Below are 144,179 nucleotides of genomic sequence, written 5' to 3' on the forward strand. Positions count from 1 at the left end.
GTGGGATAGTGGTTCCGGGCTGCTATCTTCACCGGGGAGGCCTCTTCTAAGCGCTTCGGGCCCGGCCCCAGAATAGTCACGTTGCCTTGACAACGACGCAGAGGTACGTTCATTGCCAACGTACTTCTGCGTCATTGTCAAGGCAACGCCTCTATTCCGGGCCGGAAGCGCGGAGAAGAGGCGCCCCCGGTGAAGATGGCAGCCCAGAACCACTATCCCACCGGACCACCTCCTCTCCGGACAGCCCTGCAGCATCGGACCAGCGCCGAGGGGAGGTGAGTACTGTACAGAACTAAAGGGGGTGAGAGGGGGCTGGATGATGTCGAAGGCCGCAGTGGTCTTCAACCTGCGGACCTCCGGAGGTTTCAAAACTACAACTCCCAGCAAGCCCAGACAGCCGATGGCTGCCCGGGCTTGCTGGGAGTTGTAGTTTTGAAACCTCTGGAGGTCCGCAGGTTGATGACCACTGAGGGCGGATGATGAGAAGAGGATGATGAAGGGGGGGGGGGGTGTGGGATGATGACAAGAGGATGATGAAGGGGGGGGTGTGGGATGATGAAGGGGGGGTGGGGATGATGACAAGGGGATGATGAAGGGGGGTGTGGGATGATTACAAGGGGATGATGAAGGGGGGGGTGTGGGATGATTACAAGGGGATGATGAAGGGGGGGTGTGGGATGATGACAAGGGGATGATGAAGGGGGGTGGGGATGATGACAAGGGGATGATGAAGGGGGGTGGGGATGATGACAAGGGGATGATGAAGGGGGGTGTGGGATGATTACAAGGGGATGATGAAGAGGGGGTGTGGGCTGATTACAAGGGGATGATGAAGGGGGGTGGGGATGATGACAAGGGGATGATGAAGGGGGTGGGGATGATGACAAGGGGATGATGAAGGGGGGATGTGTGGGATGATGACAGGTGATGATGATGAGGGTCTGGATGATGACAGGCGGTGATGATGATGAGGATGTTAATGACGGGGGTCTGGATGATGACAGGGGGGGGGATGATGTATTTCCCACCCTAGGCTTATACTCGAGTCAATAACTTTTCCTGGGATTTTGGGTTGAAATTAGGGGTCTCGGCTTATACTCGGGTCGGCTTATACTCGAGTATATACGGTATTCTTTTGAGTGCTTTATATAAGTTCCGGGTTTAACCAAATACCCCTTCACCACCCCAGACCTTCAGCAATGTTTTGGATATGCCAACTTGTAGATGTCCGAGTCTGTATAGGTATTGGAAACAAACAATCAATTTTTTTAAATTTAATCTTTAACCCCTTAATGCTCCATGATGTATACAGTGGGGATCAAAAGTTTGGGCACCCCAGGTAAAAAGTTGTATTAATGTGCATAAAGAAGCGAAGGAAAGATGGAAAAATCTCCAAAAGGCATCAAATTACAGATTAGACATTCTTATAATATGTCAACAAAAGTTAGATTTTATTTCCAGCATTTACACTCTGCAAAAGTTTGGGCACCCTGCAGAATTTATAGCATGCACTGCCCCCTTTGCAAAGCTGAGACCTGCAAGTGTCATGGATTCTTCTCAATCATCATCTGGGAAGACTAGGTGATGTCAATCTCAAAGGTTTTAAATGCCCAGACTCATCTGACCTTGCCCCAACAATCAGCACCATGGGTTCTTCTATGCAGTTGTCTAGAAATCTGAAACTGAAAATAGTTGACGCTCACAAAGCTGGAGAAGGCTATAAGAAGATAGCAAAACGTTTTCAGATGTCAGTATCCTCTGTTCGGAATTTAATTAAGAAATGGCAGTCATCAGGAACAGTGGAAGTTAAAGCAAGATCTGGAAGACCAAGAAAAATATCAGACAGAACAGCTCACAGGATTGTGAGAAAAACAATTCAAAACCTACGTTTGACTGCACAATCCCTCCAGAAAGATCTGGTAGACACTGGAGTTGTGGTACACTATTCCACTATAAAGAGATACTTGTACAAATATGGTCTTCATGGAAGAGTCATCAAAAGAAAACCTCTTCTACGTCCTCACCACAAAAATCAGCATTTGAACTTTGCAAATGAACATATAGACAAGCCTGATGCATTTTGGAAACAAGTTCTGTGGACCGGTGAGGTTAAAATTGAACTTTTTGGCTGGAATGAGCAAAGGTATGTTTGGAGAAGAAGGGGAACAGAATTTAATGAAAAGAACCTCTGTACAACTGTAAAGCATGGGGGTGGATCAATCATGCTTTGGGGTTGTATTGCAGCCAGTGGCACAGGGAAAATCTCACGAGTAGAAGGAAAAATGGATTCAATAAAATTTCAGCAAATTTTGGATGCTAACTTGATGCCATCTGTGAAAAAGCTGAAGTTAAAGAGAGGATGGCTTCTACAAATGGATAATGATCCTAAACACACCTCGAAATCCACAGGGGATTACATCAAGAGGCGTAAACTGAAGGTTTTGCCATGGCCTTCACAATCTCCTGACCTCAACATAATTGAAAATCTATGGATAGACCTTAAAAGAGCAGTGCGTGACAGACAGCCCAGAAATCTCAAAGAACTGGAAGACCTTTGTAAGGAAGAATGGGCAAAGACACCTCAAACAAGAATTGAAAGACTCTTGGCTGGCTACAAAAAGCGTTTACAAGCTGTGATACTTGCCAAAGGGGGCAGTACAAGATATTAACTCCCAAACTTTTGCAGATGCCATGTTTTTTGTTTTCTGTTATTTTGAAAGTATAAATGATGGAAATAAAATCTAACTTTTGTTGACATATTAAAAGAATGTCAAATCTGTAATTTGATGCCTTTTGGAGATTTTTCCATATTTCCTTGGCTTCTTTATGCACATTAATACTAATTTTTACCTGGGATGCCCACTATATATATATATATATATATATATATATATATATATATATTGCTCTATAATAGAACCTTATACTAAAGACATATGAGCCTCATAGCGATGTCAAAGACACATTCCTGGCCTGAAGAGGTGGCACCATTATGCAGTTGCAACATTCTGTGGTTTGTTCTGGACGGAACTTTCACAATATTCTGTCCATAGTTTTCATTGTTCTCAGTAAACCTGGCAGCATGAAGTGTGCTTCACACTCGGGACAAGTCATAAGGAGTTACAACATGGGACATTATTTGAGCATCAGGTCATATTCCTATATGAGTCAATTTTTTTCAATAATGCACTTCTCGTAACATAAAGAAAAGTTTTAGAAGGGCAATGACTGGAAGGGCAGACAAAGACGAGATGCTTAAAGCCAACAATTCACTAGATAAACACATCGAAAAATTTGGAACTGTTACACATCCATTGTATAACAGAGATAAGACTCACAGATACAGTCACATGGGCAATGTCTGTCACTCATTGGGTTTATTATTAAGAACAATGGGGGAGATTTATCAATGTCGGTGTGAGGTAGAAATCATTTAAACCATGTCAGTGCTTTATAGGTTTTGAATGTCTGTGCAAAATGTATCAACCGTGCGCATAGACATTCCTTCATGTTTCTACCATCTGACACATTGGTACGTGCACTCCTCCGTGTTCTATATTTGCGCAAAATCTGTTGCCTTTGCGCAGAATTTTTATATCTAAGCAAAAAATGTGCAATAGTAAATTAGAGTGTAAAGCATTTTTCTTTCTAAGGTACACGAACAAGTAGAGAACATTTTTGCGCAAAAAAATACACAAGAAAAAGGGGTAAACTCAATGATAAATGTCCCCCATTGAAGCAACTTTAGTAACTAGTGTTAGAAAAGCCAATGATACTGTAATAAATTGCAAGCTAAATGTATAACGGTAAGATACAAATGCTTCACTTTTTTTAACATAGAATGTTCCTCCCATCATGCCTCAGGATAATGCCCAGACTATATTCTCTTCATCCTGTACAAATAATTACCCCTTTGGAGTAGTGTAGTTTGATTGGTCAAGAGGTGAGTGGAAGGTAAATGATCACTACAAATACATTCAGCATCTCTGTCTCACAAAAATGATAGTTACATTGATAGTTACATTGATAGTTACAGTGATGCCTGCTATTCTCCCACTTAAAAAGATGAGGGAGGCCTGTAAATTTTCATCATAGGTATACCTCAACTATGGTATCCATAAAATCACATAAAATCACATTTTAACCCCTTCAGGACACAGGGCATACAGGTATGCCCTGACGTCCTGGCACTTAAGGACACAGCGGGAGAATTATCAAAACCTGTGCAGAGGTTCTAATAAGGCCTCTGCAAAATGAAAGAAGCGATCTGATTGGTTGCTATAGGCAACTGGGCAAGTTTTCCTCTGCACAAGTTTTGATAAATCTCCCTCATAGGGCTTACCTGTATGCCCTGGACATTACCGGCAGTGAACGGAATAGGATGCCTGCTGATCAATTAAGATTCTGGGTCAATCAGGTCCGAGACGACACCTATCACCCTTTAGCAGCAGGAAAAGGGCTCCCAGCATGCAGAAAAGGGCATGCTGGGAGTTGTTGTTATTCAACAGCAGAAGGCACAACTAAAAAAGCACAACTACCAAAGCATGCCCTTTGGTAGTTTGTGCATGCTGGGGGTTGTAGTTATGCAACAGCTGGAGGCACATTTTTTCTATGAAAAACCTGTGTGCCTCCAGCTGTTGCAAACTACAACTCCCAGCATGCACTGATAGACCGTACATGCTGGGAGTTGTAATTTTGCAACAGCTGGAGGCACACTGGTTGCGAAATACTGAGTTAAGTAACAAACTCTCAGTGTTTTGCTACCAGTGTGCCTCCAGCTGTTGCATAACTACAACCCCTAGCATGCACAAACAGCTAAAGGGCATGTTGGGAGTTGTAGTTTTGCAACAGCTGGAGATTTTCACTCCCCTCCTCCACATGAATGTACAGGGTACATTCACACAGGCGGGGGTTTACAGTGAGTCTCTTGCTGCAAGTTTAAGATGCATTCCGAAATTTTCCACTGCAGCTCAAACTCCCAGCGGGAAACTTGCTGTGAATCCCCCACCCCCACCCGTGTCAATGTACCCGAAAAACACTACACTACACTACACTGTTAAAAATAAAATATACACATACCCGTAGACAGTGAACAACACCCCCCCCCCCCCCCCCCCCGGGACCATAGGGGCTTCCTAAATGCGAATTCCCCCCAAAAACAATTTCAGCAAAATTAGCTTTTAAAAAGCCAAATGTGGCTCCTTCTCTTCTGAGCATTGTAATGCGCCCACAGACCACTTTATGTCAACACATGGGGTATTTCCATACTGAGAAGAAATGGGATTATAAAGTTTGGGGGGCATTTTCTCCTATTACCTTGTGTAAAAATTGTACATTTTGGGGGAAAAAACAGCATTTTAGTGAAAAAATGTTTTTTTTTTATTTACACATCCAACTTTAACAAAAAGTTGACAAACACCTGTGGGGTGTTAAGGCTCACTATACCCCTTGTTATGTGCCTTGAGGGGTGTAGTTTCCAATATAGTATGCCATGTGTTTTTTTTATTTTTGTTTTGCTGTTGCGGCACTCTAGGGGCTTCTTAAATGCCACATGCCCCCCAAAAACCATTTTAGCAAAATTCACTCTCCAAAATCCCATTGTCGCTCCCTCTTATCTGAGCCCCCTAGTGCACCCACAGAGCACATTACATCCACATATGAGGTATTTCCTCACCCAAAAGAAATTGGGTTACAAATTTTTGGGGGGCTTTTTCTCCTTTTACCCCTTGTAAAAAATAAAAAACTGGGTCTACAACAGTGTTTCTAAATCAAGAACATGTGAGTGTAAAAAATTAAGATTTTGAATTCTCTCTTTCACTTTGCTGCTAATTTTGGATACTTTGAGGGGAGCTGTTTTTTTTTATATGAAAGGGTCTTTTATGGGGTATTTCTAATATGAAGGCCCCTCAAATCCACTTTAAAACTTTGAAAAGTTTGTGAAAAATTCGAACATTGCTGCTGAACTTTGAAGCCCTCTGATGCCTTCCAAAAGTAAAAACATGTCAACTTTATGATGCAAACATAAAGTAGACATATTGGCCCAGATTTATCAAAATGTGTGAGAGGAAAAAGTGGAGTGATTTTCCCACAGCGAACAATCACAGCTCAGCTAACGAGCTCTGGTAAAGTGAAAGCTGAACTGTGATTGGTTGCTGTGGGAAAATCAATCCACTTTTTCTCTCACACATTTTGATAAATCTGGGCCATTGTGTACGTGAATCAATGTATAATTTATTTGGTATGTCTATTTTCCTTACAAGCAGAGAGCTTCAAAGTTAGAAAAATTCTAAATTTTCGTATTTTTCCCCAAGAAATGATGCAAGTATTGACAGAAATTTCCCACTATGTTAAAGTAGAATATGTCACGAAAAAACTGTCTTGGAATCAAATTCATAAGTAAAAGCATCCCAGAGTTATTAATGCTTAAAGTGACAGTGGTCAGATGTGCAAAAAATGCTCTGGTCCTTAAGGTCATAAAGGGCTTGGTCCCTAAGAGGTTAAAGAATTTATTTGCAAATTATGGTGGAAAATAAGTATTTGGTCAATGACAAAAGTTCTTCTCAATACTTTGTTATGTACCCTTTGTTGGCAATGACAGATGTCAAACGTTTTCTGTAAGTCTTCACAAGGTTTTCACACACTGTTGCTGGTATTTTGGCACATTCCTCCATGCAGATCTCCTCTAGAGCAGTGATGTTTTGTGGCAGTCGCTGGGCAACACGGACTTTCAACTCTGTCCAAAGGTTTTCTATGGGGTTGAGATCTGGAGACTGGCTAGGCCACTCCAGGACCTTCAAATGCTTTTTACAAAGCCACTCCATTGCCCGGGCAGTGTGTTTGGTATCATTATCATCCTGAAAGACCCAGCCATATTTCATCTTCAATGCCCTTGCTGATGGAAGGGGGTTCGAGTTGAGTTTTTACCAAAAAGTTCTACTTCGGTTTCATCTGACTATATGACATTCTCCCAATCCTCTTATGGATCATCCAAATGCTCTCTAGCAAACATCAGACGGGCCCGGACATGTACTGGCTTAAGCAGGGGGACACGTCTGGCACTGCATGATTTGAGTCCCCGGAGGCGTAGTGTGTTACTGATGGTAGCCTTTGTTACTTTGGTCCCAGCTCTCTGCAGGTCATTCACTAGGTCACCCTGTGTGGTTCTGGGATTTCTGCTCACCATTCTTGTGATCATTTTGACACCACGGGGTGCTCCCACAGTTGATTTATTTAAACCAAGCTGCTTGCCTATTGCAGATTCAGTCTTCCCAGCCTATTGCAAATCAACAATTTTGTTTCTGGTGTCAAGCTCTTTGGTCTTGGCCTTAGTGGAGTTTGTAGAGTGACTGTTTGAGGTTGTGGACAGGTATGTTTTATACTGATAACAAGTTCAAACAGGAGCCATTAATACAGGTAATGAGCAGAGAACAGAGAAGACTCTTAAAAAAGAAGTTACAGGTCTGTGAGAGCCAGAAATTTTGCTTGTTTGTAGGTGATCAAATACTTATTTTCCACCATAATTTGCAAATAAATTCTTAAAATCAGACAATGTGATTTTACAGATTTTTTTTTCTCAATATGTCTCTCATAGTTGAGGTATACCTATGATGAAAATTACAGGCCTCTCATCTTTTTTAAGTGGGAGAACTTGCACAATTGTGGCTGACTAAATACTCTTTTGCCCCACTGTATGTTACAAGATTTCGGAGATATACAAGATATAAATCGAGATTTTCCTAGCTAACGTGACGGAAAATATAAGTTATATGAAGACAGGAGGCGAGTATCTTGCATTAAACCTTTCTTTTTAATGCCCATAGCAGAAAATTACAGAGAATGTACTTCATAACATTAGAAAAATTTATTAAAACTACAACTCCCAGCAGCCCCTGGAATCCCCTCCCCTGGGGCGGAGACCCTATATAAGGGGCTGGCTGGATCTCCTCTTCCTCTTTCTTTCGTGCGAACTTCGGAACAGCGCACGACATCTTGATACCCCGGATACACTCCGACGGCAAACGAATTCCATCTCCGGAACTAGACGACAGGGCCAACTGGGCCCCCAGCAACTGTGTTTCAACTGGAACCTGGTCGTCAGGGCCAACTGGGCCTCCGTGAACTGTGTTCGAACTGGAACAGAAAAGCATAACCACTGTAACTCAGGGTCTCCTCAGATTCTTCTGTGTAGAAGGAAGTCCCGTTCTTTAATATCCTGAAACGAGAAAGGAACACCATGACAGGGTGGGGTCGGGAGGGAAGATACTCGCCTCCTGTCTTCATATAACTTATATTTTCCGTCACGTTAGCTAGGAAAATCTTGATTTATATATCAGACAGGAGGCTCATATCTTGCAATTTTAAAGCTAAAGACAGAAGAACAGACATGTCAGAGTACAGACACAGAAACGTGTTCTTGTTGCCTAAAATAAAACTGCCAAAAAGTCGTCTCGGACGACCAATCGGCGGCCAACAAAAGGTCCGAAAGCGAACCTCCTGAAGTAATCACTTTGGTGGCCATAGCTCCTCTAGAAGAGTGGGCACCAAAGAGAGAAATGTCAATCCCAGCCATTTCCATGACTGATCTGACCCATCTGGCCAAGGTAGCCGAGGATACCGGAAGATGAGGCTTGACATACGATAACAATAATTGATTGTGAGACTCGGATCGCAGAGGCGTGGTCCGCACCTCATATGTTTGTAGACAGCGTACTACGCACAGGCGTGGGTGATCCGGAAAAAAGGCTTAGAAGACGGAGTGAAGTCCTGTCTTGGTTCTGCGAACCACAAAAAAGCGTACTCCTTCCGGCGAAAACTGTCGCCTGGAGATATCCAACGCTTTAACATCCGATACCCGTTTAATAGACACTAAACATAAAAGGGTAGTAATTTTTAGGGATAAAAATTTTAAGGAGAGAGCATCATTATCCGCCCAGGAGAAAAAGAGTTCTAACACCCGGGAGACATCCCAAGTAGACTGGTATCTAGGGAGGGGAGGACGCTTATATTTTACTCCCCTTAAGAGCCTACATACCAAAGGATGTTTGCCAACTGGCAATGCGTCCACCGGGCAATGGTATGCCGATATGGCGGATCTGTACACGTTGAGTGAACTATACGATTTCCCCGACTCAAAAGAGTCCGCAAGGTAGTTCACTATCACTGAAACAGGTGCTTGAACGGCATCAACTTGCCGTTGATCACACCAACGAACCCACAAAGCCCAGGCCGATCGATATGCCGATCTAGTCCCTGGGGCCCAGGCCAAGGCAAGGAGGTCTCTAGCCGACTGTGAAAGGTCACCACCGTTGTCCGGGATCCCGAAACCAACCACGCAAGGAGTGGAAGGTTGCCCTCCAAAATCAACGGATGAGGACCCATGATAGGGTTCATGAGAAGGTGAGGTGACTGGGGAATCAGTCGAGGAAAGTCGATTGTCATCCCTAGAAGAAGGGGAAACCACGGTTGTGTCGGCCACCAAGGGGTGATCAACACCACCGTCGCCTTCTGATTCAGTACTTGGAGAAGGAATCTGGAGATCGTATTGAATGGGGGGAACGCATAGTGTGTACCCCGTGACCAGATCTGGCGGAATGCGTCCACTGCGGATGCTTCCGGGTCCGGCCTCCAGCTGTAAAAGCGAGGCAGTTGTCGATTGAGGCGAGATGCGAAGAGGTCCGTGTGTAAGGGACCCCAAAGATTCCACAAAGCCCGAAAAGTAGAACGGTCTAATGTCCAATCGCTGGAATCCCTCAAATAACGAGAATTCCAGTCTGCCACTGTGTTGGACACACCAGGAAGATATTCCGCAATAGGAATGATGTCCCGGGACAAGCAGAAGTGCCAGAATTCGGATGCGATGTCTGCCAGTACCCTGGACCTCGTCCCCCCAAGGCGGTTGACATATTGAACCGCAGCCACATTGTCCATGCGTAAAAGAACGCAACAATTGGTATTGTGAGGGAGAAAACTCTTGATAGCAAAGAACGCTGCCAAAAGTTCCAGGGCATTGATGTGGAGGAGAGACTCCTCTACGGACCATCTCCCTCCTGTGGTATTGTGCCCGCAACGAGCCCCCCAGCCTTGGCGGCTCGCATCGGACTCTATTATGATGTCCGGGCAGGAATTGAATATAGTCTTGCCGTTCCATTCGACGGCATGGCGCAGCCACCAGTGTAATTCCTCCACTGCCTCCGGGCAAAGGGCAACTTCGTCTGCATAGCGGAGACCCTGGCGTATGTGAAGGTTCTTGAGTCGTTGAAGGGCCCGATAATGAAGTGGGGCCGGGAAGATGGCTTGAATCGAGGCTGATAATAGGCCGACTATGCGTGCAATCATCCTCAGGGACACTCGACCCCTGCGCAAAGTCGTTCTGATTTCCTTCCGAATCAGAGCTAATTTGGAGGTTGGTAGCATCAGAACGGCACGCTTGGTATCCACTAGGAAACCTAGGAATTCTAGTTCTTGTGAGGGAGTCAGCACAGATTTCTTGTGGTTGATGAGGAATCCTAAGTCCTCCATCAGAGAAACCGCCCATTGTTTGTGTAACAGGGCCTGCGTTCTGGAACGTGCCATGATCAGCAGATCGTCCAGGTAGATGATAAGCCGTACCCCCCTGCTCCGGAGCGCGGCTACCACCGGTTTCAGTAACTTGGTGAAACACCAAGGGGCTGATGATAATCCGAATGGCAGGCAGGTGAATTGCCACATTCGTTCCCTCCATAGAAACCGAAGAAACGGTTGGGACGAGTGGTGAATAGGAACGGTAAGATATGCGTCCTTTAAGTCGATCTTCACCAACCAGTCTCCTGGCCAGAGAAGGTCGCGTAATAGATGGATACCCTCCATCTTGAAGTGCCGATATATCACGTGTTGGTTTAAATCTCTTAGATTTATCACCGGGCGATAACCGCCATCCTTCTTCTTTACCAAGAAGAGGTTGCTTACAAAACCGGGGGACAAGGGGTTTACCTCTATCACCGCCTGTTTGGACAGGAGCTCTCGGAGCTCGTTGTCTATGAGTACTATGTTTTGAGCGGAAAACTGAATGGGTGGAGGAATAGAATTCAGTACGGGGAGAGATTGGAACTCTATCTGGTAGCCTGCTACCGTATTGAGGATCCACACGTCTGCCGTAATCATGGACCAGACGTGGGTAAAATACATCAGTCTGCCCCCCACCGTTGTGTGTGGAATGGAAATTGTGTGTGTACTCACCGGTCGGTGGACGAGACCTAGGATATCCGCGGCCTCCACGTCCTCTCCAGGGGCGTCCTCGAGGGGGAAAGAAAGGGGCCGGCTGGGCCACAGGCATCGTGTACTGTTGTTGAGCGGGAGCAAACTGTTGGTGCGCAGCTCTAACATAGGGCCTATAGGGGATTGAGCGGCCGGCAGATTGGCCCCTGCCTCTACCGGCCTTGCCAAAAACCTTGGTAGTTTGGCCCGTTTTCTTTAGTGAGGTCTGCGCCTTATCTAGACTGGAAAATAGGCTGACCACCTTATTAATGTTCTTAATGAGATCTTCTCCGAAGAGGAGACCTTCCGCGGAGGGTCCGGGCTCATTCTCCGCTAAATGACTGAGCTGGGGTTCCAGCTTCATTAAAATCGAACGGCGACGTTCGGTAGAGCACGCCGTGTTTGCGCTGCCTAGCATGCATATCGCACGCTGGGCCCAACCTCTAAGTTGTGACAAGTCTACCGGTTGGTCAGCTGAGGCTGCTTGTTCAGATAAATTAAGAATCTTTGTGAGCGGTCCAAGCAGATCTAGTATGCGATCCTGTATTAATTTGAAGGACCGTTCAATGCCCTTCTTGGAATATTTGCCAGCCCGGGTCAGGTACTTAAGGAGGACCGGGTCTCTCTCTGGGGTGACCGCCACCTTCTTGGCCACATAGTGCCTAGGGCATTCCGCCCTGAGTTTGTTCCTATTTGTGCGGTCTAGTGACCGTCTAGTCCAATGCTCTATGTACTGAGCTACGTGTGGTAGTGGCGCCCAGTCACCTGAGCGAGGATGTATGATCTCATCAGGATTGAAGAGTGGTTGTCCTTGAGCGTCTAAAATCGCCTCACTGGACACTTCAGGTTCGGCATCATGACAGTCAGCCTGAAACCCAGCATCTTCATTATCAGAGTCAGAGTCCGTGGCTTGAGCCGTGTCTGACTCGCCGGATGACTCGTCGTTAGACATGTTGTATGAGTCCAGTTTTATACGCCTGGCGGACTTCAGCCCTTTTTTAATATTCTCCTTGGGGCCCAAGGGTCGAGGGAGGTCACTGAGATGCGGGGTGCGGCAGGCCGGTTCGGGTCCTGCCTGGGGCACATTGTAAACTTTACCCTTAACTGGCTCAGTAGAGGTAGAGGGTAAAGAGGGGTCAGAACGTACATTAGCAGCCAGAGCTGCCTGAATGGACTTAGTAATCAAGTCCTGAATCTGGGAAGCGGACATTATTTGAGAGGCTTCAATATCAATAGCCTCATTAACATGGGTAGAAAATGGAGTAGAATTATCTCCAGCCATCTTATAGATGTCAGTATGAATAAGGGGAAGCTACAAGTAGCCTAACTGACAGTAATAATTTAGCAATAAACTATCTTAGATAACTCACTGGGATCTATACCTAAATGCTGGCGCTCCTCTCACCGCTCGCCCAACACTGGCGACGGTGAGAGGAGGAGGATCCCAGCAAGCAGAGCTCACAGCCGTAGTCTCGTGAGACTACGGCTAGAACTTCTGTGATAGGACGCGCGGACTCAGCGGAGGCGCGTCGCAAGGGACGCATCACTCGGACACGCCCCCCGAACGTTGCAGAGCCCGCGAAAAGGACGAGAGCGGCGAAAATAAGCCGAAGAAGACGGCGCGAAAGTAGGGTAAAATGGCGCCTGACAGGAGAGAGGACCCGGAGTAACAGAACCGGGAACAGTGAAAACACAAAGGGGGAATGTAGAGACCGAAAAGGAAGATAATAATAATAACACTGAAATACAATTAATAGAAAATATAGGACAGTATATATAAATAGGTAGAGTATATAGAAATATATATAGAATGAGTTGGAAAAACAAAACCAGGACAACTGGAGAAATAGGGAAACATGAAAGGGTCCCCACACACCAGTAACCTGGTACAATGAAAGAACAATAAAGGAAATCTATATGAAAAACAATGAAGATAAAAATTGTTATACTTAACTAGCTGCCATGAGCAGAAAGAAAGAAAGAAAGAAAGAGGAGATCCAGCCAGCCCCTTATATAGGGTCTCCGCCCCACGGGAGGGGATTCCAGGGGCTGCTGGGAGTTGTAGTTTTAATAAATTTTTCTAATGTTATGAAGTAAATTCTCTGTAAATTTCTGCTATGGGCATTAAAAAGAAAGGTTTAATGCAAGATATGAGCCTCCTGTCTGATATATAACTAGTATTATACTGATCTCTGTAAAAAGTGCTATAATACTGCTTCCTATGTACAAGTATATAATTACAATAATACTGCCCCTATGTACAAGAATATAACTACTATAATAATAATAGAAAAGTTGAAGCAGTTGGCACCAGTACCAGTGGCGTAGCTATAGAGGTCGCAATGGTCGCAGGGCCCCCCTTGCTATATTTACACACAAAAAAAAAACTCCCTGGCAGTTCTGCTCCCCGGGAGACCCCCTTCTTTGGTGGTGCTGAAGGGGGGCCTCATTTAGTCCGGTCCCCCGGCCCCAAGTAAAGTTGGGTGGGGGAAGGGACACTGCCGCTTTAAGAGCAGCAGACGTCGGAAGCACGCACCTGACGTCACGGTCCCTGCCCCAGCTGCGCAGGAGGACGAGGACATACCGCCACCGCCTAGAGATGCTGCATCCTCTCTGCAAGGCAAGGAGGAGGACGAGGCTGGAAAAGAATAACGGAGGGTCAGAGGTGAGAGTGGCGGGGGAGGGTTTGCTGGCTAGAAGAGCATGGAGCAGTGTTTCCCTACCAGGGTGCCTTCAGCTGTGGCCAAACTACAACTCCCAGCGTGCCTGGACAGCCAAAGGCTGTCTGGACATGCTGGGAGTTTTAGTTTGGCCACAGCTGGAGGCACCCTGTTTGGGAAACACTGGCATGGAGTATGACAGGGGTGGAAGGAACATGGAGGACAGATTGGGGGGGGGGTTGGAAAAGGAACAAGGAGCAGGACAAGGGGGGGGGGGGGGAGGAGGAGCACGAATAAGCCCCCCTCTGACCTCCTTTTCCAATACCCCCCCTGAAAAAGGAGAATGGAGAAGGGTAGGGTGTTGGAAAAAGGAGCATGGAGGAGGACGGGGGTAAGAAAAGGAGCATGGAGGAGGACAGGGGTGCTGTTAGAAAAAGGAGCATGAAGCGCCGTTCATTTACAGCATGGCTATGAAGTTAGCGCAGGAACTCCTGCGCTCGCTTCATAATAGTTGCGCATAGTGACATCCTCTGACCTCGGAAGCCAGTGTTTTCCAACCATGGTGCCTCCAGCTGTTGTAAAACTAAAACTCTCAGCATGCCTGGACAGCCTAGGTCTGGGCATGCTGGGAATTGTAGTTTTGCAACAGCTGGAGGTGCCATGGTTAGAAAACACTGGCTCACAGTAAACATCTTAAAGGAGAAATCCAGGATGCAAAAATTTTCATTCAGACTGCCGGCAGTAAAATAATAAATATACATGCCTGCTGTCGCTCCCCAGGTGCCTCCGCCGCGATCCTTTTCCTGGTTGCCGGTGGTTGGTGAGGCATACTGACAATCACCATCCGCAGCAAAGTCCTGCCTTGGCCGGCGATAGGCTGAGCGGCAGGGTTACTGACCGACCACCGGCAACAAGGAAAAGGATCGCGGCGGAGGCCGCTCCCCTGGTGCGTATATATATTTATTATTTTACCGCCGGCAGTCTGAATGAAAATGTTTGCATCCTGGAGTACTCCTTTAAGTTAGAGAAAAAAATTATATATTGTGGAAACCTCTCTTATCATAAATCATCCTGTACAGATTAACATTAGGGTAGGGTTACATGTAATAGATCCGCAGCGTATTTTACGCTGCGGATCTGCCGATGACTTGGCTCTATAGAGTGCCTCCTGCTGTTTTCTCCCCTCTGTGCTGCTCACAACAACAATCTGCCACTAACAAGCAGCCACACAGGGACCTGCGAGTCACCGTGGGCACATGCAGTGTATTCTGAGACATCGTGTAACAGCAGATTGCTGGGGGAAAACAGCTGGAGGCACACTATAGGGTCAAGTCATTGACGGATCAGCAGAGTAACATACACTATTGATCTGTTACATGTGACCCTACCCTAAGGGTGCATTCACATGTGCATATGTTTGGTGCCGATTTGCTTCAGCAGATTTTGCTGATGTGTGTGCATGTACTGTATGTATGATGTATGAATGATGTGTGTGTATGTACTGTATGTATGATGTATGAATGATGGGGGAGATTTATCAAAACCTGTCCAGAGGAAAAGTTGCTGAGTTGCCCATAGCAACCAATCAGATCCCTTCTTTCATTTTGCAGAGACCTTGTTAAAAATGAAATAAGTGATCTGATTAGTTGCTATGGGCAACTCAGGAACTTTTCCTCTGGACAGGTTTTGATAAATCTCCCCCGATGTGTGTGTATGTACTGTATGTATGATGTATGAATGATGTGTGTATGAATGATAGATGTGTGTAAACAAGATGCATGTATGATGTGTGGAGATGTATTCTGTGGGGGGATCTGGAGGCAGCGGGTGTATGTATGATATGTGTGTATGATGTGTGTGTATGTACTGTATGTGTCAGTATTATATTCAGGGGATACAGTAGGAGGCAGTATTATATTCAGGGGGTACAGTAGTTGGCAGTATTATATTTAGGGGGTACAGTGGGTGGCAGTATTATATTCAGGGGGTACAGTGGGTGGCAGTATTATATTCAGGGGGGTACAGTGGGTGGAAGTATTATATTCAGGGGGTACAGTAGGAGGCAGTATTATATTCAGGGGGTACAGTAGGTGGAAGTATTATATTCAGGGGGTACAGTAGGTGGCAGTATTTAATGCATGGGATACAGTGTGTGGAAGTATTATATTCAGGGGTACAGTAGGTGGCAATATAATATTCAGGGGGTACAGTAGGAGGCAGTATTATATTCAGGGGGTACAGTGTGTGGCAGTATTATATTCAGGGGGTACTGCACCTAATGTGGGGAGAACTATACTGCACCTAATGTGGGGAGAACTATACTGCACCTAATGTGGGGAGAACTATACTGCACCTAATGTAGGGAGAACTATACTGCACCTAATGTGGGGAGAACTGTACTGCACCTATTGTGGGGGAACTGTACTGCACCTAATGTGGGGGAATTGTACGGCACCTATTGTGGGGGAACTGTACTGCCAACCCTAATGTGTGGGAACTACAACCTAATGTGGGGGGAACTGTGCTGCGTACTTAAAGTGGTAGTCCACTAATAAGATATTGTTCATGTTTTGTTATCTAGAGTCCGGCCGTCCAACGGTCTGAGGGACCGTGAACTGGCCCCCGTTTAAAAAGTTTGAGGACCCCTGGTGTACAGTGTGTGGCAGTATTATATGCAGGGGGTATAGTGGGTGGAAGTATTATATTCAGGGGTACAGTAGGTGGCAATATTATATTCAGGGGGTACAGAAGGTGGCAGTATTATATTCAGGGGATACAGTGTGTGGCAGTGTTATATTCAGAGGGTACAGTGTGTGGAAGTATTATATTTAGGGGTACAGTAGGTGGCAGTATTATATTCAGGGGTACAGTGTGTGGCAGTATTATATGCAGGGGTACAGTGTGTGGCATTATTATATTCAGCAGGTACAGTAGGTGGCAGTATTATATTCAGGGGATACAGTGTGTGGCAGTATTATATTCAGAGGGTACAGTGTGTGGAAGTTTTTTTTATTTAGGGGTACAGTGTGTGGCAGTATTATATTCAGGGGGGACAGTGGGTGGCAGTATTATATGCAGGAGGTACAGAGGGGGATACAGTGTGTGGCAGTATTATATTCAGGGGGTACAGTATTTAGCAGAATAATAATGATTATTGTATCTCCTGACTGTTCCATGATTATTCTCTACTGACAAAGTGAGAACCAATGATGTCCGGGTGTCAGACTCTGCAGAGAAGATGGAGCTGGAAGAAGTCCTGACGTCTGGACCAGATGAAGAAGAAAAGAAAAGACAACAGGGAAGACATCACTCAGGTCACTGATATCATTGTGTATTCTCCTGACTGTCCCATCATAGCTGTAATCACTTGTAAGTTCTGCAGTGATGATGGGTGATGCTATACCCTAATCTGTGGCTCTCCAGCTGTTGCAAAACTACTATAATGCCTAAGGTTCTCCAGACATGATGGGAGTTATAGCTTTATAACAGCTGGAGAGCAACTGGAACCAAGGTGATTGGTGGGGGGTCCCAGTAGTTGGACCCCTTCCAGAAAAATGGGCTGCTTATTGTTCAATGCCTGTTTTGTCTGTCTGGCCCTGTCTGTTAGTCACTTATATTGTTCTGTATTCTCCTGACAGTGTCCCATCAGTGCTGTAGTCACTGATTTCTTTGTGCGGCTAAGTAAGGGGTCGTCTGGGATTGGGGAAGTGGGTCCTCAGGTGGTAGGGGGGCCCAAGGCAATTTTTCGCACCGGGGCCCTGGGGTTTCTAGCTACGCCCCTGACCACTACCCCTCACTTCCAACAGTACACAAAGTTCTCTCAACCAGAGCAAGCAAGGGTATCACAAACAGGCAATGCAGCAGCCTAGAAATGGTATCCACACAAACACACCCGGGGTTCCAATACCCAAATAAGACAGTCCAATGGTATCCAGCAATGTCACGATAATCTTCTTGTAGGGTGACACCCTTAATTCTTTCATTGCTGGATAACTACTATAATACTGCCCCCTATGTATAAGAATATAACTACTATAATACTGCCTCCTATGTACAAGAATATAATATCAATAATACTGTCCCCTATGTACATGAATATAACTACTATAAAATACTGCCCCCTGTGTACAAGAATGTAATTTCAATAATACTGTCCCCTATGTACATGAATATAACTACTATAAAATACTGCGCCCTGTGTACAAGAACATAACTACAGTACTATAATATTGCCTTTATGTATAGGAATATACCTACTATAATACTACCCCCTATGTACAAGAATATAACCTCTATAAAACTGTCCTTATGTACAAGAATGTTACTACTATAATACTGCCCCCTATGTACAAGAATATAACTACTATAATACTGCTCCTATATACAAGAATATAACTACTATAATACTGCTCCTGTGTACAAGAATATAACTACTATAATACTGCTCCTGTGTACAAGAATATAACTACTATAATACTGCTCCTATGTACAAGAATATAACTACTATAATACTGCCTCCTATATACAAGAATATAACTACTATAATACTGCTCCTATATACAAGAATATAACTACTATAATACTATATGTACAATAATATAACTACTATAATACTGCTCCTATGTACAAGAATATAACTACTATAATGCTGCTCCTGTGTACAAGAATATAACTACTATAATACTGCCTCCTATATACAAGAATATAACTACTATAATACTGCTCCTATATACAAGAATATAACTACTATAATACTGCCTCCTGTATACAAGAATATAACTACTATAATAATTTCCCCCTACATGTACATTCTTCCTTTAATTTCAGCAGTATTTTGCACACTATTTATTAGGATTTTATGTTGCTTCTCATTGGTCTTGTGTTTTATTGCTGGATGTGAGATTTTCCTCTTCAATAACTTCCTGTTCCTGGACTGAGTATAAACAGCGCTCCAGGAGTCTAATAATAGGAACTATGTATAAAACCAACATTTTGCAGTTTGTTCAGGATACAGCCAATGCGGATGTATAATTTATGTCTAGTAGCAGTGGACTATTGTGTTTTGTAGTACAGCTCATCACATCTCATAGCACAATGTTATTTATACTGGTGAATTGCCATCCCTGTCCCTGTAATCACAATTCAGATTAGAGCAAATAGGAGTACAACGGGGTATATACACTATATTTTTTTGGGTGCTAGCACTATGCTTCCTACTGTTCTTTGTGGTCAAGACATGTAAAAAGTTTAGATCGCAACTGGTCTCAGTGCCAAGACCAACCTTTGATGATGGTTGGTTTGGCGCTCTATTGAGAATTTGACAGAGCGAAGAGCCATTGGCTCCTTCTCCTGTTAATAACTCTTGTGGCAGCCACTCAACATCTTGCTAGCTGCCACAAGAGGCAAAGCATCTCTTCCTCTGCGTTGCAGCACAGATGAGTGATGGCATCATGTGCCTGCAGAGTGCAGGAGGAAGTAAAGAGGTCATAGTAACATAGTTAATAAGGTTGAAAAAAGACCAGAGTCCATCGAGTTCAACCTATATCCCTAATGAGTCCCTACTGAGTTGATCCAGAGGAAGGCAAAAAAAAAACTCATACTAGAGGTAAAAATTCCTTCCCGACTCCAAATATGGCATCAGAATAAATCCCTGGATCAACGCTCTGTCCCTATAAATCTATAATCCATAACCTGTAATGTTATTATTCTCCAAAAATACATCCAGACCCCTTTCTAACTCTTTTACCGAGTTCACCATGACCACCTCCTCCGGGAGAGAATTCCATAGTCTCACTGCTCTTACAGTAAAGAACCCCCGTCTGTGCTGGTGTAGAAACTTTCTTTCCTCTAGACATAGAGGATGCCCCCTTGTTATAGATACAGTCCTGGGTATAAATAGATAATGGGAGAGATCTCTGTCCTGCCCCCTGATATATTTATACATAGTTATTAGGTCTCCCCTAAGCCTTCTTTTTTTCTAAACTAAATATCCCTAATTCTGATAATCTTTCTGGGTACTGTAGTCTTCCCATTCCCCGTATTACCCTGGTTGCCCGTCTTTGAACCCTCTCCAGCTCCACTATATCTTTCTTGTACACTGGTGCCCAGTACTGTACTGTACACAGTATTCTATGTGTTGTCTGACTAGTGATTTATACAGTGGTAGAATTATTTCCTTGTCGTGGGCATCTATGCCCCTATTGATGCACCCAATGATTTTATTTGCCTTGGTAGCAGCTGCCCGACACTGGTCACTACAGCTAAATTTGCTGTTAACTAAGACTCCTGAGTCCTTTTCCATGTCAGTCGTCCCAAGTGTTCTCCCATTTAATATATAATCCCAGGCCCAGATTTTTCTTCCCCATGCGCATTACCTTACATTTATCAGTGTTGAACCTCATTTGCCACTTCCCAGCCCTAAACCTCCAACCTATCCAGATCCATTTATAACAGTGCACTGTCCTCTATTGTGTTGACCACTTTACAGAGTTTAATATTATCTGCAAAGATTGCTACTTTACCTTTCAACCCCTCTACAAGGTCATTAACCCCTTGGGGACCGAGCCCATTTTGACCCTAAGGACCAGAGCATTTTTTGCAATTCTAACCACTGTTACTTTAAGCATTAATAACTCTGGAATGCTTTTACCTTTCATTCTGATTCCGAGAATGTTTTTTCGTGACATATTCTACTTTAACATAGTGGTAAATTTGTGTCCTTATTTGCATCCTTTTTTGGTGAAAAATCCCCAAATTTCATGAGAATTTGGAAAATTCTCTGCTTGTAAGGAAACTGGATATTCCAAATAAATTATATATTGATGAACAAATACAAAATGTCTACTTTATGTTGACATCATGAAGTTGACATGTTTTTACTTTTTGAAGACATTAGAGGGCTTCAAAGTTTAGCAGCAATTTTCAAAATGTTCACGAAAATTTCAAAATCTGAATTTTTCATGGACCAGTTAAGTTTGAAGTGGATTTGAGGGACCTTTCTGTGAGAAATACCCCATAAATGTCCCCATTATGGAAACTACACCCCTCAAAGTATTCAAAATGACATTCCGAAAATTTGTTAACCCTTTAGGTGTTTCACAAGAATAGCAGCAAAGTGGAGGAGAAAAATCTAAATCTGCATCTTTTACACTAACATGTTCTTGTAGACCCATATTTTTTTATTTTTACAAGGGGTAAAAGGAGAAAAAGCCCCCCAAAATTTGTAACACAATTTCTGTCGAGTAAGGAAATACCTCATATGTGGATTTAAAGTGCTTTGTGGGCGCACTAGAGGGCTCAGAAGAGAAGGAGCGACAATGGGATTTTAAAGAGTGAATTTTGCTGAAATGGTTTTTGCAGGGCATGTCTCATTTAGGAAGCCCCCATGGTGCCAGAACAGCGAAAAACACCCCACATGGCACACTATTTGGGAAACTACACCCCTCAAGGAAAATAACAAGGGGTACAGTGAGCCTTAACACCCCACAGGTGTTTGACGACCTTGCGTTGAAGTTGGACGTGAAAATGAAAACATTTTTTTTTTACTAAAATGCTTGTTACCCCAAATTTTTCATTTTCACAAGGGGTAATTGGTGAAAATGTCCCCCAAAATTTGAAACCCCATTTCTCTCGAGTAAGGAAATATATCATATGTGGATGTAAAGTGATCTGCTGGTGCATTAGAGGGCCCAGAAGGGAAGGAGCGACATTGGGCTTTTGGAAAGCAAATTTTGCTGAAATGGTTTTTGGGGGGCATGTCGCATTTAGGAAGCCCCCATGGTGCCAGAACAGCGAAAAACACCCCACATGGCATACCATTTGGAAAACTACACCCCTCAAGGAACATAAGAAGGGGTTCAGTGAGCATTTATACCCCACTGGCGTTTGACAGTTCTTTGTAACAGTGGGCTATCCAAATGAAAAATTTTATTCTTCATTTTCATGGACCATTGTTCCAAAAATTTGTCAGACACCTGTGGGGTGTAATTGCTCACTATACCCCTTGTTACGTTCCGTGAGGGGGGTAGTTTCCTGAAATGGGGTCACATGTGAGTGTTTATTTTTTTGCGTTTATGTCAGAACCGCTGTAAAATCAGCCACCCCTGTGCAAATCACCAGTTTAGGCCTCAAATGTACAGAGTGTGCTCTCTCACTCCTGAGCCTTGTTGTGCGCCCACAGAGCATTTTACGCCCACATATGGGGTATTTCTAAATTACTAATTTTGGGGGTCTTTTTTTCCCATTTACCTCTTGTAAAAATGAAAAGTATGGGGCAACACCAGCATGTTGGTGTAAAAAAGAAAAAAAAATTACACTAACATGCTGGTGTAGACCCCAACTTTACATTTTCGTAAGGGGTAAAAGGACAAAAAGCCACCAAAAATTTGCAGCGCAATTTCTCCTGAGTACTTAGATACCCCATATGTGGCCCTAAACTGTTGCCTTGAAATACGACAGGGCTCTGAAGTGAGAGAGCGTCATGCGCATCTGAGGCCTAAATTAGGGATTTTCATAGGGGTGTACCCGGATGCAAGCATTTCACTTGCCTCCTCCACTAAAAATACTGTATGTCAGTTTTCCCCAAACAGGGTGCCTCAAGCTGTTGCAAAAATCCCAACATGCCTGGACAGTCAATGGCTGTCCGGCAATACTGGGAGTTGTTATTTTGCACCAGCTGGAGGCTCCGTTTTGGAAAAACTGAGATACAAGAAGTTTTTTATTTTTATTCGGAGGGGGGCACAGTGTAAGGGTGTAGTGTATATGTAGTGATTTGCTCTTTATTTAGGGTTAGTGTAGTGTTTTTAGGGTACATTCACACTGGCAGAGGTTTACAGTGTGTTTCTGCAGCTGCAGCGGAAAATTTGTCACATCTCAAACTTGAAGCGGGAAACTTGCTGTAAACCCCCGCCCGTGTGAATGTACCCTGTGAATACGTGGGGGAGGGGGTGGGACAAAACTACAACTCCCAGCATGCACAGACAGACCGTGCATGCTGGGAGTTGTAGTTATGCAACAGCTGGAGGCACAATGGTTGGGATTGGGAAACACTGAGTTAGGTAACACCACTGTCTGTTTCCTAACTCAGTGTTTCCCAACTCGTGTGCCTCCAGGTGTTGCAAAACTACAACTCCCAGCATGCATGGTCTGTCAGTGCAAGCTGGGAGTTATAGTTTTGCAACAGAAAACACTGAGTTAGGAAAAATACAATGTTTCCCAACCAGTGTGGCTCCAGTTGTTGCAATACCACAACTTCCAGCATGCCCAGACAGCCGAAGGACATGTTGGGAGTTGTAGTTATGCAACAACTGGAGGAGAAAACTTCAACTCCAAGCATGCCCAGATTACCCAGGCATGCTGGGAGCTGTAGTTCGGCAACATCTGAAGGACCAAATGTTGCTGAACTACAACTCCCAGCCTGCTTAGACAGTCTCGGCATGCTTTGAATTGACATCTAGAGCGCTACAGTTTGGACACTACTGTATAGTGGTCTCCAAACTGTGCCCTTACAGATGTTGCAAAACTACAGCTGCCAGCATGCTGAGACTGTCCAGTCATGCTGGGAGTTGTAGTTCTGCAACATCTGAAGGGCCAGATGTTACAGAACTACGATTCCCAGTATGCCTGGACTGTCTGGGCATGCTGAGAGTTGTAGTTTTGCAAAATCTGGAAGGACACAGTTTGGAGACCACTGCACAGTGGTCTCCAAACTGTGGCCCTCCAGATGTTGCAAAACTACATCTCCCAGCATGCCCAGACAGCCAAAGGCTGTCTGGGCATGCTGGGAGTTGTAGTTTTGAAACTCCTAGAAGCTGCAGTGAAGATCAAGGCGATCTTCACTGCAGCATCTGACACTGCTTCCGCACCACTTGCCTGCTGCCATTCCTGGTCCCCGTGTGACTGCCGCCGGTCCCTAGGTAACGGCCGACAGTCCACGGGTAATGGCCGACGGTCCCCGCCGCATCCACGGCCCCCGCACCTCGCTGCCATCTTTCCCCCGCTCTGCCCCGACATCCAGGGGAGGGCAGAGCGGGGGAAAGGAACGTTCCCCCCGCCCCTGCCCTGCGATTCGCCGAACAGCCGCCGATCGGCCAATCGCAGGGGATAGGAAGAGGTGGCACCCTGCCACCTCGCTCCTATCCTCTAGGATGATCGGGGCTGTCTCTGACAGCTTCGATCATTCATTTTTTCCGGGCTATCGGGTCATCAGAGACATCATCAGCCCGGAATAGCCGCAAGTCGCCGATCTGAATTGATTGGCGATTTGCAGTGATCGCCGACATGGGGGGTGTCAGGACTCCCCCAGGCATTCGCACGGGATGCCTGCTGAATGATTTAGGTATGCCTTGGTCCTTAAGTACCAGGGAGCAAGGGGCGTACCTGTACGCCCTTCGTCCCCAAGAGGTTAATGAATAACTGGCCCCTGTGGTGCCCCACTAGTAACAGTCACCCAATCAGAATAAGTACCATTTATAACCACCCTCTGTTTCCTTTCACTGAGCCAGTTACTTACCCACTTACACACATTCCCCCCCCCCCAGCCCAATCCTTCTCATTTTGTGCACCAGGCTTTTATGTGGCACCGTATCAAATGCTTTGGAAAAGTCCAGATATACGACATCCAGCCATTGCCCTTGGTCCAGTCTGGAGCTCACCTCCTCATAAAAGCTGATCAGGTTAGTTTGACAGGACCGATCCCTCATAAAGCCATGCTGATATGTAGTCATACATTTATTTTTATCAAGATAATCCAAAATAGCATCTCTTAGAAAACCCTAAAAAATTTACATACAACGGAGGTTAAACTAACAGGTCTATAATTTCTGGAGTCACCTTTTGACCCCTTTTTAAATATTGGCACCACATTTGCTATGCGCCAGTCCTGGGGAACAGTCCCTGTTACTATAGAGTCCCTGAATATTAAAAATAGGGGTCTGTCTGTGAATGCCACCTGGACCTGGTGATTTGTCTGTTTTGATTTTTAGTAGGCGGCACTGTACTTCTTCCTGGGTTAGACAGGTGACCTGTACTTCTTTCTGGGTTAGACAGTTGACCTGTACTGGGGAGTTTACCTTATCAAACTGTATTTCACCTGGCATTTCATTTTCCTCGGTGAATACAGTGGAGAAGAATTTGTTTAATATATGAGCTTTTTCCTGATCCCCTTCTATAATTTCGTCCACATAATTTTTAAAAGACCAACACTTTTATTTTTAACCTTTTGTTATTTATATAGTTAAAGAACATTTTGGGGTTAGTTTTACACTCTTTGGCAATGAATCTTTCTGTCTCTACTTTTGAGGTCATACTTTCCTGTATTTTTTTAAATATATTTAATTTATTTATCATGGAAAGTGGACAATTACCTAAAGGTACCTACAGGGGTCTACCTATAGGAGGAAACCACCTACAGAGGATCTATCTACAAGGGGCAGCTATCTACTGGGGGTCTATCTACGGAGAAAAATAATCTACTGGTGACTACTATATACAGGGGCTCTTACCTACAGAGGGCTATTACCTACAGAGGGAAACCATCTACAGGAGGTACCTATCTACAAGGGAAACTACCTATAGCATGCAGCTATCTACATTGCGACCTATCTACAGGAGGCAACTATCTATGAGATGGACCTACCTACTCTTCCCTAACCCACTTATCTATCCATTTTACTGTGTGGGACATCAAGGAGAGCATTACTACTGTTTAGGGCACAATAGGTGCTTGAAAAGTACGAAATGTTTGTCCGTCAGGTTCTCCAGAGACGAGTCGTGGCTGGAAGAAATCATCTTGATAGTCTGGGCGAAAAAAAAAAAAAGAAAGGAAAGTGAATGACCCTGGGGCCCTGTGTGAAATCACAGAGAAATGATTATCATGGAGGGCCACAGGCCTAGGCAGAGGCCGGATGACTGAGGATAAGGGTGGGGACCCCTTTTTTTGGCAGAAAATATTGGTGATTTTTTTGGTATTATGGTTCACCAGATTGTAGTCCCTAGTTTTCTATAATGTTTTAATAAACTTGTCTGCTGTGGTCATTCTTATCCAACCCTCTCGCTTGTGTCATGTGTCCATGGAGTAGGGGTAGCAGGGGGTCATGTTTAACCTGAACTGGTATTAGGTATCTGTGGGACCAGACTCTGCAGTACCAAAGTCATGTGACAATATTAAAGATGGCCGATGATCTCTCCAGCCCATGGGATCATTGCAATGTTACACAATCAAAAACATATTCTTGTTACAGTGTCAGGAACATTCCAGTCTAAATGTTTGCTATATGATACAATGTAGCAGGGAGGACACTGCCAATCTGTGAAACACATGAACACATTGGCTTGTTGTCAATGTATTAATCTATATATATAAAACTCAATATGTGTGTGTGTGTGAGTATATGTTTCAGCATCACGTCCAAACGGCTAAAGATATTAACATAAAACTTGGCACACATGTAACTTATATGTCAGCAACAAACATAGGATAGGCAATTTAACCCTTACTTACCCCCATTTGCCAGGGTCAGGGTTTTTGTTTAAAGTCCCATACAAATCTATGGGAAATATATGTTACTGCATAACTTCCAAACGGCTGGAGATATTTCGATAATACTTGGTCACATGTTACTTATATGCCCACTTAAAATATAGGATAGTTAATTCAACCCTTAACTATCCCCATTTGTGAGGGTCGGGGTTTTTGTTTAAAGTCCCATGCAAATCAAGTGGAAATGTATGTTCCCACATGACTTCCGTATGGCTGGAACATTCCGGAGACCCCCCCCATGTCGACGATCACCGCAAATCGCCGGCCTGAATTGACCGACGATCTGTGGCGATTCCAGGTCATACGGGTCACCGGAAACCTGTATGACCTGGAATCGCAGCAGATCGCCGGTCTGAAGACAGCCCTGATCACCTTGAAGGGATAGGAGTGAGGTAGCAGGGGTGCCACCCCTCCTATCCCCGCTACTGACCAATAGCAGATCGGGGTGGGGTTAAAGTTTGGTTCCCCGCTCTGCCCACCAACGGTAGTCCAGGCAGAGAGGGGGAACTGTGCAGGGAGCGGCGGTCCCTTACCTATAGCGGGCGGCGATTAGCGGCGGGCGACGATCCTCCTATGCGTGCAGCAGTGGCGGTGATCCTGCAACTGACGCGGTGAGTCTATAAACAGTGGTCTATAAACTATAGCCCTCCAGGTCTTGCAAAACTACAACTCCCAGCATTCCCAGACACCCATTTGCTGTTTGGTCCTGCTGGGATTTGTAGCTTTACAACATCTGGAGGGCTACAGTTTAGAGACCACTGTGAAGTAGTCTCTAAACTATGGCCCTCTAGATCTTGCAAAACTACAACTCCCAGCATGCCCACACAGCAGTTTGCTGTCTGGGCATGCTGGGATTTGTAGTTTTGCAACATCTGGAGGGCCACAGTTTGGAGATCACTGTGCGGTGGTCTCTACACTGTGGTCCTCTGAATCTTGCATAACTACAACTCCCAGCATGCCCTTTGGCGATCAGTACTTGCTGGGAGTTGTAGTTTTGCAACAGCTGGAGGCATACTGTATGAAAAATACAGAGTTAGGTAACAGAACCTAACAAAGTTTTCCAACCAGTGTGCCTTCAGCTGTTGCAAAACTAAAACTCCCAGAATGCACGGTCAGTCAGTGCATGCTGGGAGTTGTAGTTTTGCAACAGCTGAAAGTTTGCCCCCCATGTGAATGTACAGGATACATTCACACGGGCGGGGGTTTACAGTGAGTTTCCTGCTTCTTGTTTGAGCTGCGGCAAATTTTCCACTGAAGCTCAAACTCCTAGTGGGAAACCCCCGCGATTGTACCCTAAAAACACTACACGACACTAACACAAAATAAAGGGTAAAACACTACCCATACATAAACCCTTACACTGCCCCTCCCCCTCCTCCAATAAAAATGAAAAACGTCTCGTACAGCAGTGTTTCCAAAACAGAGCCTCCAGCTGTTGCAAAATAACAACTCCCAGCATTGCTGGACAGCTACTGAATGTCCAGGCATGCTGGGAGTTTAGCAACAGCTGGAGGCCCCCTGTTTGGGAATCACTGGCATAGAATATTTTTGATAGTGAAGGCAATTGCAAGCCTTGCATCCGAGTCCACCCCTATGCAAATCCCTAATGTAGGCTTCAAATGCGTATGGCGCTCTCTCACTTCGGAGCCCTGTTGTATTTCAAGGAAACAGTTTAGGGCCACATATGGGGTATTTCCGTACTCGGGAGTATTTGCGTTACAAATTTTGGGGGGCTTTTTTTCCTTTTACCTCTTATGAAAAGGTAAAATTGGGGTCTACACCAGCCTGTTAGTGTAAAAAAAAAATTTTTTCTCACTAACATGCTGGTGTTGCCCCATACTTTTCACAAGAGGTAAAAGGAAAAAAAGACCTCCAAAATTTGTAACACAATTTCTCTTGAGTACGGAAATACCCCATATGTGGGCGTAAAATGCTCTGCGGTCGCATAACAAGGCTCAGGAGTGAGAGCGCACTATGTACATTTGAGGCCTAAATTGGTGATTTGCACAGTGGTGGCTGATTTTACAGTGGTTCTGAAATAAATTAAAAATAAATACTCACATGTGACCCCATTTTGGAAACTACACCCCTCACTGAATGTAACAAGGGGTATAGTGAGCCTTAACACCCCACAGGTCTTTGACAAATTTTTGTTAAAGATGGATGTGAAAATGAAAAGTGAAAAATTATTTTCACAAAAATATTGGTGTTACCCTAAATTTTTCATTTTCTCAAGGCAAAAATAGGAAAAAGCCCCCTAAAATTTGTAACCCTATTTCTGCTGAGTAAGGAAAATCCCCATATGTGGATGTAAAGGGCTCTGCGGGTGCACTACAGGGCTCAGAAGGGAAGGAGCGACACTGGGCTTTTGGAGAGAGAATTTGTCTGGAATTGAAGGTCACGTGTGTTTACAAAGCCCCCATGGTGCCAGAACAGTGGACCCCACCACATGTGACCCAATTTTGGAAACTACACCCCCATTTTGGAAACTACACCAATCACAAAATGTAATGAGGGGTGCAGTGAGCATTTACACCCCACAGGTGTCTGACAGATTTTTGGAACAGTGGTCCGTGAAAATGAAAAATAAATTTTTATTTGCACAGCCCACTGTTCCAAAGCTCTGTCAAATGCCAGTGGGGTGTAAATACTTAATTAAATTCTGAGAGGGGTGTAGTTTCCAAAATGGGGTCACATGTGGGGGTCCACTTAAGGACGGAGGGCGTATCCATATGCCCTCGGCATTTCCGATCACTGCCGCTCGCCGGGCGGTGATCGGACTGGGATGACTGCTGATATCTATCAGCAGGCATCCCGTGGCAATGCCTAGGGGGGTCCTGAGACCCCCCCATGTCGGCAATCGCAGCAAATCGCAGGTCAATTCAGACCTGTGATTTGCCGCAATCCGGGCAAATCGGGTCACTGGTGACCCGATCACCCAGAAAATAAGACTGATCGGAGCTGTCAGAGACAGCTACGACCAGCCTAAAGGATAGGAGCGAGGTGGCAGTGTTGCCACCCCCTCCTATCCCCTGCCATTGGTCAGTCAGGCTGACCACCAATGGCAGGGGGGGGGGGGGGATTTAGAGTTCATTTCCCCCGCTCTGGCCACCGATTGAAAGTCGGTACAGAGCGGGGGAACACGGGCGGAGAGTGGGGAGCATGGTCCGGCTTACCCGGATCTTCGGAGGCGGCATCGGCGGCATCCCGGTGCAGCGGAGCAAGCAAGAAGAGCGGCGGCCGTAAAGTGCGGCAGAGAAGGCTGCAGTGAAGATCGCGATAAGTGATCTTCACTGTGGCCTTCTAAAAGCTGCAAAACTACAACTCCCAGCATGCCCACACAGCCAAAGGCTGTCTGGGCATGCTGGGAGTTGTAGTTTTGCAACATCTGGAGGGTCACAGTTTGGAGACCACTGCGTAGTGGTCTCTAAACTGTGGTCCTCCAGATGTTGCAAAACTACAACTTTCAGCATGCACTGACTGTCTGGGCATGCTGGGAGTTGTAGTTTTGCAACATCTGAAGTGGCACAGTTTGGAGATCACTATATGTTGGTCTCAAAACTGTAGCCCTCCAGATGTTGCAAAACTACAATTCCCAGCACGGCCAGACAGTCAGGGATGCTGGGCGTGTAGTTCTGCAATATCTGGCCCTTCAGATTTTGCAGAACTACAACTCCCAGCATGCCTGGACAGTCTGGGCATGCTTGGAGTTGTAGTTTTGCAACATCTGGAGGGCTACAGTTTGGAGGACACTACTTAGCAGTCTCCAAACTGTTCTTCCCCAGTTGTTACATAACTACAACTCCTGCATGCTTGAAGTTGTAGTTATGCAACATCTGAAGGGCCAAATATTGCAGAACTACACGCCCAGCATCCCTGACTGTCTGGCCGTGCTGGGAATTGTAGTTTTGCAACAGCTGTAGGCACACTAGTTGGGAAACACTAAGCTAGAGTCTGTTTCCAAACTCAGTGATTCCAACCCGTGTGCCTCCAGCTGTTGCAAAACTACAACTCCCAGAGTGCACTGACAGACCGTACATGCTGGGAGTTGTAGTCTTGCAACAGCTGGAGGCACATGGGTTGGAATCACTGAGCTAGAGTCTGTTTTCTAACTCAGTGGTTCCCCACCAGTGTGCCTACAGCTGTTGTAAAACTACAACTCCCAGCATGTACGGTCTGTCAGTGCATTCTGGGAGTTGTCATTTTGCCACAGCTGAAGGTTTGGGCCCCCCCCTCCCCCATGTGAATGTTCAGGGTACATTCACACGGGCAGGTTTATAGTGGGTTTCCTTCAAGGAAACTTACTGTAAACCCCTGCCTGTTTGAATGTACCCTAAAAACACTACACTAACAAATAATAAAAAGTAAAACACTACACATACACCCCCTTACACGTCGCCCCCCCAATAAAAATGAAAAACGTCTCATACGGCAGTGTTTCCTAAACGGCGCTTCCAGCTGTTGCAAAACCACAACTCCCAGTGTTGCCGGACAGCCTTTGACTGTCCTGGCAGGCTGGGAGTCTTGCAACAGCTGGAGGTACCCTGTGGGAGACACTGCTGTAGGGTTTTGGTGGAGACAAGCCCCATCCTTGTAACCGCGTCCACCCCTACTGCAAATTCCTTATTCAGGCCTCAAATGTGCATGGAGCTCTCTCACTTCAGTTCCCTGTCGTATTTCAAGGCAACAGTTTAGGGCCACATATGGGGTATCTCCGTACTCGGGAGAAATTGCGTTACAAATTTTGGGGGGATTTTTCTCCCATTACCCTTTGTAGAAATTGTAAATTTGGGGAAAAAAACTGCACTTTAGTGAAATATTTTTTTTTTTTCATTTACACATCCGAATTTAACGAAAAGTTGTCAAAAACCTGTGGGGTGTTAAGGCTCACCGGACCCCTTGTTAGGTGCCTTCAGGGGTTTAGTTTCCAAAATAGTATGCCATGTGTTTTTTTTTATTTTTTGCTGTTCTGGCACCATAGGGGCTTCCTAAATGTGACATGCCCCCAAAAACCATTTCAGCAAAATTCACTCTCCAAAATCCCATTGTCGCTCCTTCCCTTCTGAGTCCTCTACTGCACCCGCCGAACACTTTACATACACATATTCAAGAGAAGAAATTGGGTTACAAATTTTGGGTGGCTTTTTCTCCTTTTACCCCTGGGTCTACAAGAACATGCGAGTGTAAAAAATTAAGATTTAGAATTTTCTCCTTCACTTTGGTGCTATTCCTGTGAAACACTTAAAGGGTTAACAAACTTACTGAATATCATTTTGAATACTTTGGGGGGTGCACTTTTTATAATGGGGTAATTTATGGGGTATTTCTAATATGAAGGCCCTTCAAAACAGAACTGGTCCCTGAAAAATTCCGATTTTGAAAATTTTGTGAAAAATGTGAAAATTGCTTCTGAACTTTGAAGCCCTCTGATGTCTTCCAAAAGTAAAAACATGTCAACTTTATGATGCAAATATAAAGTAGACATATTGTATTTGTGAATCAATATATAATTTATTTGGAATGTCTGTTTTCCTTACAAGCAGAGAGCTTCAAAGTTAGAAAAATGCAACATTTTCAATTTTTTCATCAAATTTTGGAATTTTTCACCAAGAAATGATGCAAGTATCGTCAAAAATTTACCACTAACATAAAGTAGAATATGTCATGAAAAAACAATCTCGGAATCAGAATGAAAAGTATAGGCATCTCAGAGTTATTAATGCTTAAAGTGACAGTGGTCAGAATTGCAAAAAATGCTCCCGTCCTTAGGGTTATAATGGACTCCGTCCCCAAGGAGTTAAAGCTCACCCAAATACAGTAGTATGCCATGTGGTTTTTCTTTTGCTGTTCTGGCACCATAGGCCCTTCCTAAATGCGACATGCCCCCCAAAAACCATTTCAGCAAATTTCCCTCTCCAGAATCCCGATGTCAGTTTTTCCCTTCTGGGCCCTGTAGTGCACCCACACAGTACTTTTCATTCACATATGAGGTATATCCTTATTCGAGAGAAAAGGAGTTAAACATTTTGGGGGACATTTTCTCCTTTTACCCCTTGTGAAGATGAAAAATTTGGGGTAACACCAGCATTTTAGTGAAAAAAATCAAATTTTTCATCTTCACGTTCAACTTTAGCGACAATTCGTCAAACACCTGTGGGGTTTTAAGGCTCACTGTACCCCTTGTTACGTTCCTTGAGGGGTGTAGTTTCCCAAATAGTGTGCCATGTGGGTGTTTTTTTTTCGCTCTCCAAAATCCCATTGTCGCTCCTTCTCTTCTGGGCCCTGTAGTGTACCCACAGAGTAATTTACATCCGCATATGAGGTATTTCCTTCCTCAAGAGAAATTTGGTTACAGTTTTTGGGGGTCTTTTTCTCCTTTAACCCCTTGTAAAAATGAAAAAAAAAAATGGTCTCCAAGCTTTGTAGCACAGTACAGTCTATAGAGGATGTGCATAAGTTACAAGATGACTTGGATAGACTAAGTGTCTGGGCATCCACTTGGCAAATGAGGTTCAATGTGGATAAATGTAAAGTTATGCATCTGGGTACTAATAACCTGCATGCGTTGTATGTCTTAGGGGGGATTAAACTGGCAGAGTCACTGGTAGAGAAGGATCTGGGTGTACTTGTAGATCACAGACTACAGAATAGCATGCAATGTCAGGCTGCTGCTTCCAAAGCCGGCAGGATATTGTCATGTATAAAAAGAGGCATGGACTCAAGGGACAGGGACATAATACTCCCCCTTTATAAAGCATTGGTACGGCCTCACCTGGAATATGCTGTTCAGTTTTGGTCGCCTGTTCATAAAAGGGACACTGCGGAGTTGGAAAGGGTGCAGAGACGCACGACTAAACTAATATGGGGCATGGAACATCTTAGCTATGAGGAGTGATTAAAGGAGTTACAATTGTTTAGTCTTGAGAAGAGACGTTTAAGGGGGGATATGATAAACGTATATAAGTATATTAATGGCCCATACAAAAAATATGGAGAAAAACTGTTCCAGGTTAAACCCCCCCAAAGGACGAGGGGGCACTCCCTCCGTCTAGAGAAGAAAAAGTTTAGTCTCAAGGGGCGACACGCCTTCTTTACCATGAGAACTGTGAATTTATGGAACGGTCTACCTCAGGAACTGGTCACAGCAGGAAAAATTAACAGCTTTAAAACAGGATTAGATACATTCCTGGAACAAAATAGCATTAATGCTTATGAAGAAATATAAAATCCCATCCCTTCCCCAATATCGCGCCACACCCCTACCCTTCAATTCCCTGGTTGAACTTGATGGACATATGTCTTTTTTTCGCCTGTACTAACTATGTAACATGTTAGTGTAAAAAATGAAGATTTTGAATTTTCTCCTTCAATTTGCTGCTATTCCTGTGAAACGCCTAAAGGGTTAACAAACTTTCTGAATGTCATTTTAAATACTGTGAGGGGTGCAGTTTCCATAATGGGGTCCATTATGGGCTTTTTCTATCATAAATACCCTCAAATTCACTTCAAAACTAAAATTCTGATTTTTAAATTTTCGGCAAAAATCGGAAAGTGCTCCTAAAGTTTGAAGCCCTCTAATGTAAAAAAATTACAAAAAGGAAAAACCTGTCAACTTTATGATGCAAACATAAAGCAGATATGTTGTATATTTGAATCAATAAATAATGTATTTGGCATGTCCATTTTCCTTACAAGCAGAGAGCTTTAAAGTTTAAATACTAAATTTTCTAATATTTAATGAAATTTTGGAATTCAATAATACATTAAACTTACATACATAGAATAATAACAAAATTAATTTAAGAAAAATAGATTATTTTATATTACACTATGCACATAATTTATAATACTAAGGAACTCCAGTGGGCCCAACACTCTGTGCTGCCAGGCTGCCCGAGTCAGTCCTCAACCACGGGACTGTGCTGGGACACCACAATAAGACAGTGTATCTGAGACTATCATGTGTGATACAATCTAATACACCAGTGTATCTGAGCCTATCTTGTGTGATACAGTCTGCTGAACCAGTGTATCTGAGCTTATGATGTGTGATACAATCTAATACACCAGTGTATCTGAGCCTATCTTGTGTGATACAGTCTGCTGAACCAGTGTATCTGAGCTTATCATGTGTGATACAATCTAATACACCAGTGTATCTGAGCCTATCTTGTGTGATACAGTCTGCTGAACCAGTGTATCTGAGCTTATCATGTGTGATACAATCTAATACACCAGTCTATCTGAGCCTATCTTGTGTGATACAGTCTGCTGAACCAGTGTATCTGAGCTTATCATGTGTGATACAATCTAATACACCAGTGTATCTGAGCCTATCTTGTGTGATGCAGTCTGCTGAACCAGTGTATCTGAGCCTATCATGTGTGATACAATCTAATACACCAGTCTATCTGAGCCTATCTTGTGTGATACAGTCTGCTGAACCAGTGTATCTGAGCCTATCATGTGTGATACTTTCGAATAAGACAGTGGGGGATATTTATCAAAGCTGTCTATTCCCGCATCAATATAGACCAAACTACAGAGGGTTAGGCTGGTCTATTGTGCACCTAATTTGTCAAAAGGCGCACAGCTCTTGATAAATTCTGGGCACAGCCTTAGTGATCTATGCTTTAGACTGTATCTAAACCTGCTCCAACATGGTCTGACATTTCGGCGTACTTTCAGCCGATGCGACTTATCACTGAAAAGTCGCTTGTGATAAATTCAGCACCAATGCATGTTCCAATGCATTTCAGTCTAAAACAGACTAAAATGCATCATGTTCTAAAAAATCCTCTAGAGCAAAAGTCGCAGAAAAGTTGCACATATTTAGACTGCGACTTTGTGTGCAACAAATTTAGACAGGAAAAACCAGACTAAATCATTTGATAAATCTCCCCCAGTGTATCTGAGCCTATCATGTGTGATACAATCTCATAAGCCAGTGTATCTGAGCCTATCATACGTGATACTGTCTGGCGAACCAGTGTATCTGAGCCTATCATGGGTAATACTGTCTGATAAGCCAGTGTATCCAAGCTTCTCATGTGTGATACTGTATGATAGGCCAGTGTATCTGAGCCTGTCATGTGTGATACTGTCTGATAAGCCAGTGTATCTGAGCCTATCATGTGTGATACTGTCTGATAAGCCAGTGTATCTGAACCTATCATGTGTGATACTGACTGATAAGCCAGTGTATCTGAACCTGTTATGTTTGATACTGTCTGATAAGCCCGTGTATCTAAGCCTGTCATGTGTGATACTGTTTGATAAGCAAGTGTATCTGAACCTGTTATGTGTGATACTATCTGATAAGCCAGTGTATCTGAGCCTGTCATGTGTGATACTGTCTGATAAACAAGTGTATCTGAACCTGTTATGTGTGATACTGGCTGATAAGCCAGTGTATCTGAGCCTGTCATGTGTGATACTGTCTGATAAGCTAGTGTATCTGAGCCCGTCATATGTGATACTGTCTGACAAGCCAGTGTATCTGAGCCAGTCGTGTGATACTGTCTGACAAGCCAGTGTACATGTTTAGGACAGGGACCAGTGGGATTGATAAAACTGTACAGCGCTGCAGAATATGTTGGCACTTTATCAATTTTTGTTTTTTAGACAGAGAGGTATTTATATGTAATGTCTCCTGATACAGTGAAAATAAAAAGCAGCTATACTCACCTGTACTGCTCCCCACCGCTGCCGCCCGGTCCCCACCGCTGTCCTCTTCTTCCTGGTTTCTATGCCAGTTCCCGCTCTCCCCATATCTGGCTGCAGCTCGTCCTTATTCTTCTTTGCGCAGGATTCACGCTCTGTCATTATACCTCCCATTCTCCTGTGCAATTTGCTTTCTAATCCCAGATTTTAATGAGAGATCTCTGATGTGGTTAGAATCATTGTTAAAGTGATGAGGATACAAGGGGTGGAATTAGCACAGTAATGCGAGCGCACTCAGGAAGCTTTACGGGGTTTTCATATCCTTTCTATCATAGGAAATGCATTAGCGCCCATAAAGGATTCTGCAGCCGTGTTATAGAATGTGTCAACGAGGGAAACTATGAAGCCAAAATGGACCAATATACTCTATACCAGGGCTTCTGGAGCCTCACCATCTGGGCATACAGTAACCTGAAAACAATTCTATTATACTCTATACATAGAGCACTACAACTCCCAACATGACCATAATACAATTCTATTATACTCTATAAATAGAGCATTACAACTCCCAACATGACCATAATACAATTCTATTATACTCTATAAATAGAGCATTACAACTCCCAACATGACCATAATACAATTCTATTATACTCTATACATAGAGCACTACAACTCCCAACATGGCCATAATACAATTCTATTATACTCTATACATAGAACACTACAACCCCCAACATGGCCATAATACAATTCTATTATACTCTATACATAGAAGACTACAACTCCCAACATGACCATAATACAATTCTATTATACTCTATACATAGAGCACTACAACTCCCAACATGGCCATAATACAATTCTATTATACTCTATACATAGAAGACTACAACTCCCAACATGACCATAATACAATTCTATTATACTCTATACATAGAGCACTACAACTCCCAACATGGCCATAATACAATTCTATTATACTCTATACATAGAAGACTACAACTCCCAACATGATCATAATACAATTCTATTATACTCTATACATAGAAGACTACAACTCCCAACATGACCATAATACAATTCTATTATACTCTATACATAGAAGACTACAACTCCCAACATGATCATAATACAATTCTATTATACTCTATACATAGAAGACTACAACTCCCAACATGACCATAATACAATTCTATTATACTCTATACATAGAGCACTAAAACCCCCAACATGGCCATAATACAATTATATTATACTTTATACATAGAGCACTACAACCCCCAACATGACTATACTACAATTCTATTATACTCTATACATAGAACATTTACAACCCCCAACATGACCATAATACAATTCTACTATATTCTATACATAGAGCATTACAACCCCCAACATGTCCATAATGCAATTATATTATATACATAGATCACTACAACCCCCAACATGACCATAATACAATTCTATTATACTCTATACATAGATCACTACAACTCCCAACATGACCATAATACAATTCTACTATATTCTATACATAGAGCACTACAACCCCGAACATGACCATAATACAATTCTATTATATTCTATACATAGAACACTACAACCCCCAACATGACTATACTATAATTCTATTATAATCTATACATAGAACACTACAACCCCCAACATGACCATAATACAATTCTACTATATTCTATACATAGAACACTACAACCCCCAACATGACCATAATACAATTCTACTATATTCTATACATAGAACACTACAACCCCCATCATGACTATACTACAATTCTATTATACTCTATACATAGATCACTACAACCCCCAACATGACCATAATACAATTCTATTATACTCTATACATAGATCACTACAACCCCCAACATGACCATAATACAATTCTATTATAATCTATACATAGAACACTACAACCCCCAACATGACCATAATACAATTCTACTATACTATATACTTAGAACACTACAACCCAGAAGGCTGTCCGGGCATGCTGGGAGCTGTAGTGTTGCAACAGCTGGAGGCACACTGGTGGAAAACACTGGATTGGGCTATGCATTTCATCTTTTCATAGATTAACCTTTAATATTTTCGGGGTCGAAGTTAATTTTTGGAAAATTCTCTTTAAATTTGAATTTAAAAATTCCCATTAGTGTTTTTTTTCAACAGAAACTACACAAAAACCTACAAATCTCTTCATGTTCTGACAGGACTCCCACCATACCTGCAGGAGCTTCCAGTTTATACTGGATGGTCACTGGTAGCTGCGGAATGTCCTATAACTCATTATAGTTACTATCCTGCCCCAATGTCTGTTATTTCCTCATCCAATCATAGACTAAACCAATACACTTACTGGCCACTTTATTAGGTACACCTGTTCGTTCGCCTGTTAACACAAATAGCTAATCTAATCAGCCAATCACATGGCAGCAACTCAATGCATTTAGGCATGGAGACATGGCCAAGACAAATTGCTTAACCTGTTCAAACCAAGCATCAGAATGGGGAAGAAAGGGGATTTAAGTGACTCAGAACATGGCATGGTTCATGGTGCTGAGTATTTAACAAAACGGTCATCTACTGGGATTTTTACGCACAACCATCTCAAAGGTTTACAGAGAATGGTCTGAAAAAAAGAGAACATTTTCACTGAGTGGCAGTTGTGTGGATGGAAAAGCCTTGATTATGTCATAGGAGAATGGGCAAACTGGTTCTAGATGACAGAAAGGCAACACTAACCCAATCAACCACTGGTTACAACCAAGGTATGCAGGATACCATTACTGACTGCACAACATGTCCAACCTTGAAGCAAATGGGCTGCAGCAGCAAAAGATCACACTTGGTGTCACTAAGCTAAAAATAGGAAACTGAGGCTACAATTTACCAAGACTTGACAATGGTAGACTGGAAGAACGTTGTCTGGTCTGATGAGTCTCCATTCCAGCTGTGACATTCAGAATTTGGCCTAAACAACATAAAACATGGATCCATCCTGCCTTGTATCAGTGGTTCAGGATGGTGGTGGTATAATGGTGTAGGGAACATTTTCTTGGCACACTTTGGGCTCCTTAGTACCAATTGAGTATGGTATAAGCCCGACAGCCTACCTGAGTATAGTTAGTCTATGTTCACATGGTGGAATTTCCGTGTGGAATTCTGCAGAAGAATTCCGCACGGACATTTCGCTACAGCACAGTCCCATTGATTTCAATGGGATTCTACTGCAGTGTGCACACGGCAGAATTTTGGTGATGGTTCTGGCACGGAAATCCAGATTCCATTACTGAAAGAATGATCATGCCTACTCTTTCTGCGGAGTCTGCATGGAAATGCATAGCAGTCAATGAGGCTGAGCATTTCCGAGTGGTCTTACAGCCGGCATGTTCTGCCGGCGCTGTGCTGGCGGTGGAATGGCACCACAGAAATTTTCTGTTAAGACATTTCATCATGTAAACACAGCCTTACTGACCATGTCTATCCCTTTATGACCAAAGTAGGCCCATCTTCTGATGATACTTCCTGCAGGATAATGCCCCATGTCACATGATATCATCTCATACATGATAATAAGGTCACTGGACTCCAATGGCCTCCACAGTCACCAGATCTCATCTAATAGATCACCGCTTGGATGTGCTGGAATGGGAGATTATTATCATGGATGGGCAGCCGACAAATCTGCAGCAACTGTGTAATGTCATCATGTGTGTCCATATGGAAGAACTGTGTGATGTCATCATAACCATATAGAGGAACTGTGTGATGTCATCATGTCCATATGGAGGAACTGTGTGATGTCATCATGTGTGTCCATATGGAAGAACTGTGTGATGTCATCATAACCATATAGAGGAACTGTGTGATGTCATCATGTCAATATGGAGGAACTGTGTGATGTCATCATAACCATATAGAGGAACTGTGTGATGTCATCATGTTCATATGGAGGAACTGTGTGATGTCATCATGTCCATATGGAGGAACTGTGTGATGTCATCATGTCCATATGGAGGAACTGTGTGATGTCATCATGTCCATATGGAGGAACTGTGTGATGTCATCATGTCCATATGGAGGAACTGTGTGATGACATCATGTCCATATGGAGGAACTGTGTGATGTCATCATGTCCATATGGAGGAACTGTGTGATGTCATCATGTCCATATGGAGGAACTGTGTGATGTCATCATGTCCATTTGGAGGAACTGTGTGATGTCATTATGTCCATATGGAGGAACTGTGTGATGTCATTATGTCCATATGGAGGAACTGTGTGATGTCATTATGTCCATATGGAGGAACTGTGTGATGTCATCATGTCCATATGGAGGAACTGTGTGATGTCATCATGTCCATATGGAGGAACTATGTGATGTCATCATGTCTATATGGAGGAACTGTGTGATGTCATCATGTCTATATGGAGGAACTATGTGATGTCATTATATCCATATGGAGGAACTGTGTGATGTCATCATGTCCATATAGATGAACTGTGTGATGTCATCATGTCCATATAGAGGAACTGTGTGATGTCATCATGTCCATATGGAGGAACTGGGTGATGTCATCATGTCCATATGAAGGAACTGTGTGATGTCATTATGTCCATATGGAGGAAATATGTGATGTCATCATGTCCATATGGAGGAACTGTGTGATGGCATCATGTCCATATGAATGAACTAACATGCTATGTACTGTAACATGTGACATCAAATCAATGACTGGCCTGCTAGATAGACTACTGTATGTTTTTTTCTCTCTTTCTCTGTATGGGAGTAATACAGGTGGAGACTGGGTGGAGAAGTTAATTAATTAGCATCTGATAAATTGCAGCTAGCCCCTTGCATTCACTTCCAGGCAGTGGAAGAGAGAGGTGATATCTGGTAACTGTAAAATAAAGTACACTAAGCCATTGTCTAAGCTAGTTATTGTGTGTCTGTATACAAGAGTGGGAAGTATACAAGTAAGTGTAAGTATAAAAGTGAGAGGGACTTTAAATTCAGGGAGTTTAATAGAAATATTTGATTGTTTATTTTTTTTTTTACCGTTAATTTTTGTAATCCCCAAATCTAGCATGGCCTCCATGTTGGAAAACGCAGTCCGGTGTACATCTTGCACAATGTATGCAATCCTTGAACAGCAGTTTGAGGGTGCATATTGTTGTGCGAGATGTGCGAGTTGTTCATTTGGAAGCCCAGATCCCTGATCTAGAGGAGCAACTGGCAACACTGAGACGCATTGACAACTTGGAGAGGAGTCTCCTGCTCACTGAGCAAGTACTCTCTGGGGTAAAGGTGGGGGAGGATAGTGGGACGGAGGTGCAGGACAGTCAGGCAGCTAGCTGGGTTACAGATAGAAAATGGGGTAGAGGGAAAATTGTCAGGGAGACAAATCCTGAACTGGCACATCCCAACAAGTTTGACCGGTTGGCAGATGAGGGATATGCCATTTCAGAGCTAGAAGTACTGCAGCAGGACTCTACCTCTGACCATCAGGGAGGTGTCTGCTCCAGTAAGGAGGGAGGGAGGAGTGCAGGGCAGGCCAGACAGGTACTGGTAGTGGGGGACTCTATTATTAGGGGGACAGACAGGGCGATCTGTCACAAAGACCGCGAACGCCGAACAGGGTATTGTCTTCCTGGCGCTCGTGTTTGGCACATTGCGGATCGGGTTGACAGGTTGCTGGGTGGGGCTGGAGAGGACCCAGCAGTCATGGTACATATTGGCACCAATGACAAAGTAAGAGGTAGGTGTAGTGTCCTTAAAAATTATTTCTGGGACTTAGGCCGCAAGCTTAAGGCAAGGACCTCCAAGGTAATATTTTCTGAAATATTACCTGTACCACGAGCCACATCAGAGAGGCAGTGGGAGATTAGGGAGGTAAATAGGTTGCTCAGAAGCTGGTGTAGGAAGGAGGGGTTTGGGTTCATGGAGAACTGGTCCGACTTCGCTGTCGGATACCGGCTCTACCATAGGGACGGGCTGCACCTCAATGCTGAGGGTGCAGCTGTGCTTGGGGAGAAGATGGCTAGAAGGGAGGAGGAGTGTTTAAACTAGGAACTGGGGGAGGGAGGGAACCTACAACGTAGAGGGGGAAGACAGTGTAGATAGAGAGGGGGGACTTATTAATGTACCTGGGGGTGGGGCGGAGGGAGGGGTTAGAATAGTTAATAGAAATAGGCTTCATAGGAAGAAAAAAGATACACTATTGAATTGCATGTTGACTAATGCCAGAAGTCTGACCAATAAAACAGAGGAACTGGAGTGGTTGATGTCTGAAGAGAATTATGACATAGTGGGTATAACAGAGACTTGGTTGGACGATAGCTGTGACTGGGCGGTTGTCAGGATCCGGACTGGTATGCAGGGAGGACACAGGTGGTGGATCCTCTGGTCGTACCAGGGGAACGGAATCTAAGAGGTTACTGGTTTTCACCAGAGCCCGTCGCAAAGCGGGATGGACTTGCTGCGGCAGGTAACCCCCAGGTTGTTCCACCTGATAGCGACTCAACCTCACTGACTGCTGAGTCAGGCGTGGTACACAAGGATTAGGCAAAGGCAAGGTCAGACGTAGCAGAAGGTCGGGACAGGCGGCAACGGTTCGTAGTCAAGGGCAACGGCAAGGGTCTGGATACACAGGCAATGGACACACGGGAACACTTTCACTGGCACAATGCAACAAGTTCCGGCAGGGACAGGAAGGGGTAGTGGACTTTTATAATGTAGGGAGTGCTTGGAACTAATTGGGCCAGGCACCAATCAATGGTGCACTGGCCCTTTAAATCTGAGAGACCCGGCGCGCGCCGGGACTGAGCAGGAGGACGGGGCAGGTGAGAAACATGGGGCGCGATCCGAGAGCGGGCATGTCACGTGCCTCGGATCGCGTCCCCTCCGGTGACATGGGAGCAGCGCTCGCGGTCAGCGGTGCTGACCGGAGCACTGCATGCAGAGGAATGCCTTGAGTGCTCCGGGGAGGCAGCGGGACCCGGAGCGCTCGGCGTGACAGTACGCCACCCTTGGGTATCCCCCTCTTTTTAGAACCGAGTAATCTGTGGATGAGATCTTTGTCTAGAATATTGGCCTCAGGTCCCCATGATCTCTCCTCAGGGCCACAATTCTCCCAATCTACCCAAAATGTTTTTTTTTTTACCTCTGACGACTTTGGAGGCGAGGATTTCTTTAACGGAGAAGACATCAGAGGAGCCAGAGATAGGAGCAGGAACAGTGACCTTGGGAGAAAAGCGGTTAAGTACGAGAGGTTTGAGAAGAGACACATGAAAAGAGTTGGGAATACGAAGAGAAGAAGGAAGATAAAGTTTGTAAGAGACAGAATTGATTTGGTTCTTGATTTTGAAAGGTCCGAGGTGCCGAGGACCAAGCTTGTAGCTAGGGACACGGAAACGGATGTACTTGGCTTGGCGGAGAGCCATACTTTGTCACCGGGAGCAAAGACAGGAGGAATTCTTCTCTTCTCATCAGCATGTCTCTTCATGCGAGATGAGGCCAGTAGGAGCGATTTTTTTGTCTCTTTCCAGATGGAGGAGAAGTCTTTTGTTAACTTGTCTACAGCAGGAACTCCAGAAGAAGTGGGAATGGGGAGGGGGGAAGTGGGTGACAGCCGTACACCACAAAAAATGGAGATCTGGAGGAAGATTCAGAATTCTTGAAATTGTACGAGAATTCAGCCATGGGCAGAATGTTGACCCAATCATCTTGACGGGAGGAGACAAAATGACGTAGGTAGTCACCAAGGATCCGGTTTACTCTTTCCACTTGTCCATTGGATTGTGAATGATAGGAGGAAGAAAAATTTTATTTGATCTTCAATTGACTACAAAGTGCTCTCCAAAATTTAGAAATAAATTGAACGCCTCTATCAGACACAATATGCGTAAGAAGTCCGTGGAGACGAAAAATATGGAGAAAAAATTGCTTAGCCAACTGAGGCGCAGAAGGAAGACCTGGAAGCGGGACAAAGTGAACCATTTTGGAAAAACGATCCACAACCACCCAAATGACAGTGTTGCCATGAGATACAGGAAGGTCAGTGATAAAGTCCATACCTATATGAGACCATGGCTGTTCAGGCACAGGCAGAAGAAGGAGAAGACCAGCCGGCTTCTAGCGTGGAGTCTTGTCTCGTGCACACACAGAACAGGCCCGTATAAAATCGGTCACATCTTTCTCCAAGGAAGACCACCAATAGTGTCTGGAGATTAGCTGTATGGATTTTTTGATTCCAGCATGACCTGCCAGGTGGGAGGAATGACCCATTTGAGAGTCTGGAGGCGAAGACGTGGAGGAACATAAGTCTTTCCGGGAGGAATTGGCATTCCGGAGGTATGATGTGTTGAGGAAGAATTTCAGATTCCAAGGCATCGGTGGCACATGATAGAGCATCAGCCCTGACATTCTTGTCCGCAGGACGAAAATGAATTTGAAAATTGAAGCGGGCAAAGAACAAAGACCATCTAGCCTGGCGAGGATTTAACCGCTGGGCGAACTGAAGATAAGACAAATTTTTATGATCAGTATAGATGGTGATGGGATGCAAGGATCCTTCTAGAAAATGTCTCCATTCCTCAAGTGCCAACTTAATGGCCAATAATTCACGGTCTCCAATGGAATAGTTGTTTTCAGGGGGAGAGAAGGTCTTGGAGAAAAATCCGCAAGTGATATTTTTTCCTTTAGTGGTTTTTTGAAGAAGGACGGCTCCGCCACCAACGGAGGAGGCATCAACCTCAAGGTAGAAGGGCTTCAAAGGATCTGGCTTGGACAGGACTGGAGCAGAAGAGAAGGCAGCTTTGAGGTGTTTAAAGGCTTCCTCCGCCTGCGGTGGCCAGGATTTTGGATTGGCATTTTTCTTGTAGGTTTTTTTCTTGTAGGCTTTCAATAGGTGCAACAATGGTGGAGAAGTGGGGAATGAACTGACGATAATAGTTTGCAAATCCGAGGAAACGTTGGATGGATCGCAAACCAGTGGGACGTGGCCAATCTATTATTGCAGACAGTTTATCAGGGTCCATTTGAAGACCTTGACCTGAGACTATGTATCCCAAGAAGAAAAGGCATTTCTCCATCTTGGCATAGAGGAGATTCTTGCGCGGGCTCTGAAGCACTTGATAGACATGGAGGCGATGTTCTTCCAGGTTGGAAGAAAAAATAAGAATATCATCAAGGTAGACCACCACACAGGAATACAGCATTTTTCACAGTGATCTTATTAAGGCCGCGGTAGTCGATACAAGGGCGTAGCGACCCGTCCTTCTTGGCCACGAAGAAGAATCCGGATCCGGCTGGAGAAGAAGATTTTCGGATAAAACCTCTTTTGAGGTTTTCCTGGATGTACTCCGTCATGGCTTGTGTTTCCGGGGCAGAAAGTGGGTAGATCCTACCACGGGGTGGTGTGGTACCAGGGAGCAAATCGATAGGACATCAGCATAGTCCTGATAGGCCTTAGGAAGACCTGGCAATGGAGTTGTAATGGAGACTTGGCAAGAAGGAACTGAGTGAAGACAACGCTTGGGCAAGAAGATCACCAACTAGGCGAGTGACGTTGGAGCCAAGGCAAGCCCAGAAGAATTTCAGAAGTACAGTTGGGCAGCACAAAAAATTCAATGTGTTCGTGATGGTGAATTCCCACACTCATGAGCAGAGGTTGAGTGCGGTAACGCACAGTGCAGACCAGCCTTTCTCCATTGACGGATGAAATGAAGAGAGGTTTGACAAGACGGGTAACTGGAATATTGAACTTGTTGATGAGGGAGGCTTCAATGAAACTTCCTGCTGAACCAGAGTCCAAGAAGGCCACAGCGGAGAAGGAAGTATTAGCGGACGTAGCAATCCGCACAGGTATAGTCAGTCTTGGAGAGGAAGAATTCACACCTAGCAATGCCTCTCCTACGTTAACTAGGTGCGCGCATTTCCCTGACGCGGAGGACGAATAGGACAGTCCTTTAGGAAATGTTCGGTGCTTGCACAGTATAGGCACAGGTTTTCATTCCTACGGCGAGTCCTCTCTCGTAGAGTCAGGCGAGACCGATCCACTTGCATGGCATCCTCGGCGGGAGGCACAGGAACAGATTGCAAAAGACGCTGGAAGAGAGGTGCCAGGGGAGGAAACCGCCTGGTGTGAACAAGATCCTTTTCCTGACGAAGCTCCTGGCGTCTTTCGGTGAAACGCATGTCAATGCGGGTGGCCAAATGGATGAGTTCAGACAGGGTAGCAGGAATTTCTTGTGCGGCCAGCACATCTTTGATGTGACTGGATAAGCCTTTCTTGAAGGTCGCGCAGAGGGCCTCATTATTTCAGGATAGCTCAGAGGCGAGGGTGCGGAACTGGATGGCGTACTCGCCCACAGAAGAACTCCCTTGGACAAGGTTCAATAGGGCTGTCTCGGCTGAAGAAGCCCGGGCTGGCTCCTCGAAGACACTGCGTACTTCCTTAGAAGAAGGACTGGATAGTAGCAGTGGCAGGATTGTTACGGTCCCAAAGCGGTGTGGCCCAGGACAAGGCCTTTCCAGATAGCAGGCTGACCAGGAATGCCACCTTAGACTGTTCTGTAGGGAATTGGTCTGACATCATCTCCAGGTGCAGGGAACACTGGGACAGGAACCCACGGCATAGTTTAGAGTCCCCATCAAACTTGTCAGGTAGGGACAAGCGGAGTCTGGAAGCGGCCACTCGCTGCGGAGGTGATGCAGGAGCTGGCGGAGGAGATGGTTGCTGATGTTGAGGCAGAAGCTGTTGTATCATAGCAGTCAACTGAGTCAGCTGTTGTCCTTGTAGCGCGATCTGCTGAGATTGATGGGCGACCACGGAGGTTAGGTCAGCGACACTGGGCAGCGGGACCTCAGCGGGATCCATGGCCGGATCTACTGTCAGGATCCGGACTGGTATGCAGGGAGGACACAGGTGGTGGATCCTCTGTGTATGTGAGGTGATGGCGTGGGCCGTACCAGGGGAACGGAATCTAAGAGGTTACTGGTTTTCACCAGAGCCCGCCGCAAAGCGGGATGGACTTGCTGCGGCAGGTAACCCCCAGGTCGTTCCACCCGATAGCGACTCAACCTCACTGACTGCTGAGTCAGGCGCGGTACACAAGGATTAGGCAAAGGCAAGGTCAGACATGGCAGAAGGTCGGGACAGGCGGCAACGGTTCGTAGTCAAGGGCAACGGCAAGGGTCTGGATACACAGGCAATGGACACACGGGAACACTTTCACTGGCACAAGGCAACAAGATCCGGCAGGGACAGGAAGGGGAAGTGGACTTTTATAATGTAGGGAGTGCTTGGAACTAATTGGGCCAGGCACCAATCAATGGTGCACTGGCCCTTTAAATCTGAGAGGCCCGGCGCGCGTGCGCGCACCCTAGAGAGCCGGGACTGAGCAGGAGGACGGGGCAGGTGAGAAACATGGGGCACGATCCGAGAGCGGGCACGTTCCGTGCCTCGGATCGCGTCCCCTCCGGTGACATGGAAGCAGCGCTCGCGGTCAGCGGTGCTGACTGGAGCACTGCATGCAGAGGAACGCCGTGAGCCCTCCGGGGAGGCAGCGGAACCCGGAGCGCTTGGCGTGACAGCGGTCAACATACAGGGTTATAGTCTATTCAGGAAGGATCGGACAAAACAGAAAGGGGGAGGAGTTTGTCTTTATGTAAAGTCCAGTCTGAAGGCCACAGGATATATGGGAGGGAAACGATAATGTGGAGTCATTATGGGTAGAAATATATGGAGATAAGAATAAAAAAATTCTGATAGGGGTTTATTATAAGCCACCAAACATAATGGAAGAGCCAGAAGATCAATTACTGAGGCAAATAAACAAGGCAGCAAATCAGAACGAGGGGATAATAATGGGGGACTTTAACTATCCTGATATTAACTGGGAGACTGAGACCTGTGAATCTCATAAAGGAAACAGGTTTCTGACTATAACTAAAGACAATTATCTGTCCCAAATGGTGCAGGGCACAACTAGAGGAGGCGCCCTACTGGACTTAATATTAACCAACGTACCTGACAGAGTAACTAATGTGCAAGTTGAAGGACACCTAGGAAATAGTGCTTATAATATAATACATTATAAATTGTTCATCAATAAGAGAATCTCTCGAGGGGCCACAAAATCAATGAACTTTAGGAAGGCAAAGTTTGGCCAACTCAGAGAAGCCCATAACAATATAAATTGGGATAATGTCCTCAAAAACAAGAATACTGATACTAAATGGGAGACTTTTAAAAATATCTTAAATTCTCACTGTAAGATGTTGTCACGATCACACCCTATCGGTCCAGCCAAGACATTAGAGAGAGTGTGATGGTGCAAGGGTTAAAGCCACCAGACCTCTGGGTATCCACTACTAGTCCCAGCAAGTCACCAAATTAACACTTAGATAAACGTGTTTCCACCAGAGCTGCCTTCAGAAAGGTGAGCTCATATATTTAGAGATCAAAGACCAGAGCTGATTAATTAAACATTTAATCTGATAAAAGGTATCACAGTGCTATATATATATATATATATATTAAAATAAACAAATTACATACAGGTACAAAAATATATAAAAGAGTTTTGGCAAGGCAAGTTCAGAAAACAAAAGATGAAGTTCTTACAGCATGATGATATAGCAGTCCTTCAGTGAGTGCTGTTCTTAGGATGGTCTTGTCAGCTTGTTGCACAGCCTTGAACAACCAACTTTGAGTCTAGCATTGTTTAAATATCATATCTGCTTTCTTGGGAGGGAGACTCCATTCCCCCCTCCCCTCTTCTCTCTTCCTGGCCCCCTTATCTGTGTGATTTTATGATGGGACCAGAGTGCATGACTTCAAAAAAAGCCTTTGACTTCAAAGGAGATGTAAACAAACAGCCAGAACCCCAATAAGATACAATACACAAACCCACAGTCTGAATGACCTCTCACCCATGGCTTGGATAATACATCACACAGTTATAATTATAATACACATATAGGATTTTAATAATCAGGCCTTGGGCCTGACAGATGTATATACCTTATGGGAATAAAAGGAAACAAATATGGATGAATAAAAATGTTAAACAGATAAAAGCCTCAAAAATAGAGACAGAAAGACTTATAGCCAAAGAGAGTAAAACTAACCCCAAAATGAGTGATGAAAGGGTGCTGGTTTAACCCTTAACTGTCGTGACGCCAGGGTGAGGGCTCATCAATATATACTTGTCCTATCGCCACCCATCCCAAGAACGATAGGGAGGAATAAAAGTTTGTCCACAAACGGAGATTCAGAAAACTGTAGGAAACTTTACTGCAGATTTCATGCAGAGGTAAAACAGGAACAGTCTTTACATATGTAAAGTCTATGAGGATCCTGACAGTTGGTTGGGACCTTGTTCCGCTGGATTTAGGGGATTGGTTTTAGGTCCAGCAGTCACGCAAGCTTTAGCGGGGATTTGATTTAGTAACTCACGGTTAGTAAGTTGATCGTTTGTTAGGCTTCAGGCCTTGTTTTGTCTTATAAGTCACACGGATCTCCTCTCTTTGCTAGTCCGGAACCCAAGAGAGCGAGGATTGGCTGGCAGCTCCCTTTTATGGGCAGGGGCTGGCCTTGAGCTGATTGGTCCATCCCAACTGTCAGTCCTTTACACAAAGGATTAAGGTAGAACAACTACTCATGTGACCTGGAAGGTCCTTTAGCATACCATACCAGTAGAAACATTAGTCATGTGACCTAAGGTCCTGCAGACACTATATAGATCAATACATTACACTAATTATATACATGTAACACATAAAATTTAAGAACAAAGAGGTGACTAGGGATTATCTCAGCAAGCGGACTCCAACGGTACCAAGGAACTCTGACTTTGGGGACCCAGCACACAAGGTACAGTATGAAATACAGTACCGGGACACCACAAATTTTAAACGGGGATCAGGAAAAAGCAAGTATTAAACACATTCTTCTACACTGTATTCACCGAGGAAAATAAAATGCCAGGTGAAATACAGCGAGACAAGGTAAATTCCCCTGTACAGGTCCCCTGCCTAACCCAGGAAGAAGTACAGTGCCGCCTACAAAAAAACAAGATAGACAAATCACCAGGTCCAGATGGCATTCACCCCCGAGCTCGAAAGGAATTATAGTAATGTAATAGACAGACCCCTATTTTTAATATTCAGGGACTCTATAGTATCAGGGACTGTTCCCTAAAGGGACTGTTCCCTAAAGGGGTCAAAGGGTGACCCAGGAATTATAAGCCTGTTAGTTTAACCTCTGTTGTTTGTAAATAGTTTGAGGGTTTTCTAAGGGATGCTATTTTGGAGTATATTGATAAAAATAAATGTATGACTCCATATCAGCATGGCTTTATGAGGGATCGGTCCTGTCAAACTAACCTGATCAGCTTTTATGAGGAGGTGAGCTCCAGACTGGACCACGGTCAATCGCTGGATGTCATATATGTGAATTTCTCCAAAGCATTTGATACGGTGCCACATAAAAGGTTGGTGAATAAAATGAGAAGGATTGGGCTGGGGGAAAATGTGTGCAAGTGGGTAAGTAACTGGCTCAATGATAGGAAACAGAGGGTGGTTATTAATGGTACTTATTCTGATTAGGTGACTGCTGCTAGTTGGGTACCACAGGGGTCAGTCTTTGGTCCTATTCTATTTAATATATTAATTAATGACCTTGTAGAGGGGTTGAATAGTAAAGTAGCAATCTTTGTAGATGATACTAACCTCTGCAAAGTGGTCAACACAATAGAAGACTGTGCACTGTTACAAATGGATCTGGATAGGTTGGAGGTTTGGGGATGGGAAGTGGCAGATAAGGTACAACACTGATAAATGTAAGGTAATACACATTGGGAAGAAAAATCCGGGCTGGGATTATGTATTAAATGGGAGCACACTTGGGACGACTGACATGCAAAAGGACTTGGGAGTCTTAGTTAAAGGAGTAGTCCAGTGGTGACTCAGTGATTTACAACTTATCCCCTATCTTAAGGATAGGGGATAAGTTGCAGATTGCGGGGGGTCCGACCGCTGGGGCCCCCCGCGATCTCCTGTACGGAGCCCCAACAGCCCGCGGGAAGGGGGCGTGTCGACCTCCGTACGAAGCGGCGGCCGACACGCCCCCTCAATACAACTCTATGGCAGAGCCGAAGCGCTGCCTTCGGCAATCTCCAGCTCTGCCATTGAGATGTATTGAGGGGGCGTGTCGGCCGCCGCCTCGTGCGGGGGTCGACACCCGCTATCTCGGAAGAGAGAGGGGGCCCCGTACAGAGAGATCGCGGGGGGGCCCCAGCGGTCGGACCCACCGCGATCTCAAACTTATCCGCTATCCTTAGGATAGGGGATAAGTTTTTCACCACTGGACTACCCCTTTAACAGTAAATTTAGCTGTAGTGACCAGTGTCGGGCAGCTGCTGCCAAGGCAAATAAAATCATGGGGTGCATCAATAGGGGCATAGATGCCCACAACAAGGAAATAATTCTACCGCTGTACAAATCACTAGTCAGACCACACATAGAATTCTGTGTACAGTACTGGGCACCAGTGTACAAGAAAGATATAGTGGAGCTGGAGAGGGTTCAAAGACTGGCAACCAGAGTAATACGGGGAATGGGAGGTCTACAGTACCCAGAAAGATTATCAGAATTAGGGTTATTTAGTTTAGAAAAAGGAAGGCTTAGGGGAGACCTAATAACTATATATAAATATATCAGGGGACCGTACAGAGATCTCTCCCATGATCTATTTATATCCAGAAAGGTATCTACAACAAGGGGGCATCCTCTACGTTTAGAGGAAAGAAGGTTTCTACACCAACACTGACAGGGGTACCTTACTGTAAGAGCAGTGAGACTGTGGAACTCTCTGCCTGAGGAGGTGGTCATGATGAACTCGGCAAAAGAATTTAAAAGGGGTCTGGATGCATTTTTGGAAAATAACGACATTACAGGTTATGGATTCTAGATCTATAGGGACAGAACGTTGATCCAAGGATTTTTTCTGACTGCCATATTTGGAGTTGGGAAGGAATTTTTATCTCTAGTATGAGAATTTTTTGCCTTTCTCTGGATCAACTCAGTAGGGACTCATTAGGGATATAGGTTGAACTTGATGGTCTTTTTTCAACCTTATGAACTATGTTACTATGACCTCTCCACAGATCTCACCATCCTTACCACTGAACTCACCGCCCTCCCTTTGTGACATCATCATCTAACCACGCATAGATCAATTACATAGACTTCCCTAATTCTGTTTTACATAAATGGCTAAATTATCATTTTGTAAATGACTTGACACAAATTTCAACCAACCTCCTACATGGACCGTGTGACCTCATTGCCCCCACACAATCCGGTTACAGTTCAAGCTGCTGAAGAGAGTTCAGAAACCCCATGATGATTGCTGGAAAACTTCACACTTGAACTAAATGAATACAAATTATTTATCTGCGAATAGAAGACCATGTTCACACAATGACATTTCCCAACGAAATTGTGATGGCCCAGTATTTGAGGTGTTACCCCCTTCTCCTTCTGTCCTGTCAGGCTGCCTCTTTCAGTGTCCCCAAGGCCCCCCTGCACTTGTTTCCCCATTATAAATATGTTTTACCATGTAAAGAGTTCTAAAATGTAATGTTGCTTTAACCCATTAATGACGAGCGCCGTAAATGTACGTCCTGGTGAGTTGGTACTTAACGCACCAGGACGTACATTTACGTCCTAAGCATAACCGCGGGCATCGGAGCGATGCCCTCATCATGCGCGGCAGGTCCTGGCTGTAGATCGCAGCCAGGGACCCGCTGGTAATGGCGGACACCCGCGATCCCGCGGATGTCCACCATTAACCTCTCAGATGCCGTGATCAATACAGATCACGGCATCTGCAGCATCGTGGTCACTTAAATGGATGATCGCATCGCCCGCAGCGTTGCCGCGGCGATCCGATCATCCAGGAGGGAATACGGAGGTCCCTTCACCTGCCTCTGCGGCCTTCCCGGCGTCTTCTGCTCTGATCTGCCTTTCCGCAGACCAGAGCAGAAGATGACCGATAACCCTGATCAATGCTATGTCATACATAGCACTGAACAGGATTAGCAATCGAATGATTGCTATAAATAGTCCCCTATGGGGACTATTAAAGTGTAAAAATAAAAGTAAAAAAATAAAGTAAAAAAAATGTGAAAAACCCCCTCCCCCAATAAAAACATAAATTGTCCCATTTTCCCTATTTCACCCCCAAAAAGTGTTAACATTTTTTTTTTTATACATATTTGGTATCACGGCGTGCGTAAATATCTGAACTATTAAAATAAAATGTTAATGATACCTTACGGGGAACGGCGTGAACGTAAAAAAAAAAAAAGTCCAAAATAGTTGCTTTTTTATAACATTTTATTTAAAAAAAATTAATAAAAAATGTATTAAAAGTTTTATATGAGCAAATATGGTATCAATAAAAAGTACAGATCACGTCGCAAAAAATGAGCCCTCATACCACCGCTTATACGGAAAAATGAAAAAGTTATGGGTCTTCAGAATAGGGGGATTTTAAATGTACTAATTTGGTTAAAAAGTTTGTGATTTTTTTTTTTAAAGGCAACAGTAATAGAAAAGTATGTTATCATGGGTATCATTTTAATCATAATGACCCAAAGAATAAAGAACACATGTCTTTTTTACCGTAAATTGTACGGTGTGAAAACAAAACCTTCCAAAATTAGCAACATTGCTGTTTTCTTTTTAATTTCCCCACACAAATAGTATTTTTTTGGTTGCACCATACATTTTATGGTAAAGTGAGTGATGGCATTACAACGGACAACTGGTTGCGCAAAAAACAAGCCCTCATACTAGTCTGTGGATGAAAATATAAAAGAGTTATGATTTTTTGAAGGCGAGGAGGAAAAATCGAAAACGTAAAAATAAAATTGTCTGCGTCCTTAAGGCCCAAATGGGCTGCGTCCTTAAGGGGTTAAGAGTTATACCATGTAATATATCATGTGATTGTTACCCAGGAGGTACCAGTGACCAGGTGATCCCAAGAGTGACCTATGGGATCCCTGCTAGTCTCCCCCATATGAGCCCTGGGTGGAGCTTTTCTCTCTTTGACCTCCGCTCTTCTGATAAGCTGAGGTCCAGTGCAGTCGTGCCTAGTGTATGTGTCCAGAGTGTTGGAGCCACCATCAAGTCAAGTAAGATAAAGTCACAGCTTTATGAGTCAAGTAAAGTCATTCCATGTGACTAAAAGTGAAGTTTTAGGGGTGGGCAATTAAAAGTTTTTTTTTTACCCCAGACTTTAGCCCATGGAGATGCCCACGACAAGGAAATAATTATACCGCTGTACAAATCACTAGTCAGACCACACATAGAATACTGTGTACAGTACTGGGCACCAGTGTACAAGAAAGATATAGTGGAGCTGGAGAGGGTTCAAAGACAGGCAGCCAGAGTAATACGGGGAATGGGAGGACTACAGTACCCAGAAAGATTATCAGAATTAGGGTTATTTAGTTTAGAAAAAGGAAGGCTTAGGGGAGACCTAATAACTATGTATAAATATATCAGGGGACCGTACAGAGATCTCTCCCACGATCTATTTATACCCAGGACTGTATCTATAACAAGGTGCCATCCTCTACGTTTAGAGGAAAGAAGGTTTCTACACCAACACTGACAGGGGTACCTTACTGTAAGAGCAGTGAGACTGTGGAACTCTCTGCCTGAGGAGGTGGTCATGGTGAACTCGGCAAAATAATTTAAAAGGGGTCTGGATGCATTTTTGGAAAATAACGACATTACAGGTTATGGATTCTAGATCTATAGGGACAGAACGTTGATCCAAGGATTTTTTCTGATGCCATATTTGGAGTTGGGAAGGAATTTTTACCTCTAGTATGAGAATTTTTTGCCTTCCTCTGGATCAACTCAGTAGGGACTCATTAGGGATATAGGTTGAACTTGATGGTCTTTTTTCAACCTTATGAACTATGTTACTATGACCTCTCCACAGATCTCACCATCCTTACCACTGAACTCACCGCCCTCCCTTTGGGACATCATCATCTAACCACGCATATACCAATTACATAGACTTCCCTAATTCTGTTTTACATAAATGGCTACATCATCATTTCGTAAATGACTTGACCCAAATTTCAACCAGCCTCCTACATGGACCGTGTGACCTCATTGCCCCCACACAATCCAGTTACAGTTCAAGCTGCTGAAGAGAGTTCAGAAACCCCATGATGACTGCTGGAAAACTTCACACTTGAACTAAATGAATACAAATTATTTATCTGCGAATAGAAGACCATGTTCACACAATGACATTTCCCAACAAAATTGTGATGGCCCAGTATGGGAGGTGTTACCCCCTTCTCCTTCTGTCCTGTCAGGCAGCCTCTTTCAGTGTCCCCAAGGCCCCCCTGCACTTGTTTCCCCATTATAAATATGTTTTACCATGTAAAGAGTTCTAAAATGTAATGTTGCTTTAACCCCTTAATGACGAGCACCGTAAATGTACATCCTGGTGCGTTGGTACTTAACGCACCAGGACGTACATTTACATCCTAAGCATAACCGCGGGCATCGGAGCGATGCCCTCATCATGCGCGGCAGGTCCTGGCTGCTGATCGCAGCCAGGGACCCGCTGGTAATGGCGGACACCCGCAATCCCGCGGATGTCCACCATTAACCCCTCAGATGCCGTGATCAATACAGATCACGGCATCTGCAGCATCGTGGTCACTTAAATGGATGATCGCATCGCCCGCAGCGCTGCCGCGGCGATCCGATCATCCAGGAGGGCAGACGGAGGTCCCTTCACCTGCCTCCGCTGCCTTCCCGGCGTCTTCTGCTCTGATCTGCCTTCCCGCAGACCAGAGCAGAAGATGACCGATAACCCTGATCAATGCTATGTCCTATACATAGCACTGAACAGGATTAGCAATCGAATGATTGCTATAAATAGTCCCCTATGGGGACTATTATAGTGTAAAAATAAAAGTAAAAAAATTAAAAAAATAAAGTAAAAAAAATGTGAAAAACCCCCTTCCCCAATAAAAACGTAAATTGTCCCATTTTCCCTATTTCACCCCCACAAAGTGTTAAAAAAATATTTTTTATACATATTTGGTATCACATTGTTCATAAATATCTGAACTATTGGGGGGCGTGGCTTGGCGCCGACCAGTATGGCCGCACATTGAGATGGCTCCTGCTCCGCTGGCCCCTGAATCTGCTTAAACCTTTGCTGGTGATTCTGCATTCCTATGGGGAGGAACTCCCGCCGCTCCCGGACCACTCCTGCTGCTGCCCGGCTGCTTTCTGAGACCCCCGGTGGCATTAGGCGCTTTCTACAGCCGACCCCGGCCTCGGCGCCTTCTTCACGGTCCGCCACTACGGGCCCTGCGCAGGGCCTGCGCTCCCGCTCTGAGGGACGTACCTCCGTGCACCGACGTGTTCCTCTACCAGGCTCCCTGCTGCCGCCGGAACCACCAGGGACCTCGTCTCCCCTGCTGCAGTCGGCCTCTGATACTCCGGCAGCTTCAGCACCCCGGACCCGGTCGTCTCTGCACGGCGCTGCTGTGCAGCTTACAGACTCTTCAGTGCCTGCTGTCGGCCCTTCTGCTCTCCTGCATCGAGACCCGGCGGTGAGTGAAACTACTGTGCCCTCAGACCCTCCACCTGTAGCTGAAGGGGATTGTTTGCCTTCCTCTCCTCCTAAGGGACCGGAGACTCCTTCTTGGGCGTCCTTGGTGAAGGGCCAGTCAGCTTTCCACCATAGTCCACAGTTCCCTGCAGCTGCTCCCTACTGTTCAGCCTCCCCCTCACCGAGCTCTCCTGTGCTGGGAGCCAAGCTGACCTTCTCTGGGCCTATCAGTCAGGACAGGTGTCCCTCTCCTCCTTCAATCCCTCCTTTTTCTGCCTCATCGCTCCCCCTGGCTACCCATCCTTCTGCCTCTTGCTCACCCAAGCCGCAAAGGCTCAGACAGGGCACGGCGATGTCCTCTGGTGCCCCCCAACTGTCCCCCCTGGGACCGCCTCCTCTCTCTCCTGGGCTGGAGATGCCTGCCCAATCTGGGGCTCCCCCTGGATCCTGGGATGCCCTCTCTGATGCTGGCCTCCCATATTCGGGCCACCCTGTGCCCTCTCCAGCTCTGCCAGATCTCAGTCAGCTACTCTCCCAAATTCCTACTAAAGAGGACTTTCGGCTTCTCATTGCAGAGGTCAAGGATGCTTGCCGGGCGGAAATTGCGTCCATACGCCAGGATCTACAGCATGTCTCGGATCGGGTGGAGGGTTTGGAGGATGCTCATGACACCACCAGGGCGTATGTCGCACAGCTGCAATCTACTATTGCCTCTCAAACTGACTTTCTCAGTGATCTACATGCCCATGTGGAGGACTTGGACAATAGAGGGAGGCGTAATAACATCAGGGTACGTGGCCTGCCGGAGGCTGCCCGTGAGGAGGATCTCTTTCTAACCCTGGATGCCATCTTCAACCGTATCCTTGGACAACCTTCCTCTCACAAGATTAAGCTGGATTGGGCTCATCGAGCACTCCGGCCTAAGTCCACTGCAGGAGCTCCGCGAGATGTCATCTGCTGTGTCCACGATTTTCAAGTCAAGGAGGCTATCATGGCCAAGGCTAGATTACTGCGGAATTTTGACTTCAATGGGGCACCTGTTCAACTATATCAGGACTTGTCTTGGCTGACCCTCCGGAAGCGTCGGATGCTTCAACCTCTCCTGGGGATCCTCCGCTCCCATGATGTGCCCTACCGATGGAACTTCCCGTTTGCTCTACATGCCCGTAAAGATGGACGATCTGCTGTTTTACGTTCCTGCTCTGATCTTCAGGCCTTCTGCTCAACCTTGGAGTTACCGGTGCCGCAGTTGATGGACTGGGATTTGGCACCTCCACCTCCTCCTCTACCTCCTGTGTGGCAACCGGTCCGTCCCCGCCATGCTGGCCTCCAGGAGCAACCCCCCGCCCGTGGGTTGGAGGCTCCCTCCCGGGCCCCCCCTGAGATGTTGCTGAGGTCCGTTGTCCGTGCTCTGCTGCTTCTGGACTGATTGTCCCCTGATGGTGTAGAGACTACCTCCCCCTGCTGATTACGTTTCGCTTTTTCTCTTTTTTGCATAATTTTTATTGCTTTGTAATGTTGATTTCTTTGATCACTACTGGTTTAATTAGTAGCTTGTACTCTATTGCTGGGGCCTCGGAGGGGGGTGTCCATCCCCCCCTTTTGGTGGCTGTTCCTGGTGGTGAACTTCCACATCCCCCTCGAGGTCGTAGCAATGGACCGTCAATGCCTTAGTACTTGGTCCACCTTGGTGGTCTTGACCTCCGCATTGGCTTTTTGGCCAATGGTTCTCTCATTTGTGCGATGTTGTCTCCTGTTTGTTTTTTGTCATTTTGTCAGATTGTTTGTCTGTGTCCCCTTGTGTTCCCCTTTTCTCCCTTTTCTTTCTTGTCCTTTTTTCTCTTTAGGTTGCTTCTCCTGTATTTTTTCTTCTGGTATTCGAGCCCAGGGATTGCTGACTCTTCAACTCGGGGGGACCCCTCTGGCCATTTTTGTGAGTAAGTTTCCTTATGTGCATGTACCCTTCCTTCACTATCCTATACTTCAATGGTCAAGTGTGTCTCCTTTAATGTTAAGGGGTTGAATTCCCCCTCTAAGAGGCGTTTGCTCCAGAGGGAGCTGGTTGCTTTACGAGCTGATATTGTTTTTCTATAGGAGACGCACTTTGACCATTCTGGATCCTTTCAATTCCTCCATCATCTTTTTCCATGTACTTTTTCTGCTGTATCGGATAGGAAAACTGCTGGGGCTGCTATCTTGGTGTCTAGGTCCTGCCCTTTACAGGTATCTTCTTCCTTTCTAGATCCCCAAGGGCGGTATGTGGTGGTGGAGGGGGTCTTGGGTGGGGTCCCACTTTTACTCTGTAACATTTATGCCCCTAACTCCTCTCAGATTCCATTTCTACGTAGGGTACTTGCCAAGCTCCACAGATACCCCTCTTCTGCCTGGTTGTTGGGGGGGGGGGGACTTTAATCTTATCTTTTCTCCTTCTTTGGATTTGCCATTCCCTTTCAGCCGCTCCCCCTACCCCTGCCCAATTGCGCTTGGCTTCCATTTTCCGGCGGGTTGTGCGGGCCTCGTCCTTGTATGATTTGTGGCGGATAAACCACCTGACGGACCGCTCGTTTAGCTTTTATTCCCACCCCCACAAATTGCATACGTGCGTTGACTATTTTCTTGGCAACCTTCCTATGGTGCGCATGCTCTCTGCCTCTTCTCTTGAACCTATTTCCTGGTCCGACCACTGCCCTATCCTCCTCTCTTTCTCTTCCTCCCCTTCTTCTCTTCGCTCTTGCCACTGGCGGCTGAATGATTGTCTTCTTAAATCATTGCCTTCCCGGGAGTCGATTCAGGGTTGTCTTGCTGAGTATTTTGCCATTAATGAGGGTTCTGTCTCCTCTGAAGCTGTTCTTTGGGAAGCTCACAAGTCTGTGGTGCGAGGGCACTGTATTGCTTTGGGTTCACGACTCAAGCGTGATGCCTTGGGCCGCTCCCGGGAACTCCGCAAGGAAATCGCTCGTCTGGAAGCTCTCTTGCTGTCTGTTCCTTCTTTACCTACTTTACGGCGCTTGGTGGCTGCTCGGGCGCAGTTGGGTGACCTGGCTCTTCATAGGGTTGAGCGGCAATTGTTGTTTGCCAAGCAACGTTTTTACGAGAAGGGTAATAAAGCACACACAATGTTGGCCAGGCGCCTACGTGACCGAGTGGTAGCTCAGTCTCCGTCTGCTCTGAAGGACTCTTCTGGGGTCCTCCATTATCATCCTGCTGATATTTCCCGCCTCTTTGTTGATTACTATAAGGGTCTTTATTCTCTTCCTTCTCAGCTTCCATCTGACCCGGTGGAGCGTACAGCGGCTCTCGACTTATCTCTCCAGATGTGGCCTGCCTACTTTGTCTGCGGCCGATCGGGAGTCTCTTAATGCACCCATCACTGGGGAGGAACTTTTAGAGGTTCTCAAATCCCTGCCTGCTGGTCGCTCCCCGGGCCCTGACGGGTTTACATACTTGTACTATAAGACTTTCTCCTCTATTCTTATTCCTAAGCTTGTCCCTCTTTTCAATTCTTTCATGGGGGGGGAGGGGATCCCGCAGTCCTTTTTACATTCCCTGATTACCTTGATACCAAAACCCGGTAAGGATCCACATGATTGCTCCAGTTTTCGGCCTATTGCCCTTCTTAATTCGGATTTGAAACTGTTCTCTAAGGTGTTGGCAGTTAGACTCTGTGTTTTTCTCCCGTCTCTCATCCATAAGGATCAGGTTGGGTTTATTCCCTGCCGTCAGGGCGGTGACAACACCAGGAGGGTAATAGCTCTCGTTGACTTGGTCAATCGTAGATCTGAGCAGGCTCTTTTTCTTAGCCTGGATGCCGAGAAGGCCTTTGATAGGTTGGGATGGCCTTTTCTCTTTGCCACTCTTCAGAAATTTGGTATTACGGGCAATTTTTTAACTGCGCTGCGGGATCTTTACTCTTCCCCCACTGCTTCTCTTAAGCTTCCTCATACTCCCTCCCCAACCTTCCCTCTGCTGAACAGCACTCGTCAGGGTTGTCCGCTGTCCCCCTTGGTCTTTGCCCTCTGCATTGAGCCCTTGGCCGCCATGATTAGGAGGGACCCGGACATCACTGGCATCTCTTTACATGACAGGGAGTTTAAAATTTGCTTGTTTGCTGATGATGTTCTTCTCACGCTCTCCCGTCCCTTGCTGTCTCTTCCCAATCTATACAAGACTCTTCATGATTATGGGGTGGTTTCGGGCTATAAGGTGAATCTCTCTAAATCTGAGGCACTCCCTCTCAACCTTCCTGTGTCCCTTTCCACTCTCTTTCGTTCTAACTATTCCTTCAAGTGGTCTTCTTCTGCTCTTAAATATTTGGGGGTTCACATTACTTCTCGCTACTCCTCCCTCTACTCTACCAACTTTCATACGCTTTTTCGGGAACTTCGAGCCCTCTTGGAGAAATGGCGCTCGCAATACATATCCTTTTTTGGGCGTATTGCGGCGGTTAAGATGCCGATTCTCCCGAAACTCCTCTATTTTTTCGAAACGTTACCGACTCGTGTGCCTCTGTCTGCCCTTCGTTCTTTTCAGTCGGCTATTTTCCGTTTCATCTGGGATGGGAAGAGGCACCGACTCCCTATGTCTGTAATGATGGCCAGCAGGAACTGGGGGAGTTTGGCGGTCCCGGACGTGGTTAAATACTATTGGGCTGCCCATTTGCGTCATCTGGCGGCTTGGTCTTCTTATCATGCATATAACCGTTGGATGGAGCTGGAGAAGCTCTGGTTAGCCCCCATACATCCTAACACCTTTCTCTGGTCTCCCTCGGCTTCTACTGTCTCCTCTCCTCCTCTGCTCGGCCCTATGGCATTCTCTAAATATGTCTGGGGATACTGCTCTGTGAAGTTCAGACTATTTTCTCCCCTTTCCCCTATGCGTTCCTTTCTTTACCACCCTGCTTTTCCCCTGGTATGTCTTCTGCTATGGTAAGGGAATGGGGTTCTAGGGGCCTTTTCTGCTGGGCAGATGTGGTTGACCCTCTCTCACGTTCTCTCCTGCCCTTTGACCGGTTGATGAGTCGTTGGGACCTCCCCTCATCTGAGCGCTTTCGCTACCTGCAGTTGCGACATTATATGTAATCTCTGCATGGCTCCATAGTGGTGTCTTTACCTACTGAGTTTGAAAGGTTGTGTCGCGGTGGGCCTCGGGCGAGGGGACATCTCTCTGACATCTATTCCTTGCTTCTCCATCCTATCGGGGGAGCCCCACCGTCGCACCGATATATGGGTCGCTGGGAGGAGGCTCTCAACACTACTATTGCCCCCCCTCAGTGGCAGGCTATTTGGGAGAGGGCTTCTAAGGCTTCGATTTGTACGGCTTATAAAGAAACTCAGCATAAGTTGATTATGGGCTGGTATCATACTCCAGAATTATTGAATAGACTTAATCCTGATATTCCTCCTCAGTGTTGGCGGTGTGGGGTGGGACTGGGCACAGTGTTCCATATATTTTGGTCTTGCCCCCTATTGACAGATTATTGGAGAGGGGAGGGGTGCAAAGATTGCTATATGATGTGTTAGGTATCTTGGTCCCCCTGGACCCCCTTATTTACCTCCTCCATCTTTCTCATCCCTCCTTATCTAAGAAGCCTTTTAAGCTCTTCCAACATGTTGTTCTGGCTGCCAAAACCCTAGTAGCCAAGCATTGGAAGAGGACTCTCCCCCCTCCTGAGTCAGAATTGTTAGCGCGTATCCGAGAGATGCGTTCCTTGGAATTCTTGACTGCTTCTCTCAAAAATTCTATCCCCTTATTTCTTTCGGTCTGGGAGCCCTGGGATCGTTATATCCTCTCTTTCATTTTCTCTCCTCCCCCCCCCCCCTCTTCCTTCTCTTTCTCTATCCGATTTCTTTTTTGTACCTTTTGTGGTTGTTCTATGTTATACTTGTGTGTCGTTGCTTGTCTTCCCTTCCCCAATCCCCTCCTTTTTTTTTGGCAGTGGACTTTGTCGTCTTGTTATTTGTGTTTGGTGGGTTGTGGTACGTGGATGCCCATGCATATGAGTCCCATATGTTTTATGTTATGCCCATGGTAGCATCATGGCTTTGTGTCGGAGGCTTACTTTAGTTCGTCTAGGGTATAGTTGTGTGCCTCGGCAGTTCTTTTTGTTAGGGTCTGATCCCTGTTCTGCTACTTGTTGCTGGGCCTCGGCCCTGGTACTGTTCTTAATACCCGCGACAGGCGTTGGGCCTGGCTGCCGTGATGTTTCTTACTTACTTTGCTTTTGTATTACTGTAACTGCAAAACTTCTTAATAAAAACTACAGTTAAAAAAAAATATATATATATCTGAACTATTAAAATAAAATGTTAATGATACTGTATGGGGAATGGCGTGAACGTAAAAAAAAAAAAGTCCAAAATAGCTGCTTTTTTTTATAACATTTTATTTTAAAAATATTAATAAAAAATGTATTAAAAGTTTTATATGAGCAAATACGGAATCAATAAAAAGTACAGATCACGACACAAAAAATGAGCCCTCATACCACCGCTTATACGGAAAAATGAAAAAGTTATGGGTCTTCAAATTAGGGGGATTTTAAACGTACTAATTTGGTTAAAAAGTTTGTGATTTTTTTTAAGGGCAACAGTAATAGAAAAGTATGTTATCATGGATATCATTTTAATCATATTGACCCAAAGAATAAAGAACACATGTAATTTTTACCGTAAATTGTACGGCGTGAAAACAAAACCTTCCAAAATTATCAACATTGTGGTTTTCTTTTTAATTTCCCCACACAAATTGTTTTTTTTTGGTTGCGCCATACATTTTATGGTAAAGTGAGTTATGGCATTACAACGGACAACTGGTCGCGCAAAAAACAAGCCCTCATACTAGTCTGTGGATGAAAATATAAAAGAGTTATGATTTTTTGAATGCGAGGAGGAAAAATCGAAAACGTAAAAATAAAATTGTCTGAGTCCTTAAAGGGGTAGTCCAGTGGTGAAAAACTTATCCCCTATCCTAAGGATAGGGGATAAGTTTGAGATCGCGGGGGGTCCGACCGCTGGGGCCCCCTGCGATCTCTCTGTACGGGGCCCCGGCTCTCCGCCGAGATAGCGGGTGTCGACCCCCGCACGAGGCGGCGGCCGACACGCCCCCTCAATACATCTCTATGGCAGAGCCGGAGATTGCCGAAGGCAGCGCTTCGGCTCTGCCATAGAGTTGTATTGAGGGGGAGTGTCGGCCGCCGCCTCGTGCGGAGGTCGACACGCCCCCTTCCAGCGGGCTGTCGGGGCTCCGTACAGGAGATCGCAGGGGGCCCCAGCGGTCGGACCCCCCGCGATCTGCAACTTATCCCCTATCCTTAGGATAGGGGATAAGTTGCTCACCACTGAATCACCACTGGACTACTCCTTTAAGGCCCAAATGGGCTGCGTCCTTAAGGGGTTAAGAGTTATACCATGTAATATATCATGTGATTGTTACCCAGGAGGTACCAGTGACCAGGTGATCCCAAGAGTGACCTATGGGATCCCTGCTAGTCTCCCCCATATAGGCCCTGGGTGGAGCTTTTCTCTCTTTGAGCTCTGCTCTTCTGCTAAGCTGAGGTCCAGTGCAGTCGTGCCTAGTGTATGTGTCCAGAATGTTGGAGGCCTCAAAGTCCAGTCCTGCAGCCACCATCAAGTCAAATAAGATAAAGCCACCGCTTTATGAGTCACGTAAAGTCAGTCCCTGTGACTAGGGTTGCCACCTTTCCCTCAGAAAAATACCGGTCATGGGTGTGGCTATGTGGGGGTGGAGCTACAAAAGGGGAGGGGCCAGATTGCACAGGGGCTGAGGGATCAGGGGTTTAAGAAATGGCATGGGGGATGGGAGGGGGGTTTAAGAAATGGCATAGGGGATTGGAGGGATACAATATATATGCCGGGGGAGTTTTCCTATATCGCACAAAAAATTTTACATTTAGAGAATACCTACCAAAACCCTATTTATGCCAGCGGCGGCGGTAGTGGTGGTGCGCGACAGCAACGCTGGCTCTCTGTGATGACGAGTGACGTCCCCCTGCGCAACGTCAGATAAACAGGCTAATCAGACAGTATCACATATGACAGATTTAGATGCACAGGCTCAGCTCACAGTATCACACATAACAGGATTAGATACACAGGCTCAGCAGACAGTATCACACATGACAGATTTAGATGCACAGGCTCAGCTCACAGTATCACACATGACAGGATTAGATACACAGGCTCAGCAGATAGTATCCCACATGACAGATTTGGATATACAGGCTCAGCTCACAGTATCACACATGACAGGATTAGATACACAGGCTCAGCAGACAGTATCGCACATGACAGGATTAGATACAGAGCGCAGCAGATAGTTTCACACATTAAATCAGTGTTTCCCAACCAGGGTGCCTCCAGCTATTGCAAAACTACAACTCCCAGCATGCCCGGACAGCCAAAGGCTGTCTGGGCATGCTGGGAGTAATAGTTTTGCAACAGCTGGAGGCACCCTGGTTGGGAAACACTGCATTAAATACACAATTTTGCAGAGAGGTCTCACCAGTCTCTTGTCTTCACTTTCTCCTTTCCCCGGGCGGCTCCAGGTTAAGGAATGTCCAGGGTTGAGGAGGAATGGGGTGGGCAATTATTTATCCCATGGGGCCACATGAGAAACTAAAAATATTGTGGAGGGCCGGGTAGTTGTCCCCCAGATCAGGCAGCATAGTTGTCCCCCAGATCAGGCAGCATAGTTGTCCCCCAGATTAGGAGCATAGTTGTCCCCCAGATTAGGAGCATAGTTGTCCCCCAGATTAGGAGCATAGTTGTCCCCCAGATTAGGAGCATAGTTGTCCCCCAGTTTAGGAGCATAGTTGTCCCCCAGATTAGGAGCATAGTTGTCCCCCAGATTAGGAGCATAGTTGTCCCCCAGTTGTCCCCTAGATTAGGAGCATAGTTGTCCCCCAGTTGTCCCCCAGATTAGGAGCATAGTTGTCCCCCAGTTGTCCCCCAGATTAGGAGCATAGTTGTACCCCAGTTGTCCCCCAGATTAGGAGCATAGTTGTACCCCAGTTGTCCCCCAGATTAGGAGCATAGTTGTACCCCAGTTGTCCCCCAGATTAGGAGCATAGTTGTACCCCAGTTGTCCCCCAGATTAGGAGCATAGTTGTACCCCAGTTGTCCCCCAGATTAGGAGCATAGTTGTACCCCAGTTGTCCCCCAGATTAGGAGCATAGTTGTACCCCAGAATAGGCAGCATAGTTGTCCCCCAGATTAGGCAGCATAGTTGTCCCCCAGATTAGGCAGCATAGTTGTCCCCCAGATTAGGCAGCATAGTTGTCCCCCAGATTAGGCAGCATAGTTGTCCCTCAGATTAGGCAGCATAGTTGTCCCCCAGATTAGGCAGCATAGTTGTCCCCCAGATTAGGCAGCATAGTTGTCCCCCAGATTAGGCAGCATAGTTGTCCCCAGATTAGGCAGCATAGTTGTCCCCCAGATTAGGCAGCATAGTTGTCCCCCAGATTAGGCAGCATAGTTGTCCCCCAGATTAGGCAGCATAGTTGTCCCCCAGATTAGGCAGCATAGTTGTCCCCCAGATTAGGCAGCATAGTTGTCCCCCAGATTAGGCAGCATAGTTGTCCCCCAGATTAGGCAGCATAGTTGTCCCCCAGATTAGGCAGCATAGTTGTCCCCCAGATTAGGCATCATATGTGTCCCCCAGATTAGGCAGCATATGTGTCCCCCAGATTAGGCAGCATAGTTGTCCCCCAGATTAGGCAGCATAGTTGTCCCCCAGATTAGGCAGCATAGTTGTCCCCCAGATTAGGCAGCATAGTTGTCCCCCAGATTAGGCAGTTTACCCCCCCCCCCTACACTCACACACACACACACACATATATACACAGACACATAGAGACACAGACACATATATACAGACACATATAAACACAGACACATATATACACACAGACACATATATACACACAGACACATATACAGACACATATATACACACAGACACATATATACAGACACATTTATACACACACACACACATATATATACACAGACACTCACCCGCCCTGTGCAGCAGAGGGAGACAGGATACACGGCCTCTCCTCCTCTCCCCTCCCTGCTCTGCCTATGGAGGGTTGTAAGACTGCACGGCAGAGAGAAGGAGGGGGAGGGGGAGAGAGGAGACAGGAGGTGCACGCCCCCTCCCCAGGACTGTACAATCTCTTCCTGTCATCGCACGGAGCTCTCCCTGTCACCGGCTGTTGGTGTCAGACCTGGGCATTGTACGGCCGGTCATGAAAGAAGTGCTCTTCTGGGGATGCTGCTCCGTCCGCCCCTGTCAGTGAATGAAAAATACCGGCCATTGCATGGCCGGTATTTTTCATCCAAACTTACCGGTACAGCCCGGAATGTAGATGAAAATACCGGCAGGGTGGCAACCCTACCTGTGACTAAAAGTGAAGTTTTAGGGGTGGGCAATTAAAAGTATTTTTTTTACCCCAGACTTTGGCCCATGGATTTGCGGTCGACCCCCCCCCCCACCCCACCCACAAACACACACACACAATCATCTACTTATCCCCTATCCACAGAATAATTTAATTTTTGCGACAGTACTCCTTTAACCCCTTAAGGACCCATGACGTATGCATACGTCATCACACCCTGGGTCTTAAGGACCCATGACGTATGCATAAGTCATGGTCTTTTCCTGGTCTCCGCCGCTCACCCGGCGGAGATCGGAAGCGGATCCCTGCTGAAATCCTTCAGCAGGGATCCAGGGCAAACGCCGAGGGGGGCCATGTTTGCCCCCCATGTCGGCGATCGCAGCAAATCGCAAGGGAAATCACCCTTGCGATCTGCGGCGATACCGGGCTGACCGCCCGGTAATTTGCATGATCCCGTCTGTCACAGACAGCCAGGACCATGCTAAAGTATAGGAGCGAGGTGGCAAGCCAGCCACCTCCTCCTATACCCCGCGATCCGTCGGTTAGTTAACCGACCAATCACAGGGGGGGGGGGGGCGGTTACTTCCTCCCGCCCTGCCCGGCCCCTGGAAGTCCGGAGAGGACGGGAGGAAGACCGTAGGACGCGGCGGGGGACGGGGGAGTACCGGGGCCCGGCCCCGGTACTTACCTCGTCCCTGAAGACCCGGATCCCGGCGATGAAGACAACGGCGACAGGTGAGTGGATCTTCAGCCACGGTCGGGCCCTTTACAGCAATGCACGTCGCCGTTAAGTGACATGCATTGCTGTATTGGGACCCTGTATACTACAACTCCCAGCATGCCCAGACAACCCTTGGCATCTGGGCATGCTGGAAGTTGCAATTTTACAACATCTGGAGGTCCGCAGTTTTGGGACCACTGTGCCCTTCCAGATGTTGCAAAACTACACATCCTCAGCATGCCCTTACTGTCCAGGCATGCTGGGAGTTGTAGTTCTGTAACATCTGGCCCTTCAGATGTTGCAGAACTACAGCTCCCAGCATGCCTGGACAGTTTTGGCATACTGGGAGTTGTAGTTTTGCAACATCTGGAAGGGCACAGATTGGGAACCACTGTATTAGTGGTCTGCAAACTGTAGTCCTCCAGATGTTGCAAACTACAACTCCAAGCATGCTGGGAGTTGTAGTTCGGCAACATCTGGCTCTAAAGATGTTGCCGAACTACTACTTCCAGCATGCCTGAGAATGTTTGGGAGTAGTGGTTTTGCAACAACTGGAGGCACACTGGTTGGGAAACATTGTCTGTTTCCTAACTCAGCGTTTCCCAACCAGTGTGCCTCCAGCTGTTGCAAAACTATAACTACCAGCATGCACTGATAGACTGTGCATGCTGGGAGTTGTAGTTTTGCAACAGCTGGAGGTCCCCCCCCCACCTGTGAATGTACAGGGTACATTCACATGGGCAGGGGCTTACAGTGAGTATCAGGCTGCAAGTTTGCGATGCAGCAAATTTTGCGCGGCAGCTCAAACTCGCAGCGGGAAACTCGCTGTAATCCCCCGCCCGTGTGACTGTACCCTAAAAACACTACACTAACACAAAATAAAATAAAAAGTAAAAACACTACATATACACATACCCCTACACAGCCCCCCTCCCCAATAAAAATGAAAAACGTCTGGTATGCCACTGTTTCCAAAATGGAGCCTCCAGCTGTTGCAAAACAACAACTCCCAGTATTGCCGGACAGCCGTTGACTGTCCAAGCATGCTGGGAGTTTTGCAACAGCTGGAGGCACCCTGTTTGGGAATCACTGGCGTAGAATACCCCTATGTCAACCCCCAATGCAAATCCCTAATTCAGGCCTCAAATGCACATGGCGCTCTCACTTTGGAGCCCTGTCGTATTTCAAGGCAACAGTTTAGGGCCACATATGGGGTATCGCCATACTCGGGAGAAATTGCCTTACAAATTTTGGGGGGCTTTTTCTCCTTTCACCCCTTATGAAAAGGTGAAGTTGGGGTCTACACCAGCATGTTAGTGTAAAAAAATACATTTTTTACACTAACATGCTGGTGTTGCCCTATACTTTTCATTTTGACATGAGGTAAAAGGGAAAAAAGCCCCCCAAAATTTGTAATGCAATTTCTCCCGACTACGGAGATACCCCATATGTGGGCGCAAAGTGTTCTGGGGGCGCACAATAAGGCCCAGAAGGGAAAGTGCGCCATGTACATTTGAGGTGATTTGCACAGGGGTGGCTGAATGTTACAGCGGTTTTGACAAACGCAAAAAAAACAAAACCCCACATGTGACCCCATTTCGGAAACTACACCCCTCATGGAATGTACTGAGGGGTGCAGTGAGAATTTACACCCCACTGGTGTCTGACAGATCTTTGGAACAGTGGGCTGTGCAAATTAAAAATTTTGTACAGCCCACTGTTCCAAAGATCTGACAGACACCAGTGGGGGGTAAATGCTCACTGTACCCCTTGTTACGTTCCTCAAGGGGTCTAGTTTCCAAAATGGTATGCCATGTGGGGGTTATTTTGCTGTTCTGGCACCATAGGGGCTTCCTAAATGTGACATGCCCCCCCGAGCAAAATTTGCTCTCAAAAAGCCAAATATGACTCCTTCTCTTCTGAGCATTGTAGTTCGCCCGCAGTGCGCTTCAGGTCAACTTATGGGGTACCTCCATACTCAGAAGAGATAGGGTTCCAAATTTTGGGGGGTATTTTCTGTATTAACCCTTGCAAAAAATGTGAAATTTGGGGGGGAAACACACATTTTATAGAATTTTTTTTTTTTTAACGTATGCAAAAGTCATGAAACCCCTGTGGGGTATTAAGGCTCACCTTATTCCTTGTTACGTTCCTCAAGGGGTCTAGTTTCCAAAATGGTATGCCATGTGGGGGTTATTTTGCTGTTCTGGCACCATAGGGGCTTCCTAAATGCGACATGCCCCCCGAGCAAAATTTGCTCTCAAAAAGCCAAATATGACTCCTTCTCTTCTGAGCATTATGGTTCGCCCGTAGTGCACTTCAGGTCAACTTATGGGGTACCTCCATACTCAGAAGAGATGGAATTACAAATTTTGGGGGGTATTTTCTGCTATCAACCCTTGCAAAAATGTGAAATTTGGGGGGAAACACACATTTTATTGAAATTTTTTTTACAGTTTTTTTACATATGCAAAAGTCGTGAAACACCTGTGGGGTATTATGGCTCACTTTATTCCTTGTTACGTTCCTCAAGGGGTCTAGTTTCCAAAATGGTATGCCATGTGTTTTTTTTTTCCTGTTCTGGTACCATAGGGGCTTCCTAAATGCAACATGCCCCCCAAAAACCATTTCAGAAAAACGTACTCTCCAAAATCCCCTTGTCGCTGCTTCCCTTCTGAGCCCTCTACTGTGCCCGCCGAACACTTTACATAGGAATATCCATTTTCCTTACAAGCAGAGAGCTTTAAAGTTAGAAAAATGCAAAATGTTCAAATTTTTCATAAAATTTTGGGATTTTTCACCAAGAAAGGATGCAAGTTACCAAAAAATGTTACCACTATGTTAAAGTAGAATATGTCACGAGAAAACTATCTTGGAATCAGAATGATAACTAAAAGCATTCCAGAGTTATTAATGTTTAAAGTGACAGTGGTCAGATGTGCAAAAAATGGCCGGGTCCTAAGGTGTAAAATGGCTGGGTCCTTAAGGGGTTAAGAGAACAGACAGATAATTCATCACCATTCTGGAGAAATAAATGTTTTTGGTTTGTCAGTGACCAGATGGCCCTGTCCAGCAGTGATGTGACCGGTCCACCCTCTTTATCTCTCCAGAACAGACTTACAGGAAACCTAATCTTTGCTTAGGTCCAAAAAACGAAGCTGCATCAGTGGCCTGTGTGCTATACTAAGCTATATCAGTGTTTCCCAACCAGGATGCCTCCAGCTGTCTAAAAACTACAACTCCCAGCATGCCCAGACAGGCTGTCAGGGCATGCTGAGAGTGGTAGTTTTGCAACAGTTGGAAGAATCCTGGTTGGGAAACACTGAGCTATACTATTAGGGCTACCATCAGAAATGTTAAGCCCGGACCCTTACACAGCTCAAGACCCCCCGAGTCTTCTGCTTCTGTGCTGCTGCTGCTGCTGCAAGGGGGGGCACAGCAGGGTGCTGGCAGACAGCAAGCAACTTTGGTCACTGGGCATGGACCCCCCTGTATAACTGTCAGAATAGACTGATGGCTGGACCTCACAGGCTTCTATACTTGGCAGACAGGAGGCCATCAGCTGGCTTCTTGTTGCCATGGCAACCATCCGGACCCCACAATGTCACCCCGTGGGTCATCCCTTCCCCCGTCAATCCTAAAGATGCTGTGGTCAGTACTGTCTCAGTGCTGGGTATATACCAGTGTACAGGTGTGCTTTAATTATAGGGATTTCTAGGGTGAGTCCAAGGGATAGTTTGGGGCAGGGGTCAGCCTTTTTAGGGCGAGTGCTCCGACGGCCCCTGTGGGAGTAGGGGTAGATGTGGAAGGGGTAGATGGGGCAATATGAAATGATGCATGAGGACCCAAGCATAACATTGTATCAATATTGATCTATAAGCACTAACAATATCTCAGGAATGTATATATAGATGCAGGACCCATGCATAAGTATCAACATGGTGTGTGATTAATATCCCTATTTCTCCATATTGCCTGGGCGACATCATTATAAGACTTCCATATCATGCCATTGTGGGAATACACTGCAATATGTATGACTAAAAGGTGAATAAGAATAATATTCATACAGAGCTCAGAATTATCATTCGAGCAATATCTATGATGCAAGTGCAATACTTACTATGTGCAACATATATACACGTAAAAAGCTCACATCATACGGTAGATAGGATGGTGGCCGTTTAGTTGAATATGCACTTTGTCCCTTCTATATTTTTAGTGAATATCTAATAAAGTACACGTTTTAAGTCCCTTATCCTATCCTATCAGTGCTATATATAGACCAAATCTGCAAAATATTTGTGTTTATCAACAATCAGTGCATAGGAGTAGGGGTAGAATCCCTACATATCCCTGATTGGATAATCCAGGGTCATATCACACCCTATTGTGAATGTGCAATATTGACTGTCATCCCCTAGTGCAGTGGTCTCCAACCTGCGGACCTCCAGATGTTGCAAAACTACAACACCCAGCATGCCCGGACAGCCAACGGCTGTCCGGGCATGCTGGGAGTTGTAGTTTTGCAACATCTGGGAGGTCCGCGGGTTGAAGACCACTGCCCTAGTGCATCTGACCAGTTTAGAGAAGGTCCATTTTGCTGTTGGGGGGCTTTCTAAATTTTTCCAACCATAAGGCTATCCATAAGGCTATCCTTCATATAAGATAGGGATAGGCATAAGGCTATCTTTCATATAAGATAGGGATAACCATAAGGCTATCCTTCATATAAGATATGGATAGGCATAAGGATATCTTTCATATAAGATAGGGATAGACATAAGGCTATCCTTCATATAAGATAGGGATAGGCATAAGGCTATCTTTCATATAAGATAGGGATAACCATAAGGCTATCCTTCATATAAGATATGGATAGGCATAAGGATATCTTTCATATAAGATAGGGATAGACATAAGGCTATCCTTCATATAAGATAGGGATAGGCATAAGGCTATCCTTCATATAAGATAGGGACAGACATAAGGCTATCCTTCATATAAGATAGGGACAGGCATAAAGCTATCCTTCATATAAGATAGGGATAGACATAAGGCTATCCTTCATATAAAATAGGAATAGGCATAAGGCTATCCTTCATATACATAGGGATAGGCATAAGGATATTCTTTATATAAGAGGGATAGGCATAAGGACATTCTTTATATAAGATTGGGATAGGCATAAGGCTATCCTTCATATAAGATAGGGATAGACATAAGGCTATCCTTCATATAAGATAGGAATAGGCATACGGTTATCCTTCATATAAGATAGGAATAGGCATAAGGCTATCCTTCATATAAGATAGGGATAGACATAAGGCTATCCTTCATATAAGATAGGGATAGGCATAAGGCTATCCTTCATATACATAGGGATAGGCATAAGGATATTCTTTATATAAGAGGGATAGTCCCTCTCCCTCTCCCTCTCCCTCTCCCTCTCCCTCTCCCTCTCCCTCTCCCTCTCCCTCTCCCTCTCTCTCTCTCTCTCTCTCTCTCTCTCTCTCTCTCTCTCTCTCTCTCTCTCTCTTTCTCTCTTTCTCTCTTTCTCTCTTTCTCTCTTTCTCTCTCCTCCGCTATCTAAGCTACCGCTATCTGTGACTTGGTGTCGGAGTCATTATTGACTAGCCCAGGATCCAGTGGTATACCTTTCGGATGGTATTGAGGATAAACCATGCCCTGGCGTCATGAATACAAGGGGTTGATGCCATCTGCCCTTTGCATCACACCCTTACCACATATGTATCTCTGTCTGTATATATATATATATATATATATATATATATATATATATATATATGTTCCAGCAAAGCTTCCTAATGATTGGAGATATTTGGATGACACTTGGTACATGTTACTTATATGTAAACTAGAAATATAGTAGTGTTAAAGGGTCAGAGTACTGAACTTGTTACTCTTGGGCTGCAGAGATTGTCCAGGACTTTTAAACACCCTGCCATCTGTCTGGCCAGCAGGTGCAGAGAATAGTTAATGTGGGGGATGTGAGTTTTGGAGGTGAGGTTTGGGTATGAAGTGAGGCTGAAACACAAAGTCAGGTTGTGATGAGAGGCCAGGACGTGAGGATGGGACACGAGGATGTGATGTGAGGACAGGACATGAGGATGTGATGTGAGGACAGGACATGAGGACGGGACATGAGGTTGGGTGGCGGGGTCTGTATGTGAAGTCGGTATGTAAGGTTGGGACGGTGAGGTTGGTATGTGAGATAAGGACATGAGGTTGGGACGTGAAGCAGGGACGTAAGGACGTGTGGTCAGGATGTGAGGTTGCCACAGGTTATGGAAAACTAGTGCAGAGGGATTCTTCTATATATTTGAGGTCAGGATATAAGAGTGGGTTATGAGGTCAGGATATGAGGTGGTGACCCTGCATCAGAGTTTGCCTTGGGTCCCAGGAATTTAAAGATATTTTTAGGGACAGAGTGGTAGTGGTTGTAGAGCGGTGTTCCCTATATGAGGAGTTGAAATTTTGTAACAGCTGGAAAACTGTAGAGTGATTCCTCTATATTTTTCTATATGTTCCCCTCATAACTGGCTGCAGAAATACAAAGTAACTTTTTAAAGTAAACAAGTGATGAAATACCCTGTGTTACAATGTTCCTGATTGTGCAGCTATCATTTATTACAGTACAGAAGGTAAAGGGCAGACATGTGCTGAGATGAAAATCACCGCCTACTGATTGTCATCTTTATTGGGATTCTGGATATTTCCAGGGTGAGGGATGATGGGGAGGGGGGGTCAACTTTTCCCCATGAACACCTAAACAAGTGCAAGGTGAAGTGCTCCAGAGACCTGACGTGTGTGCAGGGTGGGGAGAGGAGTGACTGTCTGCAGAGGATGGGAGGTGTCCGGCTCCAAACTTATAAGCTCACACACAACACACACTCATATTCACTACTCAGCCGGCAGCATCACAGCTCTCCCTGACCTAAAGGCTCAGCAACATGGGGCGCCAGAAGGAGCTTCTCAACAGCATCAGCGGCATGCTGCGCATCCGCAACAAGCTGATCCGCCAGGCGCTGGCCGAATGTCTAGGCACCCTCATACTTGTTGTAAGTACCTTTAATATTTGCATCATTCTCCCTCCCCTTCTTCTTCTTCTTATTATTGTTATTATTATTCCCATTATAATTGTTATTATTTTTAACATCATGTTTTTATTTTTACTATCATGATGTTACACATTATTATTTTCCATATATTATTGTCTTGTCTATAATAATAATAATTAATACATTTTATGCAGTTACTATTAGGTTTTCTATGTCTTCTTATGTTTCTGTGTAACAAATATGTTTTCTAACTCACAAAAAGGAAAAAAACGTATACATTTAATGAATGCTAAAACAGATTCTGCTGCATGCCACATGGCAAAATTAGTTTCCCATTGACTTACATTAAAAAGAAAAATGGATTAAAACTTATACGTTCTTTTCCCCATACATAATAACGTAGTTGACCAGGTTTTTGTATAGAGCTGAATTAATCGTACTGTAATGTGCACAGTGAGACAGAGACAAAAGTGAGGTGTGAACCAAGCCCTAATACTAGTATTAAATGTCGTTATATAATTGTGTCTCCAAAATCATCCTCTTCTTTTTTGGGTTGGAACATACATGCATAGAAGCTTGGATAGATAGATAGATAGATAGATATGATGATGGTCTTTTAGAGGGGTGGTCATTATACATCATATAGTGTGGAACTAAAATCCTGTTGCAGAAAATCTGGTCTGGATGAGGGATAAGTGGTGTCAGAGATGTCTGGCAGCTGCTTATCTCCCATAATACACTGCTCAAAAAAGAAAGGGAACACTAAGATAACACATCCTAGATCTGAATGAATGAACTAATCGTATGAAATACATTGGTCTTTACATAGTTGAATGTGCTGACAACAAAATCACTCAAAAATTATTAATGGAAATCAAATTTATCAACCCATGGAGGTCTGGATATGGAGTCACACTCAAAATCAAAGTGGAAAACCACAATACAGGCTGATCCAACTTTGATGTAATGTCCTTAAAACAAGTAAAAATGAGGCTCAATAGTGTGTGTGGCCTCCACGTGCCCGTATGACCTCCCTACAATGCCTGGGCATGCTCCTGATGAGGTGGAGGATGGTCTCCTGAGGGATGTCCTCCCAGACCTGGACTAAAGCATCCACCAACTCCTGGACAGTCTGTGGTGCAACGTGGCGTTGGTGGATGGAGCGAGACATGATGTCCCAGATGTGCTCAATCAGATTCAGGTCTGGAGAACGGGTGGGCCAGTCCATAGCATCAATGCCTTCCTCTAGCAGGAACTGCTGACACACTCCAGTCAAATGAGTTCTAGCATTGTCTTGCATTAGGAACCCAGGGCCAACCACACCAGCATATGGTCTCACAAGGGGTCTGAGGATCTCATCTCGGTACCTAATGGCAGTCAGGATACCTCTGGCAAGCACATGAAGGGCTGTGCTGCCCTCCAAAGAAATGCCACCCCACACCATTACTGACCCACCGCCAAACCGGTCATGCTGGAGGATGTTGCAGGCACCAGAACGATCTCCATGGTGTCACATCTGTCTGTCATGTGCTCAGTGTGAACCTGCTTTCATCTGTGAAGAGCACAGAGCGCCAGTGGTGAATTTGCCAATCTGGTGTTCTTTGGCAAATGCCAAACATCCGGCACAGTGTTGGGCTGTAAGCACAACACCCACCAGTGGACGCCCTCATACCACCCTCATGGAGTCTGTTTCTGACCATTTGAGTGGACACATGCACATTTGTGGCCTGCTGTAGGTCATTTTGCAGGGCTCTGGCAGTGCTCCTCCTACTCCTCCTTTAACAAAGGCGGAGGTAGCGGTCCTGCTGCTGGGTTGTTGCCCTCCAACGGCCTCCTCCACGTCTCCAGATGAACTGGACTGTCTACTGGTAGCGCCTCCATGCTCTGGACACTACGCTGACAGACACAGCAAACCTTCTTGCCACAGCTCGCATTGATGTGCCATCAGCCAGGAAGCATAGGAACTGAGAAGTGGTCTGTGGTCACCCACTACAGAGCAACTCCTTTATTGGGGGTGTCTTGCTAATTACCTATAATTTCCACCTGTTGTCTGTTCCATTTGCACAACAGCATGTGAAATTGATTGTCAATCAGTGTTTCTTCCTGAGTGGACAGTGTGATTTCACAGAAGTGTCATTGATTTGGAGTTACATTGTGTTGTTTAAGTGTCCCCTTATTTCTTTGAGCAGTGTATGTATCCTCCAAATAAGATAGCATCAGGGATTATTCATAGTATTCAGTATATTGGGCAGACCAAATGGTTTTTATGTGCCGATATGTTGTATGTTTCTATGTTTCATATTAATGCACAATATATGGTATAAGTGTTAGGGCTGTGAGCTCCTGGGATAGGGATGATGAGAGTGATACATGGTATATACTATGGATGCTAGACTGCAAGCTCCTGGGGACAGGGATGATGGGAGTGATACATTGTGTATAGTACGGATACTAGACTTCAAGCTCCTTTGGACAGGGATGATGGGAGTGATACATTGTGTATAGTACGGATACTAGACTTCATCTCCTTTGGACAGGGATGATGGAAGTGATACATTGTGTAAAGTATGGATGATGGGAGTGCTACATCTTGTATGTGATACAGTATAGGAATATGAAGGAGTCTGTTATACCCAGCTGTCAAATAGTGTACATTCTGCAGCGCAGTCCAGACCTGGACTCTATAGGCCATATGTTCCGGCACAGGCTGCTGCATTCTTGTAGCTCAGTCTACTGTATCAATAGCACAGAGCTCTCCCTGATGGGGATAAAGTCAGTGTTTTAAATAGGAACCCCGGGGGGAAACAGAAGTCTACAGTGTTCCTCCAGAAACCCCCATGTCTCCAGACACGTGCGCCATTCACATCCCCGGCTGGACCTTGTCACTGCTGCTGTATAAACAAATAGCTACAAAAATAACACAAAGTATCACACAATGATGGGGAGATGGAATGGATAGTGTGTATCACTCCACAGGGAATATTCATTGTTATTCACTCCGTGTTATTCTGCCACACAATATTTTATGGGATCGCATTTCAGATTTTTTTTATTTTTTATTTTAATGAATCTTTTATTTTACCGTTTACTATTTTATTTCTACAGTAGACTTAGCCTTAGGAAATGCCACCGTTCTCTAGAATCAAAGGGAGAGAAGAAAACAGACAATTTCTTCCAGAAACAGCACCACCACTGTATTCAGGTTGTGTGTGGTATTACAGCTCAGTTCTATTAAAGTGAATGGAGCCGAGGTGTAATACTGCACACAACCTGAGGAGAGAGGGTGGCGCTATTTTTAAGAAGAAATTAGCTCTGTTTTAGCACTGCTTCAATCCAGATTGAAATTCTTGTACACTCTCTATTGAAATGAATAGGATTTATACCAGTGTTTCCCAACTGGTGCGCCTACAGCTGTTGCAAAACTACAACTACCAGCATGCCTGGACAGCCAAAGGCTGTCCTGGCATGCTGGGAGTTGTAGTTTTGCAACAGCTGAAGGCACCCTGGTTGGAAAACAGTGCCCTGAGCAAACGCAAATGTAAGCCAAAGGCTGTCTGGGTATGCTGGGGGTTGTAGTTTTGCAACAGCTGGAGGCACCCTGTTTGGGGAAAATTTATTTATGGACATTTATTTCACTAGTGAATGGCTATGCTTTACCATGACTGGTCAGAATCATTCTCAGGATCTGAGGGGGGATCCAACTGACTATTTGGTTTACTTATATAGGACACTCTCTTTAAACGCAAATATGTTTTATAAACTACATATATTTGATATTGATATGCTGCCAGCACATCCATCCCTGCTGTACTAATCTGATAAAGCATCGCTGGGCACCACCTGCTGTGGCGTTCTAGATACCAGTGTGTAGGAAAAGTTTATCTGAGGTTATATATGCCAGCGACTACTAATGACTGGTGGTGACTCAGAGGTTCATCACTTACAGGACCAGCCCAAGATTTCTTATAGATATTAAAGGGCCCAAAACATCTTAAGGCTGCAGTTAAGTTGCTTATAACATTCTTATTCAGGGGCTGACTGACTATTCAGGCATTAGGGCAGTGCCAATGTTTTATGGCCCTGCTTTAGGGCTTGAGGTACAAGGTCTGCCTAAAGAAATGTAAAGTGATAAACAATGTAAATGGTAAATACTACTGAAATGTATCCTAATAACCCAAATCCAGGGACGGTTTGTCTTTTTGATTGAAAAGAGCTTTATTAGCAATGAATCCTCATAAACAGTGCACCACGTGCTACACTAACATTCCTGTAAATCAAGCATATGGTTCTCTGTTGATTGAATAACTTTACTAGCAATTAAAAGACACCTACAGCCTAAATACACTTATCCGCTATCCACAGGATAGAGGATAATTGTTTGATCGCAGGGGGTCCGACCAATGGGACCCCCCGCGATCTCCCGAATGGGTCCTCGGCATTGCCACGCTGTGGTACGGCTAATACACGTAGCATCAACCTCACTACAGCTCTATAGGAGAGGCGGGGAGGCATGAACGCTGCATCCCCGCCTCTCCCATTAAACTACATGGGGGAGGCGTGTTGGCCGCAGCGTCATGCGAGCCGTGGCCCCGTGCTGAAGATCTCGGGGCATCCCAGCTGTAGGTGTATTTAGGCTGTAGGGTGTATAAGTGTATTTAGGCTGCAGATGTCCTTTAATCTTTATAAATAGACATACAATGTTCAGCAACGCAGCGCAGGCTAGAAAGCTGCACACAGAATACAATTACAGCACATAGCGTGCATATGTTATACATTGTACCCCATACTACACTAACATTCCTGCAAATCAAGCATATGGTTCTCTGTTGATTGAATAACTTTATTAGCAATTATTCTTTATAAATAGTCATACAACATACAGCAATGCAGCGCAGGCTAGAAAGTTGCGCACAGAATGCAATTACAACACATAGCGTGACAGTACTACATAAAGCGCAGGTGTCCATATGTTATACATTGTATCACGTGCTACACTAACATTCCTGCAAATTATGCATATGTTTCAGTTTTTTTGTTGATTGAAATGTATTAGCAATAAATTGTTGTAAACATACATACGATGTATTGCGTACAAAACGCAACAGTACAACATACAGCACAGGCGCACATACATTATACATCATACCACATGCTACACTAACATTCCTGCAAATCAAGAGTGTGTGCGTGTGTGCATTTTTTATTTTTATTTTTTTTATTAGCAATCAATCATCCTAAACATACATAAAATATACTGTGATGCAGTGCAGGCTAGGAAGCTGTTCACAATCAATTAATACAATTAGCGTACATGACACAACAGTATAACATGCAGCACAGGTTTCCCTGCACTAAACTTAGAACCACATGCTACACTAACTTTCCTGCAAGTGAAGTGTATGTGGACCATTGTGGCTCAAGGGTGTTTATAGAGAACTAAAATAACGACAGGTTAAAGTAGGTGATGCAATGAATAGATTACACAGTTGCAGCATTGCCAGTGATGAATGGGTTAATCCAAGCCAAGTTATTATTTTTTTTTTGGGACATGGCATATGAAGAACAGGTTTCTTTAAATTCTTGTGCCCTTTAAGGCTAGGTTCACACTACGGATTTTCCGCTTACTAAAATGTATAGTGTAGTGAATTTGTGAAGAGAAAATCTGCTTGGAAATTTCCGCATGAAGAATGGCGTTGCTCATTCTTCAGGCGGAAATACTTGCAGAACACATTGCAGTCTATTGGAGACTGCAGTGTCCGCACGGTCCTAGCGCCGACTGATTCAGTCGGCGCTGGCCACACTCGGAATCTCCGGGCGGAAACTTTCTGCCCAGAGATTCCGCAGAGTGAACCTGACCTGAGAAGCACTTTCAGGGTCCATACCTGCGCCAAAGTAAACACCTCTGCTTCCTCCCTGTCCAGACAGAGAACAATAGGAAAGACTTTCACTGCAATAAGTATACTGTGAAGCAGTGTTCTCCAACCTATGACTGTCAGGGCATGATGGGAGTTGTAGTTTTCAACAACTGGAGGGAGTCACAGGTTTGTGGAACACTGCAAGAGCAATACAAAAGGAATCCCCGTTTGCATTCAAAGGCTGAAAAACAAGTCATTGCTTTGCTGCGGTTTTGTTACAATGTTTTAGCATAGGCAGTAGGAGTCCAGCTGTTATCTGCACTGACACATTGTAACGATATATATATATATATATATATATATATATATACATGTCAGGTGAATGTGATATACGTGAATATTCCATGTTTTGTCTAGGGACCTAACTTTATAAAGTGAAGGTGTGTCCCCCCTCTTTTCTGGATCTGATGGATTATTCCACATTGCTGATTTTCTTCTATTGCCCAATACTGGACGACAAACATTGTAACAGTGAGAAGAATGTGCTCAGCCTTTTTTATTACACATGTTACATTCTTGGCTTCGATTGATTTTTAAATGTTATATATATTTTTTTTTTTGGTAAAAAATGTCTCCTTGTAGCTCAATCGTAAAAATTGAGCTGAAATTGTTCCTATGTTGATGCAAGATGCGGTGACACAACTGTACTCAGGTTGTGTTTGGCAATACAACTTGGCTCCATTCACCTCAACGGAACTGAGCTGCAATACCTCTCACCACCTGATGTCTAGGGTGGCGCTGCTTTTTTTTCTTTTTTTTTTTATATTACAAAATCGACTGTTTTTCTAATCCTGGTTTTACCTTTCAGAGGGAAAGTACCACTATTCTTTGCTTTCTGCATATCAAGTGCAGAATGTTCCACCTATTCCCTATCATCTGCTCTCCGGTCGGACAGGCAGTGTTACTTGGCAGTATTCAGCCAGATAAAGTAGTGTATTTTGTTAAGCTGGAAAATAATGTGTCATGTACGGTACACCTTAAAGGGGTACTCCAGTGTTTAACAACTCATCCCTTATCCCCTATCGACCTCTGGGATCCCCCTGTATTCTACAAAATGGGGCCCTGGATCTCCCCACTGCATGGAGAGATTCAGGGTCCCATTCTTGAGATTGCAAGGGGTCCTAGAGGTCGCCCCCCCCCCCCCTCACCCCCCAGTGATCAGACTCTTATCCCCTATCTTGTGGATAGGGGATAAGTTGTTAAATACTGGAGTCAATACAAATACAGCTCACACTGCTTTCCAGAATCCTGAAAAGCAATGCCTACAGCACTATTTGCAACCTGTTGCTCTCCAGCTCTTGCAGGATAGTGGACAGTGTTCCCTGACTTGCCTCTCCATTTGTTGCAAAACTACAACTCCCAGCATACCCAGACAGCCTTTGGCTGTCTGGGCATGCTGGGAGTTGTAGTTTTGAAACAGATAGAGACACCCTGCTGGGGAAACATTGTATTAGGGTACGTTCACATGCGCAGATTTTTTAGCGGGTTTGAAAGTGGGCGGGCTCAGGCTCTTCTCGGCTGTCCGCAGCCGATTTTCCACGGCGGAATGTACACTGCGGAAAATCTGCCGCAAGCCCCATTGAAGTCAGTAAATTCCGCTGCGGAAAATCTGCTGCGGACAGCCGAGAAGAGCCCGCCCACTTTCAAATATGCAGTGGAAAACCCGCTAAAAAATCTGCACATGTGAACGTACCCTTAGAGCAGCATTTTCCAAACTTTGTCTCTCCCACTGTTTGCCAAACGACAACCCCCATTAACCCCCATTATTGTAGTTTTGAATCCGCATGCTTAGCTGCCTTTTTAGCCCTGCTGCCTTCCACCCAGCTTTCCCAGTCACATATATAATAAACAATTTGAAAAATGAAATTTTTTAAGAAGATGTCTCATGATGACTCAGGAACTTTTATTTCCTGGGGACTTTTTTTTTTTGCTTAGTTCAGGGGGGAATTTTCTTCCTCCTCCCTGGGACATATTCGGACAGTTTAATGTAACAACTTTTATCGCTGTTTTTATTAGTCCTACGCTTATTTGAATGTCACCATCTGCACCGTAAACTTTTTTTATTTTATTTTTTATCCAGATGCCGCCTTTAAATGTTTGCGGTAGTAAAATTTGTCGACTGGGAAAAAGAACAAGCAATGGGGGGAGTGATGGTCATGAAGTGTTGAGGGTAGTGATGACAAGGTGACAGCGCAAAGTGTTTGCAAACTCCAGCATGATGGTGCACAAATCTGTGGTGCGTTGTGCAATGAGAGGATAGGGTGGGGGACGTAGATTTTGCATTGGTAAGGTGGGGGCAATCCGTTGCACAATGGGAATATAGGGTCATGGGTGGAGCCCCTTTATACAAGGGAGGGAGGGAAGGTGGTGAAATAGCGAGTGACAAATATTTTCTGTTATACAAAAAAACTAAAAGGTAATTATTTTTTTTCCCAAAAACAGCGCCACCCCTTTCCTCAGGTTGTGTGCGGTATTGCAACTTGGCTTCATTCACTTCAATGGAACTGAGCGACAATGCCGTACCAAAACCTAAAAATGGGGACGGAAGAAATCAGCTTTGTTTTTCTAATCCTGGATAAAAGAAGTTGCATGGGCAGCGTTGGGGTTCTGGGTTTCAAATCCAACCAAGGGCAACATGTGCAAGGATCTTGTATGTGGTGCCCATGTGTGAATGGCGAGCCTTAATAAATATAGGGGCTTGCCAATGGTTGCTGCAGTACCTATTATGGCCACTAGAGGCATAAGTTGAAATCTGCATTTTTTACGTTAGACTTTTTAAGGCTACTCGACAGCAGAATCTGAAAGCGCCCTGCTACTCTGGCATAATACAGGAATTTAGTTGGTGGAATATAATGGATGCATTGTGCCAAGCTGTAAATCAGTGTTTCCCAACCAGGACACCTACAGCTGTTGCAAAACTACAACTCCCAGCATGTCCTGGACAGCCTTTGGCTTACATTAATAATTGTTCAGGTCAGTGTCTGCCAACCAGGGTGCCTCCAGTGGTTGCAAAGCTACAACTCCCAGCATTCCCGGACAGCCAAAGGCTGTCCGGGCATGCTGGGAGTTGTAGTTTTGCAACCACTGGAGGCACCGTGGTTGGGAAACACTGCCCTGAAGAATCACTAATTACTACAAATACTGTGCTATTACCTACATTGTGCAGAATGACATGCTCAGCTCTGCTGCATCTATAGTAATAAGCACGCTGTTCCTCTACTGCCAGGATCAGTCAGCTACCAGTATTTTCCCATGTCAATATTCAATGTGGGGCATTTTGAATATGTATGTTTTCTGGGGTGAAATAAATCACAGTCTGCCATGTAAAGTAGGTGCCAGGTGCCAGCTGCTTATAACCCATCATGTATTAACAAGAGGATTTATTAATTCAGGGCTGCAGACAGCTCCTCACTCTCGAGGTGCGGAATTAATACGTTTTGCAGGAGATAACTCTCACCCTCTGCCATGATGAAAAGCGAGCCTGATACGTCCAGGGCCAACACTGGGGCCAACTGTGCCATAGAGACAGCAGGAAGTCTCTGTTGACATTGTGGAGGGTCCAATGAAGTCCAAAGTCTCTTCCTGTACTGACGGGAGAAGGCGCCAGGATCTGCAGGAGATTGACCCCATCTATAATGCATAAGACACCGCACCTGGATCTGAAGGAATCCGAAAATAAAGAGTATTCACCAATAGAGTCTCCAAATCCCGAGGACTCCTCCTGGTCTGACAAAGTGGTGTGGTCTGTGGTCACAATTCAGCTTTCCCAGAGTCCTAAATGGAAGCTGCACACTGTACTGTACCCAGGGGCGTAGCTATAGGGGCGCAGCAGTTGCACTGGGGCCCTTGTGCCTAAGGAGGCCCCAAAGCACATATGCCCCATAAGAGACCAGTATTTTAATAGGCACATGAGGTCCAGTTGCAGATTTTGCATCAGGGCCCAGAATCTACAAGTTACGCCTATGCTGATTTGCCGTTCAGTATTTTGGGAAAGTTGGATGTGAGAGCGGTGAGTGCAACAAACTTAATGTAAAGCAGAGTTTCACAGCCGTTTTGACTTACACGCCCCAGCCAGGCCACCGAATCCACATTCTGTGCCGCTCACGTGTCACCTACCGGCGTTTTGCATTGCAAGGAAAGGGTTAATGCATTCCAGTGGTTTCTGGCCGGGCAGGAAGCCAATCTAGTTAATCTATTAATCTCTGTGCACACATTACAGGTAAATAGCTGGAGGTTCAGGAGAGATATCTGTGCCACATACCAGCTCCTCTAATCCGCCAGGAGAATTGGGCAAAACCCATTACGTCCGTCTCTGATTCATCACTGGTAATTGTTATTGGCTGTGGTCAGTATGAATGGTGGAGACCAGGTAGATTGTTGGGATGGCTATACAATTAGGTGGATAGAGGCACAGCTACCCATCCTAAGGGGTATTCCCTCCAAGATGTAGTGCCTCTTAGGACAGTGATCTCCAACATAGGGATCTCCATCAAAACTACAATTCCCAGTATGCCAGGTATGCTGGGAGTTGTTGTTTTGCAAAAGCTAGAGAGCCACAGGTTGCAGAACACTGTCCAAGGCAAGATGATTTTACTCTGGAAATTATTACCAATATCTCACCTTGTGCAATGTCAATTTTCTATCTATCTATCTATCTATTGCATATCTATCTATTTATCTCATATCTATCTATGTATCTATCTATCTCATATCTATCTATCTATGTATAGCAAAACCGAAAATGCAGCAGCACTCCAAAGTAGTGATGAGTGGTGGCTTTATTATCACCAAAAAATGTACAACGATGTTTCAAGCCTCGATGATAGCCACGTGAGGTGGCCGAAACGTCGTTGTACATTTTATGGTGATAAAGCCACCACTCATCACTACTTTGGAGTGCTGCTGCATTTTTGTTTTTGCTGTATCCAGAGGGGCTTGGGACCAGAGCCTAACCACAGCCTGCACCCACCTACTGGAGCTTGAGTGCTGCTCCACCTGCTAGATATCTATCTATCTATTATCTGTCTATCTATCTAAACGAAAAAATGCAGCAGCACTCCGTTGTGGATGAAAAAAGTGGAGTTAGGATTAATTCATCAGGTGCAGTAGTGACGTTTCGACCGTCTCTCACGGTCTTTGTCAAGTCACAAGAGACGGTCGAAACGTTGTGTACTGCACCTGATGAATAAAGCCTAACTCCACTTTTTTCATCCACAACAGAGTGCTGCTGCATTTTTTCATTTATATTTGGGGACCCTGCCCGGGTTGGACCAGCTTGCACCCGTAATCCACATGGGAGTGCCGTTCCCCTACAGGACTGTATCTATCATCTATCTATCTCATATCTATCTATCCATCTATCTATCTATCTATCTATCTATCATCTATTTCATATCTATCTATCTATCTATCATCTATCTATTTCATATCTATCTATTGACTAACTTTTCACTTTCAAGTTTTCCCTCCAGTAGAACAGTGTACAGATACTCCTGGAGTTATTGCCCTTTATCCTGTTAACCTGAGGTTAAATATAGCTGAGTGCCTGGCATACATGGGATGGTTACTTCACGTTCCTCGGCTCAGGTTCCTTCACCCCATACGAAGGGTATGAGTCCTGAGACATCAAGGAGGCATAATGTCCCCCAGCTAATGTGTCGACCTTCAAATTGACTAATGGCTTCAGTGTAATGACTCAACCTATAATAACTGAACCTATGACTGAACCTATGATGTCATTCCAGAGCCCCATAAAGAAATAAAAATAAAATAAAATAAGAAGGGTCCTCCCTATTTTCCAACACCAGCCAAGTGCGAAACCAAACAGTGGCAGCCTGGCGTTATCAGGGTGGCAGGGGTCATTTATTTTATCCGTTACCAGCCTACATAATGCCAACCTGCTACCTTAGAATCCCATGGGGAGATTTATCAAAACCTGTCCAGAGGGAAAGTTGCTGAGTTGCCCATAGCAACCAATCAGATCGCTACTTTCACTTTTCACAGGCCTCTGGACAGGTTTTGATAAACTCCCCCACAGGGTGTAATTTATTTGAAGCCCCAGGCCTGGTGGCACGCATATCTTCCCCATACCTCCGGTGCTGGTGGGTACAGGGGTAATAAGGGGGGGGGGGTCAGCTGTTTAATGGGCTAATGCTAAGCCCTGGAATAGTAACGGACGCCTCTGCTACTAAGCTAAACATAAGTACGAAAAAAAGACTCACACACCAGGTTCACCTTTATTAAAACAAAAATGCCCTGATTCACCTCGTTAACCCTTTTATAAAGTGAAAAAATAAATATATTCTCCATAACCAATATTGTTCACAAAATATATTCACAAAAATATACTTTCCACAGAAGTAGCCCATACAGAGGGAAGGACTAAGCACATTTAGGGTGCGTTCACACTCTCTCTGTTTTTGCGGGTTTTCCGCAGCGTATTTGAAAGGGGCGGGCTCTTCTCGGCTGTCCATAGCAGATTGTCCGCGGCGGAATTTACGCTGCGGAAAATCCGCCGCAGTCCCTACTGACTTCAATGGGGCTTGCAGCGGATTTTCCGCAGCGTAAATTCTGCCGCGGACAATCTGCTATGGACAGCCGAGAAGAGCCCGCCCCTTTCTAATACGCTGCGGAAAACCCGCAAAAACAGAGAGCGTGTGAACGCACCCTTAGGAAGGTAGAGGGATGACAGAACTTCAGGCCATGCCTTATCTCCTACAAGGTTTGGGAAGAGGAGGAGTTTGAACCAGTTGCTATCCCTTTCTTCCCCATCCGAGAGGAATATCTATAGATCAGTGTTTCCCAACCAGGGGGCCTCCAGCTGTTGCAAAAATACAACTCCCAGCATGCCCGGACAGCCGTAGGCTGTCCGGGCATGCTGGGAGTTGTAGTTTTGCAACAACCGGAGGCTCTCTGGATGGGAAACACTGATCTATAGTGACACATATGGATCTTCTCTAGCTGGTTTTGTTAAAGGGGTACTCCGGTGGAATAAAAAATTTTTTTTTAAATGAACTGGTGCCAGAAAGTTAAACAGATTTGTAAATTACTTCTATTAAAAAAAATCTTAATCCTTTCAGTACTTTTTAGCAGCTTTTTAGCAGCTTTTTAGCAGCTTTTTAGCAGCTACAGAGGAAAATCTTTATTTTTTTAATTGCTTTTTTGTGTTGTCCACAGTGCTCTCTGCTGACACCTGATGCCCGTATCAGGAACTGTCCAGAGCAGGAGAAAATCCCTATAGCAAACCTATCCTGCTCCGGACAGTTCCTGACACGGACAGAGGTGTCAGCAGAGAAATTCAAAATTCAAAGAAATTAAAAAATGTAAGAATCTCCTCTGTAGTATACAGCTGCTAAAAAGTACTGAAAGGATTCATATATTTTTTTTTAAATAAAAGTAATTTACAAATCTTTTTAACTTTCTGGCAAAAGTTCATTTAAAAAAAAAAAAGTTTTCTACCGGAGTACCCCTTTATGTTTTTCTGTCAAAATAGATTGTAAAGTCTATGTTGACTCTATGTGTGGCGCCACGTCACTCCGGTAAAAGTCACCAACCTATACAATACAGTCTAAGCTTTCATATGGATGTATGCCCAACAGGATCCTCACACTCTGCAAACAAAAACAGGATCCACAAGCAGATATTGCCAGCTGGCTGCCAACCCGATAATTCTTCACTAAGAACAAATACTTCACCCACATGAAAAAAAATAAAATAAAAAAAAATACATTAAGGGTTAATGTATCCCAAAGTTCCTCAGCTGAGAGGCTACAACATCTCCTATGTCTGTACAGTTTCTTCACTTGTTTGCTCAGTAGAAGGAGGTCTGTTGATTTCCATAGACTACACATTAGGGCACAATGGGGTTTATTGACTGCGAAGTGTGTTTAAGTGACATAAACATTACTCCCAAGTACCAAGACTGTAAGTGGAAAGAACGATTGGTGATGTTTTTACTGCCCTGAGAAAAGAGGACAAGAGTCACAAAATATACTATTATATGATGTAATACTGCCTACTATGTACAAGAATATAACTACTATAATATTGCCTACTATGTACAAGAATATAACTACTATAATACTGCTCCTATATACAAGAATATAACTACTATAATACTGTCTCCTATATACAGAAATAACTACTATAATACTGCTCCTATATACAAGAATATAACTACTATAATACTGCTCCTATATACAAGAATATAACTACTATAATACTGCTCCTATATACAAAAATATAACTACTATAATACTGCCTACTATGTACAAGAATATATCTACTATAATACTGCTCCTATGTACAAGAATATAACTACTATAATACTGCCCCTATATACAAGAATATAACTACTATAATACTGCTCCTATGTACAAGACTATAACTACTATAATACTGCCTCCAATGTACAAGAATATAACTACTATAATACTGCTCCTATGTACAAGAATATAACTAATATAATACTGCCTCCTATGTACAAGACTATAACTACTATAATACTGCCTCCTATGTACAAGAATATAACTACTATAATACTGCCTCTATATACAAAAATATAACTACTATAATACTGCTCCTATATACAAGAATATAACTACTATAATACTGCCTCCTATGTACAAGAAAATAACAACTATAATACTGCCTCCTATATACAAGAATATAACTACTATAATACTGCCCCCTATATACAAGAATATAACTACTATAATACTGATCCTATATACAAGAATATAACTACTATAATACTGCCTCCTATATACAAGAATATAACTACTATAATACTGCTCCTATGTACAAGAATATAACTACTATAATACTGCCTCCTATATACAAGAATATAACTACTATAATACTGATCCTATATACAAGAATATAACTACTATAATACTGCTCCTATGTACAAGAATATAAGTACTATAATACTGCCTCCTATATACAAGAATATAACTACTATAATACTGCCCCTATATACAATAATATAACTACTATAATACTGCCTCCTATATACAAGAATATAACTACTATAATACTGATCCTATATACAAGAATATAACTACTATAATACTGCTCCTATGTACAAGAATATAAGTAAGTGCAATATTGTAGTTTATAATTAGTCATTTAAAAAAAAAAAATTCTTTCACACAAAATAAATCTTTTGCAATCACTTTGCTATAATGTATTTCCAAACTTACCGTAGTTGTGTAATACGCGGCAACCTCTCCCCTTTCATACTGCAGTGTCATGTCCACAGGATACGTCTGGTAGTTTTATGGGGTGGCGTTAAGCTGGAGCTGTAGATTTTATAGCAGGCAGTATATGACACACTCACTGATGATGATCCCTTTATTGTGATGGATTTTACAAACACAACAATTTATTTGATTGTAAATACGGCGTAAAGGTACTAATAAATCAATTAATACAAAGCGCTTCACAAGACTAATTTGTGTTTACTGCAAGCACTTCATCTTCTCAGACCTCTGGCGGCGCGCCATGTCTGCTAAGCAGCGATAAGTCCGCTCTGATGATGGTGGTTTTCACCACCACTGATCAGTTGGCAAATGTACCATTATATATCTTGTGTTTCCCAACCAGGGTGCCTCCAGCTGTTGCAAAACTACAACTTCCAGCATGCCCGGACAGCCTTCGGCTGTCCGGGCATGCTGGGAGTTGTAGTTCTGCAACAGCTGGAGGCACCCTAGTTGGAAAAAACACTGCTCTATTGGAGTAGCCTGGTCCATAGGAGTCTATGGATATGTTCAGTGTATACATCAAATTTGATGTGAATAGCGGCTTATAAAGGAGTTGATCTCACATTCAGGAAGTCTCATATTCTCATAATGTGACAGTATCATGAGCAGATAAAATCGGTATCAAAACCCTGTGACTTGGATAAAATCGGTATCAAAACCCTGTGACTTCCTGTGTGAATGGAGCTCAATTCTCTGTAAAAATATCCAACATTTAGTTAATAAAATAAGAATAGGTGTGCGTTCACACGTGCAGATTTTCTGCTGCAGATCTGGAGTATAATACAGGATATAACTCAGGATCAGTACAGGATAAGTAATGTAATGTATGTACACAGTGACCTCACCAGCAGAATAGTGAGTACAGCTCTGGAGTATAATACAGGATATAACTCAGGATCAGTACAGGATAAGTAATGTATGTACACGGTGACCTCACCAGCAGAATAGTGAGTACAGCTCTGGAGTATAATACAGGATATAACTCAGGATCAGTACAGGATAAGTAATGTAATGTATGTACACAGTGACCTCACCAGCAGAATAGTGAGTACAGCTCTGGAGTATAATACAGGATATAACTCAGGATCAGTACAGGATAAGTAATGTAATGTATGTACACAGTGACCTCACCAGCAGAATAGTGAGTACAGCTCTGGAGTATAATACAGGATATAACTCAGGATCAGTACAGGGTAAGTAATGTAATGTATGTACACAGTGACCCCACCAGCAGAATAGTGAGTACAGCTCTGGAGTATAATAAGGATATAACTCAGGATCAGTACAGGATAAGTAATGTAATGTATGTACACAGTGACCTCACCAGCAGAATAGTGAGTACAGCTCTGGAGTATAATACAGGATATAACTCAGGATCAGTACAGGATAAGTAATGTAATGTATGTACACAGTGACCTCACCAGCAGAATAGTGAGTACAGGTCTGGAGTATATTACAGGATATAACTCAGGATCAGTACAGGATAAGTAATGTAATGTATGTACACAGTGACCTCACCAGCAGAATAGTGAGTACACCTCTGTGGTATAATAGTAATAATGGTCCGGTTTCTTTTTGTTCTGCAGATGTTTGGCTGTGGTTCTGTGGCTCAGGTGGTCCTCAGTAAAGGCTCCCATGGTCTCTTCCTGACTGTCAATCTGGCTTTTGGATTTGCCGTCATGCTGGGTATCATCATTGCCGGACAGGTTTCAGGTAAGATATAGCAGTAAATGTAATAATCTTTGATACTTTCTAAAAACATCCAGAGGCCCAACATTTTATCCTATCTAGTCTTCCTACAACAGTGTTAACCAAGTATTGTGCCTCCAGCTGTTGCAAAACCACAAGTTCCAGCATGCCCGGATAGCCAACGGCTATCCGGGCATGCTGGGAGTTGTAGTTTTGCAACAGCTGGATGCACACTGCTTGGGAAACACATTGCTAGAATGTCTGTTACAACTGTATCAGTCTTAGCAGACTTCTGTGTGTATTTGGCACCTCAGCAGCGCAAATCCCTCTCCTGTTCTTATAGTTTGCTACAGTTCAGATAACACTTATCAGGATGGAGTCCTGGCTATTTAGCTCACTGGATACATTTGATCAAACTCTTAGCTGTATATAGATATATTTTTTTGCCTCTATAAATTGTTCCCATTCACTGACAGCAAGCAGAAATTTTGAAAATAGTAAACCGAAACACAAAGTTTATAGGAAGTTATAAAAATTGTTATGATGTGGGGATTTTTGATTAGGTTTTAGTTATATCAGAATTATCCTTCTCCAGGAATAGAAAAACAGACTTCATTAATAAAAAATAAAAAATAAAAAAAACACCCCTGTCCTCAGGCTGTATGTGGTATTACAATTGTGCTCTATTCGCTTCAATGGAACTGAGCTGCAATACCACACACAACCTGAAAATGAGAGTGGCGCTGTTTCTTAAAAAAAAAAAAAAAAAGAAATCCTTGGGTACATACTAGGGGAATTTTAAAGGTTAGTGACCCAGGTTGGCACTTGTGAACATGATGACTAAGTGTCAGATGTCCAAAGAAGCACTATTGATCCTCTATTTACACTTTCCTTCCTTTCCATTGTCACCTTCTTACAATGCTCATTGTCCTCCACAGGCGGCCATCTCAATCCAGCTGTAACTTTTGCCTTGTGTATCATGGCAAGAGAACCTTGGATCAAGTTCCCTATTTACACCCTGGCACAGACCCTAGGAGCGTTCCTTGGAGCGGGCATTGTTTATGGCTTGTACTATGGTAAGTTACTATACAGAACATTATTTTGGACACAAGCTGGAGGCTGTCCGGGCATGCTGGGAGTTGTAGGGTTGCAACAGCTGGAGGCACACTGTTTGGAAAACACTGGCATAGATCATGTAGAAGCTTTGATTTAAAGACTAATATGGACAATATAGACAAAAATCTTCTCAAATTAGAAAGAGGAATAGTGCATAAAGGAATAGTCTATGCAGCTCCTGAAAGTGGAAGCTTTCAATTTCCTGGGGCTTCCATGTCTGCGGATGCTGACTGTTCATGATGCTGTCTACAGACTCCAGAAAATAAACATTTCAGGTTAAGTTAATTTTCCACTTTCCACCAATGATAATAATAATGATAATAATAATAATAATAAATAGTAATTAATATAGAAAATATATTATAGATGAAAAAAGCCAATGCAATATAAAATGTATAAATAATGTTTGCCTGAAAATACATGAAATAAAATAAAATAGAAGAGTAACTTAAATTGATAATAAAAAAAATAATATATATATATATATATATATATATATATATATATATATATATGTGTGTAAACAACTAGAAATGAAAGCAAAAATAAATGACTATAAAATAAAATGATAGAAAACTGTAATCTGAACATAAAATTGAAGTGAAGAAATACATGAAAAAAAAAATATAGAATACGTTCAAATAAAGTTAACAAAAATCCTTATAACAAAATAAATAAAACCTAAATATAAAAAAGGTGAATGAAAAAAGATGAAGACACTCACCATTTCTGATGCTTGAAAACCTTAATTCAACATGCAGAAAGATAAAAGCAGCAAGGTCGGGTTAGGACGCCAACTAACAGCACTGTTTCACACGCGGGGTTTCTTTATATTGAAGAAACACCGGATGGTATGAAACAGTGCTGTTACTACTGCTTTCAGTTGGTGTCCTAACCCGACCTTGCTGATTTTATCTTTCTGCATGTTGAATTAAGGTGAGTGTCTTCATCTTTTTTCATTCGCCATTTTGACATTGCGAACTGCATTTCTGAAAGAGCACCCCACGCCACAGAAGTAAACTTCTCTGTATGTATTGCCTATTGACCCACTCTCCACCTGAGTGTATTTGTCAGAAGGAAGGTTGTGCCGGCGTCTCTCACTACATTTACTTGCTATGGGTGCGTTCCCACAGGGCATATACGCAGCGTATTTGACGCTGCGCAAATTTTACGCTGCGTATCCCTTGCTCACTATACACACAGGGCTTTCCGGCGGCAGCCCTATGTGTGTAGTGAGTTTTGGAGGCGGGGCCGTGTGCCGGCGTGTCTGTGACACGCGGCTCCGCCTCCAAAACTCACTGCACACATAGGGCTGCTGGCGGAAAGCCCTGTGTGTATAGAGAGCGAGGAATACGCAGCGTATTTCCCGCTGCCGCCACAAATCTTGCACAGCGTCAAATACGCTGCATATACGCCCTGTGGGAACGCACCCTAAATATAAAAAGTTTAACATCTTAAGGACACAGGGCATGCCTGCATGCCCTGCACTCGGACCCGGTATTTAAAACGGATTCATGCCGTGACCACGCATCATGGCATCATACCGGGTCGGTCCCGGCTGCTAATGATAGCCGGGACCCTGGGCTGATAGCGTGCGGCACAGATCATTGTGCCGCACGCTATTTTATGTGCAAAATTTAAAGCGTTATGATTTTTAGAAGGTGATGAGGAAAAAATGAAAATGGAAAAACGCTGAGTCCTTAAGGGGTTAAAAAAAAAGGCAAAAATGTAAAAGTATAACTATATCCAAGGCTGCAGAATTACTACTTTTCTGAGTATATTTTACAAGCAGTAGAGGGGGTGTCTAACACTAGAAGGTATCTTCTTAGGTAATAATATGAAGCTACATAGATGGTTTCCTGCGCACAAACCCCAGTAAACATGTTTCCGCCCCGCTCCTATACCAAATATGAAAATATAATGTAAGTGGCTTATTCAGGTTTTCCCACTTCTAAGCTTATAATTTTCCTGCCAAATACAGCAGGTTCCACCCAAGAGTCTCGCTCCATGAGGGATATATGGTTGAGAACCGAAAAAATAAAGTTATTAGGAGGAAGCGACAATTATCAGGGAGCAGCGTTCACGCCACGGTTTGATGTCTGCTGATCCTTTGTCGAGGACCCTAGTTGGGTAATAGACCTGACAGAACTGGTTTCACCAGCACCAGGCTCTTGTAAATGGTTGGATCTCAACCAAGGAGCTAGAAAACAAATGGCAACAATACAGTATTATTAATTGTGTCATTTTGTAAATTGTCTGTATTATGTGTGGGAAACAATAAGGAGCAGGGAACAAATACAGGGGAACACTTCCAAACACAACACTGCTGTATCTAGACCAGATCTAGACCAGCATGCCTGGACAGCCATTGTGAAATGAATATAGAATAATATTAATACATATTAGTAATAATAATAATTATCAATACAACAACAATAATAATAATAATAATATAATTAATAATAAAATATAAATATAAAATAAATATTAAAATATGTATGATAATTGTTGTTTTTTCTTATCATTATTATTATTATTATTATTATTATAATGTACAACAAAAAATTTTAACATCTAGTAAAAAAATCAGTAAGAGTACAAACTGGTTACAAAGAGTGTCTCACACTCCGGAGGACCTGTCCTGACCTGCATTACACAGACATCCCATTGACATGAATGGACACTGTGTAATGCTCCATTTTCCCCTCGTGGTGGCACTGCAGGAAAACAGAACACCCAGGCTATGTTCACATCTCGGAATTTCCCTGTGGAATTCTGCACTCAGTTTCCGCTGCAGCAGAGTCCCGTTGAATTCAGCAGAATTCTGCTGTGCTGTGCACACGTCGGAATTTCCAATTTCTGGCGTGGAAGTTCCGAATTCCGTGTTTTCGGAAAGAACAAACCTGTTCATTCTTTCTGCGGACTCTGCATGAAATGCATTGCTGTCTGTGAGGCGGCGCATTCCCGTACAGTCCTCGTGCCAGGATATTATGCCAGCTCATGCAGTCTCCAGAATGTCTGCACGGAGATTTTCAGTGCGGACATTCCGACATATGAACACAGCCTTACTGTGAGGTATTTCCCACAGATCATAGCGGATTACTTGGGGTCCCAGCATTGCAATAGATTGGGATCAACATATTTTTAAAGGGATACTCCGCTGCTCAGCATTTGGAACAAACTGTTCTGAACGCTGGAGCCGGTGCCGGGAGCTCGTGATTTTATAGCCCCGCCCCCTCATGAAGTCAAATCATGTCCCCTCCCATAGACTTGCATTGAGGGGGCTGGGTTATGACGTCTCGAGTTCCCGGTGCCGACTCCAGCGTTCAGAAGTTTGTTCCAAACGCTGAGCAGTGGAGTATCCCTTTAAGTACGAATTGTCTGCGCATTTTACAGCAATGATTATTAATTTATAAATTTTTTAGAAAAAAAAAAGGGTTATCCAGGATTTTAAAATAAATAAATGAATAACATACCTGCTTTCTTCCAAAAACAGCACCACACCTGTCCTTAGGTCGTGTGTGGTATTACAACTTGTCTCCATTCACTGAGCTGCAGTACCACACACAGCCTGATGACAGATGTGGCGCTGTAAGCAGTAAGCAGCTCTGTTTTCCCATTCAGTGAATACTTTTTAGTGAAATTTTATTTTAGGTCATTATTGAACACTAGGCCAACTATTTGGAGTTTTGAATGTAAAAAAAAAATATATATTGACTCCCCAACTACTATAGATATAAGGCTGCATTCACATCACGTTTTTGCAATACAGTTCCCATATACATCTTCAATGTGAAAACCGTACGGAACCGTATTGAAAACCGCATGCATTGACTCTCCATTCAAAACCGTATGCCAAAAGATGCATCAGGTTGTGTCCGTTTTGCATCCCGTACGGTTTTGTCAGTTTTTTTACCCGTACCAAAAACCGTAGTCTACCACGGTTTTTGGTCCAGGTGAAAAACTGTATTAAACCGTATACGTTTTTCTTTTTAACATGGGAGTCAATGGGAACTGTACAGAACCGTATGTGCATATGGTTCCATTCAATTTTCACCATATGGTTTTTGACTTTGCACATTTTTTTTTTCTTGGAATTTCAATCAAACTTTATTAAAAATGGAGTGAAAAGTTGAAACGTATACGTTTTTTTCTTACAAAACGGATGCAACCGGACATCTTTTGCAAACTGTATATGGTTTTTAACTGTATACGGGTTGAAATTTGTACACACGTTTTGATACAGTTTAGTCAGGTTTTGAGGAATCTGTTTTCCATCAAACACCTGATACGAGAACTGTATTGCAAAAAGGTGGTGTGAATGCACCCTAAGACAGTGGTCTCCAAACTTTCACCCTCCAGTTGTTGCAAAGCAATCTGCAACATCTGGAGAGCCACACTTTGGAGACCACTGATATAGAACGGTATAGATGTTGTATTGCATTTGGCGCAATATGGTGGGCAGCCTTTAAAAGACGTTTTCTGATTCCTATATTTCAGACGCCATCTGGTATTTTGCAAACGACCAGCTCTATGTCACGGGTCCCAATGGCACAGCCGGTATCTTCGCCACTTACCCTACAGAGCATCTCACCCTAATGAATGGCTTCTTTGACCAGGTAAAGTGATGTCTGTAATAATGATGGAAACATAACAGATCCAATATACAGGAATGAATGAGCCCTAATGTTGCAGTAACTCTTTCTGGCTGGTTGTTGAAGAGAACCAAAACTAAGCTATAGAAGTGTTGTCATAGCGACACTGACTCTAAAGCTCTATTGATAACTCAGCACAGGGATGAGATGTTTTAAATGGTAGGTAAACTTTAAATAACCTTTAGATATGTCATTGAGATATGAAAGAAAAGAATTTACTAGCTGGGACCCCTACTGCACATGCATGACACACGATAAAGCATCAAGATATCCCACAAATGCTATTTTTAGACTTTTCAAAACATAGTTAGAGGCACACATGCCCTATAAAAACAACACATCTGAAAACGTAAGCCTGTATTATCCTCCAGAGCCGCATTCGTAACTCCTTTGATTTTTTTCGGAAACTGTCAGCAAGTTTGTTTGCATTCTCCAAGCAGTTTAGGAGAAAGGGGGGAAGTCGCCCCCCCCCCCCCCCCCACCACCATCTACATCAGATTATTGTAGAAAATTAGCATTGCAAATCTGAGACAGACACTGAACAAGCAAGACATGCTGTGAGATTTTAGCTCTGATGTGAGAATTGTGATTGCAAATATGGAGAATAATAGAAGTTATAACTCAGGATCAGTACAGGATAAGTAATGTAATATATGTACACAGTGACCTCACCAGCAGAATAGTGAGTACAGCTCTAGAGTATAATACAGGATATAACTCAGGATCAGTACAGGATAAGTCATGTAATGTATGTACACAGTGACTACACCAGCAGAATAGTGAGTAAAGCTCTGGAGTATAATACAGGATATAACTCAGGATCAGTACAGGATAAGTAATGTAATATATGTACACAGTGACCTCACCAGCAGAATAGTGATTACAGCTCTAGAGTATAATACAGGATATAACTCAGGATCAGTACAGGATAAGTAATGTAATGTAGGTACACAGTGACCTCACCAGCAGAATAGTGAGTACAGCTCTGAAGTATAATACAGGATATAACTCAGGATCAGTACAGGATAAGTAATGTAATGTATGTATACAGTGACTCCACTAGCAGAATAGTGAGTACAGCTCTGTAGTATAATACAGGATATATCTCAGGTTCAGTACAGGATAAGTAATGTAATGTATATACACAGTGACCCCACCAGCAAAATAGTGAGTACAGCTCTGGAGTATAATACAGGATATAACTCAGGATCAGTACAGGATAAGTAATGTAATGTATGTACACAGTGACCTCACCAGCAGAATAGTGAGTACAGCTCTGGAGTATAATACAGGATATAACTCGGGATCAGTACAGGATAAGTAATGTAATGTATGTACACAATGACCTCACCAGCAGAATAATGAGCACAGCTCTGGAGCATAATACAGGATATAACTCAGGATCAGTATTCGATACAGAATGTAAGGTATCAGTAAAGTGATTTAGCTTATCTTGATTCCTATGTGAACTGTATAATAGTTTTCAGAGGTGAAAAGTCTCTTTTGATGATTTTTTTTTTCTTCAGAATGTATTCCAATGAGAGAGAGTCATGTCTTGTGGGCTCTTATGATTATTTCAGTGATTGTTGTAGTACAGTGTTTTGCCTATGGCAATGTGATATACACGCATGGGTCACAGATCTGTAGTGCTTTGCAAGTTGTTCCAGATCCCCCCCCCCCCCAAGCACTATCTTACTATCTCCTGACCTCCGTCGACCTTGAGACATGTCTCCGTAATTAAATATCCCCCTCACATGTCTTAACAAATCCAACCTTGACTTCAGTACTCCCAGTTCAATAAGGTCTTTGTTCAACTTCAAGAAAACAAACTTTCGCTAAATTCCTTAGGCTTCAGGAAATAGTTAAATAAAAAAAATATATTTTTGATCATTGCATTCAGTTAATTTGTAAAAAAAATATTTCTGTGAAAATCAGGGGGATCCCCAGTGGGGCCACCATTATGGCCGGCATATGTGTTCTCTATGTCCATTTAGTACCTGACTAGTCATATGGGAGGAGGGGGGCAGCATTGATATTGCCTAACCTTCAGTTGTAAAATCTTTAATGTTTTAAATAATTTGTTTCTTGTTTTTCCAGTTCATTGGAACTGCAGCTCTAGTCGTGTGTGTCTTGGCTATTGTTGACCCCTACAACAACCCCATTCCCCGTGGTCTTGAGGCTTTCACTGTTGGGTTTGTCGTCCTTGTCATTGGATTGTCCATGGGCTTTAACTCTGGCTACGCTGTCAACCCTGCTAGGGACTTTGGTCCGCGACTCTTCACCGCCTTGGCTGGCTGGGGCACAGAAGTCTTTAGGTAAGTGTAAAAATGTATTAATAAATTTACATTTTTATCTTGTTCCCCCCCAATGATAAAAATTGTAACAAAATTCCATCTAGACTATAATAAAGAAAATCCCTTTTTTCATACATTACTACATGTAGTTTGTGTTACTGAACTTGTACTTTTCCACCCCATTCTTGACTGACATATATTTGCTCACATGAGACTCAGAGATGTGGTTACATATTGTAGATCATCGTACCTGCACAAAATAGGCAATTAGGTATTGCTTGTAGGAAGAGATAATGTCATAGAAGTGATATCAGGGATGTGTCAAAAGTAGTGACATATGATGTCCTTCCAAGTATCTAAATTTAAATCTAAATCCAGATCTAAATGAAAAAAAAAAAAAAAACTAGACTAGACCCCTAATTAAATTCAGACCCTAGACTAGACACCATTAACAAATACAGACCCCAGACCAGATACCCTAAACAAATTCAGACTCCAGAACAGACTCTTCTCTCTGTTCTTTGTCACGAGATTGAGACATGCTTCATAGACTTACATTTAGAGTTTATCATGATCATGTGACACAGACCTGGAAGACAATGCCTGGAATACAGAATTTTTCTGGCTTGTTCTCCTGTCAGTGCCCATTTAAGACCAACATTCTTAATAATTTCAGACCCCAGACCAGACACCCTAAATAAATACAGAACCCAGACCAGACACCCTAAATAAATACAGACCCCAGACCAGACACCTTAAACAAATACAGAACCTAGACCAGACAACTCAAACCGATACAGACTCCAGATCAGACACCTTAGACAAATACAGACTCCAGACCAGAGCCCTTTAAAGGAGTACTGCAGCTATATAACACTTATACCCTATCTGCAGGATAGGGGATAAGTGTCTGTTCGTGGGAGGTCCGACTGCTGGGACCCCCGTCGATCTCCTGTACTGGGCCCTGGCTCTGCCACAACTCTCCCCATACAGGAGGCATGTCGGCTGCAGCATGATGCCGTTGCAGACACATATCTCTACTGGAGAGGCGGAGATGCAGGGTTCGTGCATCCTTGCCTCTCCCATAGAGCTGAATGGAGGTGATGTTCCTGGCGACCTCTTAGTGAGGTTGACGACACGAGCATTAGCCGTGCACAGCCGCGGCAATGCTGAGTCCCCTGCGGATAGGGGATAAGTGTTCTATGGCCGCAGTACTCCTTTAACAAGTTTGGACCCTAGACCATAGCCATTAAAAATAAAACCCTAGACATGACCCCTTAGGAAAGACCAGCATAGACCAGACCCTAAAATAAATACAGACCCCAGACCTCCAGATGAGAAAGACAGATACCTCTCCCCATTCGTTCTCTTCACTCTTAGGCACTGCAGACAGCGTCTGGGGTGAGCTAAATCAGGAACTTGTTTGCATCCTCGGAGTGCAAGAACATGAAAAGATATAGTCATCATTTTTATAGATTAAGGAACTTTTATATTTGGTTTCATTTGATACAGTTCATTAATAAAATGTGCTTTGTTCATTCCTTATAGTGCTGGCGGGCAGTGGTGGTGGGTCCCCATTGTCTCACCTTTACTTGGAGCTTTTGCCGGAGTTCTGGTCTACCAACTAATGATTGGCTGCCACATTGAGCCTGCACCAGAGTCGACTGAACAAGAGAATGTCAAGTTGTCTAATGTCAAACACAAAGAGAGGATCTAAAGAGACTAGAGGACTGAACGCTCATAACATGGCTGCAACTAGCCAAGAACAAGATGGCGGGCGACCTCCGCGTGTCTTGGACATTAGATATTTCTTGTATACTATTAGTAGCTTGTCGGATGTGCAGAAACCTCATCCCTTATTGAGCAGATACGGCTTCCCTTACCATGCTCTGTACATCAAGCATCTATGGACTATGGCATTGAATTATGTAAGAGCACCGTATTTAATCCAATTTTTGTCAATTTACAAGGGCATCTATACTATAGAAGTAACCCCAATAACTATTACGGGCCTTTGGTGAGGAGGAAGGCCCTGCTTGCTCTGTACCATCAACTGTCTCTCTTTCCAAACTCCTCAATGTAATCAAAAACAGGGGAAAATGGGACCTCCAATGGTCAGGCTGTCCATCTCTCCTGTAAGAGGTGGAATTAGAAAGGAGGCATCAATCTGTGTACTCTCTGGATCCAGGGATTACAGCTTGGGGTGGTATGAACCAGCACTAGGTTGGGGACCCATCTGGATGAATACTATCTCTTCTTCTATCTATTCCTCCTTACAGCACTGAATGCAGCTCTGTTACTGAGTTTCTTGAGTTTTATAAAGTATTTAGCCTTTCTAACATAGACTAATATTATTTTTTTAATTTTTATAGGGAAGGAACAATTAAAAACAAATATAACAAATTTCGTGAATATTGACGAAGCCCTTAAAATTAAGTTCCCCGACTAGTGGTGTACATCGGACATAGGAAGCCCCATAGAAAAGGTTGAAATGGGCCTCCTATTATGGTGTCTGATTTTTTACCCCGTGGACAGAAGGGTCTGGTTTTTATTTCCCTTAACTCACATGACCCATTGGTCAATACCCCCCCCCCCCCCCCCCACTCCATTAATTTGATGACAATACAGTTCCCTGGAGAGAGGAGTTCTGCACAGTGTTTGTCAATAGAAAAGGGGCTGGCCCCCCTCTCTTAAAGGACCCCATCGCAGCTGCAGGGCTAACCCCTATGGTACGTCTGCCCTTGTCCCTGGCCGGAAATGCAAACTATTCTTTTATGTTACTAACCAAGTCTCCAAATCTTGCAGCTCTACTTTACTGTATTTGACAGGACAGGTGACTCATGATGTCTATCAACCAATTGTCTACCTGTCTGGATGACAACCATGTTCTTTGCATGTGATTAAAAGAAGAAAACATAAACTGAACTGATCTTTTACAGCAACAGTGTCACTCTTGTCCAAATGCTATGTCTGGTATTACAACCTATCCACCTTAAAGGGGTACTCTGGAGAGATTTTTTTTTCAATTTAACTGGTTCCAGAAAGTTATACAAATTTGTAAATTGCTTCTATTTAAAAATCTTAACTCTTCCAGTACTTATCGGCTGCTGTATGCTCTGGATGAAGTTGCGTAGTTCTTTTCTGTCTGACCACAATGCTCTCTGCTGACACCTCTGTCCATGTCTGAAACTGTCCAGAGCAGGATCGATTTGCTATGAGGATTTCTTCCTGCTCTTGATAGTTCCTGATATGGACATAGATGGCAACAGAGAGCACTGTGTCTGATTGGAAACACTACATGACTTTCCCCAGGACATACAGCAGCTGATAAGTACTGGAAGGATTAAGATTTTTAATTAGAAGTAACTTATAAATCTGTTTAACTTTCTGCCACCAGTTGATTTAAAAAGTAATCCTTTAAAGTAAATTGGGCTGAACTGAAAAACCAAACACAGCCCTTGGGCAAGAGGAGGTGCTTTTTCTGTAAAAAGGCAGCCATGTTGTTTCTAACCTCCAAAAACATTAGCTATCTGCTGTACTTGATACTTCCATTCATTGCTACTCGGTCTTGTTTGAGCTCAATCCCACCCATCACACATTTGTCAAGCCAAATTTTCTAAAATATTTAATAAAAATAAATAAATAGGTGGATGAACTAAGATGGATGAACTAAGTCACCATCCAGTATCTGTCTATTGACAGAGATAAAGTGCATTAGAATGCATGGAGTGTGGGGATACTGTTGGATGAAGGGGAGGGAGAGAAGACAGATTAGAGAATGTGATAGGCCTGCCTAAAAAGAGGTGTTTTATAAAACCGTGGACATGACTGTGGCAGTGCATTCCAGAAAAACGGCTGTAGCACGAAGAAAATCTGGAAGACCAGAGTGGATGGTTCAGATTATAAAGAAAGTTAAATCTTTGGCAGGGTGTAAAGCCCAGGTTGGGTGGTAGACAGAAATGAAGGAAAAGATGCCAGGAGGTGCAGCACTGGGGAGAGCTCTGTGGATAATTAAATTGTATTCTATAGTCAATGGGCAACTGGTGCGGTGACTGGTAAACGGGGAGGCATTGGTGTAGTGCAGTGGTCTCCAAACTGTTGACCTCCATATGTTGCAAAACTAGCCGCTGGCTGTCTGGGCATGCTAGGAGTTGTAGTTTTGCAACATCTAGAGGTCCACAGCTTGGAGAACACTGGTGTAATGGATAGAGATTTGGCCAAGACTTTGTGTAGCTTGTGGAGATGGCATCATTGGCACATGGACACCCCAACATTCCAGGTGACCCAATTTGGAACCATAGTTTGGCGTCCTAAACTGAACGTTTAGTATGGCGTCCTAAACTCAAAGCAATGTAAATTTATGTACATTTTCACTGAGAATTAGTACGTCATCCTGGCTGAATACGCAAGGCATCAATCTGGCCCAATGGGCACTCACTGTATGTAATACCACTAGCCAGGCCGGACTATTGACTGCAATTATTCTGACAGATTCCTAATAAACTGCAAGCCATCGCACTGTATGATTTCACTGTCTATCCGCCAGACAATGCTTTTATTGGGGGAGGGGGAGGGGGGTTTGATATGATGATTTATTGTATTATAATGGCTGAAATTTCATGTTGGCTCCGAGCTTTGTACATATACCTTATTGCAGTCGCTTGTGCGTTGGATACATGTGCCATTAAAATGAAACATTTATATAGAAAATTTTGAGTCCTTGCTTCCGTTTATATTATGTAGACTTTATCCAACTAAGCCATATGGATAAGTAACAACCCAGATATTTAGGTCTTTAGCAATTCTATTCATTGCCTCAAGTTTCTAAAGGTTTGAAGCAACTTTTTCCAACATTGTGTAAAAACAAATGTTTCCTCAATGTTCACAGTATCCTGTGGAAGTTAAAGGGGTACTCCGGTGGAAAACTATTTTTTTTTTTTTAAATAAACTGGTGCCACAAAGTTAAACCGATTCGTAAATTACTTCCATTTAAAAATCTTAACACTTCCAGTACTTATCAGCTGCTGTATGCTCCACAGGAAATTCTTTTCTTTTTTAATTTCTTTCCAGTCTGACCACAGTGCTCTCCGCTGACACCTCTGTCCATGTCTAGAAACTGTCCAGAGCAGGAGAGGTTTGCTATGAGGATTTTCTCCTGCTCTGGAAAGTCCCTGACATGGACAGAGGTGTAAGCAGAGAGCACTGTGGTCAGACTGGAGAGAAATTCAAAAAGAAAAGAATTTCCTTGGTAGCATTCAGCAGCTAGAAGGATTAGGATTTTTAAATAGGAGCGTTGTGACATCACAACGCCCCCTCAATGCAAGCCTATGGGAGGGGGCGTGACAGCTTGACGTTACAATGCTCCGGCCCCGTGATTGACAGTAATCAGACCCGGAGCGAACACGCTCTGGGGCCTGATTTTAAACGGGGTGCGGCGTGCAAGATCATGGAGGTCCCCAGCGGCGCGACCCCCGCGATCAGGCATCTTATCCCCTATCCTTTGGATAGGGGATAAGATGTCTAAGCACCGGAGTACCCCTTTAAATACCTTAACTTTCAGTAAAGATCAGCCATATTACGCGTTTCTAGACTTTGGAGCCTCTTCATCAGATAAAAAATTGGTTACATGATACACATGAACACAAGTTTGTCAAAGTGAAACATTGGTGCCAAGTGTGACGTTCCGACTACTTTTCAGGGGAAGAGGAGAATGGAGAAAAAAAAGCCTGCAATGTATATAAGCATATTCACAATTTAACCGCTGACATGTCTTCTGGGCCTTAAAGGGGTTATCTAGGAAAAAACTTTTTTTTATATATATCAACTGGCTCCAGATAGATAAACAGATTTGTAAATGTCTTCTATTAAAAAATCTTAATCCTTTCAGTACTTATGAGCTGCTGAAGTGGAGTTGTTCTTTTCTGTCTAAGTGCTCTCTGATGACAGGTGTCTCTGGAACTGCCCAGTTTAGAAGCAAATCCCCATAGCAAACCTCTTCTACTCTGTGCAGTTCCCGAGACAAGCAGAGATGTCAGCAGAGAGCACTGTTGCCAGACAGAAAACAACAACTCAACTTCAGCAGTTGATAATTATTGAAAGGATTACGTTTTTGTAATAGAAGTATTTACAAATCTGTTTAACTTTCTGGAGCCAGTTTTAAAGGGGTACTCCGGTGAAAACCTTTTTTCTTTTAAATCAACTGGTGTCAGAAAGTTAAACATATTTGTAAATTACTTCTATTAAAAAATCTTAATCCTTCCTGTACTTATTAGCTGCTGAATAATACGGAGGAAATTCTTTTTGGAATGCTCTCTGATGACATCACGAGCACAGTTCTGTCTGCTGACGTTATTATAATAACGCATTATTTATTGTTGTCCTTAGTGGGATTTGAACCCAAGTCCCCAGCACTGCAAGGCAGCAGTGCTAACCACTGAGCCACCATGATGCCCTTAGCATACATCTGCTATACATCTGCTATACATCTGCTATGCATCTGCTATGCATGGTTGCTAAAATGGACAGAGATGTCAGCAGAGAGCACTGTGTTCGTGATGTCATCAGTGTTCCAAAAAAAAAAAAAAAGGAATTCCCTCTGTAGCATTCAGCAGCTAATAAGTACTGGAAGGATTAAGATTTTTAGATAGAAGTAATTTACAAATTTGTTTTGCTTTATGCCACCAGTTGATTTAAAAGAAAAAAGGTTTTCACCGGAGTACCCCTTTAATGTAATTTTTATTTTTTTGCTGTGACTATTTTATTTTTCCATCAACAAAGCCATATATTAGGGCTTGTTTTTTTGCAGGACAAGTTGTACTTTTTAATGTCAACGTGCACATGAATTTTCATCACAGATTCTTATAAAGACAATGGGAAGCTGCAGCACCGGAATTTCCAAGTGGAATTTCTCCTCTCTGAGATTTTGTAGTGTACATGTAGCCATCACGTCCATACTTTCGGTGGAATCAACTCAAATACATTGCCATCTATGGAGTTGGCATATGTCCTAGCGGTCCTTGTGTGAAATGACTCATCGGTGCCCGCCGTGCACAGAATGTCCCGGAATTTCTTCTGGTGGATATTCTGTAGGTGTGGACCAGGCTTTACGTTCTCCTAAATACTCAGTCTAGATACCAGACTGGCACTTTTTTGTATAAATAGTACAGTACATGTAATCCATGTATCTAGCATTCTTAGTAGATTGGACGAGAACTTGGTTTCCTGGTATGGATGGAGTATGGGTGGAGAGGGTGTTCATAAAATAGCACAGAATGTTAAAACAGGAAACATGTTGGCGGATTAATGACATTTTCCAGATCATTTTGCAGAAAAACACGAGAGCAAAGAATAAAATATTGGGTTGTGGCAGATCAAAAGATTTGTCATCTCTCTGTATTACTATTACCTATTGTTTTACCTCCTCTCCGTATTACTATTACCTATTGCTTTATCTCCTCTCCGTATTATTATTACCTATTGCTTTACCTCCTCTCCGTATTACTATTACCTATTGCTTTACCTCCTCTCTGTATTATTATTACCTATTGCTTTACCTCCTCTCCGTATTACTATTACCTATTGCTTTATCTCCTCTCTGTATTACTTATACCTATTGCTTTACCTCCTCTCCGTATTATTATTATCTATTGCTTTACCTCTTCTCTGTATTACTATTACCTATTGCTTTACCTCCTCTCCGTATTATTATTACCTATTGCTTTACCTCTTCTCTGTATTACTTATACCTATTGCTTTACCTCCTCTCCGTATTACTATTACCTATTGCTTTATCTCCTCGCTGTATTACTATTACCTGTTGCTTTACCTCCTCTCCGTATTACTATTACCTATTGCTTTACCTCCTCTCTGTATTACTATTACCTATTGCTTTACCTCATCTCAGTATTACTATTACCTATTGCTTTATCTCCTCTCTGTATTACTTATACCTATTGCTTTACCTCCTCTCCGTATTATTATTACCTATTGCTTTACCTCTTCTCTGTATTACTTATACCTATTGCTTTACCTCCTCTCCGTATTACTATTACCTATTGCTTTATCTCCTCTCTGTATTACTATTACCTGTTGCTTTACCTCCTCTCTGTATTACTATTACCTATTGCTTTACCTCATCTCTGTATTACTATTACCTATTGCTTTATCCCCTCTCTGTATTACTATTACCTATTGTTTTACCTCCTCTCTGTATTATTACCTATTACTTTACCTCCTCTCCGTATTACTATTACCTATTGTTTTATCTCCTCTCCTTTTTACTATTACCTATTGCTTTACCTCCTCTCCGTATTACTATTACCTATTGCTTTATCTCCTCTCTGTATTACTATTACCTATTGTTTTATCTCCTCTCTGTATTACTTATACCTATTGCTTTACCTCCTCTCCGTATTATTATTACCTATTGCTTTACCTCCTCTCCGTATTACTATTACCTATTGCTTTACCTCCTCTCTGTATTATTATTACCTATTGCTTTACCTCCTCTCCGTATTACTATTACCTATTGCTTTATCTCCTCTCTGTATTACTTATACCTATTGCTTTACCTCCTCTCCGTATTATTATTACCTATTGCTTTACCTCCTCTCTGTATTACTATTACCTATTGCTTTACCTCCTCTCCGTATTACTATTACCTATTGCTTTATCTCCTCTCCGTATTATTATTACCTATTACTTTATCTCCTCTGCGTATTACTTTTACCTATTGCTTTACCTCCGCTCTGTATTAGTATTACCTGTTGCTTTACCTCCTCTCCGTATTACTATTACCTATTGCTTTACCTCCTCTCTGTATTACTATAACCTATTGCTTTACCTCCTCTCTGTATTACTATTACCTATTGCTTTACCTCCTCTCCGTATTACTATTACCTATTGCTTTACCTCCTCTCTGTATTACTATTACCTATTGCTTTATCTCCTCTCTGTATTACTATTGCTTATTGCTTTATCTCCTCTCTGTATTACTATTGCTTATTGCTTTATCTCCTCTCTGCATTAGTATTACCTAAAGTTTTGTCACCTCTCTGTATTATTATTGTCTGCATGGCTGGTTGTCATTTCTTAATCCCTTTATGGAAAATCTCCTCCCAATCTCTTTACATAACCCTGAACACCACAAACAATTGCTTTACACTTTGACGTCCCAGAGGCTTTAATAGGAGAATTAAGAAGATAATTATACACCTGAGAATGAAATACAGCGTTCTGCTCAATAAAATCTGTTTACTGGGGATCAATGTTATCTCATAAGTCAACATCCGGCCCCCACCTATAGAAGGCGATAGTTATGTAACGCTATTAGACAACATCTGTCAGAAGCATGTAGGAATACCGATGCCATTATGTTCAATTACATTTTTTACGGGCCACATAGTAAGCTTTCTTGTCAGGATCGGATATAGGGTAAGTGTCAGATGAGGATAATCTCAGCATTAGATTTATGTAACACTTGTATCATGTACTGTCATTCCCCATGCTGCCTCTCTTCCGTTCCTGCTGTACTTATTGTTCGGGCCCATAGGGTTCGTGCACATGAACTCCAAATTTGTCCTGCACCTATCATGTTTCTGCACTACAAATTAAAGACTGCTTCATCTGCTTACCTGCTCATGCGCTGTATTCCAGCTTTCCATCGCGAAGGCATTCTTTGAAGCTGTTCCTGATCTTTCGGTTCTTCCTGACCCCCATGTGCTATGCAATGTTTTCCCTAATGCTGACCCTGAACCTGAGGCACCTGCCACTGCCCTTCCACTTATTCATTTCTACGCTGTCTACTATGTACCCATTAGCTATGTTTGGACCCCAACCTAATCTTGCCTGACTCCTGACTCACACTGACATCTTCTAGACCACTATCATTTAGGCTGGCTCAAACCCACACGGTTACCATTCTTTGGAAGCAACCTTTCACATCCAAGAGTGAAATAAAAGGGTTATAGTCCAGGTTTGACTTAGGCCTTGCTTCTGAGGTTGGCTCAAAGTAAAACCATTTGATTAGCCTAGTAGGTCCACATTCCTTAAATCTGTGCATGATCTCCCAATTCTGTGTGACCCCTGTGTACTATACCTTGTTCACCCAGATTGCTGACCCTGAACCTGAGCCACCTGGCACTACTCTTCCACCTATTCATATCTATTTTGTCTGCTATGTGCCCGTAAGTTTTGCTTGGATCCCAACTTAACCTTGCCTGACTCCTTGGTGACTTACACTGGCATCTTCTGGACCACTGTGCCAGACCAAACCCACTCTGGGACCACTCTTTGAAAGAAATCTTTCACATGCAGGAGTGAGATAACCACCCATTGCCTGTTACAAGATTTTGGTGTTTTCTGGAACAATTTTTCAATTGTAGATCCTACAAATCAATTTAATCACATCAAACCATAATTTCAGACAATGTTAGCTACAGTATTTCAACACTTATGCTCTTGAGGAGCCATGTCTTTAAGATGTGTGCCAGGTTTAGATTAGTGTTGAGCGGCATAGGCCATATTCGAATTCGCGAATATTCGCGAATATATGGACGAATATTCGTCATATATTCGCGAATATTCGCATATTCGTTATCCCCCGTTTTATTTTCGCATATGTGAAAATTCGCGTATGCGAAAATTAACATATGCGAAAATTCGCATATACAAAATTAACACGTGCGAAAATTCGCATACGCGAAAATTCGCATATGTTAATTTTCGCATATGCGAATTTTCGCGCGGCAGTCTCACACAGTAGTATTACAGCCTTCTTTACACCACACAAGCTGGAAGCAGAGAGGGATGATCACTGTGATGTGTACTGTGAAAAAAAAAAAAAAAAACGAATATTCGTAATTACGAATATATAGCGCTATATTCGCGAAATTCGCGAATTCGCGAATATGCGATATTCGCGAATAATATTCGAATTGCGAATATTCGCGAGCAACACTAGTTTAGATAAGAATATAACTGATATGATTGTGGTTTGACTCGGTTATGAGGGAACCATGACAGCAGGATAATGCACCATGTCACAAATCATTATCATTTCATACATGACAATGAGGTCACTGGACTCCAATATCCTCCACAGTGGAACAGGAGATTCTCATCATGGGTGTGCAGCCGACAAATCTGCAGGAACTGTGTGATGTCATCATGTCCATATGGAGGAACTGTGTGATGTCATCATGTCCATATAGAGGAACTGTGTGATGTCATCATGTCTTTATGGCTGAACTGTGTGATGTCATCATGTCCATATGGAGGAACTGTGTGATGTCATCATGTCTATATAGAGGAACTGTGTGATGTCATCATGTCTATATGGAGGAACTGTGTGATGTCATCATGTCCATATGGAGGAAATATGTGATGTCATCATGTCCATATGGAGGAACTGTGTGATGTCATCATGTCCATATGGAGGAACTGTGTAATGTCATAATGTCCATATGGAGGAAATATATGATGTCATCATGTCCATATGGAGGAACTGTGTGATGTCACCATGTCCATGTGGAGGAACTGTGTGATGTCATCATGTCCATATGGAGGAACTGTGTGATGTCATCATGTCTATATGGAGGAACTGTGTGATGACATCATGTCCATATGGAGGAAATATGTGATGTCATCATGTCCATATGGAGGAACTGTGTGATGTCATCATGTCCATATGGAGGAACTATGTGATGTCATCATGTCCATATGGAGGAACTGTGTGATGTCATCACGTCCATATGGAGGAACTGTGTGATGTCATTATGTCCATATGGAGGAACTGTGTGATGTCATCATGTCCATATGGAGGAAATATGTGATGTCATCATGTCCATATGGAGGAACTGTGTGATGTCATCATGTCCATATGGAGGAACTGTGTAATGTCATCATGTCCATATGGAGGAAATATGTGATGTCATCATGTCCATATGGAGGAACTGTGTGATGTCATCATGTCCATATGGAGGAACTGTGTAATGTCATAATGTCCATATGGAGGAAATATGTGATGTCATCATGTCCATATGGAGGAACTGTGTGATGTCACCATGTCCATGTGGAGGAACTGTGTGATCTGTTGAAGTTCCTGAACGGACAGAAACAGTTGTAATCACTGAACGCACTAGCATCAAGCTCATCGGTGTGGCATGGAGCCGGCCACTTTTCCTGCATATGCCTATGAAATAAAGATGAAGTTATGAGGATCTGGTGAGTTGCCCGTGTTTCTTTCTACTTGGAATATCTTCAATAATGTATCCTTGTTTTATCTGTAAGCCTAGATAAGATAGCAGATAAAGGATGGGCATGGGATGTAATTTTTTATTTTAAATATGCCAAGTTCCTGTATAATATAATGTTTGAAAATGAAGATAGATAGATATAGATAGAATGGTAGAGCAATGTAACGTATAGGTGTAACTATTTGGCAGTTCCAAATGTGAAGTCATAAGAGTACAGTCACAATATACAGATATCACCATCTCCATCAATGTTCACCTAAAAAGTTTTATTAAAGGGGTATTCCAGGCCAAAACTTTTTTTTATATATCAACTATATATATTGATATAAAATATAAAATCCCATCCCTTCCCCAATATCGCGCCACACCCCTACCCCTTAATTCCCTGGTTGAACTTGATGGACATATGTCTTTTTTCGACCGTACTAACTATGTAACTGGCTCCGGAAAGTTAAACAGATTTGTAAATTACTTCTATTAAAAAATCTTAATCCTTCCAATAGTTATTAGCTTCTGAAGTTTAGTTGTTGTTTTTTGTCTAACTTCTCTCTGATGACTCACGTCCGGGAGTTGTGCAGTTCCTATGGGGATATTCTCCCATCATGCACAGCTCCCGGGACGTGACATCATCATTGAGCAGTTAGACAGAAAACTTCAGAAGCTAATAACTATTGGAAAGATTAAGATTTTTTAATAGAAGTAATTTACAAATCTGTTTAACTTTCCGGAGCCAGTTGATATATATATATATATATATATATATATATATATATATATATATATATATAAAAAAGGTTTTGCCTGGAATACCCCTTTAAATCTTGAAATAGCAATCTTGCAGATCCATTTAATGGCTAACAAACACAATAAATAACGCTGACTAGCAAGCTTTTTGGGAAGACTCAGGTCTTGTTTTGAGCATGAAGAGACATAAGAAGTCTCAAAAGCTTGTTACTGTAGTCGAAAATTCTACTCATCATCGCTGTATCATAGGAACGAGGATCCAGGAGGAGGAGTAACTGAACCTCCGCAATCATTTAAACTCATTGGACCCCCGCCATCACGTTGCGATGAGCACCAAGAAGGAACTGGTACCTGTCATTTATACTTTTAGACGCCATGATTGACATTCATCATGGCATTTATGTGTCTATGAAACAAGCGCAGGAGATGCGTTCACTCTATCACTACTATCAGCTAGCCGGGCACTCAACGGTAATCACGGCATCTAAAGGGTCAATGTCGGGCAGTGCCGCTGAGTGCCCAGCTAGCTGATAATAGCCATCACTCACCGCTTATGAAGTGAATGCATCTCCTGCACTTGTTTCATAGACACTTAACGCTCCAGGGTGTACAGGTACGCCCGTGTCGTGTAGGGTTGAAAAAGTACAATTGGTCTTGCAAAAATTATGCCTCTTTGAAGATGAGGAAGATGACAAAGGGAAGGGGTTAATACAAAGAACAGGGACGGGATATATTTTGGATGGAGTTCCCCTTTAAAAAAACACGAATTGTCTTGAATTTACCATTAAGACTGTAAACATACAATATACGCTGGTAGAAGAGGTCTGGGCAGAGGTTCTCTTTAATGAGCCGCTTTCGGTGTTGTTGTTGTTTTTGTTCTCTGGATGTTGATGAGGAGATAATTTAATATGGTGACGTTCACATCCTCTTCTCAGAACAGGAGACAAGACAGGAAGCTGCATAGATCTCGTCCCTGAGCAATTATAGGAAATACATGAACTGATCTCAACCCTAGAAGAGATTCGGTTCAGATTCTGTTTTATCGGACAAGGTTATTGAGGTCAATTCCATAACGGCATATAGATATCACTGCAGTCTCATGTTATATAGTACTTCACAGAGAAACAATACCTTTTAGGACTAATAAAACTAAAAATGTTATTATTTACTATTGAAAAGGCACCAACAGAGACATGGTTACCTGTATGTACCACAATAAATCAATCAAAAAAAACAAACAACAATACAGTGATGTGAACATTATTGTTTAAAAAAAAAAAAATATTCATAATTGCGAATATATAGTGCTATATTCGCAATATTCGCAAATATGCGATATTCGCATTTAAAATTTGCATTGCGAATATTCGCAAGCAACACTAGTGAACAAATGTGTGTGTAATGAAAGCAAAATAGGGGGTGCTACTTAGATGTAGGATATATGATGGTTGAAGGGTCAAAATACAGAGAGGCCACTAGGGGAAGGGGGATCAGGAGATGGTACCCGCCCTAGACTATAGAGCCCCCCACACCGACCCTGCCTGTTGAGGGACCCCTCTCCTTAACAGGATGGCCTCAACCACAGTGACGTTCTCTCCCTAATGCTGAAGTGCACGGGAGAAAATAATAAAATGGAACAGGTAATATAACGGTAACCTGGTTGAGTATATATAAGTTGTATAAAATAGTGGAGGATGGGATGTAGTAGCACAACCCTAAAAATATATCACTATATACACAGAGTGACCAAACGTGATGGTGAGCAAACAAAAAAGGGATAATAAATTGTAAAATATATATATATATATATATATATAGCAAACTGCAACCCTAAAAGATGTCGGGGGCAGAGCACGGTATCCCTATAAAGTCCAACACATTTCCCCTGTTGGGTTCGTAAACAGGTTCATCAGCGACAGGGATATAGCTTAATGGTCAGAAGGAAAATAACCTAGGGTAACAATCAATGGTACCTGGTCAGTGGCCACAAAGCATGTAACATGTTAGAAATTTTCCACTATTAATGTATATTGATATAGCACAAAAGATGGTTAAATAATAAACAGCCAGGTTATCAGTAAATACCCCTAATATATATTCAGCACTCCAATAGCCAGAGTATAGGTACTCAACAAATAAATTGTATCTTCCAGAGGATATTGATAAATGTACAGCTTCTATTCAGTTACAAACAAAATATATCCAGCTAGATACAAAGGGCAAAAATCCACTTTAGCCCAAACCAAACAGAGCCAAAATACTCAGCAACAATAGTAAATACAATACAGGCTGAATGTGTAATGGATTAATGTGATAATATAAATAAGTCTATTTGGGGTCACTGATGAAACCCAATCACAAGATGCAATGTATTTTACAAGGATACTTAGCTATAGAGAGTGGCTCAAAGGTCCCATGGTTCACACTAGTTACCTTATATATACTCAACCAGGTCACGATTATATTAAATGTTCCAGTTTATTATTTTCTCCTGTGCACTTCAGCATTATGGAGGGAACGTCAGCGTGGTTGAGGCCATCCTGTTAAGGAGATGGGTTCCTCAAATCACAGGGTCAGTGTGGGGGGCTCTATAGTCTAGGGCGGGCACCATCTCCTGATCCCCCTTCCCCTCATGGCCTCACTGTCTTTTGACCTTTGAACCATCATATATCGTACATCTGATGGGTTTATCGGAGGAGGGTATATCTACTCATCTTTCAGCCGAAAGAGAATCCTTAAATACGCTCTACTCGACACTCTAGTAAAAGTTCATGTTCTGGAGGAGGATCTAGTAGAGGTTTGCAGTCATATTGCATTTCCTCCAAGATGGATTCAAGAAAAGCCTGTGAGTGAATACACTGAGGGTCCATGTCTCAATAAATTCCTTCACGGATAGCAGATTAGCGGTCATCCAGTCATCACTTGATTCTTCACAGCACTAAGGCAACTCAGACCAGTCATATGTCTTCCTCCGTGGTGGTGTCTAAGCCTCTGCAGTAAGTCGACCTTAAGTGATTGTCCTACAAGGTCTTCCTGATTGCGATAACTTTTGCACACAGGTTGGGATAAAATACAAGCTCTCTCCTCATGAGATCCTTTTATAAGATTTGTACCAGAGGGAATCCTGTTGAAGGTGTCATCTGAGGCGACATCATCAGGGAATTCTCTTGCTGAAGTTCTTACTGGATCCACTGATGAGGAGGACGAGTTCTTCCCCATCTGGTTGGGTCTACAGCACTGACCTGCTACTACAAAAGAACCAAGATGTTCTGGGTGGAGGAGAATCTGTTCGTGCAGTTGCCGGTCTTATAAAGGGAAGTAAGGTGTCTAAACCTACCTTGGTGGAGTGGCTTAAGTCTACGATTCTGGAAGCCTTTAAGATCACAGATTCCATCAGAGCTCACTCTACTCTCTAGACAACCAAAAACTGGGGTCCAGCCTCTGGTACGGCGGTGCTGAATGCTGCGTTCAATTAAGTATCCCCCTTTATGTTGCTATACAGCTCCCTTATGTGCTGCCTGAAGACGAAATGGAAAGGGAAAATTTGTACCTACCGTAATTTTACTTTCCATGAGTCTGAAGGCAGCACATACAAACCCTCCCTACTATATGCCATCTTTTTGCATCATAACTCATGCTATTCAATAACACAAGTGAATGGGGTTCTGATGGATGCTTATAGCCAGGCCTGGCCTGGGACTGGTTAATTCTCTTAATTGTTTGCTAGGTAGGCAGTCCTAGAATGAACTGAAAGGAGCTATTAACCCTTATGTGCTGTCCTCAGACTCATGGAAAGTAACATTTCGGTAAGTACAAATTTTCCCTATAATACTGCCTCCTATGTACAGGAATATAACTACTATAACACAAATAGAGAAACATAGCTGCACATCCACAATTTGTATTTTGATCTACTTGCTTCTCAGCATAATAAAAAAAACGAACAGGTTGTTAGTATTAATTTTGATCAAAAAGTACAAGCCCACTCGCCACTTCAAGGCCACCTAGACAGAGTGGGTCCCTAACCTAACACTGGTGTAGCGCCGGGCAGCGACCACTGCCTCCGAGACACCATGCCCACAGGGTGAACGAACCAGTGGCCAGGCAGCCCCACTGCTGCCCGGCCAAGCCCCTAGCTTTGGGCCGCACCGCCCCACAGACAAAGCATCACAGAAACAATGGCCGCCTCAGTGAACCACACCAGTGTGAACACTTACCATGTGCTCCCTACTAGAGGGCTGGGAGAATGTAATGATGATGATGATTGGCCCGAGACACCTCCAGCGGAGAGCGCAGGGACACCTGGAGGTGTATCGCCGGTGAGACTGTCCCCTCACCGAATTTGGGGCTCCTGGGCTGAGATTCCATCGGAGGAGTCTGCAGTGAGAACCCCGCCAGAGGCGGCCTATTCTTCCTCCTCCAGCCCTGAATACCCTAAAATACCTCTATCTACTTTGTCAAGTGCACGACCGTGCTCACAGATTTGCCCCAGTGGATCTTTGGGGACGAGCCGGGACTCATCGAGTATATGCACGCGGTTCTACAACCTATACCTGGGAAGCCACTCCCACCAATTCCAACCGCACAAAGGGAAAGGGCCCGTCAAGAAGCCGGCTGAACTGATGGACAGATTAAAGGCCCAACACAGAGAACTGTACGCCCCTAAGCATATGCATTTGCCTCCTGAAGAAAGAATTCTATAGAAATGGAAGCTTGATTCATCCGCAAATGGGACCATCCCCGAGAAGGGGAGGAGCCTCTAGAACGACGAAGAGTAACTGTGGCCAAGTTCGACAAGGTCAGAGGTTATGGGACACTCCTAGATTGCCACACAGGGCAAGCAATCCTCGTAAACCGGCGAGCAGTACAGAGGCCATATCTTCATAAGAAGTTCTACTCCTTGGAGGTGGGTGAAATTGTGGAGTACACCCCCATCCAGAGCCTGCGTGCAGAATGGGCTGCAACGGTCACAAGACCAATGGCCCCAACACAGCTTCCCTTCAAATACTTTCCATCTACAGATTTGGAATCGGATCCTTTCAACCTGAGGCCGAAATGATCTGCTCCTGATGCCTCCACCAACGTACTCAAGAAGGAGGAGCCTCTACAGCATCAATCATCTTCTGTGTACAGTAAAGTGCCAAGTCATGCTCAAGATCAAGAAAGTAAGCCCAAATTGCGGGCACCAAAGACCGTACCTAGACCCTATCGGAGCAATGAGAGTTTGTCTGTTCCAGAGGTACCAACGTACTTACCTAAGCCCTCTCGGAGCCATGAGAGTTTGCCTCCTGCACAGGTACCAACCTATGTACCAGGGCCCTCTTCCGACGTGGAGAGTTTGCCTGCTTCCAGGGTACCGACGAAAGTGCTTTGGCCCACTCCTGATATGGAGATGGTGCTAAAACCTTCTGCACCCACTTTGATCCCGGCCAGTAAGCCTCTGGTCACTTTGAATCCTACTGTTACCCATTCTACTCTCACCAATGTGGTGTGGGAGAGTTACATTAACTTCTCGCCTGCTCCAGATGTTGGCAGATATAGAGGAACTACTAGAGGCACAATAAGATTCAGAAGAAATGTCTTTTGAAGGACTGTAAAGTAATGTTTATTGCTTTTCTGTGCTAATTCCTTTTGTTTTACAGTAACAAAGTTCAAGACATGTGCCTAGCAGGACTGTGCTAAGATTGTTTCAGTTTTAAGTTCAGCAACGTAACCATCAAGCTTTGTGCCTGACCATTAGGTCAAGCGACTCCTAGCCAGTAGGAGATTTGTACGTTTTGTGCCCGGCTGATTGTGGTAAAGCCGTGTTTCCCATAGACTCCTAGTGTAGGTGGACTGCAGATCCTTACACGTCCGTTCTATGTACATAAGCCTATATTTATAGGACTCTCTGATAAATGTTTCACTTATCAGGTGTATGCGCCTGAACCTTGTTGGAGTGTTAATAAATTTATCATAAAGATGTATATGGTTCTTATACACAAGAAAAATAGCTTCATGTCTGTGTACATAAAAAGTAAGTAAAGGTTGTACATAGAAAATTGCCCACTATATGCACGTGTACACCAAACACAAAAATGTAAATAATACTTGTACATACAAAGGTATAAAAATGCTAAAAGGTGTTTTAGTAGTTGCTGAATGGGTGACTCTCTTGGCTTCTCCGAGAGTGACATTGTTTCTAGTCGCCAACCGCTAGCACCTGTCTCAACAAAAACAACAGGGTAACTTACCCTTAAGATAGTACTTGCTTACATAGTCTATTCAGTACATACACAAAAACAAAATGTATCTCACATTTCAAGAAACACTTAGGAATTGTAGCCTAATGATACCCAATTCCTGCCACTGTTAGGTATACTCATATTTCTCTTTTCTGTATTACGTGTGTGAGATGCTCTACGTGGCCAGTAGGTGCTCTTGTGAGTATAGAATTAAACAGGTAGTTCTAAAGGTAACCTAGGTAGGTTATTTTGAAGTGCTCTAGGGGTAAGAAGCGTGTAGCCAATAGACCCTAGCAGCCAAACTTACTGTGACCTAGCTTCCGGCTAGCCAGTATACTCATTTTATATTCATTTTTCCTCATTGTTGGCAAAAAGGAAAAATGTGTGAGATTCCAAAATGTTTAGTCAGCTTGAAGCTAGATGTATAGAGAGCTGTACTAATGTCTAGTTAGCCTCATAAAATGTGTAAGAGAGCTAAAACAAAATGTTTTAGGAGCTAGCAACTAAATGTCAGATAGCTGCTAAATTGTAAGCTTTAAAATGTCTAGAAAGCTTAATAAGCTAGAAACTAAAGGTCTAGATAGCTTCATAATTGTCCAGATAGCTTCATAATTGTCCAGATAGCTTCATAAATGTATTGGAAGCCTTTATAAGTGTCTGGTAGGATTACTAGTCAAAAAAAGTGTTTAAATGCCTAGAAAAATATCTAGTAGGTTTAAAAGTACATAATGTGTATAAAAGTTTTGTCAGGATATAGATTCTGTCTAGTTAGCAATCCTGTTCTACCTGCCCTAGTCCCTCTGCCTTAGGAGATAGGTGTCGGGGTCGACTTGTTTTAAGTAAGGGGGTTTGTGGTGTCCTGGTACCGGATTGCATCCGTTATCTTGTGGTAAAGTCCCCAAAGTCAGAGTCCCTAGGTAGCGGTGGGGTCCTCATCAATAGTTAGCTCTTGTCACCCCTTTAATAGTTAAAGTTATTTAAATTCAATGTGTAAATATGTATATAATGTATGCTTACCTAGCTGTAGTGTCGCAGGACCTGCGGGTCACGTGATGCGTTCCAAAGCTCTATGGTTTTCTGGTTCAAGGACCTTTGGAGGAAATCAGGTGATCGCCCACCATGCATTGTAACGGTGAGTGACAACTGACACGGACCAATCCAAAACAGCCCTGCCCCTGCCCATATAAGGGAGCGGCGGCCATTACTCTCTCTCTTTCCTCGTGGGCTGCTGATGAAGGAGGATCTGCGCAGCTGTCATCAGCAGTGACTAGGCCCAAGCCTTGCGGCAACGGCCATCTCTAGAAAACTGTGAGTTATCTCAATCCCTGTTAACTCAGCAAGACCACGTGACCTAAATAGACCCCTAAATCCAGACGGATCTCTGCACCAATCCAAATTCTAATAATTCTTTGGATAAGTCAATGGTCCTCAGCATCTGTCAATCACTGCCGTGGTGTATAGAGACTGTATTGCTAAGACTGTTGCTGTTAATTGGATGTACCGCAAGTACCTCAGTAAAGTTTATGCAAGTTCAAGTTTATCTCTATTGTGGACCTTCATTCATTTAAGCACGCACCAATCATTTCTGGGAAGGGTGGCGATAGGCCGAATATTTACCTCAGCGTATTAACCCTCACCCTGGCGTCACGAGTGACAGGGGTTAAATTAACCCCTCATATACCGAAGCAACACCCCAACTACACTACACCCCAAGGCAGTTACCACAGTGCAATAAAATAACTACTACTAGGCTAATGATTGGATACCATCAGAAGTTCCAACCACTATGATGGATCCTCCTCCAATTACCACCTCTTTAAAACCAGTCTCCAATTTCTACCCCCTCTATCATAGAGGACATTTTGTAGAGACCTTCTTTGAAATGGTAGCAGCAGATTTTAGAAAACTTAATGGTAAACCAACTACCAAAACGAACCTTACTAGACTAGCCCTGAAGACTTTATCCTCTAACCCCGATATCGTTATCCGCAGCGCGGACAAAGGAGGGGGCATCGTCATCCAGGATCATGACAAATACATCGAAGAGGCACACAGGATTCTGAGTGACGAACAGTACTACACTGTCCTTTCCCATAATCCTAGAGAAGAATTCTCCAAAAAATGCCACAATCTCATTTCCAAAGCCTTTGAAGAAGGCATCATACACAAAAATTAGAAGGAATTCATGTCAATAAAGAATCCTAAAATGGCACTTTTTTACCACCTTCCCAAGGTGCACAAGTGCATAACCAACCCACCAGGCAGGCCTATTATCTCAGGCATTAATTCCATCACAAGTAATATGTCGCAATATGTAGACATTATACTTCAGAAATACGTCATAACCCTGGATACTCCCTCTCTCATGAATCTACTAGACGGATTCATATGGAAACCGAGCTACCAGTGGGCCACGCTGGACGTTTCCTCTCTATATTCGAACATCCCTCACGAGAAAGGCTTGGAAACTGTGAAAGAAATCCTGGACACTGATGACACCATGCCTCTGGCCCAGAAGATATTTATATGTGAATGTATTGATCACATTCTAAAACACAATTATTTTTGTTTTGGGAACACAATTTATTTGCAATCCCAGGGGGCCGCTATGGGCACGCATTTTGCCCCAGCTTTTGTCAACATCTATATGGGAGCCTATGAAAGGAAATATATCTACAGTAATCACTCATGGTTACAGAATACAGTAATGAACAAATGCTATATTGATGATTTGTTGTTTGGATGGGATGGTACAGAAACAGATTTTCTAGCATTCACAGATTATCTGAACAACAATTCTTACAATATCTCTTTGAGTGGAAAGTGCAAAAAAACAAACATGGAATATTTGGATCTATTGTTAACCAATAAACAAGAGTCAGTCATCACGAAAACTTACTTTAAGACAGTAGACTGTAATAGTCTACTATTGTTTGATAGCTGCCACTATAAAAAGTGGAAAACCAATTTACCATTTAGTCAGTTCCATCGTTTAAGTCGGAACAGTACAAGAATTCAAGACTATAAGCAACAAAGTAAGATAATCTCTCAGAGATTGAAAGACAAAGGTTATCCATCCCATATTATCAAATCAGCCTACCAGAGAGCACTCCACAATCAAAGAAATATAAATAAGAATACACCCCTACTAGAAACAAATGGAAAAAAGGCAAAGGATAATAAATCTATGGACACATCAGCTAGAAAAACAGAAAAAAGTTTTAAATATAATTTTATTACTACATATTCGGACACGCATAAAGAAGTACTATCAATCCTAAAAAAAACACTGGAGCATTCTCACCCAGGAAACCCTCCTGAGAGAGCATATCCCAATAAAACCCGCCATTACGTATAGGAGAGCAAGAACCCTCAAGAACACCTTAGCACCCAGCCGCTTGAAAGAAAGAGGCTTACCTAAACCTACGGAAGAAATCACTAAAGGGGTCTTAAGATGCGGAGTCAAAACATGCAAATGCTGTACCAACATCTTACATGATCTGAGGAAGGGGGTTGCTCCCCCGAAACGCGTCATCTGTGTACTTCATTGTCTTCTTATGCTCTAATAAACCACTCCGGTGTTTTACCAATACCTCTGGTTGGCTTCTACATTACTCTGGAACTAGCAGCGCCTCTGTAAGGGTCATATTTTCCTTCTCCGCCTCCACTTCCATCAGGATCGGATCTCTTCCTTTCCTGGGACCCAGGCTCAGCAGCAGTTCCGATCCTTCTGTCACCCACGGTGTGGGTTATATGCGAATACCTTATTCGCTCAAGGTGAGCGGCCATTACCTAAGGGGCAATTCCTGCCCGCTCACTGTGATTGTTTTTATCTGTTATCCCTGTTTAGTGGTAACGCACAAGGCGCCTGTGTCGGTCTCTCCTTTTTTCTCTCCCACACTCAGGTGTAACATCTTACATGGGAAGGCTGAGTACAAAAGCAATACAACAGGAGAAACCTTTTGTATTAAGAACAAGATCGACTGTTCAACATCATTTGTTATTTACCTCTTGAAAAGTTCATGTATACTTCAGTATGTGGGCAGAACCTCACAACAACTCAGGACCCGCAGAAATAGTCTCAGGTATAACGTCACTAGAGGATTCCTACAACATAGTGTTTCCAGACATGCGGCATTACATCATAACAGTGATTTCACAGCATTCTCTTTACTATCAATCAAGCATATTCCCAGCAACGTTCATAATAGATTCGAAAGACTCCAACGCCGTGAATCCTACTGGATTTACAAGCTCAATAGTTTACATCCGGCAGGTCTTAATGAAGCCATTGACATCATTCGTTAGATACTCATATTATACATCTTTAATGTGCACTTAAATACCACTCATCACAAACATTATCATATACATATTTGTGGTATCCTAATATCTATTCAGGTTTTTTGTGTCAGATGGCATGTTTTTATGTAGCGGTTTTTATCAGGATAATTTATTATGATAATATATAGTCATCTTTTATATGTCCTTTATATATGCAATATATGTCAAAACATCCATATGTTTGTTTTTATCATAATATTCATTATTTTAAATATTACAATATATTCATTCAATATATGCTGTATATAAGTATATGCCAATATGTGCTTTATATCTAATTCTTGTTTTATATGTATGTAATCATGTAACTATCTTTGTAGATTCATTATACGTAATTCCCTTTCCCTACATCTATAGTGCCCTATACACTGCACTATTCCAGATAAACATGCGGTACTACCCCTGGATCTCATGTTCAGTACATATACAATGATCCCCACGTTTATAGTTTTGGCTCTCCCACGCATGCGGAATGTGGGACAAGCTATTGTCCTGCGTTTCTATTACACATACAGAGTTTTCCACAGCGCTGCCGGCGCATGCGCAGAAGGGATCGTTCAGCTTCTGGCAAGCGTATACGCTTCTATCCAGGCACAGCCCGGCTCCTTCTTGTGCATGCGCTTACATGCGCTGCTCATTTGAGACTTTCTAACACAACCTGAATGTCTAGTGCGCGTGAACTGCCACACGCCATTCATAACATCATTCTCCACTACGTCCACATCAGATCAGTCGGAAGCGTGTGCTCTGCGCCCGCACTATAACAGCAGACGCATGCGCACTGGACATCTAGCGTCCAGTAACTTATACGAACCTCTACCGCAATCTAAAAACTAAAGTATGGTATATCGAATCTACTTAGCAGCACAACTATATGATGTCATGAAGATTTTTATACGTTTTTATGTGTTTTATAAATGTGTATTCAGTGAGACTATGTAAAACTCTTGTGCCCACTATTAGGCCGGAGTTGGCGTCCATGCCCAGGGGGCGGGGCCTATTACACTTTTGCGCCAATTTTTGCACTTAGTATTGTCATACTGCCATGTTCACCTGATGAAGGAGCTCCAAAGCTCTGAAACGCGTTAAGTTTCTCTGGCTAATAAAATTCTTTTGAAGAAACTGTGACCCATCCTTGGTGGATTGCACCGAAAAACTGGTAATTTTGATCCTTATATCCACTATTGTACCTACCGGCCTGGAACACTCCAAGACCCGGAACCAGGAGGCTGCACCATCTATATGACTATCCAAGTGCATTTGTAGTTGTGTCAATATACACAACTAAGCAAGGTGAGTGGTTTACCAGCACCCACTGCAGATCACTTGCTTGTCCACATACTGTGTATCAAACAGTACTTGTCCCATGAGGAGCTCCGCTGCTTTTTTCTTCCCAGATTCACGTCATAAAATAACTACTATAATTCTGCTCCTTTGTACAAGAATCTACCTTCTATAATGCTGCTCCTGTGTACAAGAATATAACTACTTTAATACTGCTTCTATGTACAAGAATGTAACTACCATAATACTGCTCCTATGTACAAGAATATAACTACTATTATACTGCCTCCTATGTACAAGAATATATCTACTATAATACTGCTCCTATATACAAGCATATAACTACTATAATACTGCTCCTATGTACAAGAATATAACTACTATAATACTGCTTCTATATACAAGAATACAACTACTATAATACTGCTCCTATATACAAGAATATAACTGCTATAATACTGCTCCTATGTACAAGAATATAACTACTATAATACTGCTTCTATATACAAGAATATAACTACTATAATACTGCGCTTATGTATAAGACTACAACTACTATAATACTGCTCCTATGTATAAGAATATAACTACTATAATACAGCTTCTATATACAAGAATATAACTACTACAATACTGCGCTTATGTATAAGACTACAACTACTATAATACTGCTCCTATGTATAAGAATATAACTACTATAATACTGCCCCCTATGTACATGAATAACTACTATAATACTGCTCCTATATACAAGAATACAACTACTATAATTCTGCCTCCTATGTATAAGAATATAACTACTATAATACTGCTCCTATATACAAGAATATAACTACTATAATACTGCCTCCTATATACAAGAATATAACTACAATAATACTGCCTCCTAGCTGAGAGGTTGTGTCTGTGTAGTTATCCTGATGTCTGGAGAAAGCCCAGGGCGGGGCCACCCTGGGTGGGGAAGCTCCCCAAGCGAGGCCCAGGCTTCTCGGCCTATTATGGGAAATAATTCTCAGACAACTCAAAGCATGGATTAAAATCCAAAAGTTTCTTTGGAAGAAAGAAATGTCCAGAATGTTGCCAGTCCTGGTGCAGTAAGAACCAAAGATGAAAAGAAAGTTGTGCAAGTGAAGAAAGAAACTTCATGAAGTAACGCAATGGCTGCAGGTGTGCAATCCACCCCTACCACAGTCAGACAGAGGAGACCATCCCTGGAGAAGCAGACAATGCAGGAAAATCTGCAGCAGCCTTTCCTGATACGGTCTGACCGCACACGATACGGGAGCGGGAGCAGCGCAAAAGTTATAAGGACGTCAGATGAGACCAGAGGGAGTACAGCAGGAAGGCTTCAGGGGGCCACAAGTGCGGTCACTGGGAAGAACCAGGGGCCCGGTCCCCAGTCTGGAGATTGTGACCCTGCAGCAGTGACCACAGCCGCACCAACCCAGATGTTACCTAAAGAGCAGAGTCCTGTGCTAGGACCAAGCAGAGGGCCAACTGAAAGAAGCCATCCTGTGAGTACCCCACCAGCACGGGCCCTCATTACTCAGCCGGCACCTGAACTGTGTTTGGCTGAGTAGATCCCAGCTCTGGTCAAGAGACTAGAAACTTTAAAAAAGTCAAAACTACAGCTACAAAAACAAATTGACTGTGTGTATATACTATACATAGAGAACAGCAGGACTGTGGACTCTTACCTGAAGGCAGCAGTGCAGCAGAGAGTTTACAGGACATGGCTCTGCAGGGCTTGCTGGGCTCTGTACTGAAGGACCATTCTTCCAGTGACATAAGTGTCAGACCCCCCTAGTGCAGTTCGTAAGCAGCCACCACAACGCCCCCAAGTACAGTAGGAGGGTAGAACTAGTGGCGCCTCCTCTGGTAATGCTTGGAGCCGTGGGTCACCATTTATGTCTAATGTAAACTACACGGGTCAGGCTTTCTAGAGGAGAAACGTGGTCAGGTTCAGACATGGCGGGACCAAGGAGGAGCTGCCTGACAGGAGGTTTGTGGTCCGTGAACTTCTGTGCCACCAAATGGGCTTCCTGCCATCTAACATCCTGGCAGTGATAAACCTTCCTGACAGGCAGGGCTATGACATCAGCTTCAAACTCATGTCTGACCTGGACCGCTTGTGGGCCCATGTCACCAGGGTGAGAGATGCTGATGGCTGGAATAAGTTCAGCTTTATCCCCATCTCCAGACCAGACACAGCGAACGTCACCATAATATTCTTGAACGAGTCTGTCCCCCCCCCCCCCAGGATATTGTTGTGTGGCTAAAGAGACACTGTGACCTAATGTCAGACCTGACTAAGACCAGGGATGAAGACGGCATATGGACGGTACGGTGGAAGGTCCTGGTGAAGTTACGGCAGATTAATAACATTACCCAAGATCTGCCCAATTCATTCTTCATTGGTCGGGAGAAAGGGGTTTGTTTCTATGCAGGTCAGCCGAGGAAATGCTTCAAGTGTGGAAAGACCGGTCATATCGCGAGTGTGTGCACCCTGGTGAAGTGTAATTTATGTGGGAAGATCGTCCATGTCAGCGCCACCTGCCAGAACATCCGCTGCAACCTCTGTAGTAAGACCGGTCACTCCCACAGGGACTGTCCTGACGCCTGGCATAACATCTGTAAGGACTTCCCTGATGAGGACCTGCTGGAGGGTGCCGAGGACCTGGACTGTCCCACAGGGACTGTCCTGACGCCTGGCATAACATCTGTAAGGACTTCCCTGATGAGGACCTGCTGGAGGGTGCCGAGGACCTGGAGGAGGGGACATTGGTGTCAGGGTCAGCAGTGACACAGCCTGAGCCTCAGCGCAACATGGGGGACACTATAGGTGACAATATGGGGGACAGTATGGGTGACATAGTGCCCGACCAGTCCCAGCCAGGAGCCACTGAGGGAACAGGGAGGTCACTAAGTGGGTTGTGGCCATGTCTTCTTCTGCCCCAACATCAATAAACCCACAGAAGAGACGAAAAAAAGATAATACCAGCCGTAAGCCTGAGGAGGGATGGACCACTGTCTAAAAACCCTCCAAAAAGAAAGTAGACCCCGGGTCAGGTGTCATGTCCTTCACAAATAGGTACAGTGTCCTATCAGAGTCAGACGCTGAGGAAGAGATGGAGAGGGAGCTAAAGAGGGCGACCCCCCCCACAAAAAGGAGACCCCCACGAGATAAACGTCTGTCCAAATCGGACATGGAAACAGGTGGTCAGCAGGAGGGCTCGGACTCAGATATATGAGAATGGGGGTGACATCTCTGCTTTGCTTTGTTATGATGGCCGACTTTAGCCTTAAAGTGTTCTCCAGTAATGTGAACAGTGTCAGATTGAGGAGGACCAGACACGCTGTTTATGACCATCTTAAGTCTCTTGATGCTGATGTCTTTTTCTTACAGGAGACATGTTTAAGTACTTTAGGTCTTTTACGTGAAGCAGAGCGTGAATGGCGGTCTCGTCCATCCTTTTGGTCACTGACTGTTGAACAAACTGCAGAGGTCTCTATCCTATTTACCACCAATGATGTAACTATACATAGGCTGACAGAGGTATTGATAGGAAGATGCCTAATGCTGGAAGTTACTGTACGGGGAAGAAGGCTCCATCTTATTAATATCTACGGTTCACAGACAGTGACTGAAAGGATTAACCTTTATAACGAAGTAAAGCCATATCTCTTTACGTTTGTCCCTGTCATCTTGGCTGGAGATTTTAATGCCTCCAGAGCATTTAGTGATAGAACATCTAATAGACCTCTAACACGAGACTCCAACCAAATCATTCTTCAGGCCGGGTTGTCAGATGTGTTTGTGCAGGGTGGTCGGGAGGCAAAGTTTACCTATTTTTGTGGTGGAAGGAGTAGTCAGATCGATTTAGCTCTGGTTAGTCCTACAGAGACCATTGGAGAGAAGATTGTCCCTTATTCTGACCATCTGGCCTTATATTTTTGTTTGGGTGTCACACAGTGTCCTGAGACAGGTAGAGGGTTATGGAGACTGAATTCCAGCCTATTAGAGGATCCTTCTGTGCAGAGACAGGTTCACTCTCTTAGGCTGGGTTCACACTACGTTTTTGCCATACTGTTTTCAATCCGTTTTTCTAAAGAAAACCGTATGGCAAAAAAACGGATGGAACAGTATGGAAAAAAGTAAACCGTATGCGTTTTTAAACAGTATACTGTTTTTAAAAGTGCATACAGTTGCGTCAGTTTTTATAGAAAAAAACCCCATAAGTTTTTGAAAATTTTGTCCATTTTTAATGGGAGGGGTCTTGGGTGGGGACTTTAGGATTCAAATGCGCATGTGCAAAGTAAAAACGTATACGTTTTTCCCGTATGGAACCGTATACATGTGCGTTTCCCATTGACGTCCATGTTAAAAAAAAACGTTTGCGGTTGCAGTACGGTTTTTAAACCGGAGTCAAAACCGTGGTTAACCACAATTTTGTCTCCGGTTTAAAAACCGTACTGCAACCGCATACAGTTTCCCGACCGCAGGCAAAAACGTGGTCGACTGTGTTTTTGCCTATGGTCAGGAAACCGCATATGGACGAAAACGCAGCCGACCGGAGGCTGCGGTTCACTCCGGTCGGCTCATAGACATGCATTAAATATGGTTCCCCTATACGGCTGAGTGCGGGCGCCGCGATTAAGCCTCGCCCCCCCTCCCAGCCATGTACGGGAACCGTAGTTACAAAACGTGGTGTGAACCCAGCCTAAGTATGACCAGTATCTCAAGCTGCGCAAAGAATTGGAGTCACTATATTCGGCGGGTGGGGACCAACAATGATAGACCGGCTGAAATCTGAGATAAGGCAGTATCAGTACAGCAGGTATACCTCCCTGGTTCTTGAATGGGATTATGGGTCCTTAGGGTCTCCTGATCCCTTTGAGAATTGCTGGGAGCAGGTGGCAAATAAATCTGTCACCGGTCTCACTGACTCCCAGGGTGTTTTGCAGGAATCTCGGGAGGGTATCCTGGGAGTGGTGAGATCATACTATGCTGACTTGTTTCAGAGGAAGGTTTTGGATAGAGGCAAGATGACCCAATTCTTGGAGGCAACTCCTCTCCCTGATATTAATGATTTGGACTTTTCTCCTTTGACAGCAGAATTGACGGTGGAGGAGTTTAAAGAGGCCATTGATAAGTTACATCTGAGGAAGGCACCAGGTCCAGATGGGACAACAGAAGAATTCTATAACACATTCAGAGACCTCTTGGCCCCAATCCTCGTGCATGTTTATACAAATTGTCTAGAAAGTCACCTGATGCCTCCATCCATGAGAGTGTCCTTGCTGATTCTGCTGTCTAAAAGTAAAGAGCCGAGTGACATCAAGAACTGGAGGCCAATTGCCCTCTTGAATGTCGACAGGAAGATTCTGACCAAAATCCTGTTTTCTAGGTTAGTTTGTCTGTCCCCGGCACTGTTGGCAGGCTGTCAGTATGGCACAGTAAAGGGACAGAACATCTCTGGGGCCGTGATCTCCATAAGGGAGATGTTTGAGAGATGCAAAGTCCTGAGGTGTGGGAGATATGTTGTTAGTCTTGACCAGGCTAAAGCCTTTGACAGAGTAGATCATGAGTATCTATGGGCCACTTTGTCAAAGTACGGTATTCCGGGACAATTCATCGATTGGCTGAAGACTTTGTATTATGAGGCCGGGAACTTTCCTCTGATCAATGGTTGGCAGGGTGACACCTTCAGGGTAGAGGCAGGAGTGAGACAAGGTTGCCCACTGAGTCTGCTGCTATATGTATTTGCCTTAGACCCGTTTCTGAGGTCACTGCAGGAGTGTGGTTTTCAGGGGGTGCCGGTCCCCCACTGCCTGCCCCTGAGTGTTGTTGCCTATGCGGATGATGAGACTGTTGTGATATCTGAGCCTCGTGAGGTGGAGATGTTGTCTGCAGACATCAGAAGTCACTCGGAGGCCTCAGGGTCTCTGGTCAACCTTGAGAAGAGTCAAGCTCTCTGGGTATCAGATACTGGTCCAGACTTTGATCTGCCCCAATTTGTGAGAGCCTCCTCCTATATTAAAATCTTAGGGGTCAAATTCGGGAGGGACGATAATGCCAGACTAAATTGGGAAGAGAAGTTGGAAACCGGAAATGCAAAGATTCAGCGATGGAAGAACTGGAGGCTGACCTATAGAGAAAGGGTTAAAATGTTGAAGACTTACCTGGTCCCCGTCTTCTTGTATGTCTCTGTTGTTTTTCCTTTGCCAGTATCTTTCTCCGCTCGGCTCTTTAGCCTGTTCTTCCAGATGTTCTGGGGGAACAGGTTGAACCTGATAAAAAGAGGGGTCACCTACCTACAGAGGAGAGAGGGTGGGTTGGATATGCTGAATCCAAGGGTGTTCTTTGACTCCATGTTTCTGAAAGTTAATTTTGGTTGTCTGGACTCAAACAACAGCTCCCTGTGGGCGAATAGTATCAGGGATTGGATATTGCCTTTTGCAGAATCTTGGGTGCAAGGTGGCAGTCTCAAGAGGGGGAGATGGACGCGTGACTACCTCCCCCCGTACCTGGAATACAGGCTCAGATGTCTGAGAAGATGGCGCATTGAGAAGTCCTATATAGAAATTAAGACCCGTAAGGACCTTTATGTGAGGATCTGTAGGGCTTTCTTTTGCTCTTCACTTGCCTTGAGGGATTGTGTGACCAGCACTTTACAGGAAAGCCTTAGGTTCCTCAATGGGAAACGACTCCCCGCTAAATTCTTTGACATAGCTTGGTTGTCACTACATGGGAGGCTCTTTGTCAGGGGAAATTTGAAATATTTGAGTGTTTCGGATAGGAACTGTCCTCTGGGTTGTCAGCAGGAGGAGACTATGGAGCACTTCATATTCGAGTGCAGGAGCGGGAGGAGGATTTGGGAAGAAGTGTCCTGTAAGCTTAACATCTTATTACTGCAGTCCCTGAATTACCCTGACATAATATATGCTGTACCATCCAGTAACAGAAATGTAGACAGGGTCACAATGTACATAATAATCACAGTCATTAAATATTACCACTGGCACATGAGAACTAGAGTGTCCATACACAACGAGCCATTCCCCCACACCCCAGCCGTCCACCAAATACTGTCCGAGCTCCAGTGGGTAAAATCATTAGAGATACGGAGGAACCATAATAATGGTAAATTATGGAGGAATGTATGTTTGGTTTAAAGCAGATAATGTCATGTTAGTTTTTTTGTGTTTTTTCTTTTTCCAGCAACTTTTTAAGTTTAATTTGATTTAATAAGTACTCTAGTTGAGTAGTCATTGTATGTACAATGCTTGTTATTTTTGTTTTTGTATTGTAAGAATTTATTTTATTTTTTTGTTTGCTTTCACAATAAAAATTGCCTCCTATGTATAAGACTATAACTACTATAATACTGCCTCCTATGTATAAGACTATAACTACTATAATACTGCTCCTATGTCTACTATAATACAGCCTCCTGTGTACAAGAAATACTATTAGACTGCCTCCTATGGATACGTACATTTTAAAGTGTCTACCATAGTACTGCACACATTCTCAGGTTTCCTGTTCTTTTTCCAGGGACTGGGAGCCTCATATAACTGATCATAGATTTCTCTGGACGGTCAAGCAGTCTTTATCTATCTCATGGATGTATTTATAACCTAGTATGGGTGTATAGTGAGATCATTATCAACCATATTGCAGCTATGTAATTCTGCTATACATCATCATATGCCTTGAAGTGGAGTCTATTCTTGGTATGTATGGCCTTGGGTTGTGTGTTCTGCACTTTCCAGGATCGCACTGATGTCAGATCATATGACATATAAGGTGAGAGACACCACCAGGTGTGTAAGGGGGACCATAAAGAGGGAGAACGTAGTGAAAGCCTTCAGGCCTCCTTCATAAATGCTTTCGTTTTGTGCTTAAAAATGCCTTAATGGAGATCTGTAGTGTACATTTTTCATAATCCCCTGTGCCCGTACTGCAAAATGTACCAAAACAAACTTTCACTCACCTTCCAACGTTCCCCCATTGCGCCAACATCGGTGTCCCGGTCCTCCAGTGCCGGTCCTTTTCCTGCTTCCTGGGGACGGTGAGTCTTATTGCGCTCAGTGTATTGCGCAGCGATGTCCTGCTTTGGCCAGTGATAGGCCCCTTTTTCCTGCTGACCTATCACCGGCTGAGGCGGGACATCGCTGCGGGTGGCTATTGTGGCATTACAGGGAAAATACTGATTGGTAAAATATTTTCCATGTACACAGGACCAAACTGATCCAGTCTGACCTCTGGGACCCTTGCTGTATTCAGAACGGGGCCCTGGTGTACCTTTTGGTGCTCAAATAAAGAATGCATGGAGCGAGTGCGGACACCTATGATGGCATCGGTTTTAGTCAAGGAAATGAAAAAGGCCAAGTGGGTGAGTATGACTTATTTTTAATTCTAACCCCCCCCCCCCTCCCATATATATAAAAAAACGCATCCCGCAGACATCCCCTTTAACCACATTGCCATTACTCACGCAGGGTACACATACCGCATACACCAAACACACGGGGTACACATACCGCATACACCACTCACACGGGGTACACATACCGCATGCACCACTCACACGGGGTACACATACCGTATCCACCACTTACACAGGGTACACATACCGCATATACCACTCACGCAAGGTACACATACCGCATACACCACTCACACAGGGTACACATACCGTATATACCACTCACACAGGGTACACATACCGTATCCACCACTCACACAGGGTACACATACCGTATCCACCACTTACACAGGGTACACATACCGTATATACCACTCACGCAAGGTACACATACCGCATACACCACTCACACAGGGTACACATACCGCATACACCACTCACACAGGGTACACATACCGTATTTACCACTCACACAGGGTACACATACCGTATCCACCACTCACACAGGGTACACATACCGTATCCACCACTTACACAGGGTACACATACCGTATATACCACTCACGCAAGGTACACATACCGCATACACCACTCACACAGGGTACACATACCGCATACACCACTCACACAGGGTACACATACCGCATTTACCACTCACACAGGGTACACATACCGCATACACAACTCACATAGGGTACACATACCGCATACACCACTCACACAGAGTACACATACTGCATATACCACTCACGCAGGGTACACATACCGCATACACCACACACACAGTGCACACATACCGCATACAACACTCACACAGTGCACACATACCGCATACAACACTCACACAGGGTACACATACCGCATACACCACTCACACAGGGTAGACATACCGCATACACCACTCACACAGGGTAGACATACCGCATATACCACTCATGCAGGGTACACATACCGCATACACCACTCACGCAGGGTACACATACCGCATACACCACTCACACAGGGTACACATACCGCATATACCACTCACGCAGGGAACACACACTGCATTCACCACTACACAGGGTACACATAGTGCATACACCACTCACACAGGGTACACATACCGCATACACCACTACGCAGGGTACACATACCACATACACCACTCACACAGTACTGCAAAATGTACCAAAACAAACTTTCACTCACCTTCCAACGTTCCCCCATTGCGCCAACATCGGTGTCCCGGTCCTCCAGTGCCGGTCCTTTTCCTGCTTCCTGGGGACGGTGAGTCTTATTGCGCTCAGTGTATTGCGCAGCGATGTCCTGCTTTGGCCAGTGATAGGCCCCTTTTTCCTGCTGACCTATCACCGGCTGAGGCGGGACATCGCTGCGGGTGGCTATTGTGGCATTACAGGGAAAATACTGATTGGTAAAATATTTTCCATGTACACAGGACCAAACTGATCCAGTCTGACCTCTGGGACCCTTGCTGTATTCAGAACGGGGCCCTGGTGTACCTTTTGGTGCTCAAATAAAGAATGCATGGAGCGAGTGCGGACACCTATGATGGCATCGGTTTTAGTCAAGGAAATGAAAAAGGCCAAGTGGGTGAGTATGACTTATTTTTAATTCTAACCCCCCCCCCCTCCCATATATATAAAAAAACGCATCCCGCAGACATCCCCTTTAACCACATTGCCATTACTCACGCAGGGTACACATACCGCATACACCAAACACACGGGGTACACATACCGCATACACCACTCACACGGGGTACACATACCGCATGCACCACTCACACGGGGTACACATACCGTATCCACCACTTACACAGGGTACACATACCGCATATACCACTCACGCAAGGTACACATACCGCATACACCACTCACACAGGGTACACATACCGTATATACCACTCACACAGGGTACACATACCGTATCCACCACTCACACAGGGTACACATACCGTATCCACCACTTACACAGGGTACACATACCGTATATACCACTCACGCAAGGTACACATACCGCATACACCACTCACACAGGGTACACATACCGCATACACCACTCACACAGGGTACACATACCGTATTTACCACTCACACAGGGTACACATACCGTATCCACCACTCACACAGGGTACACATACCGTATCCACCACTTACACAGGGTACACATACCGTATATACCACTCACGCAAGGTACACATACCGCATACACCACTCACACAGGGTACACATACCGCATACACCACTCACACAGGGTACACATACCGCATTTACCACTCACACAGGGTACACATACCGCATACACAACTCACATAGGGTACACATACCGCATACACCACTCACACAGAGTACACATACTGCATATACCACTCACGCAGGGTACACATACCGCATACACCACACACACAGTGCACACATACCGCATACAACACTCACACAGTGCACACATACCGCATACAACACTCACACAGGGTACACATACCGCATACACCACTCACACAGGGTAGACATACCGCATACACCACTCACACAGGGTAGACATACCGCATATACCACTCATGCAGGGTACACATACCGCATACACCACTCACGCAGGGTACACATACCGCATACACCACTCACACAGGGTACACATACCGCATATACCACTCACGCAGGGAACACACACTGCATTCACCACTACACAGGGTACACATAGTGCATACACCACTCACACAGGGTACACATACCGCATACACCACTACGCAGGGTACACATACCACATACACCACTCACACAGGGTACACATACTGAATACACCACTTGCACAGAGTACACATTCCGCATACACCGCTCACACAGGGTACACATGCTGCATACACCACTACGCAGGGTACACATACTGCATACACCACTATATAGGGTACACATACTGCATACACCACTCACACAGGGTACACATACTGCATACACCGCTCACACAGTGTACACATACCGCATACACCACTACGCAGGGTACACATACCACATACACCACTCACACAGGGTACACATACTGCATACACCACTTGCACAGAGTACACATTCCGCATACACCGCTCACACAGGGTACACATACTGCATACACCACTACGCAGGGTACACATACTGCATACACCACTATATAGGGTACACATACTGCATACACCACTCACACAGAGTACACATACTGCATACACCACTCACACAGAGTACACATACCGCATTCACCACTACACAGGGTAAACTTACCGAATACACCACCCACACAGGGTACACATACTGCATACACCACTTGCACAGAGTACACATTCCGCATACACCGCTCACACAGGGTACACATACCGCATTCACCACTATACAGGGTACACATACTGCATACACCACTCACACAGAGTACACATACCGCATTCACCACTCACACAGAGTACACATACCGCATTCACCACTACACAGGGTAAACTTACCGAATACACCACCCACACAGGGTACACATACTGCATATACCACTTGCACAGAGTACACATTCCGCATACACCGCTCACACAGAGTACACATACCGCATTCACCACTATACAGGGTACACATACTGCATACACCACTCACACAGAGTACACATACCGCATTCACCACTCACACAGAGTACACATACCGCATTCACCACTACACAGGGTAAACTTACCGAATACACCACCTACACAGGGTACACATGCCGTATACACCACTCACACAGGGTACACATACCGCATATACCACTCACGAAGGGTACACATACCGCATACAGCACTCACACAGGGTACACATACCGTATATACCACTCACACAGTGCACACATACCGCATAGACCACTCACACAGGGTACACATACCGCATCCACCACTCACACAGGGTACACATACCGTATCCACCACTCACACAGGGTACACATACTGCATACACCACTCACACAGGGTAGACATACCGCATATACCACTCACGCAGGGTACACATACCGCATACACCACTCACACAGGGTAGACATACCGCATATACCACTCACGCAGGGTACACATACCGCATACACCACTCACGCAGGGTACACATACCGCATATACCACTCACGCAGTGTACACATACCGCATACACCACTCACACAGGGTACACATACTGCATACACCACTTGCACAGAGTACACATTCCGCATACACCGCTCACACAGGGTACACATACTGCATACACCACTACGCAGGGTACGCATACTGCATACACCACTATACAGGGTACACATACTGCATACACCACTCACACAGAGTACACATACCGCATATACCACTCACACAGAGTACACATACTGCATACACCACTCACACAGAGTACACATACCGCATATACCACTCACACAGAGTACACATACTGCATACACCACTCACACAGAGTACACATACCGCATATACCACTCACACAGAGTACACATACTGCATACACCACTCACACAGAGTACACATACCGCATATACCACTCACACAGAGTACACATACTGCATACACCACTCACACAGAGTACACATACCGCATTCACCACTACACAGGGTAAACTTACCGAATACACCACCCACACAGGGTACGCATACCACATACATACACCACACAGGGCACACTGCAGTCTATACTGCTATACTCACCTGATTTATTTTCTTAAACTGCATGCAGGAGCAGGCAGGACCCGTGCCCACAACACTCCTGGCAGCACACATGCCCCTGCAGTAAGCCCTGTTCCTTGTGATAAGCTCCGTCAATTTCAACTGTATAGTTTTTTTGTTTTTTTGGGAGGGGGGATTAAAATGTCCACGTCTTACTGTATAGTTGGACCATGTGCTCAATACCTCCCATCCCCCTGATGCTTCAACAACAACCTGCTGGCTTTACTCCAGACTACAGCCGGTCACTGGGCAATGACTCCTCTTTCTCTTCCTCCTCTGCGGTCCGGTAAGAAGAAGGGGGCTGCTGGGGATCTGCGAGGGAGGATACATAGCTTTGCAGCCTGCTTCAGCCAGTAAGTGTAGCAGGCTGTGACCAGCAGGGAGCGCTGTGTGCAGGGGAGAGCCAATTGTGTTTAGAGAACATCGGCCACTGTTGATTCATTTGCTATGGGTTTAGAATTAAATACAGGCTGGATTGACTTCCCGCCTGGTGGTGTCATCCTACTTGGGGGTGTCACCCAGTGCGGTCCGCACCCCTCTAGCAATGCCACTGCTGAGCAGTAAGTTCTCCTTATACCCTAAAACACTATGTTGCGGGAGTGCGTGGTTGTCGCAGGTGCCCCACAAAATGAATTATGTTGTGTACATTACAAAAATTTGCGCACATGGCAGGAAACCCCTAGATTGTACATAATGGGGTAAAAAGTTCACACACATTCCTACACCAGGCAGTCACTGAGTACATATGCACAAAAATTGGTGCAAAATTTGATTTTATTTTTTTCGATTGATAAATTCAGCACACCAACCAGGACATCTGCAAACTATGCCCCCCGTGGAAGCGCACAACAAGAAAAATGACATACTGAGTAGACAATGTTCAAAATAAAATAAAAAACTTTATCAGAAGTATCACACTGTGTGAGAGATAAAATAGAGGAATTTTCCTATAGCAACCAATCACAGCTCAGCTTTCACTTCACTTCAAATCTCTCTGTGTGTGTGTGTGTGTGTGTGTGTGTGTCCAGCCCTCTTGCATGCTCTTTTTCAGAGACCATGTCCCTTTAGAAAAAAAAAAATTGGCACAAATGGTGCAAAGAACACCTTTTTTTTTTTTTAATGTGTGCTGCTTCACTTTTTTAACTACTCTGGTGCAGCTAAAAAAAATTATTGTAGCAAAATTATTGTAGCAAAATTATTATAGCAAATAGTGCACAAATTGACCACAACATATTGACATCTCCTTTTCAAATATTCCCCAAACCACAAAGGCGTAAAATCGATCGCATATTTCCTCTTTTTACAGTCTCTAGTGTGAACCTAGCCTTTCATCACATTTCTATTGACGGCATCAACTTCCTTGATTTGGTCATCACCAAGGATAACACTGATCATGTCCTCACCATGTGGTTAAATTCATGTGGAAAGATATACATTCTCTCTGCTGCCACCTCTGGTGGATTTAATGTATGCAGATACCTCTGGTGGATTTAATGTATGCAGATGAGAGGTAGGTCCTAAATCTCCTCACCACACAGAATTTTTCTAGATACATGTGGGAGGTGTCCCCAGGTCCAGTGATTTCACCCTAAAGAGCAGGAACAAACCAGTTAGTCTGGCTTTGGCCAGAAAAAGAGGCCGTCTGTAAAATGAGTTTAGTCAGACTGATTATTTTCCCCTTTTTAAACCGGAGCTCGAACTCCGGAATAATATGTGGCTAACTTTAGGAAAGAGAGGGTAAGACAAGCTTCCCAAGTATGCAGCCTGGGTCATGTACGGTAGAATGCTCACGGTGTGAAGTACTACTACCCCAAAGCTGAAGGGGTATTTCTATACTTCATAGTCTGTCTCAGAAAGGGAGAGAATTGTGTCAAGCCAGATGGGATAATAAAGTGCTCTCCTGTCCTACTGATCTCTAAGTGCAACATGACTTCCATGTCACAGGCCTTATCACCTTACACTCCACCATAGCAAAAGTAAAATCTGTACTGTGAACTGCTCAAATTATCAAAAATCTTTGGCCACATTAAAGTTCCCGCAGAGCCATAACGATTGAGATTGCTGCATTGTTACAGGGCCTTGAAGGGTTACAGGCTTGTGCCGCCCACTGCATGTCTCGGTCCTGACAGCAGCAGCACACTCTTACCTCACTTGCACGTAGAGCGCTTTCTATGCAGACTGCGAATTGCTAGTAACAAACTAAAATAAATGGTGGATAGAGTTCTCAGATCTCACATGCAGAAATAGCCAATCGTACCCAGAAGTATAAGCACATTATCTATATCATTCAGCTTTCCTGCCTTTAATCGGTTATGGATCCACTTGTTCCTTCTTTTCGCAGTTTTCTTCCATTTCTGGTTTCCATCTCTGTTTTCCTTCCACAATATTTATCTAGGTACTATTTGATTTAGCGGCTCTGTGATACGACCGCTTGATGATCACGTTCCCCTTATCGGTTTTATTTACATCCGCTGTGCATGTTGATGCCATATCCATGAGCAACGCAAAACACAGCTATGCCCTACTGACACAACGCACTGGAAAATGGCTGCAGAATGCAAAGATCTATCAGCACTTTTCTAATAGACAAAAGGGAAGACTTAACAGTATTATAGTAGTTATATTATTGTACATAGGAGCAGTATTATAGTAGTTATATTCTTGTATATAGGAGCAGTATTATAGTAGTTATATTCTTGTACATAGGAGCAGTATTATAGTAGTTATATTCTTGTATATAGGAGCAGTATTATAGTAGTTATATTCTTGTACATAGGAGGCAGTGTTATAGTAGTTATATTCTTGTACACAGGAGACACAATTATAGGAGTTATTTTCTTGTATACAGGATGCAATATTAGGCTAGGATTCCACCTGGTTTATTTTTCCTGCTTCTTTTTCACAGAAAAAAAAAATGCCAGCAAAATGCCAGTGCAATTTCCTGCGTCTGACGTGGGGAATGGAAAAAAGGTATTTAACAAAAAATTTTTATAACAAAATTTTTATTAATTTTTAATAAAGTGTTTGTGTGTTTCACTTTTTTTTTTCGATTTTTTTTTTACATTATTTAGGTAGTACTACTACTCCCAGCATGGAACAGACTGTATAGAGCCCTATACAGCGCTCGCATCTCTGCACTGTACTCCAGCCGGCCAGTGATGTGATTAGAAATTCACATCAATCATTCATATTTTCCGCCAAGAGTGGTAATTGGCTGGATGGTTGCAGCCAATCACCGCTTTCAGAGGGAAATATGAATGAGCGATGTTCTATTCATATCACTGGCCGGCTGAGTATAGAGCAGAGATGTGAGCGATCTACGCATCTCTGCAATAGATAGGACAATCGCATCGAGTGTCAGGAGTGATACCCACTATGATCTGTCCTTAACTGCAGGTACTACTACTGCCAACATGGAGAACACTCTGCTCCATGCTGGGAGCTGTAGTACCTGCATTAATAGACAGATCGCAGCGAGTGTAACTTCTGACACCTGTTGCGATCTGTCTATTAATGCAGGTACTACAGCTCCCAGCATTGAGCAGAGTGTGCTCCATGTTGCGAGTAGTAGTACCTGCAGTTAAGGAAAGATCACAGTGGGTGTCACTCTTGACACCCGCTGTGATCCTCCTGTATAATGTATAGATGCGGCTCCTCTTCTATGGTCCCCTGCACTGCTGTATATATACACCTGTTCATATTTCCCACATAGAGTTGTGATTGGCTGGAACCATCTGACCAATCACAACTCTCTGCGGAAAATATGAATAGGTGTATATATACGGCAGTGCAGGGGACCATAGAAGAGCACCCCCCCCCCCCCCGCATCTATACATTATACAGGAGGATCACAACGGGTGTCAGAAGTGACATGGGCGATCTGTCAATTAGTACAGGTACTACTACTCCCATCATGGAACAGTGTTTTCCATGCTGGAAGTAGTAGTGCTACCTAAAAAAAATTAACAAAAAACAAAATAAAAAAAGTGAAGCACACAAAAACACACTTAATTTTTATAATTGTCGCCTACATTTTTAGTGCCCTGCCCGTCCACATAAATTGATCCTTGTTTAAAGATTTATAACAATTTTGTCATAAAAAAAGATAAATTTCATTAAATACAATTTTTTCCATCATTACTGTTTTTTTTTTATAAATTTTTTTTAATGGTACCCTACAAAATTTTATTAAAAAAGGTATCTCTTTTTGGATCGTTAAAGTCCAAAAAAGAATAAAAACCGCCTGCAAAAATGCCAAAGTTAAAACCTACATGGGTTTCTTGATGGTTTTTTATTCTCATAGACTTTTATGGGAGAAAAACACCACGATTTCAGGGAAACATGCTGCGATTTTGCAAAACCGCCAAGGAGATGAAAAAGACTGAAAAAATGCCAAAAGGATAAAAAAAAAAACTCCAAACTGAAAAACACAAAGTGGAAATTTTTTTTTTGTGATTTCTCATTGATTTACAGCTAACATCTGGCCACAGCGTTTTTTGGCTGAAAAAACGCCATGCGGCAGAATTGGCGTTTTTCTTAAAGTTTTCCCCCCCAAAAAAAACAAAATCAAGTGGAATTCCAGCCTTATAGTAGTTATATTCTTATACATAGGAGGCAGGGTTATAGTAGTTATATTCTTGTATATAGAGGGTAGTATTATAGTAGTTATATTCTTTTACATAGGAGCAGTATTATAGTAGTTATATTCTTGTATATAGGAGACAGTATTATAGTAGTTATATTCTTGTACATAGGAGGCAATATTATAGTAGTTATATTCTTGTATATAGGAGACAGTATTATAGTAGTTATATTCTTGTACATAGGAGCAGTATTATAGTAGTTATATTCTTGTATATAGGAGCAGTATTATAGTAGTTATATTCTTGTATATAGGAGACAGTATTATAGTAGTTATACTCTTGTACATAGGAGGCAGTATTATAGTAGTTATATTCTTGTATATAGGAGCAGTATTATAATAGTTATAGGGGGACATTTACTAATCTAGTCTATTCTGGGTATGCTTATAGACCAGCGTATGTGGTTGTCTCCTGTCTATTATGCTCCTAATTTATCAAAGGTCTCACAGCCCTTGATAAATTCTGTGCTCAGACTTCAGGGTCTACAGCTTAAACTGCATTTAGACCTGCTCCAACATGGTCTGACATTTCAGCGTATTTTGGGCAGATGCGACTTGTCGCACAAAAGTCGCACTTGATAAATTCAGCACCAATGCATTTTCCAATGCATTTCCGTCTAAAATAGACTAGAATGCATCATGTTCTAAAAATCCTCTACAGCAAAAGTCGCAGAAAAGTCACACATATTTAGACTGCGATTTTTCTGTGCGACAAATTCAGACAGGAAAAAACAGTCTAAATCCTTTGTTAAATCTCCCCCATAGTCTTGTACATAGGAGGCAGGGTTATAGTAGTTATATTCTTGTATATAGAGGGTAGTATTATAGTAGTTATATTCTTGTACATAGGAGCAGTATTATAGTAGTTATATTCTTGTACATAGGAGCAGTTTTATAGTACTCATATTTTTGTACATAGGAGCAGTATTATAGTAGTTATATTCTTGTACATAGGAGCAGTATTATAGTAGTTATGTTCTTGTATATAGGAGCAGTATTATAGTAGTTATATTCTTGTATATAGGAGCAGTATTATAGTAGTTATATTCTTGTATATAGGAGCAGTATTATAGTAGTTATATTCTTGTACATAGGAGCAGTATTATAGTAGTTATGTTCTTGTATATAGGAGCAGTATTATAGTAGTTATATTCTTGTAGATAGGAGCAGTATTATAGTAGTTATATTCTTGTATATAGGAGCAGTATTATAGTAGTTATATTCTTGTATATAGGAGGCAGTATTATAGTAGTTATATTCTTGTACATAGGAGCAGTATTATAGTACTCATATTTTTGTACATAGGAGCAGTATTATAGTAGTTATATTCTTGTACATAGGAGCAGTATTATAGTAGTTATGTTCTTGTACACAGGAGCAGGATTATAGTAGTTATATTCTTGTACATAGGAGCAGTATTATAGTAGTTATATTCTTGTATATAGGAGCAGTATTATAGTAGTTATGTTCTTGTACACAGGAGCAGTACTGTATTATAGCAGTTATGTTATTCTTCCTAGGAAGCCTGTTATAGATGTTATTGAAATTGTATCTATGGCCCCTTTCATACTGCCATTGCGCCCCGTCAAGAACAGCCATTAAAGTCTCTTTTTTTTGTGCTTTTAATGGCCATTTTCG

The 144,179-nt window shown here is 43.7% G+C and overlaps 1 protein-coding gene across 3 annotated transcripts; it reads left to right on the forward strand.

Annotated features, from left to right (window-relative positions):
• Positions 1 to 13,769: 13,769 nt before the first annotated feature.
• On the forward strand, positions 13,770 to 103,003 carry AQP3 (aquaporin 3 (Gill blood group)). 3 transcript variants are annotated; one of them, XM_056542744.1, is made up of 7 exons: positions 13,770 to 13,897; positions 17,090 to 17,206; positions 91,773 to 91,899; positions 92,814 to 92,951; positions 97,492 to 97,610; positions 99,744 to 99,961; positions 101,489 to 103,003. In XM_056542744.1, exons 2-7 carry the CDS (start codon positions 17,165 to 17,167, stop codon positions 101,655 to 101,657), a joined length of 813 nt encoding a protein of 270 aa, XP_056398719.1. In that variant the 5' UTR covers positions 13,770 to 13,897; positions 17,090 to 17,164; the 3' UTR covers positions 101,658 to 103,003. The 3 variants fall into 3 exon arrangements, with proteins under 3 accessions (XP_056398719.1, XP_056398711.1, XP_056398728.1); XM_056542736.1 differs by lacking the exons at positions 13,770 to 13,897; positions 17,090 to 17,206 and adding an exon at positions 74,740 to 75,008; XM_056542753.1 differs by lacking the exons at positions 13,770 to 13,897; positions 17,090 to 17,206 and adding an exon at positions 86,946 to 87,024.
• Positions 103,004 to 144,179: the final 41,176 nt, after the last annotated feature.

This window comes from Hyla sarda, chromosome 1 (assembly GCF_029499605.1).
Source record: "Hyla sarda isolate aHylSar1 chromosome 1, aHylSar1.hap1, whole genome shotgun sequence".
NCBI lineage: Eukaryota > Metazoa > Chordata > Amphibia > Anura > Hylidae > Hyla > Hyla sarda.

What these genes read in the sequence shown, in the direction of transcription:
- AQP3 (XM_056542736.1), top strand. Translation starts at nt 74,901, where the DNA reads ATGGGGCGCCAGAAGGAGCTTCTCAACAGCATCAGCGGCATGCTGCGC. An exon ending in TAGGCACCCTCATACTTGTT is followed by an intron (nt 75,009 to 91,772) that starts GTAAGTACCTTT and finishes TTTGTTCTGCAG; the next exon opens with ATGTTTGGCTGTGGTTCTGT. An exon ending in TGTTTATGGCTTGTACTATG is followed by an intron (nt 92,952 to 97,491) that starts GTAAGTTACTAT and finishes CCTATATTTCAG; the next exon opens with ACGCCATCTGGTATTTTGCA.